This window comes from Eucalyptus grandis, chromosome 3 (genome assembly GCF_016545825.1).
Source record: "Eucalyptus grandis isolate ANBG69807.140 chromosome 3, ASM1654582v1, whole genome shotgun sequence".
In the NCBI taxonomy this organism is placed as follows: Eukaryota; Viridiplantae; Streptophyta; class Magnoliopsida; order Myrtales; family Myrtaceae; genus Eucalyptus; species Eucalyptus grandis.
In genome coordinates this window covers 2,000,797-2,142,838 of record NC_052614.1, presented here as the reverse complement: position 1 = coordinate 2,142,838, position 142,042 = coordinate 2,000,797, and the positions used below count along the sequence as shown (strand labels likewise).

At 37.3% G+C, this 142,042-nt stretch overlaps 12 protein-coding genes, 3 long non-coding RNA genes and 1 pseudogene across 42 annotated transcripts; 6 read left to right on the top strand and 10 right to left on the bottom strand.

Annotated features, from left to right (window-relative positions):
- Positions 1 to 807: 807 nt before the first annotated feature.
- LOC104445548 (putative F-box/LRR-repeat protein At5g54820) lies at positions 808 to 4,001 on the bottom strand. The gene is made up of 4 exons (XM_010059444.3): positions 3,916 to 4,001; positions 3,041 to 3,707; positions 1,975 to 2,148; positions 808 to 1,475 (listed from the first exon to the last, which is right to left on the bottom strand). The coding sequence occupies exons 1-4, from the start codon at positions 3,999 to 4,001 to the stop codon at positions 1,131 to 1,133; spliced, it is 1,272 nt and encodes a 423-aa protein (XP_010057746.3). The 3' UTR covers positions 808 to 1,130.
- A 5,400-nt stretch (positions 4,002 to 9,401) lies between these two features.
- Positions 9,402 to 10,887, bottom strand: LOC120291344 (F-box/LRR-repeat protein At3g59200-like). Its single transcript, XM_039308578.1, has 2 exons — positions 10,801 to 10,887; positions 9,402 to 10,076 (listed from the first exon to the last, which is right to left on the bottom strand). Exons 1-2 carry the CDS (start codon positions 10,885 to 10,887, stop codon positions 9,402 to 9,404), a joined length of 762 nt encoding a protein of 253 aa, XP_039164512.1.
- A 15,732-nt stretch (positions 10,888 to 26,619) lies between these two features.
- LOC120291175 lies at positions 26,620 to 30,428 on the bottom strand. Of its 2 annotated transcripts, XR_005549057.1 has the most exons (3): positions 27,445 to 30,428; positions 27,277 to 27,343; positions 26,620 to 27,170 (listed from the first exon to the last, which is right to left on the bottom strand). It is a non-coding gene; the product is annotated as an uncharacterized LOC120291175 (long non-coding RNA). The 2 variants fall into 2 exon arrangements; XR_005549056.1 differs by having other exon boundaries at positions 27,277 to 30,428.
- Positions 30,429 to 30,551: 123 nt separating this feature from the next.
- On the bottom strand, positions 30,552 to 31,062 carry LOC120291341 (F-box/LRR-repeat protein At5g02910-like). The gene has a single exon (XM_039308576.1). It carries the CDS (start codon positions 31,011 to 31,013, stop codon positions 30,552 to 30,554), a length of 462 nt encoding a protein of 153 aa, XP_039164510.1. The 5' UTR covers positions 31,014 to 31,062.
- A 1,751-nt stretch (positions 31,063 to 32,813) lies between these two features.
- On the bottom strand, positions 32,814 to 35,388 carry LOC104429521 (annotated as a pseudogene).
- A 10,868-nt stretch (positions 35,389 to 46,256) lies between these two features.
- On the bottom strand, positions 46,257 to 48,224 carry LOC120291338 (putative F-box/LRR-repeat protein At5g02930). Its single transcript, XM_039308573.1, has 2 exons — positions 48,138 to 48,224; positions 46,257 to 46,952 (listed from the first exon to the last, which is right to left on the bottom strand). Exons 1-2 carry the CDS (start codon positions 48,222 to 48,224, stop codon positions 46,257 to 46,259), a joined length of 783 nt encoding a protein of 260 aa, XP_039164507.1.
- An 18,162-nt stretch (positions 48,225 to 66,386) lies between these two features.
- On the top strand, positions 66,387 to 67,863 carry LOC104435051. The gene is made up of 2 exons (XR_005549802.1): positions 66,387 to 66,648; positions 67,412 to 67,863. It is a non-coding gene; the product is annotated as an uncharacterized LOC104435051 (long non-coding RNA).
- A 1,575-nt stretch (positions 67,864 to 69,438) lies between these two features.
- Positions 69,439 to 75,507, top strand: LOC104447360 (disease resistance protein RUN1). The gene is given in 5 exon segments (XM_039308572.1): positions 69,439 to 69,616; positions 69,618 to 69,997; positions 71,375 to 72,476; positions 74,643 to 74,942; positions 75,049 to 75,507. Coding segments are annotated over 5 exon segments (2,415 nt in total). The 5' UTR covers positions 69,439 to 69,442.
- On the top strand, positions 73,625 to 76,894 carry LOC104430622 (protein SUPPRESSOR OF npr1-1, CONSTITUTIVE 1-like). 3 transcript variants are annotated; one of them, XM_039310096.1, is made up of 3 exons: positions 73,625 to 74,942; positions 75,049 to 76,530; positions 76,686 to 76,894. In XM_039310096.1, the coding sequence occupies exon 2, from the start codon at positions 75,515 to 75,517 to the stop codon at positions 76,499 to 76,501; it is 987 nt and encodes a 328-aa protein (XP_039166030.1). In that variant the 5' UTR covers positions 73,625 to 74,942; positions 75,049 to 75,514; the 3' UTR covers positions 76,502 to 76,530; positions 76,686 to 76,894. The 3 variants fall into 3 exon arrangements, with proteins under 3 accessions (XP_039166030.1, XP_039166029.1, XP_039166028.1); XM_039310095.1 differs by having other exon boundaries at positions 75,049 to 76,543; positions 76,655 to 76,894; XM_039310094.1 differs by having other exon boundaries at positions 73,627 to 74,942; positions 75,049 to 76,543.
- A 10,230-nt stretch (positions 76,895 to 87,124) lies between these two features.
- Positions 87,125 to 98,118, top strand: LOC104438668 (anaphase-promoting complex subunit 4-like). The gene is made up of 7 exons (XM_039310097.1): positions 87,125 to 87,184; positions 88,263 to 88,347; positions 88,926 to 89,031; positions 90,078 to 90,271; positions 90,455 to 90,494; positions 96,740 to 96,821; positions 97,628 to 98,118. Exons 2-7 carry the CDS (start codon positions 88,298 to 88,300, stop codon positions 97,720 to 97,722), a joined length of 567 nt encoding a protein of 188 aa, XP_039166031.1. The 5' UTR covers positions 87,125 to 87,184; positions 88,263 to 88,297; the 3' UTR covers positions 97,723 to 98,118.
- A 3,791-nt stretch (positions 98,119 to 101,909) lies between these two features.
- LOC104444629 (calmodulin-binding protein 60 C) lies at positions 101,910 to 102,811 on the bottom strand. The gene is made up of 3 exons (XM_039308216.1): positions 102,497 to 102,811; positions 102,037 to 102,197; positions 101,910 to 101,956 (listed from the first exon to the last, which is right to left on the bottom strand). Exons 1-3 carry the CDS (start codon positions 102,645 to 102,647, stop codon positions 101,933 to 101,935), a joined length of 336 nt encoding a protein of 111 aa, XP_039164150.1. The 5' UTR covers positions 102,648 to 102,811; the 3' UTR covers positions 101,910 to 101,932.
- A 3,512-nt stretch (positions 102,812 to 106,323) lies between these two features.
- Positions 106,324 to 108,502, top strand: LOC104429389 (anaphase-promoting complex subunit 4-like). The gene is made up of 5 exons (XM_039308568.1): positions 106,324 to 106,502; positions 107,176 to 107,258; positions 107,386 to 107,429; positions 108,330 to 108,349; positions 108,461 to 108,502. Exons 1-5 carry the CDS (start codon positions 106,350 to 106,352, stop codon positions 108,500 to 108,502), a joined length of 342 nt encoding a protein of 113 aa, XP_039164502.1. The 5' UTR covers positions 106,324 to 106,349.
- A 676-nt stretch (positions 108,503 to 109,178) lies between these two features.
- Positions 109,179 to 113,230, bottom strand: LOC120291179. 5 transcript variants are annotated; one of them, XR_005549078.1, is made up of 6 exons: positions 112,657 to 113,226; positions 112,173 to 112,225; positions 111,644 to 111,713; positions 110,545 to 110,775; positions 109,662 to 109,725; positions 109,179 to 109,604 (listed from the first exon to the last, which is right to left on the bottom strand). XR_005549078.1 is itself a non-coding variant. In XM_039308215.1 (5 exons), the coding sequence occupies exons 1-5, from the start codon at positions 112,717 to 112,719 to the stop codon at positions 109,450 to 109,452; spliced, it is 405 nt and encodes a 134-aa protein (XP_039164149.1). In that variant the 5' UTR covers positions 112,720 to 113,230; the 3' UTR covers positions 109,179 to 109,449. The 5 variants fall into 5 exon arrangements, 3 of the variants coding, with proteins under 3 accessions (XP_039164149.1, XP_039164148.1, XP_039164147.1); XR_005549077.1 differs by having other exon boundaries at positions 109,179 to 109,725; positions 112,657 to 113,221; XM_039308215.1 differs by lacking the exon at positions 110,545 to 110,775 and having other exon boundaries at positions 112,657 to 113,230.
- Positions 113,231 to 122,832: 9,602 nt separating this feature from the next.
- Positions 122,833 to 128,185, top strand: LOC104435774 (anaphase-promoting complex subunit 4-like). 21 transcript variants are annotated; one of them, XR_005549241.1, is made up of 5 exons: positions 122,868 to 123,900; positions 125,406 to 125,485; positions 126,205 to 126,270; positions 127,296 to 127,400; positions 127,730 to 128,185. XR_005549241.1 is itself a non-coding variant. In XM_039308440.1 (4 exons), the coding sequence occupies exons 1-4, from the start codon at positions 123,754 to 123,756 to the stop codon at positions 127,913 to 127,915; spliced, it is 498 nt and encodes a 165-aa protein (XP_039164374.1). In that variant the 5' UTR covers positions 122,867 to 123,753; the 3' UTR covers positions 127,916 to 128,185. The 21 variants fall into 21 exon arrangements, 3 of the variants coding, with proteins under 3 accessions (XP_039164374.1, XP_039164373.1, XP_039164375.1); XR_005549237.1 differs by having other exon boundaries at positions 122,869 to 123,900; positions 125,393 to 125,465; XR_005549232.1 differs by having other exon boundaries at positions 122,870 to 123,900; positions 125,393 to 125,485.
- A 2,001-nt stretch (positions 128,186 to 130,186) lies between these two features.
- On the bottom strand, positions 130,187 to 133,313 carry LOC104435768 (splicing factor 3A subunit 2). Its single transcript, XM_039308443.1, has 4 exons — positions 133,190 to 133,313; positions 132,692 to 132,890; positions 132,425 to 132,573; positions 130,187 to 130,763 (listed from the first exon to the last, which is right to left on the bottom strand). The coding sequence occupies exons 2-4, from the start codon at positions 132,841 to 132,843 to the stop codon at positions 130,747 to 130,749; spliced, it is 318 nt and encodes a 105-aa protein (XP_039164377.1). The 5' UTR covers positions 132,844 to 132,890; positions 133,190 to 133,313; the 3' UTR covers positions 130,187 to 130,746.
- A 3,246-nt stretch (positions 133,314 to 136,559) lies between these two features.
- LOC120285964 lies at positions 136,560 to 138,001 on the bottom strand. The gene is made up of 4 exons (XR_005549252.1): positions 137,928 to 138,001; positions 137,515 to 137,600; positions 136,946 to 137,201; positions 136,560 to 136,674 (listed from the first exon to the last, which is right to left on the bottom strand). It is a non-coding gene; the product is annotated as an uncharacterized LOC120285964 (long non-coding RNA).
- Positions 138,002 to 142,042: the final 4,041 nt, after the last annotated feature.

Here is a 142,042-nt window from a genome sequence, read left to right as displayed (position 1 = left end):
GCACTTCCTTTAATATAAATCACATGTTTGTGAAGCACATTGCGATAAAATCTGAACTAAGAAATTGAAAAATATATGTTTCGATATTACATTATTTACATATTTTTATATCTTTCAAGTGTTTCATACTTAATAATAAACCAAATTATCTTGCCCTTTGTCGTCCTCTGTACACTTATTAGCTTATGCCCAAAGCTTGTTTCATTTGATGAAGACCTTTCCAATAAGAAACAACTCGACCAAAAAAAAAAAAGAAACAACAAAAGAATGTTCTATATCGTGTGCAAATGCATAATACCTTTAGGATCCTTCTGTTTGAGGCAGAGAGTAACCATAATCGAGGTTTAATTCGACTTTCATGGATGTCGAACTTGAACAGATCTTTATTACCCTAATTCGACCAAAATTGTAATCAGACTAAAGCAAATCATTTTTCGACTCCAACCGAAATAAATGACGGGATTTTTTTTTCTTTATATGTGCTATTTGTTACAGATTTCATGAACTTACGAGTTTCCACAAACATTACTTGATTTCGCGGTTTGTTTTGGTTGTTGAAGAGTTGAACCTAATTGGACCGTGAAATACAGTTTAGGTCCATTTGGAAATGCTTTTGTCGGGAAAGAAATGCCATTGAACCAAATTAAACCATAAAAAAAGTTGATGTTAAAATTCGAGTTCGTCTTCATTTAGACAGCAAAACAGTACTTCATGTTAGCTCCTCTGAAATCAAATGTAACCGTAGGAGTTCCTTGCTTAATCATGAATTTTCAGACAGTTTGCTTCCCTTGGAAACAGAGGGTTGTGCTGAAACTAAAATCAAATTGTAATGATGTCCATGCAGTTTCGCACAAATACATGAAGACTTCGCTTAGTCTTCCAAGAGTGCAGATAAAGAAAATTATCTTGACCAAACACCCTTCATGTGCTGATAATCAAAAACACTACCATTAACCTCATTCCTTAAGGAGGTTCATACTTACAACTACACTAAACTTGACAGAAGTGTAGATTAGGTACATGTTAAAACCTGACAATGTAGATAAGAATGAGTAGTGTAGTGCCCAAGGCAAAATACGCCTGCCATAAGATTAACAAGAAACCCAGATTTTCATATGCTTTAAGGACACCTATTTGAAAGAGTGGCTGAAGATAACTTCAGCATTTCTGGAAGCTCTTCGATAGCAGAGCATATTTTGGCTCACAACAAGTAGTTTTGAAAGAATAGTGGCTCGAACGTGTTCTTGTCCATGTCCCATGTTCAAATTAGCCTTGATAATCATCTTCTCCAGCGCAAGTGCATCACCAAGAAGAAACTTAATCAGGGCAAGCAGACGTTCCAACCCAAAATTATCAATGGTGATCTCAACTCTCTTGAGATGTTTCGCCAAGCATTGAAATTTCCCCTTTCGTGAACATAAAAAATCATCTTCATCATAGTTAAAACTTTCTTTCGATTCTTCGTCAAGACTATACTGCACATAGATTCCCCGTTTAAGAAACTTACTTCACATCACATGCAGATCCACAAAAAATAGAATTTGTTGCCTTACCAAAATTTCAAAAAACAAAAACATTTCATTTGTCCATGGTAGGTGCTAGTTAGTTTTACTTTATTTTAAGTACTACAGAATTTGAACTTTTAAACTCATCTACACAATAAAACTATCTTTCTTTGTAGGTGCTCATCGCTAATTTGTCAGTTCAAGATCCAAACCCTACATGGCAGCAAAAGAATCTCCAGTATAACACTGCAATTACTTTAGGACATGAACTAAAACGGTTGAAATTGGCCTCGAGAAAAAGTGGAGTAGAGTGACAGACTCATGACCAAATTTCAATTGCTGGAACAAATAAGAGTTGAGATTTATCATTTTTACACGCTTCTAAAGTTTTAACTCACTTTTAAACATTCATGCAAAGAGGAAGCCAGCACAAGAAGCGAACTAAAAATAATACAGCAAAGGAACAAACCATTGATAGGGGGAGGCCAGTCAAGCATATGACTAATTTTTCCAGGCACTGTGAAATTCGTAGCATGTATGCTATCCCAGAAAGGTCCCACTGAGTAATGTCTGCATGTAGCGTTAGACTCTGACATATTGACAATGGCGCTGGCACTCCTTCCATCTCCAAAAGGGAAAGTTTCTAAGCACATTGAGCAAGCAACATAGAAAATTTTGATTATAATTTTTCCTGTTCAACATGAATAAAGAATGACAAAAATTATAGTCCATCCAGATACGATATCTTTTGACCCTGTCTTGTGGCTAGGAAAAGACCAATAAGGACACTACAAGTAGAAATGAACCGGTGAATCTCTTTAAGAATCAAGAATATTAATGTATACTTCTCGTGTAAAATTTGTGATCTTTGAAGGATCTAAAAATTCTAATAGTTGGTCCCACGAGACACTGAACCTCGTTATTGACTAAAGTTTGCAAGTGAATCTGTCCATTGTCAATGTAAAATATTCTGAGAATACTCTGTAATATATTTATAATTGAACAAAAGCCATATGTGACGAGAGTGCGATCTTGTTCTGCCAACCTAAGATGAGTGGGTTCATTACTCTATCATATATTCAAATAAATGAATTTTCTCCATAAACTGAAAGAATGATATGAAAAGGTAACCATTTCAAATAATCTCTTTATGCATTTTTCTTGTGAAAATCAAGAGTTTGCAATGCTACATTGATTAGCATCCATAATAATTAGCAATATCTAGTGGTATTCATTATTCCTAATTGAGTGATCCCAAATATATTATTGGAAATCAAACAGAGGGAAGAAGCTCCAAGGTTCACTATGCGTTGTCATCTTTATAAGTTGAAACACGAAATTATTAATCATCCTATCTGCCAGCAATTAATTATGCATGTTTTCACAATAATTCCCCACCCATGATGAAAGACGAGAACCACAGAGAGCTGAGGTTACTCGACCAGCACAACAAAAACCACTAAATAAGTGCTAATCACATACACGATTCAACACGAGTACGTCTTATAAAATGGTAAAAAATATGGAGCTTGTACCTGAAAACACCAAGCCCCAATGGTGATTGTAGTAACTCCGCACAGCTTCTGAAAGGTTTCCTTCAACATGTGGCTGCACAGCATCTCGTCACTAGGCAAATCGGTAAGAACTCGAATCGAAAAATCTAACTTGGCTTCCACCAAAGAAGATACATCGCCAAGTCTTAGCATGGCATGAGGTTGCCAACCCCCTGATATTCGCAGCAACAGCAAATGCGGGGCCCAAATTTTCTGAATGTTAGAGTTGCTTAAGTTACGAAGTACCAACTCTTTCACACTTGTCGAATCTATCATAATGTTCTTCACGCCCCAACAACCCCACAATTCAAGGGACTCTAGAACAGGGCATCCCCTGAAAATTCCCTCGAGGATATCATCGCTCAACCTTGAAATTGCGATCACCAAGATCTTAAGACAAGGCCACCTAATAGTCCTACCCAACGAGAAACAGCACACCCAGACTTCAAGGCGCACCAACCAACTCCAGCAATACAAGAACCGCGGCAGTATATAAGGCGTCGGCGGGTCAGTAGTCGGCACTAGCAGCAGGCTGAGCTCCTCCACTCGGTGCCCCTCTGCGAAGCGGAGCCAGAGGTCGAACTTGGGGCGGTGGGCAAGGTACTGCGAAGCCGGGCTACAATCTCTCCATCGAAGACCAGGTCGGTGGCTATGTGGCGTTCAATTTAAAGGAGAAAAGACAGAAATATAGAGCGATTAACTCATTTGAAGCTTAATTGTTCCAACAAAATAAACATTATCAAAAGGAAAAAAATGGAAGCCCAGAAGCCACGCCCCTACTAAGAAAAAGGACAACCAAACACCCATCAAGGTAAAACAAAAGATTACGCACCATTTGATGCCTTTAAGAAAGTTGCTCGGCTTTGATCATTTCTGAACTGTCTGTGAAAATGATAGGCTCTTTAGGAGGGACATCGAGCTGAATCGCAGCAACGCGGGCCATGAATAACACAGAATCTCAGAAGAAATGCGGAAAAAAAAAATTAATTTGATAATAGGATAATCTAAGTATAACATCCAGAAGTTGAATTTTTCTGAATCAGTTTTAATTTTATGATGGTTAGTTCCTAATATCATATAATATCGCATCGATTTCAATTCATGTGGTGTTAAAATATCATAAATCATAGACAACTTGACGATTGTGGAGCATGAATTCTTAGTCACCGGTCACGGACTATTAACAGTTTTTGAAATGGATTATACTTATAAATTTCGATGAAATTTCTTTAATTAATTATCATAATTAATATCTTGATTATTTAGTTGGAGAATTGATTTATTTTATAATTTAAGTTTCATTTAATTCAATAATTTAATATTTGATAAATTAATTTTAGTATGGTTGATTAGATATGGAGCATCGCACTTCATTTAATTTAAATCACGTGTTTGTGAGGAACAAAAAAATCACTCAATGTTTCCGTTTATGATTTTGCTTAAAAATTTGAAGCTAAAAAGATGATAAAAAAAACATATGGTTCCACGTTACATTATTTAAAATCAAGCCGTTGGTTAAACTATTTCTTCATTTCTTTGGCTATGGTGCTTACTCAGGGTTTTAGGAATTATCCATTATGGCGTCACTCCGCTCTTTTTTTAGAATCGTAGTACTATTCAAATAGCCTAGAATTCTATATTTCACGAGGACACCAAACACATTGAGACTGTCTATCATTTTATTCGTCATCATATCCATAGTGGTGTTATCAATCTTCTTTGCACCTCCTTTGCAGATCAACTAGATGATATTTTCATTGAAACACATCCACCTGAGTGTTCTAGGGCACCTTTACTAATGCTTACATTCCTTTGTTTTATTGATCTCCAGAATAGAAATCTATATGTGTAGATTTTTGTTTTCAAGAATAGATTTGAAATAAAAATAAGCAATTAAAAAAAGAAAATTGCTTCTCTTATCTTAGAAAAGCTCAAGAAACAAACTTTTTTTCGCTTTTATTTCTTTCTTTTTCTCCTCCTCCTCTTCTTCCCCTAGTTGGTTGCTAGCCTTGGTGATGGCCTATTGATTGGCAATTGGCTAGAGAAGGCCCGACAACCTCCCGCCCAATGAGGTTGCTCGGAGCTCACCGGCACCGATGAGGCCCCCTGGAGCCTCACCTAACAACAATGAGGCTCGATCTCGCTCCACCACGGCGAGATTAGCGTTGCTTGGATGGGGGAGGCCAATCTTGTAGTGACCGAGCGAGATCGAGCCTCGCTGTTGCTAGGTGAGGCTCGGGGGCCTCATTGGTTGGCGTTACTTGGGTGGGTGAGGTCGACCTTGTGGTGGCCGAGTGAGGTCTAGCCTCGCCATGGCTCAGCGAGGTCACTTCATGGAGCCATGATGAGGCTCGAGGGGACCTCACCGATGGCTAGCTAGGCACCCCGAGGTCGCCGACCTCGCTAGCTCTTGTTTGGCCAATTGCCCGGCCCGGCTAGAGGGAAAGGAAGAAAAAGAAAAAGAAAGGAAAAAAATGAGAGAAATGTAATAAAATTATTGATAAATTAAAAGAAATTATAAATCACAAAAATATTTGAGATTGTATCAAACACATTTTTGTTCAAATGATAGAAATTATGTACAGTTACCAAACTCCTTCAATTACTCATAAATTCGTATAAGGAACATAAACAAAAAAAAAATTGTTTCTGAACAAAAATTATTTTCGAAAATAAAAACGTTACCATACACACTCCTTGCAACTTAGCTTCCAAACTCAAGTTGGTCTCAAAATTGCCATCTTAAATTTGAGGTGGGATGTGAATGTATATTGTATATATTGTTTGTTTATAGTAGTAATGTTTGTAGGAGTCCCACTGACTCTATGTCTTTGCCGTCCAGCTTCTCGTATACTTGAAATAGAGCGAATAACTCTCGTCTCATTTTTTCTATCAATGAAATCATAGATCATTCCATGATTTATCAAAAAGAATCCCTCTCTCTTAATGACTCTTCTTAGGGAATAGAATACTTAAGCACAAGATAGGAGATAATGGAGGAGCATACCAGAAGAAAAGAGGCGTTCTAAATACTTTTAAATGTTTCAAGTGTTTCACACTAAATAATAAAATCAAATCATAAGTGCTGCATAATTTACGAAACATCAAAAACTGAAAGTAAAAAAATGTATAAAAGTTGAAGCGGTTGAAATCTGCTTTTTCAACAAAGTGATAAGCTGCTCATGAACAAAATGGAAGGGCATATAATAACCGCTTTAACGTGGTTAATTTACATTAAATTTCATATTTATTTGTGTAACTTAAAATAGGACCTTAATGTATATTTCCTGCATAAAAATAATTAGTTTTACGTTAAAAAAATTATCCAAGCTTGAAATTTATATTACTAGACAAGTCCTAAAACTTGCAACAATAACGCGTTTGAGCCACAGCACTTGTGTTTCATGCATTTAAGTACTCAAACATGCAACTTTAATGCACTTGAATCTATTCGTTAACTCTATCAATTGTAGATTGAGAGAAAAGGTCACGCGACTTTCTTTTTTTCTTATAATAAATCTCATAACCATTAGTTAAAAAATATGCCACATAAATGACCAATAAAACCTAATGGATGGGAAGACTAATGATTTCATAGTTTGTTTCGGTTTTCCAAAAGTTGAATCAAATGCAGTATACTTCCGATTGCAAAAAATTTCCTCGAACCATAACACTAATATTAACCTCTTCACTTGAGAGATTCATATTTACAAGAATAAAACTTGTAACAAGGGCAAATTAGGTACATGTTACAAACTTAATTACCACCACACTTCATTTAACCTTACTGTCAAAAGAGAGTGAATCCTAATTAGCAGCGAAATGCACCAGGGCAACATACGCTTGCCATGAGATCAATGAGAAACCCGAACTTTCATATGCTTTTATTGGTGTCCTCATAAAAGCATATGAAAGTTTGGGTTTCTCATTGATCTCATGGCAAGCGTATGTTGCCCTGGTGCATTTCTGCTAATTAGGATTCACTCTCCAGCACAAGTGCAATCCCAAGAAGAAACTTAATCAGAGCGAGCAGAGCAGATGTTTTGACCCAAAACTATTAGCTTCCAAATTGGTGATGTCTTGCTAAACCTTGAAAGTTCTCCTTCCATGAACACAAAAGATCTTCATTGAAGTTAAAAAGTTCTTCAAACTCTTCATCAAGCTCAAACTGCACATAGATACTCAGATTGAGAAACTATGCAGATCCACAGCAAAAAAAAAATAAAAAATGGCTCACTAATAGTTCAAACAAACATCTTTCATTTGTCCACTAGTTAGTTTTACTTTACAACATGTCTAAATCAACTTAAGCTCTTAAACTCGTCTACACATAAAATATGTTCTCTTTCTAAGTGCTCATCGCTAAACTCTTAGTTCCAGATCCTAAGGCTACATTGCATCCAAAGAACCTCTAGGACAACACTGTTACTTTAAGACGATAACTAAAAGAGCTTAATATTGCCTAAACAAATGTTGAGTTGACCAACAGAGGCATGAGCAAATTTCAATTGCTGGAATAAATAAGAGATCAAGATTGATCACCCTTATGTGCCTCTAATTTTTATTTTTTTATTTTTTTTATTTTTCCTTTTTTATTTTATTTTTTTCTTTCCTTCTTCTGGTCTTCTTCTTCGTGCGTTCTCTGCACGCCCGAAGCCACCTTCTCTCCTACACTCTTTTCCACCGAAACTCATCGACCAAACCAACGCCATTTTAAACGAGCCTCACCACCCTTTGTCGCCGGCACCGACACCGCCCGCGCTTAGGCCATGGCCGAGCCGACACCCACTCTCTCACCTATATGAATAAGGAGGAAGACGGGACACAACTTGCGCAATAATAAGCCCAAATCACGACAATGTAAACTCGAAATGGACGAAACAAAAGCGTGTAAAACAGCGACAAAACACATCTAGCAACGGTGGCCGCCTATAATGGACGAAGGTTCAAGGATAGTCATGCGGGCTTCACTCAGGCATTTATACGAACAGTTCGCGAGCTTTTACGAAAATGTTAAGATTTCCAACTCAACCGGGTCTCGAAATGGGACTAGGATTCTCGAAAAACGACCAAAAACAACAGAGACTTGACTAAAGACCTACGGGGGCCGGAGGAACCGAAGCTCGTGCGAACGGGCCGGTCACGAGCTGCGGTCCGGCGCCCTACAAAAAAGAGCATGCATGACCCGAGAAAACCTACCTGGTTTAGCTCGGTGGGGGTGCCGCGGCGGACCGTGGCTAACGGAGGGGCCACCTACGATGGCGGCGCACTCTGTCTCTCTCTCGAGCTCTCTCGAGCTCCCTCTCGCTCACTCTCTCAATCGCTCGCTCCTCTCCTCCTCCCCCTCTCTATCGGGGTCACGCTCTCTTTTGAAGGCACCCGGCCAGTGTACATGGCTTCTGCCATCACCAGCTCGCTGTTCGGCCTGGCCCCGACACGCGAATCGCGCTGCCCTCTGCTGCTCTCTGCTGCTCGCCATCCTATCCTCTCTCTGACCTGTACTCTTCTTTTTCCAGAGGCGTGACCGGCGTGAGGATGAAGAAGAACAGCACGCGGGCTGGGCTTGGAGAAAGGGAAATGAAGCTAGGCTTGCCCCAGGCGAAAAGACCTACAAAGGAGAGGAGAAAAGAAAACAAAAGGATCGGGCCAAGCCCGGTGCCCGGTCCGCTTTTATATATATATAATTTTCGATTTTTTTGAAAATTTTAATAATTAGTGATAGTAATACTAATGCTTTAATGAAAATTATTTTTTGGCAAGAGTTTAAAAATTAATATCTAATTTTTTACGCGATTAAGTCCTAAATATCCTAAATAAAATGATAAAATTTAGGTGTTCTGCATCTCCATTAAATTATTTTGTTCATCAAATGAAACTATTTTCCCTATATGCCATGACTTATATTCTCCGACTATCCTACCTTGTCACTTGTCTATCGTCGCCCACATTACTAACCAAAAAAACTATCCTTCATATTAAAATCATACTTTTGCACACATTCAAATTTTCAATAGAAAGTTAAGGCATCTAAGAATGATGTGACGAGTAGCATTCACTATAATTAGTGATATCTACTGGCATTCATTGTCAGAAATTAAACAGAGTGAAGGGGCTCCAAAGTTCACAAAATTGTCTATGTTTTAACTTGGAAAACAAAGTTATGAATCATTTCATCTACCAATAACTAATTAGATATGCGTTCACAATGATTCCCCTTGATGAAAGACTAAAATGCCATGGAGAGCTAAGGTCAATCAAAGATGATATATTATCAAGTTTGAACTCGGCGTCAGTCCCAGCTGCAACCATCGAAAGCAAATGCAGGGCCAGAATCTTCTCCACGTTAGATAAACCGGTGAGCACCAACTGTTTCACACTCGGTGAATTTATTACAATGTTCTTCGCAGCCCAGCAGCTGCGCAACATAAGGGTCACTAAAACAGGACTTCCCTGATGATTCCAACTCCACATATGCCATCGACAAGAACTCGAGACAAGGCAACCTAGTGGTAGTACCCAATGAGAAACGGCACCAACTGACTTCCAGGCGCACCAACCAACTCGAGCAATGCAAGAACGGCCGCACTACATACACGAACCGCGACTTGGTGGTGATCAGCTCCAGGAAGAGATCTTCCACACGGCACCCCACCACAAAACGGAGCCAGAAGTCGAGCTTGGCGCGGTCGGCCTCGTACTTAAAGTTGGTGATGTGGAACCTCTTCGTTGCAGGCGAGGTGCACTGGATCAGGATGCTGTCGAGGATGGACCGGAAGTCCGAGGAGCAGGCTACGTGATTGCGAGGCCGGAATCCATAGAAGACTAGGTGGGTGGTGGTGGTCCACGTGGACCGCCACTGCCTGGAGAGGACACTGGTCTTGACGATGTCTTTGAGCGGCAGAAACGAGAAGATGTGGTGGATCACAGCGTCCGGCAAGGCGCTGATGAGATCCCCAGGCTCGAAGGAGAAGGAGGAGGTCGGTTCCCTTGGGTGCAATCCGGCCGGTCGTCGGAGGATCTACGGTGGATGGCGCCGTGGACGTTGGTATCCGCCATGGAATTGAACTTCTAGGGTTTCTACGGATTATACCGCGAGTTTTCTAAGGACTTTACTTTGAATTTTACCTTTTATACGGTGATTAAGATATCTTTTAAGGCAATTTTGTAGAGTAACATGATAAAAAGAGAGATAATAAATCATAGAGAGAGATGAGACTATTTTGGTAAATTAACTGGAAAAAAGGAGTGTATCAGCTAAAATAGGGATGAAAATAGTGAGAAAATTTTAAATAATGGCCTCAAGTGCTTTCATTTTTTCAAATAATGACTCAAAATTGATATTATTTCAAATAAAAATCTGAAGTGTCATTATTTTCTCAAATATTAACATGAAGTGGATATCGTTTCAAATAAGAATTATGGTCAATCTTAAATAAGGGCTTGAATTCACAGGTTGTAAATGGCAATATTATCTTTTTAAAATTTTCAATTTTTTCCATTTTCTTTTCATAAAAACAAACTAAATAAAACTAAAAATTGAAAAATAAAAGGAAAAAACACCGCTGCCTCATCGCCGGTGGGGTGGCGACAATAGCCGACGGGGTTGCCAATGCCTAGGTGAGGGCGGCAACCTCTGTCGACCAGGAGGACGAGCTAGTAGGCCCTTGTCCCCTTTAAGTGAGGGCTGTTAAGCCTATGTGAGGGTTAGTGACCCTCACCCAAATCTAGAAACAGGCCGCGACCCTCTCCCATGCTTTACCTCGGTCGGCGGTGGTCGTCGGCTCTTGCCTAATCATCGATGACCTCGCGGCCATCACCACCACCCCCATTGACAATGGGGCGGTGGCCACAAGCTAAATTTTCCTTTCCTTTTGTATTTTTATTTTTATTTTTTAAGTTTTAATATAATTTAAGTTAAAATTAAGTTGTCTTTGGACAAAAATACCCTTGATTAGCTAGAGTTTTTTGCCGACCAACAAGCTAGCAAGGCTAGGCCCTTATTTGAAACAACACCATAATCATTTCATGCCCTTCTTTGAAACTGATATAACTATTTTAGACATTTATTTAGAACAAAGTTCACTTTAGGTTCTTATTTGAGAAAATGAAAACACTTAAGGTCTTTACTTCGAATTTTCCTTGAAAACAATATCACTCGTAAGTTTTTATATGGTGATTGAGATTTTTTTAACTCTTTTCCTATTTATTTATTTTTGGTTGAAATTTCCTTCGTCGGAATTTTTGTCTTTGACCTCTTCGTGCAAGCTTGACTAACACTAAATGATCTGATTGGAAATACAAATTAGAATATTTCAACGTAAAAAAGAGTGGGAGGACCAAAATAGAATTTAAGCTCGAAGGAAAATGGTCATATACGCACAGGAAAAACAAATCGGCTTTTTGGTGATCGATCGGGTGAGATTTGGTCGATGAAAATAATCCAAATCATTAGACAATCAACAGCTATACGGCATACACATCCACATCTGTTACTCATTGATAGCAATGCAATACCGACATCGATGAGGTGTTAAGAGATGTCAGACGAAGACTTATCCATGGAATATGATAGGGTTAACCATCTTATAATTTGGCTAAGCATTGGAAATAAGCATAGAACATATAGAATTAGGGACATTGAATGAAGGCACTATATGTATCTAGTGAAGACGAGTCATAGCAAGAATTAAGTTGTGATTGTACCTTTTTTCGTACTTTCACTGTGTATCTTTGCAGAGTGTGGAAGTTGAAATTCACACTTGAAACTAAATCATTTTCACCCAAACTCTCTTAAAAATGTATGAATTCAAACCTCACTTCCCTTAAAATGTAGGAATTCAAACCTCACTTCCATGTGCGAAATGTGACAACTAGAGCAAACTACTTGTGAGTGATTGTGGCTTGTGGGCTACAAATAACCATGATTTTAACATAACTAGCACAATAACCACATTGACTTTCCAGTTTCCAATGTTTTTTTTTACTATATACATTAATTTTGGACTCGAACAAGTCCTTCAACTACTTTGTCTGAAATCTAGAACGTAAAATTTGAGGATATTCCTAGGTTAGAGGGGAAGAATAATATTCTTTTACCAACAAAGGGTGTAAGGTGTGCAGACATCGACACGTTAAAATAAGGAACGCAACTTAATTTTTGCACTTTCCATTCTCTTTATTTCTGGTTCATATTTTATAATCCGTGCATTTCATTTCCCTTCGCACATGCCAAATACATTCCTATCCAAAATCACCATAACCCATGTTCAAGAATCCATTTGTTGGTGAACGATATTTTTCCATTTGGGTGAACGTCATACTTAATGAAACATAGGTATGAAGTAATCAACCGAAGTTGAATATATATATTTGTTTATAAAATGCACGTCCATACTTTGAGTCGCGTCACCACCTGCCAAGGCCGACAATTTTGGATGTGATCTGTTTGCATGACTCAAAGGTAAGCGTGTTGATTGAAGCTTAATTAATTCTCGGTCATGAACAAATCAACCCGTCTAGACACAAATGATGAATATGTTCGTGGATCGAACCTCTTAATGCTTTTATGACTTTTAGACACTTTTAATTAAACAAGTTAAGATTTACCTAGGTCGACATCACATGTTTAGAAACAGACTACATTTAAATATGTTAATACAAGTTTAGGCACATTTATATGGGAATAGATATCTTTAACTGTTAAACATGACATGTCATATATGCTGTCCAATAAATTTGTCGTATTTCAATTTCAGAAATATGCCGTCAATGATAAATGCGTCGTATGCATGACGCGACTAAATTTGACACAACATAATTATATCAAGACACGGTGATGAATGACGTCATCCAACACTTACTTTTAAGCCCTCTGCTCCATCGCATCAGGCCCTTTCATCTGACCCCCTCTCTCTTCCATTTCTTGTTGGTGCGCATGAGAGAGAGAGAGAGAGAGAGAGAGAGAGAGGGAGAGAGAATGAATGAATGCGGATTGTTGTAAGAAAGAAGAAGTCAAAATGGGGAAAAGAGACGCAGGAAAGGGAAAATAACATACTTTTGGTTCTCCTAACTTGTGCACTAATCACCTCAACATAGCTCAACATGAACCTGGAACAAGCATGGCAGCTGACCGTCTGGGCAAAGATGTCGACCTAGAGGTTCAACATCAAAGTACATCCACTGGTTGGTATCTTCAGATGATCGGTACAACCTATATAAAGGATTAGAGGGACGAAAAAGTCACGTCAAGGATTAAAAAACGATCATGATAGCAAAAGTGATTACTTGAGAGCAAATACTGTACCTTACCAAAGCCATATTTAGTAGATAATATCCTACTTTCTCGTCTAATGACCCAACATTACAGTAAATATATGTTATTTAGTTGGATGGAAAGATGAGCTTTGCTGAGGATCATCACTCACTTGTAGACATCATCGACAGCCTTGCAAACATCCTGGAACATTGTAGTAAAATAATGCACGACTGATGTAGCCCCATGAGAACCTAGATTGTTTGATCACGGGATAAAGACAATTGATATGAAAAAAATTCGTGCATTCTATTTGGAGAGTGACTAGACTCAAAAATTATATATTTTCTCCAATCTTAGCTGGCTTCGCTAATTAACATACATCCCATAAATAAAAACCCAAAACTCAAAGGAGACAAGAACGTAGGATAAAAGCACAAATAAGTATCTTATATCCTTCCTTCGTCGCAGAAAAAAGAAAACATCACTAATTAGCAACAAGTGCCCCGCTACTTGTTAGATCATTGAGTGTCTAAAAGCCAAAGAACATTCAAACAAGTCTAAAGACATGAAGAAAAGGATATCTTTCAATGATGATCACTATTAGTAGCAGATGAAACAAATTTGCATAACTTAGAGGCAACAAACGAATTCAATCACTCGTCAGGACAAGGTAATTCTTCCAACTTTTATCTAATTAATCAATAACAAAAACTCTAGAAATTTCCAAATAAAATGTTCTCATCACAGGCCATTGCATGTATGTGAGAGAGAGAGAGAGAGAGAGAGAGAGAGAGAGAGAGTCTTCATCTGTGTATGTATGTATGTATGTATGTATGTATGTATGTATGTATTTCAAACGAAAAGAGAAGGTCTAGAGCAGTCTACCTTTCTTCCTATTAGTTTCCATCTTTTGAAAATAAACCTGGAATTGCAAGTTTATCACCTATAATATCTTGAGAAAAAAAACATCACATGAGGGGAATCCAATCATCTAGCACTTACATGGGGAACCCCACCTTGTTGATCATGTAAGACATATAAGAGTTCCATGCTATCTTCTCTTAGATTGCAGTGGTCTAGCTGTATGAACCAGTTGTCAGCATTCCGATACAAGCTAGAGAGAAAGCAATGGCAGATACAATACCTGCACAAAAGCAATAGAGTGTGAGATACTCAATTCTTTGCTTTTGTATCTGGTAATCTAAAAATTATATTGTATCATAATATAATAAAGAAGGAAATCCATAGCATTTATGAGATCTACTAGTTCCCTTTACATGCATAGTGTGTCGGCCCCAATGGAAAAATAAATAGAACCTTTGAAGTTGAAATACTCGATTCGTATCATTTGTAGTTTTTGAAATCTTCTTTCATTGAACTATTTAAACAAATCTATAGAAATAGCCAAATCTGGACAAGCACGACAACGCACCAGTTTCACGTTATTGGTTACCTTGAAGTGTTGAGCGCTTCTCAAAATATCTACCAGGGCAATGCACGTCAAACACACTTTTGGATTTATTATATCCAGCAAAGATCCTACGGATGAACAGAGGACGCAGGTTTAAACTTTAAGACTTAAAAGTGCTACAAAACCTATGAAAATTGAATGGTTGCAACAAAATAAATCATTCATGATAACTGCAATAACCACTAAGCAGGCAAACACCCAACGCTCCAAAATTCGGGTAGCAGAGTATAACCTACACCACCAAATACTAATTTCTTTCTACAATAGAAGGAAAAGTAATGAAACAATTTCAGAAGAAAATTTTAAGGTGAATTAGATTGGACTGTTGACATGAGGGTAATTTAATGTCTTTAACTTTGCTTGTTCCCCGCATGATAAATGCAATTGAAAATGCAGCTGTAATTTCATTCTCAGCATCATAAGGCCCTGTATGTGCAACGTAGCTGCAATGTTCAGTGTACAATAAAATTTCCTTTTTTTTTTTTTTTTTTTCAAGACAATTAAAAGAGAAGCTGTACGAAGAAGATTGTAGAGGAGAAGTTAAGGGGTATGCAGACAACAAAGTTGCTACAAAGCATGTCTAAGAAGTGTGATAAGCTCAGATTCTACTACATCAGTGTACCCCGAAACGATTATGTGGCTTCCATAAAGTCACCCTAGATTTCTCGAAAACTCTAAACTTAACAATTATGATCTTTCCAGTAGTAGCATCCCAGACATGAAATGGTTGATCACGAGAAGTCGACGTAGATGCACAGCTAACTGCGTCTGAAATATGAAAAATTTCCACACTCAATTCTAGCTGTGGCTATTTGCCAGGTGAAATAACAATAGCTAAAAATTTAACCATGATACGTAAAAGAAGAGTAAAATTTAACGAGACGACCTGTAGCAAACATGTATGGGTACCGGCAGAAATCATAAACCGATTCCCCTTCTGTCACAACAAGTTTCGATGCAAGGGAATCTACAACCAAAAAGAACCACAAGAGACATAGACCAACCATTATCTCAATTTGTGAATGTTTGGTCATAGATGTTACCCACAGAGAGTCTCAGTCGTCCTAAAGCTAACATCTTTCAAGCTATTTGAGTACCTAGAAACAAACAGGTATACTACATGACCATAAAACGCCTTGAGGACCTGCACCTTGATCAGCATCACAGAAACTTGCATTTGCGCTGCTGTAGTCTGGTCTGATCATGATAGAGCAATTATAGTACCACCGACATCGCCACATCTCCTGAAGGAATAAAACATAGAAGGAACAGAAAAATCAGCAAGCACCACCTTGTCCTAAAACAAACTTAAAATGCGAACACACGAAGGGTATTGTCCTCTGAAACACTGAGAAAGTAGGTCCCATCAGGCGACCTAACAGAAGCCCAAAAAGAATAAGCAATCATGGCTCCATAAGCCACGCCACTACTCAGATTACGAACAACCAAACACCCATCAAGGGAAGAGGAAATATGAGGCACCATTTTACGCCTTTAAGAAGGTCGTTCGGCTTCTGGTCAGCTTTTTGTGGAAATGATAGGCTCTTTGAGGAGGGACGTCGAACCCAATCGCGGGCCATGAGTAATGTGGTTGAGTGGCTTCCGTGGGTTCATTGGGCGGGCTCAGTTGATGCTGCTCTTTTTCTTCAGTTGTCCCCGGCGAGTTTTGGCCTAGTCGACCCTTCCCGCTTTCGAGTTCTGCAAAGGGGAGGAGGTTAGCCCCTCACCCTTTGTCTTGCGAAACCAAATAACACGGGAATAAGTAGTAATTTCGCGAATATAAACTAAACTCAGAATAAATACTCAAAAATATGTTTTATTAACGAGGATAATCTAAGAATTGCAAGATTGATTTATTATAATCTGCTTTAATTAGGAAAAACTATCAAAAATGTTCTTAACATTTTTCATTTGTACCAATTTAGTCCAATTAATCTTAAATTTTTTAACTTAGTGCCAATTTAACTCTAAATCTTTTGATTTATTGCCAATTCAATCATTCTAACTAAATTTGGTCAGATAATGCTAACGTGGATGTTGATTGGCTAACATGGCATGGCCAGAATTAACATGGATAATTTTTAATAATATTTTAATATTTTTTTGAATTTCTTTTTTAAATTTTGAATTTCTTTTTCTTTTTTTCCTTCTCCTCCTACCTCTAGCCAATCGCCGGACCTTGGCAATCAACCAAAGACGATCGGCGAGGTTGAGCCAGCCACTAGTGAGGCTTGCTCTCACTGAATCTAGCAAGGGTCAAGCCTCGCCGACCAAAAGCGAAGTTGCCCTCGCAATCTTCGGTGAGGGCTCAAGTCTCGTTGGTTGTCACCTCTAGTCAATCGCCACGATCCAATAAGTGATTGGAGGAAGGAGGAGAAGGAAACAATGAAAAGAAAAAGAAAAAGAAAATAAAAGAGAAAAAAATTAAAAAAATTAAAACATCATTAATAGTTATCTATGTCGGTGCTAGTTATGTCACATTAGCCGACTATTGTTCATGTCAACAATATCGAGCCAAAATTAGCTAAAATGACATCAAATCAAAATATTTATAATTAAATTTGTATCAATAAAAGGTTTATGATAAATTGGACAAATGCAAAATGTTTAAGACTTTTTTTTGACTCATTTCCTATTTTAATTATACAATAATTAAATCCAAATATCATATAATGTTGCATCGATTTTTTTAATGTTATGTTAAAATATTATAATCACAGATAACTTGACAATTGTTAAACAAAAATTCATAGTTACAAGTCATGGACTATTATTGAGTGTTTTGGAAATGAATTATCAATTATCAATTATCATAAAATTGCTTTAGTTTATAATGTTAATTAATATCCTGATTATTTAAGTTTGAAAATTGAGTTTCATAACTTAAATTTCATTTAATTCAATAGTTTATTATTTGAGTACTTATTTGAGTATGGTTAATTATATACTGAGCATTGCACCTCATTTAATATAAATCACACATTTGTGAGGCATGGGAAAAAAAAATTGACTAGAGAGTCAGCATAGAAAAATCACTCAATATCTTTGCTTATAATTTTGCTTTAAAATCTGAGACTATATATATATATATATAATGATGTATGATTGGACATTACATTATTCAAATATTTTTAAACATTTCAAGTGTTTCATACTAATAGCACAAAAGGTTTCGGAACTTTGATTTAATGTACAATTTCATCCCTAAACTTTTAATTTATTCAATGTAATAAAAATGTTTACTGTAGTCCCTGGTTTTGAATTAACAAAAGTGAACTATATTGAACAAATATTAAAAGTTCATGAACTACATTGTATATTAAGCTGAAGTTTAGGACCACATTAAATAAATTAAAAGTTTAGGACCATATTGTACATTGTATCATTTTCCCTACTAAACAATAATCAAATTATAAGTGTTACAAAAATTTTATAACATCAAAAATTGAAAGTTGAAAAACATATAAAAGTTGAAGCACTTGAATTTGCTTTTTTTGGCAAGTGATGAAATGGTCATGGGCCAAAAGGAAGGGCATACAATAAATTGCTTTAATGTTGTTCGTTTATATTAAATTTCCATATTCGTTTGTGTGTAACTTAAAATAGGTCTTAATTACATATTTCCTGCATAAGGATAATTAATTTCATCTTAAAAGATTAGCTAGACTAGGAATCTTACATACAATATCTTTTATCTGATAATTACAAGATAAGTCCTAAAACTTATTACGATAACTGCAAAACTTGCATTTTGTGCATTTTAGTCCTCAAGCACCCAACTTCAATGCATTCTGTGAAGTTTTCATTAGCCACGGCAATTAAATGGACAAAAAATGTCACGCGACTTTTTTTATTAATCAATATCCTGTGACTATTAATAAAAAATTGAAAGTCAACGACCAATAAAACCTAACAGAGCTAACGGGAAGACTTATGATTTCACGATTTATTTTGGTTTTCCAAAAGCTTAACCAAATCAAACCTTACTAGTTTAGTGACGATTGCAAACTTTTTTGTTCGGAAAAAAAATGCCCTTGAACCAAAACGCTAATAATATCATCCTTCCACGAGTGGTTCATACTTATAAATCGAATAAAACTTAAAAAAATAGCAAATTAGATAAATGTTAAATACCTTATATGTCACACCTTACATTCAAAAAAGCGTGAATAAAAAATAAGCAGTGTAGTGCCCAAGGCAATATATAAATGAGAAACCTTCTATGAGAACAGCCATTCGACCTCCGCATTCTTGGAAGCTCTTCAGCAGCTGGGCACAACTTTTGTCAACCCAAGTAGTTTCAACAAAACAGCGGCTTGAAGATGTTTATATCCATGTTCTGTGGGAAATTTAGCCTTGATAATCAACTTCTCCAACAAACTGAGAAGGTCAATAGGGCGCGCAGATGTCTCGACCCAAATCTATTAGCTCCACCGATGATCTTAACTCTCTTGAGATGTTTCACCAAACATTCAAAGTTCCCCTCCTGTGAACACAGAAAATCTTCTTCATTAAAGTTAAAACATTCTTCATATTCTTCATCAAGCTCAAACTACATGTAGATATCCCACGTAAGAAACTTATTTCACGTTATGTCGATCCACGGAAAAAGAAAAATTTGTTGGCTCAATAAAATTTCAAACAAACAACTTTTAATTGTCCACTGTAGATGCTAGTTAGTTTTACTTTATAACAAGTTTTAATCAATTTAAGCTTTTAAACTCGTCTACACATATAAAACCTGTTCTTTTTAAAGTGCTGATCACTAAACTCTTAGTTCAAGATCCTAACGCTAGATGGCAGCAACAGAACCTCCAATACAAAACTGCAGTTATTTTAAGACATGAACTAAAACAGCTTAATAATGCCCTGGACAAATGTTCAGTAGACTGACAGAGAATTTCAATTGCTGGAACAAATAAGAGTTGAAGATTGGTCATCTTTATGTGCTTCCAAAGTATTAACTCACTGTTTGAACATTCCTGGAAAGAGGAAGTCAGACCAAAGAAGTGAACAGAAAATATCATAGCAAGGAACAAACCTTCAATAGAGGGGGGAGGTCAGGTCTATGACTATTTTTTCCAGGCACTGTGTACTTCATAGAATGTATGCTATCCCAGGAAGGTCCCATTGACTAAGGCTGCGCATGATAAAATTTTTGTTTCTTGATTTCTCTGTTCCCCGGAACAGGTTTGGAACAGAAATCCGTTTGGTAACGCAAATTGATTTCTATATTTTTGAAACAGATTTCTGTTTCAGAAATTGTTTTGGGGGAGAAATCAGAAGCTAGAAATTGTAGCTTCTCTGTTTCTGAAATAGAAATAGAATTTGAGACTTTGTTTATTTATTTTTAAGTTGCAATTATGATGATATTATTGCTATAGGCATTCTTCTTTAAGGAATGTCATTGAAAGATCATTTGGGGCATTGAAGAATCGCTTTTTTTTTTTTTTTTTTTTTTTTTTTCATTTTGAGGCACATGCCCTCATTTGCACTTCGAAAGCAAGCACATATCGTAATTGCATGTTGTGCCATCCATAATTACATCCGCGATCAAGACAAGATGGATAAGAACTTTTCCCTATATGGAGATCCGATGTACGTGGCTGAACCTACGCAGGATGAGCTTGCAAACATTCAGTTGACTGAGGAGGGAAACCAAATAAATATGCTTGGGAAAACCATTGCCAATAAAATGGCAAGGGAATAATATGCCGGAAATTCCATGAAATTGTATTTTCAACTTTTGTAATGTATTAGTATTATTTCGACTATTATTTTGTATTTGAGGATTTCCTATGTTGTTATCTAATCAATTTCTATTTCTAGCACAACTTTCATTTTATTAATTTCGAATCGCTCGCAAATTGCGCCTCCCTCCATGTCAACTAGTACCTAACATAAAATCACTTTGTGGTCTCAAAAGAATGCAAAAAAGTGTAGTGACTTAAACCCGAATCTTGAATGAGGAGAATAAATACATTCATTATTTGCATATTAGCATTTGAAAATACCAAATCTTTTATAGTTTGCATATTAGCATTTTTATACTAATTACTAACTTTTATTTACATAAATTGCTAATGTTTTGAAGTTCCTAACTACTCTATCGAATTACCAATATAAATTAAAGTGATTTATCAACTTTTATCAAATTAAATTACCATCATAAGCACCAAGAAGAGTGAGGTAAAAGGATGGGGACAACATGATTCATAGAAATAGAAAATTTTTTTCTGTTATCAAACGGATTTCTGTTTTAGAAATAGAAATTTTGAGTCGTTATCAAACGGGTTTTTTTGCTCAGAAACTTGGCTGGGGAATAGAAATTGAGAAATTGATTTCTGGCCAGAAATCAATTTATGTTTCAGAAATTTTATCATGCGCAGCCTAACTGGTCCATTTAGTCTTAGATTTTGACATTTTAACCTTGCGAATGGCACCCCTTCCATCTCCAAATGCAACAGAATCTAAGCACATTAACGAAGAAAATTTAAGTAATATTTCTTTTCCTGTCTAACATGAGTTAAGAATAACAAATTTACATTCCATTTTGATACAATATCCTTTAACCCTGTCTCACAGCCGGGAAAAGACTGATAAGGATACTACAAATAGAAATGAACAAGTAAATCTCTTTATGAAAGGAGACTAATTCTCATATAAAACTTGTAATCTTCCAATGATGTAAAAATTCAAGTAGTTGGTTACATGAGACAGCGAACCTCAATATTGATTGAAGTTTCCAAGTCAATCTTTCCATTGCCATTGTAAAATATTCCGAGAGTACCCTATAAGATGCAATATGGAAGAGCAGCCTAATGTGATGAGAGAATATGACTTAGTTCTGTCAACCTAAAATGACAAGGTCCATTGCTCTTCATCATATTTCCATATAATTGTCTTTTCTCTATAAACAAAGAGAATGAACTGAAAAAACAACCTTTTTCATATAATCTCTCAATGCACATTTTTCTTGTGAAAATCAAGTGCCTCTAAGAATGTTGCATGGTCTTTACCAAAAAAAAAAAAAGAATGTTGCATGGATCCTAGATCTAGTGGGCATTCACTGTCCCAAAGATTGACTCATCCCAGATTCATATTGGAAATTATAGAGAGGGAAGGCGCGTTCACAGTTATATATCATCCTATCTGCCAAATTAATATATGCATGCATTCTCCAAGATTCCCCTTGATGAAAGACTAGAATGCCAGAAAAAGCTGAGGTCACTCAGCCGGGGCAACGAACGCCAGGAAACAGTGCTAATCACATACACCATTCAACACGAGCACGTCTTATAAGTGGGAAAATTATTGAGCATGTCTTGTACCTGCAAACACCACCCATGAATGCTGATTATCAGAACTCTGCGCAGCTTCTCGAGAAGTTCCTTCAACAAGTCACAGCACATCCTCTTATCAACGGTTAGAATGTCGAAATTTAACTCAGCTTCCACCAAAGAGGATGTATCATCAAGTCTGAGCACGCGATTGCCATCCCACCACCCTGATACACGCAAAGAAAGCAAATGCGGGGCCCAAATTTTCTCCACGTAGCTGGAAACATGATGGAGCACCAACTGTTTCACACTTGTTGAATCTATTATGATGTTCTTCACCCCCAGCAGATGAACAGCTCAAGGGACTCTAAAACAGGACTTCTCCTGAAGACACTCCCGAGGAAATCATCGCTCAACTCCGCGAATTCGATCGACAAGACCTTAAGCCAAGGCAACCTAATAGCCACATCCAATGAGAAATACCAGCAACTGACCTCCACGCGCACCAACCAGCTCGAGCAACACAAGAACCCCGTGCAGTGTGTAAAAGTGGCGCGTCTCGTCGGAGAAACGCAGGCAGTGATCCTCCACGTGGCGCCGCGCCGCGAAGCCTAGCCACAGGTCGACCTTGGGGCTGCCGGCATCGTCGTAGTCGAAGCCGGGTACGTGGAACCTCTTACCGCCGGGGAGGTGCACTGGGTCAGGACACTGTCGACCAGGGACGAGAAGTACAAGGTACGGCCAGGCTGGCCTTCAATCTCTCCATGGAAGATGAGGTCGGTGGTGGCGGTCCACTTGGAGCGCCACCGCTTGGAGAGGGCGCTAGCCTCCTCAAAGGAGGAGGAGGTGGTGGTGGGTGTCGCTCGGTGCGATTCGGAGGACGGTCGCCGGAGGAGGATTCGCGGTGGCCGGCGCCGTGGACGGAGGTCTCCGCCATGGAAGAGAAATTCTAGGGTTTACCTGCAGATTTCACCGCGGAGAATTTTCGACTGGTTTTACCTTCTCTGTGGTGTTTTACAAGGTGAAGAATCATGAAGTCATTTGGCCCTTTTAATTAATAGTTTAATTTTAATTCATTGCCTTTTTCTTTTTATTGCTTTCATAACGTCACACACACACACACACACACACACACACACACACACACACGTTTTTTGTCGTAATCATAACGTTATATTCAACATATTCGCTTCGTGCAATCAAGTTATTGATTATTATTTATAATTTAAAATACCCCATATAAAAAAGCAAAATTCTTTAATGACGCTAATGCGGTGCCCAATTAAAAAACATAAGAAGGAAGATCAGTGAAAATTTTCTTTGGCAGATTTTTTTTTTTTTTTTTTTTTTGGTCCTTTGAGTTCTTTAAGCCAGCATATAATCTGTCTACGTGAAGCATGGTGAAAACAATTTAGATGAATCCACTCTGAAAAAAGAATTGGGAGGACCTAAATTAAATCCAAGCTTAGAGGAAAAAGTATTAAGCATAGTTTACATGATGTAGTGACCCACTCGATGTTTCTTTTTGTTAGGGATATTATACTAGAGATTCTTAAGTCTTTTTTATAGAATATTATCCTATATTACATACGTTAATGTATTACTATTGATTATCTATATCTATTAACATTGCACAAATGTCTCATTTAATTGTGTATATTTCAATTGATATATGTTACTTTAGATAGCTGTCTCATAAAGTCTATATGTAGACTAATGTAATGTTCATTATGATGTATTGAATTATACTGAAAATTCTGCAATTCCTATCTTCTGCATTTTTTACATTTAATTCTATCAATACTAAAAAAATGTAGTTTCATCAAACTTTGTGATAATATAACCCTAATGTCCTATGTTCCTACCTCTCTTTCCTCCATCGACATCTCCCCAATCGCCACCACACTTGCCGCTCGGCCCACTCTACCTCCGACCATACTTTGGAGTTGTGTCACGTCCAACCAAGGCCAACAATTTTAAGGCATAATATGTTTACAAGGCACCAAGGTAAGTGTGTGCCCGATCAAAGCTTTAATCAATACCGTGTCATGAAGGGGAACATGTTTAAGCACATGAAATAAACATGTTATCAAGGATTGAATCTTTCAATGCTTTTGTCACATTTGTAGACATGTTTAATTAAACAAGTCAACATTTATCGTGCGCGGACACCACACCTTTGAATACATTTAGACAGGTTAATAATCATTTAATCATATCTTTGCGCATCTATGTGGAATTAGTATCTCGAACTTGTTAAGCATGCCATGGTGTGTAAGGCTTTTAATAAACTTTGTTATATTTTCAAACTTTAATGATATTGTGTTCGGAAAATATTGAATTGACACAAACAATTATATCAAGACGCGATATAGGTGTGCATTTATCATTTTATATCGGGACATTTTCTCTATGACAACTGAAAAGTCGTGATAAGATTCTCCTATTAGATGAACCAAATGACCGATCCTGCTGCTCAAATTCGGATATATACAGGCAAATCTTTCTTCCTGATTCTCGAATCCCATTTACTCTCCGACCCAAGGCTGTAAAAAAGGAACTGGTGTTGCAGTTCAGAGGTTTATACTCTAAAGAGAGCAAGACGAGAAATCCCTGAACAAAGACCATTTCCATTGGTTATCATCGTCTCACAATGAACATCTGCTAATGACTGTGACTCTGTATTTTACAAATACTAAACAAAAGATGTCGGGAGCACTCCCTGATAAAATCACAACATGATCCCTTTCCAAATGAAGTGCTTCTTGAGTTCGAACCAAACAAAGCTCAGGGAAAAGCATGATCTGTGCGCATCGAGATCCTAAGGTTTAGTGAGGGGAAGACCAGTGCGGTGCATCAACGACCGAATCACCCATAATCAAGAAATTTCTTAGGGCCGAGGTCTGCGAATCCCTTGAAAAAGAGCAGCCGGGGAAGAATAATCAAAGATAACTTGGGCAAGTTTAGAGGCACTTTGGTGGCCTTGCACACGTTGAATCCCATCGGGCAGCTTCCAAAGATCATCTAACCGGAAAGATTTTTCTCCATGAGGTGTGTGCATCCAAACTTTGATGATCATCTTCTCCAGCACAATGGCGCATGCTTCAATGCATGATAATGAGCAGCGCAATTAACGATTTCAACTCCGTCGAGATGATTTGCTACCCACATGATGCTCCACGTTGCAAACCCCATTATTCATCTTCATCAAAGTCATAATCTTGAGGGGATGAATGAGGCGATTGGCTTCCTGGTAGAGGATGTTGCTCATCCAAAACCTCTCCACCATGGCCAAAGTGCATGGGCGCGAACCCTGTCTACCAAGGAAGATAAGGCTCGGATGGATTTTCTTGCAAATGTAAGCATCTTGGTGCACGAAGTTACCGAAGAAAAATAGGTCGGTGGCAGTAGTCCAGGTGTATGGCCGCCGCTTGGAGAGGATGCAGGTCTTAACAATGTCTTCAATGCACAAGACGGATAGATGTGGATTTTGGCTTCGGGTGAGGCGTTGATGAACACGATGACCCATCCCCACTAAACGTTCTATCACATCTAACTCATCCTTGCTCTACAGCGGGTGGACCATGGAAATGACCTTGCTTATGAGTTCGTGATCCGTGCAAAATGGGAAAAGAAGGAAAGAAGATGTGAAAAGGAACAACAGGTCGTATAATGCGCCAGGCAAAAGAACAGATGCATTGACTTTTTTATTTATTTAATTTCATATTAGATCACTAGAGTTGCGAGTTCTTGATTTCGAGTTACCTGTTTTGGAATTTCTCCAATTCTCAACCTCGTATTCTTGAAACACTCTACAGAGCCTTCTTCCACTTGTTTATAGTCGCTGACTCCAACCCCTTGGCCGCATGAATGCAGAAGGACTGCTGATAACTCTCCTGCGGTTTGCTGATGACTGAAGGGCAGACATTGTAGAAAATGGCCATGATTGTCCTCTACTCCACCATTTTCTCCACCTCCTGCATACAACTCTTGCTGGAAGCAAAATTTTTGGAGAAGAGCTTGATAACCTCAAAAATCTTGGGCGTGATCTCTTCTCTGATCTCAATCCCATCATGACCACTAAATGCATGAATCCCTGAAGCAGTGAGGACTTCGAAGAGAAATTGAATGAAGTTCCTCCATGCATCTTCTCCTCTGAGAAAGACTTCGTAGCGGCTAACAATGGGCCATCCAGTGATGGAAGCGATGAGTAATTATTGCAGACATCCAGGAGTGATAAACTTAAGAAAAAGTGTAAAGACCATGTCTTTCTTCAGACGGGGGAAATCTATGAGTCCAACATTGCTAGATCAATTCAGATAATGGATTTGTCTTGTCGTCAATAATCTAATATTTCAGGCAGCGACAAACATTATATATATATAGACAAAAAGTCGGAAGAATTCTCAGGAATTCTGTGCCATTTTTCTTGGGACGCGCCATCAAGATTAGCATGACCATCTACGTCATCCACACTGCTAGTTGTGGAATCAACAGCGAAGCTTTAGACCGAGACACAGTTCTCATCAATTGCAAAAGTTAAGAAAATGCGATGTAAACCAATGGCAATGGTAACTTGTTGAGGTTATCAAAAGGGAGTACACATATATATAGTTAAAGCTACTAAAATATCTACTCTAATCGGTCTAATTAAACATGGAACCATTTGATCTAAGTACATCATAAAGGTAAAGCAGAAAAGAGTGTGGCTGCTGAAACTGGCAACAAAAACTTCAAGATAGCATAATCTTAGCTTGTCCAAGAAGTTGAAATAAAAAAGGACATTTTTACCCCACAAAAATTCTGAACATCGGGCCCTAGAGCCTCCAGTGAGACTTTGGGAAGAAAATGAAGAACAGGAACATGAAAAAACCCAATGGAGGATCTTCTAGAGCCCAATATTTTGATTGAATTAGCACAATCACAAAGTCATTCAATAATGAGAAGTAAATATGCTGTCAAGCTTTAGCCACAAAAGGTGGAGGCCTATGATATCCCTCAAATGAAATCCTGCATCATTATCCTCGGGACCCTCAAATCTTTGGGGCCCCGAAGAAGAAGCAGCCATTGGCAGAAACGGGTGTAAAGAGAAACCATTTCCTGCATCTGTATAATCACAGAAGATAAGGGAATGTTCATTATCAGACAAATCAGATATAACTAATAATATGAAGAAGTGGACAAGAAACCCTTGAATTACAAAGCAACAGACCCGATCAAGCCTGAAGGCCCGAAATCCACTAGCCATTTTGAAGATCATGTATAGGAACTAGACCACCCTGAAGGCAAAGACTGTTAAAGAGAGAAGATATTGGACAAAATAGTTCAATATAAATGTAAAACAAGCATGACATATGTCTGCCTGTGCCAAGATATGGACCTGGAGGTCCACATCAAACTATATCCGGTGATTGGTATCTTCAGATGATCAGTAGAACCTATATAAAGGATTGAGGCACAAGAAAAAAAATTACTTAGATGATTCGTGAAACAATAAAGATAGCAAAAGTGAAGAGACTCTAGAACAGGACTTCCCCTGAAAATCCCCATAAGGATATCATCACTCCAATCCGAATATGCAATCGACAACACCTTTAAGACGAGGCCACCTAATCCTCCTACCCAATGAGAAACTGCAGCAACTGAGATGTGGTGGACCATGGTGTTTGGCAGGGCACTAATGAGATCCTTGGAGTCCTGCTTCACTTCAGAGGAGGAGGAGGAGGAGGAGGAGGAGGAGGCCAGTGTCATCTAGTGCGATCTGGCCACTTGCCAGAGGATTCGCAGTGGATGGCACCGCATGTGGAGGTCTCCTATGTGCCATGGATTCAAAGTTTTTCTAAGGATTTATAGGCGACCGGGACTGAAGTCACGTTGCCCTTTTAACTGATATTGTTTTTTCTTTCTTCCTTTTTTCCTTTTTAATTTTTCACAGAATTGATCTCTTTTCTTTAATCGAAAGGAGGTCAAATTAAATTGATCGATCTCGATTTTACAGTCTACCTGCTTAGAAATTTGCTTTGATTTCCTATCCATTTTTGACTACTGGAGTTCGTCCTCCAAATTTCTTTTCAGCCTTTTTCCTATTTTTGTGGCTGAAAATTTTCTTGGTCAGAATTTTGTCTTTTGAGTTCTTTTGCACTGTCTGCTTCATACAAATTAAATGATCTTTATGTGAAAAAGAATTGAAATGACCAAAATAAAAACTTAAGCTCAGAGAAAAAAGGAACACAAAACTTACTTGATACAGTAATCCACTTAATATTTCTTTTCTCATCATCAAATTTCAGGACCTCTTCCTCGGTAAACTCCACCTTGGTTGATGCCACACCTTGCCCCTTTACCCCTGAACATACTTTGGAGCCGTATCACCTCCAACTAAGGTCCACAATTTTCAACATGATTTGTTTACACGGGTGGCAGAAAATTAGGTGGACATGTATGTTTAAACATATGTGATAAACATGCTGTCACAAAGGAAACCTTTCGACGCTTTCATCGCATATGTAGATACATTTAATTAAACACGTTAGTATTACGTGTGTGGACCCCACATGATTAGATAAGTTTGGACACGTTAATAAACGTTTAGACACATTTTTGCGTATGTATGTGGGAATTAATATCTTAAATGTGCTAACCACATCATGGCATGTAAGGCCTTTAATAAACTATTCGTATTTGGGCTTTAAAAATAGATCATTAATGACAATTACGTCCTGATGAGGTCACAACATAGTTATATTAAGACACGATGTAGGTGGCCTACCTCATATTGAAGGTGGCGGTCTTCAATTTGAGAGAATGAGTAATGCTGGCTAAAAAACAGTTAGTGCAGATTATTGTAACGAAGAAGTAGAAAAAAAGCAGGAAAAGAGAAAAGGGAAAAGGAAAAATAACAGACGGTGTAGATTATTGTAAGAAATAAGAAGTAGAAAAAAGACGGGAAAGGAAAAAAGGCAAAGAGAAAATAAGAAAGAAGTAGACTGACAAAGTTATGAGCAAATTTCAAATGCTGGAACAAATAAGAATTCAAGATAGATCATCTTTATGTCCTTCTAAAGTTTTAACTCACTGTTTAAATATTAGTCCAAAGAGGAAGTCATCAAACTGAAAGTATCATGGTAAAGGAACAAACCTTCAACATTGGACAGCCAGTTAGGTGTAGGACTAATTTTTCCAGGCACTGTGAACTTAGGAGATATTATGCTATCCCGGGAAGGTCCCAATGACTAACCAGTCCATGCAGAATCAGATTCTGACATGTTAAGGACAGAGGCGGCACTCCTTTCATCTCCAAAAGGGACAAAATCTAAGTACATTGAGCAAGCAACATAGAAAATCTGATTAAAACTAGTCTTCCTGTTTAACACGAATACATAATAACGAAACTACAGTCCATCCAAATACAATATCCTTTGACCCTATCTCCCAGCCATGAAAAGGCTGACCGATAAGGATACACTAAAATTATAAATTAACAAGAGAATCTCTGTAATAATCGAGACCATTTACATATGCTCCTCATGTCGAACTCAAGATATTTGAAGGATCCGAAAATTCCAATGGTTGGTCACATGAGACAGCGAACCTCAGTATTGACTGAACTTTCCAAGTTAATCTATCCACTGCCATCGTAAAATATCGTAAGAACACTATGTAAGATGATTATGGAACGACAGCCTGATGTGACAAGAGAGCATGATGCAGTTCTGTGGATCCAAGATGACTAGGTCAACTAAACTTTGTTATATTTGCAAATAATTGTACTTTCTCTATAAACTGAAAGGTTGAAAATTCAAGAAACCTTTCTGGAATAATCTCTTTCCCTTTGAAAATTGAGGCGTCTAAGAACGCTGCCCTGAGTAGCATCCACGATAAAAAGCAATATCTAGCGGCATTCATTGTCCCGAAAATTGGGCGATCCATTTATTGGAGATTAAACATAGGGAAGAAGCTCCAAGGCTTGTCTTGCGTCGTAATTCGGACCACAGAGTGACCAATCATCCTATCTGCCAATAACTAATTACACATGAGTCCACAATGATCACTCAAGTGGGGAAACATACAGCATTTACACGGAAACCATTCAACAGGAGCACGTCTAAATAATGGTAAAAATATTGAGCATGTACCTGCAAACACGGGTATCACAAGGGTGATTGTAGGAACTCCCTGCAGCTTCTCAAGAAATTCCTTCCTTCAACAGGTCGCAGGCCATCCTAATGTCACCAGGCACATGCACACGAGGTAGAATTTCAAAATTTAAGTCGGCTTCGACCAGAGACGAGATATTCTCAAGCGAGATATGCCCTGATGTCTCAGAACAAGAGCAAGTCCCTGCTACATGCATCCTCGTCTTAAAGTCTTGTTGCTGTCTAATGTGAACGACTTCCCTCAAAATACTCGCTCAAGTTTAAGACGCCAATTAATACTAGTCGCATACAACGAGAAGCAGCAGTATATACATGGCCTGCAAACTGGTATTCAGCTCCAGGCGGAGATCGCGTGGAGGCGCTGCTCTGCGAAGAGCCACTCCTCGAGCTTGGGGCTATCGGCCTCGCCATAACAAAAGCCATTGACGTGGAATTCCTTCAACGCCGAGGTCGAGGTGTGCTGGCTCAGGCTGTCGACGATGCACCGGAACGCCAAGGAGCGGGCTCTGTGATGGCGAGGCCGGACTCTATTGAATACGAGGCTGGTGGTGGTGGTCCAAGTGAACCTCCACCGCTTAGAGAGGACGCTGGTCCTCACGGCGTCTTCGACGGGCAGAAACGAGAGGATGCGGTGGATCGCCTCCTCTGGCAACGCGCTGATGAGATCGCCTCCTTTGGTGCGATCCGGCCGGTCGCCGGAGGATTTGCGGCGCTTGAAGGTCTCCGGAGGAAGAGGAGCAAGTCGGTCGCCGGAGGATCGCAAAATCCCCCAGCTATTGGAGGTCTCCGCCATGGGAATCGAAATTCTAGGGCTTCGTTCTCTCTCGGTGAGCGGGTCCAAGCCGAAGGATGACGAGTCGTGCGGCCCCTTCAGTTTCTATCGTTTTGTTTTAAAATATTTTCTTTTTTCTTTTCCTTAAAAAAAAAAATCATCGTAACTTCATTCTATCACCACCCCATGCGGTCAATACTCAACACAATTAGATCATCCCATTATGAAATTAAAATTGGAAGGACCAAAATTAAACTATAGATCATCCCATTGTGAAAATAAACTTGCGAGGACCAAAATTATACTAATGCGTAAAGGGCCGCAAAATCCTTCGGTGATTGGAGGTCTTCGCCATGAAATTGAAATTCTAGGATTCCTATAGACGACTTTGGGTTGAGCAACACGAAGGCAAATGATGCAAGTCATTTGGCCCTTTTTGTTAATATAGTTTTATTTTAACTTATTATCTTATCTTTTTCTTTTTCAAATTTTCATCATAACTTTGTTCCGTGGCCAACCCATGCGGTCTCCGGTCAATACTCAACAAAATTAGATGATCCCATTGTAAAAATAAAATTGGGAGGACCGAAATTAAACTAGACCGTAGAGAAAAATGTATCGCCTAATTGATAAACGGAAAATCCGGGTGGTGGCAGCGTGGAGGAAGAGAAGCCCGGGAATAGCTCTCCAGTGGGCATTGTCTCACACTGTTCAGACCCATGACATCATGATACCTTTGGACGTGACGAAACTGACTCAACAAGGTTTGAATTCTTCATGCGTAAGTTCTTTTGGGACTTGTCTCTGGCTGAGCATATGTCTCGATGGTGGTTTATGAAGCAAGCAGGTTGTTGTGTTGATTTGATTGATTGCAGGAACCTGTGAAGAGTGCAACGAAGAGACGGCTCCAAGGGCTTATCAGCTTGTTCGGTCTCTGAAGAATATGTGCCAGCGAGAGAGAACTGAGGCGGGTACATAATTGTAACTCACTAGAGATCAAGAACTCTGCTTAGAATCCATTAAACAAAGATTTGCTCTCTCCCATTCTGAATGATCTCGTGCATGCTGTGTCTTTTCTTCTAAGTGCTTTCTACTTCACTAATTTCCATGTTCTAGGTGGCGTCATGACCTCTTTTTCTCTCCAGTGGACCCTGCATTTTCAAATTCTTTTGTCATTTTTAGTTTCACAAGCTTTTGATTATTCCTTCAGGTGGATGATAAGGGGAAAAAAAGAAAGCAAAAGCCTAGATAAAGGGGCAAAATTCTCACCATTCATGGGTTTCAATTTCTTTTCTCTTAATGTTCTTCACGCCCTTGCAGAAATCCAACACAAGGGACTATAAAACACGGCTTCCCCTGACAATTCCACTTCGTTGATTCACGAGAACTCAAGACAAGGCCACCTAATAGTGTTACCTGACAAAGAACGGCACAATATGACTTCCATGCGTACCAACCAACTCAAGCGATACACGAACTGCGGCAGTGTATACAAGAACGGCGACTCGAGAGGCAGACACACGCGGAGATCCTCCACGCGGCGCGCCTGTGCCATCAGATTTGCTATCACAGTTACCCAAAAAGATTATCATTTGGTCATCCTTCATCATACATTAGTTACTGCTAATTAAACTGCCACCGAGACAAACTCAAACTCTACTTTGTGCAACTGCTCAAAGCTATGCGCAAGTCGGCATAGCTTGTTACAAAAAGCACGAGTTCAACATTACTAGATCACTGCAGCTAATGGATTTGCCCGGTCATCAATCATCGAACATTTTCGATCCATGAAAACTATAATATAGATGGACACAAAAGTTTTTAAGAATTCTCAAGAATACTGTTGCCATTTTTCGTGAGATGCGGCCTCAAGATCAGCACCACCATTTTCATCATCCATGCTGCTAGCTGCGGAATCAAAAGCCAAGCTCCAGATTCAGAGGCAGTTCTAATCACCTGCAAGAAGACAAGAATATAATGTAAACCAATGGCAATAGTAAATTGTTGAGGTGATCATCAAAGAAAAGCAGAACACACCATGGCTGCTGAAACTAGCAACAAAAAATTCAAGATGGCATAATCTTAGCTTGCCGAAGAACTTGGAAAACAAGGGATATCTTTTCGCCACAAAAATGGCAGCCCTAGAAGATCCTCCAGTGGGACTTCGAAAAAAAATTGACGAACGAGAACAAGAAAAAACCCGATGGAGGATTTTCTAGAACCCAATACTTTGATTGAAATAGCACAATCACCAAGTCAGTCAACAGGGCACAGTGAAATAGCTGTAAAGCTTTAACAGCAAAAGGTGGACGTCCATGATACCCCTCAAATGAAATGCTCCATCATTGCCCTCAGCAACTTCAAGTCTTCGGTGCCCCAAAGAAGAAGCAGCCAGTGGTAGAAACGGTGAAAAGAGAAACCATTTACTGTATCTGCATTATCACGGAAGACAAGGAAATATTCATCATCAGGCATATTAAATGCAACAAAACACAATGCCCATAAGGGGACCGGAAACCCTTGAATTACAAAGTATCAGACCTGATGCAGCCTGAAGCCTGAAATCCACTGGCCAGTTTGAAGATCATATATATGAACTAGACCATCCTGAGGGCAAAGACTGTTAGAAAGAGTAGACAATTGATGAAATAGTTCACTGTAAATATAAAACCAGCATGATACCTTACCGCCTGTACCAAGATGTCGACCTACAGGCTCAACATCAAAGTATATCTCCTGGTTGGTGTCTTCAGATGCTCGATACAACCTATACAAACGATTGAGGGACAAAAGAAATCACTTGAGAGAAAAAACTTCGGCTTAGGAAAGGCGTGTCAGCAAAAACATGTTTTGCAGTTGGATGGAAAGAGGTGCTTTGCTACCACTAGAAAACAATACTCACTTGTAGACAACGTCAACAGCATTGCGAACATCCCAGCACATAATAAAAGGGTCCTACAAGAAATTTAAGAGGAGACATTGTCAGAGACAGACATGCTTATCCATGATTCCCGAATGTTAGGTCCATCCCAAAACACTACAGTGGTTTTCGCACAAATTTAGAACTTAGACTGTTTGGGCACAGGATAAAGACAAAATTGATTTGAAAATATTTGTGCATTCTAATTGGAGAGTGACTAGATATAAGAATTAGATATGTTCTCCTATCTTATGGGGCTTCACCAATTAACCCACATCCCATATTAGCAAGTGCCTTGTTGCTTCTTAGGTCACTCTGCGTGGAAAGAACAGGGCAGGATCGTGCACTCTCTCTCACTCTCTCTCCCTGCACCCCCTCTCCCTCTCTGTCTCTCTCTTGTCCTTTGTTATTGTATTTTATATCTGGCTCTATACTATCCAATCTGATAGACTTTGCATATGCCAAAGAGGACAACTTAAATCCTATTACCCAGTATAAAAACCAAAGAACATTCAAGCAAGTCTAAGACATGAAAAAGGAATGTCTTTCCATGATATTCGCTAATAGTAGCAGATGGAACAAATTCGCACATCTAAGAAGCAACAAAGAATACAATCACTCAATGTCACAAGGTAATTGTTCCAGCTATTTTTCTGATCAATCAATCACAAAAACTCTGGAAATGTCCAAATAAAATGTTTACATCACATGCCATTGAGAGAGAGAGATTGGTAAAGAGTCATTAAACATATTGCCAAGAAAAGAAAAAGAGAAGGTTTAGAGCATTCTACCTTTTGTCCTCCAGTATAAGTAGTTTCCATCTTTCAGAAACAAAACACCTGGAATTGCAATATTATTACCTATAATTTCTTGACAAATAACCATCACATAAGGGAAATCCAATCATCTAGCACTTACATAGATGACCCCACCTTGCTGTCCACGTAAGATGTATAAGTGTTCCATGTTATCTTCTCAGTAGATTGCAATCCTCTGGCTGTACGAGCCTGTTGCCAGCAGCTGGAGAAAAAGCAATGGCAGACGTAATACCTGCACAAAAGCGAAGAGGGTGAGATACTCAATTCTTCCCTTTTATCTTCTGATCTCTCTATTATCTTGAATCATTACAAAATAAACATGGAAATCCAGGGCATTTAGGAGATCTGCTAGCTCCCTTTACAAGCATAGGACATAAGCCCCATGGCAAAATAAATAGAACAAATCAGCGTTATGATCAAATGCAATCCTTTCAAGATGCAACGCTCAGTTCTTCTCAGCTTTAGTTTTTGAGATCCTCTTCTATTTAACTTGTGAAACAAATCTCAAGTAATAGCTAAACTGGGACAAACTTAATAATGCACCTGTTTGACCTTCTTTGTTTCGTTGAAGTGCTGAGTGCATCTCAAAATCTCTACCAGGGCGATGTACATCAAACACACTTATGATTTTGTTATATCCAGCAAAGATCCTACACATGAACGCAGGATAACCACAAATTAAATCATCTAGGATAACCGCAACCACTAAGCAACCAAACACCAACATACCAAAATTTGGGTAGCAGTGCACAATCTACATCACCGAATACTGATTTCTTTCGACACTAGAAGGTAAAGTAATGTAAGGATTCTAAAAGAAAATTTCTAGGGGTATTAGAGTAGACTATTGACATGAGGGAATTTAAGAGTATTGAATGAATGTTGAATGTTAAGAGTATTGAATGAATGTTGAAAAATTACACACCATTTGACGCCTTTAAGAAAGTTGTTCGGCCTCTGTTCAGTTCTTAACGGTTTGTGGAAACGATAGGCTCTTTGAAAAGGAACATCGAACCGAATCGCAGACCATGAGTGGCCCCTGCGAATTCCCGTGAGAGATGAGAGTGTTTGGCGAGCTTCGAGCACGAGCTGTGAGACTTCTCTTGAGTTGTCACCCGGCGAGTTTCGGCTCCGTCGACCCTCTTTTGAGTTCTGCAAAGGGATGGAGGGAAGCCCCTCACCTTTGTCTTGCGAAATGAAATGACACGGGAATATATGGTAATTTCATGAATATAAACTAAACTCGGAATTAGTCCTGAAAAATGTCTTATTTGATAAGAGGATAATCTAAGAATTGCATGATTGAATTTCTTTTCATGTTATGTTAAAGTTTATAAATAATAGCCATCTCGATGATTGTGGAACAAAAATTCATAGCTACAGGCCACGGACTATTATTAACAGTTTTTGAAATGAATTATAATTATCAATTATGATAAAATTGCTTTAACTAATTATGATAGTTAATATCTTGATTATTTAAGTTTGAAAATTGAGTTATATTATGACTTGAATTTCATTTAATTCAATAGTTTAATATTTAAGAACTTAATTCTAGTATGGTTGACTATATACTGAGCATCGCACTTTATTTAAAATAAAACACATATTTGTGAAGCATGGACAAATTATTGACCAAAGGATCAGCACAGAAAAATGACTTACTAATTCTGCTTATGATTTTGCTTTATAATATGAAACTAAAAAAATGAAAAAAGAAGAAGATATGATTCGACGTTACTTTATTTAAATTTTCATATGTTTCTAGTATATCACACTAAATAATAATTCAAATCACGAGTGCTGCAAAATTTACAAAACATCAAAAATTGAAAGTAGAAAAATATATAAGATTTCTTTTGGTTAGAAAAAAAATGTATATATAAAAGTTGAAGCAGTTTAGCAGTTGAAATCTGCTTCTTCAACAAGTGATAAGCTAGTGATGGGCCATAAGGAAGGGGATATGATAAACTGCTTTAATGCCGATAGGTCATATTAAATTTCATATTCGTCTGTGTAAATTAAAATAGGTCTTAAAAACATATTTCCTGCATAAAGATAATTAGTTTACCTTAAAAGATTAGCCAAGCTCAAAATCTTATTACGATACCTTTTATCAGATAATTACAAGACAAGTCCTAAAACTTGTTACGATAATTTGCTTGGGTCTACAAAACTTACATTTCGTGCATGTAAGTCCTTAAACATGCAAGTTTGATGCACTTGAATTTTTTCATTAGCTCTATTAATTTAGTGGACAAAAAATGTCATGTGACTTTTTTCATTATGTTAGTATCTCGTGACTGTCAATAATAATAAAAAATGACATGTTAACGTCCAATAAAACATGATGGAGCTAACAAAAAGACTAACGATTTCACCATTTATTTTGGTTCTCCAAAAGATGAACCAAATCAAACCTTATAATACAGTTTACTTACGAATACAAACTTTTTTGTTGGGAAAAAATCCACTAGAACCAAAACATTAATACTAACATCTTTCCCCGAGTGGTTCATAGTTACAACTCGAATAAAAAAACTTGAAAAAAGAGCAAATTAGATAAATGTTTAAAACCTAATATGTCACACTTCATGTAACTTCACTGTCAAAAGTGCATGAATACAAAACGAGCAGTGCAGTGGCCAGGGCAGTGTACCCTTGCCATGAGACCAACGAGAAACCCAAACTTTCATATGCTTCTATGCGAACAGCAATTCAAAAGGATGATCGAACATAAGCTCCTCATTCTTGGAAGCTCTTCGACAGCTGAGCACCATTTTTCTCACACCAAGTAGTTTCAACAAATTAGCAGCTTCAAGGTGTTTTTGTCCACGTTACGTGGGAAATCTAGCCTTGGTAATGAACTTCTCCAACACAAGTGCATTCCCAAGAAGAAGCTCGATCAGGGCAAGCAAATTTTCGATTCAAATATATTAGCTCATAGCCAATGATCTCAACTCTCTTGAGATGTTTCACCAAACATTCATAGTTCCCCTTCCGTGAACATAGAAAATCTTCTTCATCACAGTTAAAAACGTTCTTCATATTCTTCATCAAGCTCAAACTGCATGTAGATATCCCATTTAAGAAGCTTATTTTCACATTAGATGTGGATCCACGGGAAAAAAATAAATTCATTGGCTCACTAAAATTTCAAACAAACAACTTTCATGTGTCCATTGTAGATGCTAGTTAGTTTTACATTATAATGAGTTTTAATCAGTTTAAGCTCTTAAACTCGTCTTCACATATAAAACCTGCTCTCTTTCTAAGTGCTCATCACTAAACTCTTATTTCAAGATTCTAACGCTACATGGCAGCAAAAGAACCTCCAATGCATCATTGCAGTTACTTTAAGACATAAAACAACTTAATAATGCCTTGCACAAATGTTCAATAGACTGACAGAGAATTTCAATTGCTGGAACAAATAAGAGTTCAAGATTGATCGCGTTTATGTGCTCCCAAAGTATTAACTCATTGTTTGGACATTCGTGCAAAGAAGAAGTCAAACCAAAGAAGCGAACTGAAAAAATCATAGCGAAGGAACAAACCTTCAATAGGGGGAGGGCAGGTCTATGAATTATCTTTTCAAGCACGGTGCACTTTGTAGCATGTATGCTATCCCAGGAAAGTCCCATTGACTAACTAGTCCATGTAGTCTCTGATTCTGCCATATTGACAATGGAAATCCCTTCCATCTCCAAATGGGACAGAATCTAAGCACATTGAACAAGTAACAAAGAAAATTAAAGTAATATTTCTTTTCTTGTCTAACATGAATTAAGAATAACAAAATTACATCCCATCCAGCTACAATATCCTTTAATGCTACCTTGCAGCTGGGAAAAGACTGATAAGGATACTACAAGTAGAAATGAACAAGTGAATCTCTTTATAAAAGGAGACTATTTACATATGCTTCTCATGGAAAACTTGTAATCTTTGAAAGATCTTAAAATTCTAGTAGTTACTTACATGAGACGGCGAACCTTGACATTGACCTAAGTTTCCAAGTGAATTTGTCCATTGTCATTGTAAAATATTTTGAGAATACTCTAAAAGATGTATCATGGAAGAGCAGCCCAAAGTGATAAGAGAGCATGACCGGTTCTGTCAACCTAAGATGACTAGGTCCATTGTTCTTCATCATATTTCCAGATAATTATATTTTCTCTAGAAACTGACATAATGAACCGAAAAATGAACCTTTTTCCATATAATCTCTCTATGCACATTTTCTTGTGAAAATCAAGCATCTAAGAATGTTGCATTGATCCTAGATCTAGTGGGCATTCATTCTCCCAAAAATTGACTCATCCGAGATCCATTTATTGAAAATTTAACAGAGGGAAGGAGCTCCAAGTTTCAAAGTTATATATCATCCTATCTGCCAAATTAATAAATACGTGCACTCTCCAAGATTCTCCTTCATGAAAGCCTAGAATGCCGCAAAAAGCGGAGGTCACTCAGCCGGGGCAACAAACGCCACGAAACAATGCTAATCACAGGCATGCACTAATGAGATCCCTAGGGCTCGAAGAAGAAGGAGGAGGAGGTGGATTTCTTTCGGTGCCGCTTGGATGGTCGCCTGAGGAGGATTTGCGGTGGACGACACCACGGATGGAGGTCTCCGCCATGAAATTGAAATTCTAGGGTTTACTTGCAGTTTTACACGCCGGGAGTTTTCGAATGGTTTTACCTTCTGTGGTTTTCTAGAAGGTGAAGAATAATGAAGTCATTTGGCCCTTCTACTTACATGATTCGTGAAACATAAAGATGCAAAAGTGAATATTTGGCCCTTCTAATTAATATAGGCACAAAAAAAGTTACTAACATGATTGGTCAAACAATAAAGATGCAAAAGTGAATATTTGAGAGAAAAGTTACGGAGTCATTTTTTTTTTACCAAAAAAAAAAAAAAAAAACTTAGCAAGAAAGGCATATTTTGCTGTAAATATTGTTCTTGAGAATTTAAACTGTCTTATTGCAGGAAAAAAAGACAGAATTGATACGAAACTATTTGTGCACTCTCTTTGGGCATATCCTATTACCCCGCATAAAAACCAAAGAACATTTAAGCAAGTCATGAGAAAAGGATATCTTTCAGTGACGATCATCATTTGCAGCAGATGTAATTATTGTTGATTATTCAAAAACAAAAACTCCACCAATGCCCAAATAAAATGTTTCCATCACAAGCCGTTGCATATGTGAGAGAGAGAGAGAGAGAGAATGGCAGTCATTCTATACATTTCCACGGAAAGGAAAAGAGAAGGTTTAGAGAATTCTACGTTTCGTCCTCCAGTATACAAGTAGTTTCATCTTTTGGAAATAATACTGGGAATTGGAAGCTTATCACCTATAATTCCTTGAGAAAAACCATCGCACGAGGGCAATCCAATCACCTAGCATTTACATGTAAAATATTGCGAGAATATTCTATAAGATGATTATGGAACAACAACCTAATACGACGAGAGGTCGCCGCACTTGCCACTCAGCCCTCCCTGCCTCCGACCATACTTTATAGTCACGTCACCTCCAACTAAGGCTGGCAATTTTTGACGTAATGCATTTACATGGCACCAAGGCAAGCGTGCGGTTGGCTTAATCAATACTATGTCATGAAAGCAATCATGTTTAAACACGTGAAGTAAACATGCGGTCACGAATCTTCAATTTGTTAATCATAGTAAGGCATTTAATAAGCTTGTCATATTTGGGCTTTTAATGATATGTCACTAAAGATAAACATGTCATGTTGAGGTCGGACAAATTTGATAAGACGTAGGAAGAAGAAGAAGAAGAAGAAGAAGAAGAAGAAGAAGATGAGGAGAAAAGGCAAGAAAAGAGAAAAAGCAAATGATAAATTTCATACTTTTTCATTCTCCTAGCTCGCACATTAATCACCTTTACATAGGGTACCTTCTCTCTCTATGACAATTAAAAAGTGGTGATAAAATTGTTCCATTAAAGGAACCAAATAACCAAATTAGCATTAATACAAGGGAAAATTCCAAATAAGGATCTGAAGTTAACCAATTTTCTCAAATAAGGACTCGAAATGAACTTTGTGTTAGATAAAGACCTAAAATGGATCCATTGTCTCAAATAAGAACATGAAGTGGTTGAATCAATTCCAAATAAGAACCTAAGCTTGCTAGTCAACCAAATATTCATGTGACATTTCCGATGATCGGAGTTTGGGCAATTTTGTCCAACAAAAATATAAGAAAAATTAACAAATCTTAAAATAGAAACAAAAAAATCATAGGTTTTCTATAGTCTCTCCATTCCTTGTACTCATCCTCTACAAAGTCAAAGATCAAAGTTCTCCCCATTCCTTGTACCCATCCCCCATAAAGTCGAAGACCCAAATTCTCCGCCAATTGAGGCACGTATTCAAAAACAAGAAGAAAACCACATGCTTCTTTCTTTGTTATGGAGACCCAAATTCTCCGCTAGTTGAGCAAGGTGACGAGTGATGAGAATCGAGTCACGATGATGACCGGGTAGTGATTTGGTTAAGGAGCAGCAGGGGAAGAAGAAAGAATAAAACGTAAATATCTAAATGAATCACCTAAACTTAATTAAATTATAATTTTCCATTTTTTCCAATCACAAATTTTTGACAAAATTGCCCCTATTTTAATCACCGGAAAATATCTGCCAGTGAACTAAGGTCCTCAATAGAGATTAATTTCGGGTCCTTATTTCATTTCGGGTCACAATGGGCCAACTTCGGTTCTTATATGACACGAAGTTCACTTTGGGTCCTTATTTGAGAAAATAGATTCACTTCGATTCCTTATTTGAAATTTTCCTTAATACAATATATGGTTAACGCTACTAATATATCTAGGCCAAGGCGAGGCTAGCCTTGCCGATGGCCAGGTAAGCTTACCCAACCATTGGCGAGGTTGAGCCTTGCCCAAATCTAGTGAGTTAAGCATCATCCTATATTTGCCGAATTAATTATGCATGCACCGTCAATGATCAGCCACATCCGAAGATCCTCCACACGGCGCCCCAGTGCGAAGTGGAGCCAAAGATCGAGCTTGGGGCAGTAGCGGTGGCGGTACTTGAAGTTGGTGACGTGCAACTTCTTCAGCGTGGGCAAGGTGCACTGGCTCAGGACGCTGCCGTCGAGGGAGCGAGCGTCGCGATTGCGAGGCCGGAATCCATCGAATACAAGGTGGTTGGTGGAGTTTTAGGTGGACCGCCAGCGCTTGGAGAGGACGCTGGTCCTAACGGCGTCTTCGATGGGCAAAAAGGAGAAGATGTTGTGGATCGTCTCATCGGCAACAAAGGAAGAGGAGGCCGGTTTCCCCGGCGCAATTCGGACGGTCACGGAGGAGGATTTGCGGTGGGCAGCGCCGTGGACGTAGGGCGCTGCCATGTATTGAAATTCTAGGGTTTCGCCGATGTTCCCCAGGTTTCCAAGGATTTTTCCAATTTCTTTTTCCTTTACTTTCTATTAGATCTGATTTCCTTTCTTTTTTTTTATCAAAAGAAATATTTTTATTCAAAACAAAACCAATCCTAAAAAGTCACAATTCTTTATCGAACTTTTTCTCTTCCGGGTTCTTTATCAAGCATTTTGATTTGCAAACAGAAATAACAGGGGATTAAATAATAATCTCATGAAAATAAACTACATTAGAATAAGCACGGAAAAGATTCTTTTTATTCAATTAATAGGATAATCTAAAAATAACATCCGCAAGCTTGAAACTCTTTTTAATCAGTTTTAATTACATAATAATTAAATCTTAATATCATATTATCATTTATTTCATTATAAATTTGATATGTAACTTACAGTTTACTCACACCTAATGATAATCATAAACAGTAATTAATAGAACTATATAATTATTTCGGGTGATTATAAGTTAGTCAAGCTATCAAAAAAAAAAAAAAAATGTGCAACCATACAAATCATGAATTGTTAATAGTCTGTGCAATAAATTTATTATTGATCAAGTATAATAAAATCACATTAATTAATTATGGTAATTAACATCTAGATTATTTAAGTTTAATAATTTATTTATCTTATAATATAACTTTCGTTTAATTGGGTAATTTAATATTTGATAACTTAATCCAAGTATGGTTGCTTATGTACCTAGCATGCACTTCATTAAATTATGGAAAAACTAAGCATAATATTGGCATGAAACTAAATTAAAGGCTTCAAGGGTTACATAAGGACTAGTAGGGGATGTTAGGTTCTTACCCTTGAATCTACCCATTGACATGCATGCTTGCTTTGACCCAAATTTTACTAAAGTGAAAGCAAGTTATGTTTCGAATTGAGCCGAAACTTATTGGTAAAATCTTCATTTCTTTTTATGCACTCTTCATTGCTGATCACGAACCTACAAGTTCACCAAAGATGGCATTGCTCGAACAAAAAGTCAGTATTCTCATTAAAAAAAAAAAAAAAAAAAAGAGATCCTCATAGACACATAATTATTGAAAATTAATAATTAAAATCCAGCTACTTTGGATTTAAAAATCTAAGCCATTTCAAATCTTAATGACATATAATAAAAACTGAAAAAAGTAGCATGTCCTGTCGTTGGATTTCCCAGTTTGTTTTGGTTTTCAAAAAATTAAACTAAATCGAATCGTGAAATGTGGTCTAGTTCTATCCGCAAACCTTTTTGTTGGGAAAAAAATCACCTCAAACCCAATTAGACCACAAAAAAAAAAAAAGGTTATGTTAAAATTTGAGTTTTAATTTAACTTAGACAGAAAAGTACTTGAAGTTTGTGTTATTTGAATCAAACACGAGTGAAGGAGCTCATAAGTTTTTGAATAGTGCAAGTAGTCGCTTCACTTGGAAACAAGGGGTCGTGCTGAAACTAAAATCAAACTCTAATGCTGTCTATGCAGTAACAAGTAGATACGCGAAGATTTCAAAATGCAGATCATTATAGTCAGGATTTGCTTAATCTTTCAAAGTTGCAGAAATATGATACCTCTAAGTTTTCTATTTTGCCTGTAGAAGAAGAGAAGGCTGAGGAATATCGTAACCAAAACAACCTTTCATATGTCGATAATTCAAGACACTACCATTAACCTCTTTCCTTAAGAGGTTCATATTTACAGCTAAACTAATATTGTCATAGCTCATGTAATTTTACTGTCAAAAGAGTGTGAACAAGAATGAGCAATGTAGTGCCTAGAGCAACGTAGCATTGACATGTGATTAACAAGAATCCACCAAGGACGCCAATTAGAAAGGATAATCGAAGATAACTTCAGCATTTTTGGAAGCTCTTTGATAGCTGAGCACATTTCGACTGACACCAAATAGTTTCGAAAGAACAGCGGCTTGATGATTTTTCTGTCCCTTTCGTGAGTGCAAATCAGCCTTGATAATCATCTTCTCCAGCACAAGTGTTTCCCCAAGAAGAAACTTAATAAGGGCGTGCAGATGTTTCAATCCAAAATTATTAGCTTTGAAACCGATGATCTCAATGCTCTTGAGATGTTTCTCCAAACATTGAAAATTCCCCTTCCGTGAACATAAAAAATCTTCTTCATCATAGTTAAAATGGTCTTTCCATTCTTTGTCAAGCATATACTGCACAATTATACCCCATTTAAGAAACTTACTGCCTCACTGAAGTTTCAAAAAAAAAAAAACTTTCGTTTGTCCACCACAGATGCTAGTTAGTTTTACTTTATTTTGAGTGTTAATGAATTTGAACTCTTAAACGCGCCCACACAATAAAATATCTCTCGTTCTAGATGCTCATCATTCAAGTATAAGTTCAAGATCCCAACGCTGCATGGCAGCAAAATAACCTCCAGTATAATGCTACAATTATTTTAGGACATGAACTAAAACATCTTTAAGTGGCCATGCACAGATGTTGAGTAGACTGACCAAGTTACAAGCAAATTTCAATTACGGTAACAAATAAGAGTTTGAGATTGATAATCTTTATGTAATTCTAAAATTTTTACTCACCATTCAAACATTCATTGAAAATGGAAGCCAACACAAGAAGCGAACTGAAGATAGTATAGCAAAGGAACAAACCTTGAATACGTGTAAGCCATTCAGGTGTATGGTTAATTTTTCCAGGAGCTCGAACTTCCCAGCATGTATGCTATCCAGGAAGGTCCCTTTGAGGGGGGGTGTGTGTAGTGTTAGATTCGACATTTTGACAATGGAGATGGCACTCCTTTCATCTCGAAAAGGACAAAACCTAAGCACATTGAGCAAGCAACAACGAAAATTTCATTAGTAGTTTTTCCTGTCTAAAATTAATAAAGAATAACAAAACTACATTCCATCCAAATATGTTATCCATTGACCTTGTCTCCCAATTAAGAAAAAACCAATAAGGATACTAGTTCTTTAGTGCAGAAATGAAAAAGATAACTTGTTTAAGACTATTTACATATGCTTCTTGTATAAGAAATTAATAAAGAATAACAAAACTACATTCCATCCAAATATGTATTCCATTGACCTTGTCTCCCAATTAAGAAAAAACCAATAAGGATACTACAAGCAGAAATGAAAAAGATAATTTGTTTAAGACTATTTACATATGCTTCTTGTATAAGAAATTAATAAAGAATAACAAAACTACATTCCATCCAAATATGTTATCCATTGACCTTGTCTCCCAATTAAGAAAAAACCAATAAGGATACTACAAGCAGAAATGAAAAAGATCATTTGTTTAAGACTATTTACATATGCTTCTTGTATAAACTTGTGATCTTTGAAGGATTTGAAAATTCTAGTAGTTGGTCACATGAGAAAACAACCTCAAGTGACTCTATCCATCAATCCATTGCCATTATATGAGATGATTATGGAACAACAGCCTATAGTGATGAGATAGTATGACCGGTCCTGTGAACCTATGGTGACTAGGTCCCTTATTCCTATAATCTCTTAATGTATTTTTCTTGTAAAAATCATGCGTCTAAGATCGTTGCATTGATATCCTATCTAGTGAACATTCATTGTCCCAAAATTTGAGTCATCCTAGATCCATTTATTGGAAATTAATAGGAGGGAACGAGCTCCCAGTCAACAATAGACATCATCCTATATTTGTCTATGATTCCGTGATGAAATACTAGAATGCCATAAAAAGCCGAGGTTACTTGGCCCGGGCAACAAACATTGCCAAACACTACAGACACCATTCAACCCAACCCGAGCATGTGGTAAAATCATTGAACTTGTACCTTCAAACACCAGCCACCAATGGTGATAATAGGAACTCGTGCACCTTCTCAAAAAGTTCTTTCATGACGTCATAACACATGCTCTTATCACTCGGCGAAAAAGTTCGAATGGAAAAAACTAAGTCAGCTTTAACCAAAGAAGATACATCATCAAGTGTGAATATACGGCGCTTCCACATCCCTATACACGCAATGACAGCAAATGCGGGGCCCAAATTTTCTCCAAGAGAAAGTTATCGGCGCCAATGAGTAGCAAGTCTTTCACACTTGTTGAATCTATTATAACGTTCTTTATGCGCCAACACTTTGCCGCAGCTCGAGGGACTCTAAAACAGGACTTCCCCTCAAGATTCGCCGGAGGAAATCATCACTCAACTCCGCATATTCCATAGACAAGACCTTAAGACAAGGCCAGCTGACAGTCAGGTCCCACGAGAAACGACACAAACTGACTTCGAGGCGCACCAACCAGCTCCAGCAATACAAGGACGGTGGCAGAATATACATAGACCGCATCTCGGTGATGAGAGACAGGCAGAGATCCTCCACCCGGCGCCCCGCCACAAAGTGGAGCCAGCGGTCAACCTTGGGGCGGTCGGCCTCATGGTACTGTAAGTCGGTGACGTGGAATTTCTTCACCGTGGGCGAGGTGCACGCCTCGGGGACGCTGTCGACGAGGGACGGGAAGTCGAAGGAGGAGGCGTCGTGATTGCGAGGCCGGACTCCATTGAATGCGAGGTGGGTGGTGGACGTCCAAGTGCAACGCCAGCGCTTGGAGAGGACGCTGGTCTTGATGACGTCTTTGAGGGGCAGAAACGAGAAGATGTGGTGGATCACGGCGTCCGGCAAGGCGCTGATGAGATCCCTGGGCTCAAAGGAGGAGAAGGTCGGTTTCCTTTGGCGCGATTTGGACGGTCGCCGGAGGATTCCCGGTGGACGGAGTGCGTCGCCATGGATTTGAAATTCTAGGGTTTCTGCCGATGTTCCCTTGAGGTTTCCAAGGATTTTTCATTTTCATTTTTTTCTAGACGAGCAATCAATTAGTTATGGATACAATTTGTAATCTATCTTGTTTTTTATTCGATCCGATTTCCTATCCTTTTTAAAACACACTGCCTTATCCTTCCATTTTTTTTTTTATATATTTTCCTATCTTGTTGCTGAATTTTTTTTTTTATCGAAACTTTTCTCTTTCCAGTTCTTTATCATGCATGACTAAATAAAAATTATTGCAAAAACAAATTAGAAGATTTCGATGTGAGAAAAGAGGTGGAGGACTACAATTAAAATTTATGCTTAGAGAAAAAAAGTAAATTAAGTAATTGACTTACGTGTTATGCTAATTTGGTCAGTATTTTCTTTTATTTTTTTCCTTAACAAATGCATGTTCATCAAACATTTAGGATAATAAAATTCTAATTTTGGTTGTGTCGGCTCTTCCCTATTTTTCAATTAGGGAGAGAGCGAACCCTGAGCCTTTGATTTGCAAAATGAAATAGCAGGAATAGACTAAAATAAACTAAAATAATAAATGCAAAATAAGATTCTTTATAATCGATTCACCGAACAATTTAAGAACAACCATCCGCAAGTTTGAAACTCTTTTTAATCAATTTTAATTTTATGATGATTAAATCCTAATATCATAATATCGATTCTTCATATTATAAAGATATGTCACTTATTATTTACTTGCAATCGTAAACAATATTTAGTAGAACCATATCATAACTCCTGGTGTTTATAAATTAGTCAAGAATTATTATGACATTTATTATAATATCTAGGGCAATTTTCAAATAAGGGTATGAAGTATTATCATTTTCTCAAATAAATGTCTGAAGTGAATTTTTTTTTTAGATAAGGACATGAACTACTCTCATTTTTTTCAAATAAGGATATGGAGTTGATTTTATTTCAAATAAAGGCTTGGAATGACCATGTTAGTCTAAAAAAATCGTTCGAACTCATCGGTTGATCAAGAGCACTTCCATCATTTAAATTCTTTTTATTTTCTTTCCCCTTTTCTTTCTTTTTTCCTTATTTAGTTTTTTCTATAAAAAAACACAAACTCAAAAAAGAAAAAAGGATAAAACTTTAAAAAAATAATAATAATAAACTGAGTACGAAGGCTAGGCTAGCTCTCCTGCCTTATGGACACTGCCCCATCACCAGTGAGCCATTGGCCATGGTTGGTGGGGTCTTCAACGAGTGACAACCCTCGCTAATCAGAGGCAAAGGCCAATAAGCTCTCACCATAATCCCGCATGATCATCTAATATATTAGGAAATAATAAAATATATGTAAGCTGCTTGCTATATATATAATGAATAGTATTGAAAGAGCATTAGAATAAACTAATGTAACCAAGTTTCCATACCCAAATTTTATTATTCGCAAGAGTAAAGTAAATCACTGATTATTTTATTTGATTTTCTAATCGACCCACCATAAACTAATTAGTGATGACTCTTATTATAAATCATTTACATGGTAAAAACTTGAACCTAAGTAGCAAATTGCCATGATTTTAGGAGAGCCCAAATTAAGTTTAGGCTTAAAAATCTATTAATCGAACCCTAAGTGATGCACCTCGAGGGAAGGTCGCGACAAAGGCAAACCAAAAACAAATGAATTTTACCAAGAAAGAGGAAAGCATGAGCTCAAGGCATCAGCCAGAGGTCGTTAGACATGGCTTAGGTGTAGTCAAGTCGCCGAAAGACTCTCTCGCCCTTTGCCCATTGCCGCTACCTTGCTGGCCTAGTCTAGTCCGACGACCAACTTCAATTGGGCTGCCCCATTTGCCTTGCTCGCCACCGACCTCCGTTCCGTGTTGTTGGAGCAAATGCCAAAGGACGGGGAGGAAAGGGAAGGAAAACAAGAGGGCTGGGCCGGGGAAGGGAAAAAGATAAAAAAGAAAGGGGCTGGCCCATGCGGGAAGAGGGAAAATGGATTGGCCTAGGCGGGGAAGGGGAAAAGGAAAAAGAGGCCGGGTTGACCTTGCGCGATCCGATTTCAGGTGTGCAAGGCGAGCGGACATAGCCCGATCTATTATGCTTGTCCGCCGTCCGCGCCACCGAGCTTGGTAGGGACCCCCACCAGCACTCCTTTTAGTACCCCATTGGTCCTTGTCTCGGCCAACCGAGGCCACGATTCATTGGTGCACGCCCGTGCTCGATTTCGAGCATCGGTGAGCCTCCCGGTCGCCATCACGTGTCCATTTACTGTCCGTGCCGAACGTCGTTGCAAACTTGGGCCATAATCGGCTCGGTTTTCCTTCCGGACGGTGCCTACCACATGTTACAACGAAATGCCTAAATGAACTTCGTGCGATTGCTTTTGGTTTTCAGTCCATCGTCGGTGACCGTCGCTCGTCAAATGCGTTTTGATGGATCCCTACAGCTATCTTCCACTTTGTGCGCCTTTATTTTATCGCTTTGTTTGCCGATATTCTGGTTTGGCGAGCTTCGGCCTTGCAAAGTCCATTTTCTGTTCTTCCTGGTGATGCAGACCGGGCGTAGGAAGAGAGAACAAAAACGGAGAATTAGGTTTTTTGGGCGGGCTTTGGTGCCTTTGGGCTTATTGTAACTGTGGTGGACTTGAGGCTATATTTAAATGGGCTTGAGCTTGATATGTGAAACTGGGCTAAAGTACTAGGAAGGGTAAACCATTAGAAAGAAAAAAGGTAACGATAGTATTCAGCCGTTGCCAAAGAGATTATAAAAAAAAAAAAAAATTAAAAAGGATAAACTAGCTCTAATAAATAAAAATAAATTGAAAACATTACAAAGAGAAATTAATCAAAATGAAAAGGGTAGAGATAGTTACCCTCTTTGCACAATGGTCATAAAATACAAAAATTCTTGACCAACTATGTCAGACGAATCACATTTTTTCATGATTTGTTAAAAATTACTCTTTCTTAGCATTTACACATATCTTAATAATCCTTCAAATTTTTATACTCTAATTATAATGATATTTATACTGTTAGGTTAAATCTATAGATAGAAGTTGCCATATAAAAATGCTTCCATAATTTGTAATTTCACAACTTATTTTTGAAAAAATAAATTCTTCAATATCCCTCTTATTCTGGAAGATAATATGTTTTAAATTTTTTTGATTTGGAAAATATTGATATGACAACAAAGTTAAGGGGACTAACATGTGGTATTCATGTCACAGCCACAATAGCTTGAAAAATAAAATAAATTTACGGAAAAGTACTAAAGAGGGAAAAGTAAAAGAAACAAAAGAGCGGAACAATTGCCTTCGATGGCTTGCAAAAGTTGAAGTCCGCTATGAAGAAGGTTGAGTGAATTCTTTTAGAACTTTTTGCCAAAAAAAAAAAAATTCAAGTGATTTGAATATATTTCAATTATTATATATATTTTTATAGCTTATTTTAGCTCTAAGTTTATGTTGATAGAATCCGCGGCATTAAAATACTTGAATAATTAATAAATATATGACTTATTTGTGAAAAGATTACTTCATTGACTCTTATTTTTGAAAAAGCATCATGATACTTTCTTTTGGAGTATTTTAAATTTTAAGAATAATAGGTGTGGCAGGTACATTAACATGGCCCTCGTGTGGGCTCATGCCACGGCCACAATAATCCAAAACAAGAAAAGGAATAAGTACAAATATTGTGAAAAAGGAAAATTACCAAAAAGAAAAGGATATGATAGTTGCTTAATAATTTTCATAGGCTCTTGAGAATTTTATCTGAAACTATCTAAATTTATTTCCATTTTTATCCAAAGGTTAGATATCTTTCTTTTTTGAATTTTGAAGATAAATAAGAAGAGTTTGTGGGTCTAGTCTCTGTTCGGATTAAAGCTTTGGGAAAAATGCGAATAAGGCCTAATTTTTGGCTCCATCGCCGTCGGGGGCCACAGGCAAAAAGCTCGAAGAATCCTCCATACAAGGCCCGGATCGAATTGTCTGCCAATTCAACTGGAAAACGTCCCCGTCCACGATCACCTCGTCCTTCCGGTCGGGATGAAACCCGAAGCTCAGTGGATTACATCAGTCAATTGCCCGATACCATCATCCTTCATATCTTCTCTTTCTTGGCCACAAAAGACGCGGTCAAAACCATTGTCTTGTCTAAATGATGGTGTTCCACTCGGAGCTCTAATCCACATATATAGTTCTCTCTACCCACCAACGGTATCTAAATGTTCAAGAGTTTCATTGCATTCATGGATGTGGTGCGATTCCTCTGCATTGCAATTAAGTTGAAAAGCTATTGTTCAAACTATTCTTATTCCCTAATCGTAATATGGATAATTAAATTTTCAGTGACTAAATATTATTTAAATATATGTCGATAGAGTTGGCAATATTTAAACCTTTGAATTTTTTGTAAGAACATTTTCCTTTCTGTATGAAATTATTTCAATATCCCTCCTATTTTCTAAAAGCCACTTTAATAGTTCATTTAGGTGTATTTTCATTTTAAGTACATTTATATGGAGAAAAAAAAGTTAAGAGCCACCCCCATGGTGCTTATGCCATGCGATATTAACTCGACATTCCAAAAGAAAAACAAATCAATAGGTAGTCCTAGAAAAGGGGAAACTAAATGGCATGGAATGTATTAGTTGGCAGCCAGGGCCAAGCGATCAGTCCTCTCCACGTAGCTCCCCCACGACGCTTGCTAACACGTCTCCTACTTATTTTGGCTTCCAACCTTCGATACAATTCCAATTTGGATAGAATTTGATGCACAAACTTGGCAACCTTTTTTTAGTAAAACAGTGGAGTCGGCATCAAAATAGAGACGTGCGACATACATCGCAGTCTATACTTGGCATGATTGGGAGGCGAGAACAATCTTCTCTGGTGCCACGTTTGTCAGCCAGTTTGAAAAAGAAAAGAAAAGGGAACATGTATGTAATTTAAGATGTGATTATGCTATTCCTAAGCTCATGAGATGCCAAACTTGATCACAAATATGGTTTTTGCTAAGGAATTATCTCTGAGAAGTCATTTATGCTTAACTTTTCAGGTAGAATTTTGCAAGTTTCACCACCTATTTATGTCTACTGCTTAATAAATAGAGCGTTTGGATGTTATCACATATTAGGCTGACTCGAGCAATTATTATTTTTTTTTTCTGGAGCTTAAGCTCATTTATATGTAAGCCCACCCCTCTTGAGCCTACCCAGACCCGATTATAATAGAGTTCATTTATTATGTGAGAAATAAGTAATTTAAAAAAAAAATCAAACTTAAAAAACTCAAAATGAAGCCATGTCAAAGCATTTGTTAGACCCGACTTATAGTGTCAACATACTTGGTTTTCACGCACCATCCAAAGTGGCACAGAAAGAGAAAACAAATTTTACTTCCATTTGGTGTAATTTACATTTTCTTATTTCATATATGCATACTTTTAGATGAGATTGTGCATTAAAGAATTCCTTCTATTTAGCTATTGTTACTAGCAAAAGTTGCACATATTTTGTGTATATTCAAAATATACACAAATGAACAAAGGACTAAGTACAACTGAAAAAGATTGACCAAGTCTCCTAGAGTTTCCAAAGACTTTTAGAATATTCCCAAGGACGAACAACACGACAAACGTAGCATGTTCTAGAAAATTCCTATCATAAATGTCAGTAGTTGATAGACGGGCAAATTACCAAAAAAGTCATAAATCTATTATAATTGTGCTATTTTTTTTTGCTAATTGAGTCAAAAATCTTTTGCAATCGTGCCAGCTCAGTTCTTTCGATCAAAATTGGCCAGCTGGTGCTGATGTGGCCTTCGGTTGGCGCCAACAACAATTTTTTTAATAATGTTTTTTTAATTTTTTTTTGGATTTTTTAAATCTTTTTTTGTCCCCTCCTCCATCCTTCTTCCTTTGTCTGCTGATCATCGGATTGAGTTGGCCATTGTTGGACGAGCCCCCGTTGGATCGAGCGAGGGCTCGCCTCGTTGTCGCTGGGAGAGGGTGAGCTCGCCCGGTCGCCACTAGCGAGGCAAGCCCCCACTAGATCTGGCAAGGGCTCACCTCACCAATGCCTAGGTGAATAGCTCGCCCAATGACGGCGAGACGAGCCCTCGCTGGATCTAGCAAGCGCTCGCCTCACTAGACCCAGTGACGATGAGGCCCCCCTCACCGAATTTGGCAAGGGCTCGCCTTGCTAGTGGCTGGGTGAGCAACTCACCTAGTGACAGCGGGGTGAGCCCTCACCAGATTCGACGGGGGCTCCACCCATTAGTGGCCGGGCCAACTCGCCTTCGCCCAGCGATGACGAGATAAGCTTGCTTGGTCGGCGGAGCCAAAGGAAGGAGGAGGGAGAAGGGAAGAGAGAGAGAGAGAGAGATAAAAGATAAAAAATTAATAAAAAATAAATTAAAAATATTATTAAAAAGATTATCGATGACGTTGATCGACAGTCACGTCGGTGCCCCGGTTCGTCAATTTCAGCCGAAAGGACTTAACTAGCATGATTATAAAAGGTTTAGGATTCAATTGGCCAAAAAAAATAAGTTTATAACTAAATTGGCATAATTGCAATAGGTTTAGAATTTTTTTGGTAATTTTCCTATTGCTAGACTCTTAAGGGCGCGTATGACAACCATTCTACATTAGGAAATAGTTTACGGGAATATAAATAGATTTTTCTATTTCTATTTCTAGAAGAGTTTCTAAGCAAAAATAACTAGTTTGATAACGACACAAAATTTCTACTCTAAAAATAGAAATTCGTTTGATAACGACACAAAATTTCTTCCTTTCAGACGGCGGCGGCTACGGCCGACGACCTTTAATATAAAAAAATAAGAATAAAAATGATTTAGTAACACAAAAATAAAGAACAAAATAAAAATAAATAAAATAAATCATAAAATGTAAAAATAAAATGATATTTTATTTTAAAATAAAGATATCCTTAAAAATAAATTTATTTTTATTTATTCTATTTTATTTTATTCTACGAATAATTTTATTTTAAATGAATAAAAATTAAAAATAAAAATAAATTTATTTGGCAAAACACTCAAGGCAAATAAAAATAAATTTATTAAAGTTATTTTAAATAAAAATAATTTATTTTTATTTATCATAAATAAATTATTTTTGATAAATTTAATAAATTTATTTTTAATAAACTAAATTAAAATGATAAATAAAAATAATTTATTTATTTTTAATAAAATTTTAATAAATGCATTTTTATTTTTAAATGAATAAAATGAATATATTTATTTTTATTTATTTTTATTTTTAAAAAATGAGGAGAGGAGGAGGAGGAGGAGGAAGAGAAGGCAGAGACGTAGAGGAGATGAGGGAGGACTCACCAAAATTTGGGTTTAGTGGGAGAAATTATTTATGATTTCTCTTTCAAAAATCGAAGTAAAAAATTTATACTTCGATTTCTCTTCCAAATCAATTTATGGAATAGAAATCTATTGCGAAATAAAAAAAAGCGAATAGGTTTATCAAACATGTTTCTATTCCAGAAACAGTGCGGAATAGAAAAATTATTTATGGAATAGAAATTTTGGTTATTATGTACCCCAAGTCACTAGAGTTTTCCTCTTTACTTTTGTGGGTTTATAATCATCCCAAGTCTTTGTATATTGTAGATGTAAGTGATGGTTGATAATGCAACATTTCAAATTCATCAGTTTGATTTGTTGATATTTAAAAGGTTCAAGGTAAATTTTTAACTGGCATGAAGAGTTTAAATATATTTGTAAATTTTTTGATGGAAAATAAATAATAAAAAAAATGAAATTTTTTTAACAAAAAACACCTTTTTGATGGAAAATAAATTAACAAAAGAAAGAGGAAAGTTCAGCGGTGCTGGCAATTGACTAAAAAGATTTTGTCTATTTTGAGCAGGAAAAAGTTCCACTTTTCAGCAAATCCACGTGCTGAGGTAAGCAGTGACAACAAGGGAAAGATCAAGGATTTGGAGCAAGGAAGAAAGAAATGTGCAAAGGAACTAGAAAGAGTTGTCGTGGAATTGAAAATCTACTTGGAAAAAGAGGTTAGACAAGAGGAAAGACAAAAAATACAAAGCAGTTGTGTTCAAAGTGGTCTCCACCTTAAAAGATGTGTAGCAAGGGCTATAGAAATATCTATCCTCGTATTGATTCTTATTCAACATTGGCTGCTCTTTAATTAGTCCAAGAAATAATAAAGTGTATCAATGATCCATGCATCTTCAAGTTTCTTGTCCAGATGGATTGCAAGTCGTTGTCCACGCCCTACTATATATTTAGAAAAATTTCCCATTATATCTACCATCATATTTAATTACTAGCAAAATTAAGGCAGACGTGTGTAAAGAATTATGTGTCATTGAAAGCCATTTTGGTCTATTCTTCATCATAGACTGCATTTATTTTGAGTCTAATTCAAAGCTAATGGCTGCCCTTTGGTTTGTCCACGAAACAATAAAGGTAGAAATGCAAGGAAAGTCCTAAAAAAAACCTTCGCCTACCTTCCCAAGGAGGAGTCTGGAAATCAAGTCACTAGAGTTTTCCTCTCTACTTTCTTTGGGTTTATATTGTAGATATAAGTGATGGTTGATAATGCAACATTTCAAATTCATCAGTTTGATTTGTTGATACTTAATAGCTTCAAGGTAAATTTTTAACTGGCATGAAGAGTTTAAATATATTTGTAAGTTTTCTGATGGAAAATAAATAATAATAAAAAAAGGAAAGTTCAATGGTGCAGTAATTATCCTGAATGTATTCATCAATCATGACCACCTTCCATGGATACCAATAAAGTAGTTGTCCTTTATTGTTGGTTTTACCTTTTTCATTGCTTTTGCATCAAAATTTGTTCACATGATATTCTCTTCTTGGGCAAGATCACCTTGGATTCTCCTATCCATTGAAACTTCTCACACATGAAGGCAATGGCTATAAATGCATGGTCGGTGGTCCTGGTCAATGAATTACTAATTTATATCTGGCTTGGCAAGTTTGAATTATGGTGCTTGCCAACTGATTGGATTGGATAAATCAAATAAATAAATAAATAATATATATATATATATATAAAATAGACACACATTTATGCATGTTGATAATTTTATAATCCTCGACAACAATGATAACATATTTTTTTAGAATAAGTTATCGCTAATAATATAACATTTTAGTACTAAAATGAAGTTTATCTGTTTGACTGTATAATATATATTAGGCTGGGTAAATTCCTAAGTGTGATTAAGAGCTTAAATGTATTTAACGAAAAACACCCTTTTTGATGGAAAATAAATTAACAAAAGAAAGAGGAAGGTCCAACGGTACCAGCGGTGGACTAAGTGTGCCCTCTTCATTGTCCCGATGCTTTGTATGATTTTGTCTATTGTGAGCACTTGTGTGGAAAATGTTGGACCAAACGAATCTCTCTTTCCAATTTTCATTTCTCTTTCAAATCCATGTCACAAGCACGTGAGGGAAGCAATGACAACAAGGGAAAGATCAAGGATTTGGAGCAAGGAAGCAAGAAATGTGCAAAGGAACTAGAAAGAGTTGTCATGGAATTGAAAAGTCTACTTGGAAAAAGAAGTTAGACGAGGAAAGACAAAAAATACACATCAGTTGTGTTCAAAGTGGTCTCCACCTTAAATGATGTGTAGCAAGGGCTATAGAAATATCTATCCTCATACCGATTCTTATTCAACATTGGCTGCTTTTTAGTTAATCCAAGAAATAATAAAGTGTATCAATGATCCATGCATCTTCAAGTTTCTTGTCCAGATGGATTGCAAGTCATTGTCCACCCCCTACTATATATTTAGAAAATATTCCCTCTATATCTACCATCATATTCAATTACTAGCAAAATTAAGGCAGATGTGTGTAAAGAATTATGTGTCATTGAAAGCCATTTGAGTATGTTCTTCGTCATAGACTATACTTATTTTGAGTCTAACTCAAAGCTATTGGCTGCCCTTTGGTTTGTCCACGAAACAATAAAGGGAGAAATGCAAGGAAAGTCCTCAAAACCTTTGCCTACTTCCCCTAAGGAGGAGTCTGGATATCAAGGCCACACATGACAACCAATCTGCTCTAAAAATAGTTTCTGGAACAGAAATAGATTTTTCTATTTCTATTTCTAGAAGGGTTTCTAAGAAAAAATAACCATTTGACAACGATACAAAATTTCTACTCTAAAAATAGAAATTCGTTTGATAACGACACAAAATTTCTTCCTTTCGGACGGCGGCGGCATGTAACCGACGACCTATAATATAAAAAATAAGAATAAAAATGATTTAGTAACACAAAAAATAAAGAAAAAAATAAAATAAAATAAAATAAATCATAATAAAATAAAATAAAATATCATTTTATTTAAAATAAAATACCCTTAAAAAATTTATTTTTATTAATTCTATTTTATTTTATTCTACAAATAATTTTATTGTAAATGAATAAAAATTAAAAATAAAAATAAATTTATTTGGCAAAACACAAGGCAAATAAAAATAAATTTATTAAAATTTTAAATAAAAATAATTTTTATTTATTTATCATAAATAAATTATTTTTGATAAATTTAATAAATTTATTTTTAATAAACTAAACATAAAATGATAAATAAAAACAATTTATTTATTTTTAATAAATGCATTTTTATTTTTAAATGAATAAAATTAATATTTTTATTTTTATTTTTAATAAAATGAGGAGAGGCGGCGGAGGAGGAGGAGGAGGAGGAGGAGGCAGAGACGTGTAGAGGAGATGAGGGAGGACTCACCGAAATTTGGGTTTAGTGGGAGAAATTATTTCTGATTTCTCTTTTAGAAATCAGAAGTAAAAAATTTATACTTCTGATTTCTCTTCCAAATCAATTTCTGGAATATAAATCTATTTCAGAAATTAAAAAAATGAATAGGTTTATCAAACGTGTTTCTATTCCAGAAAAAAGGTCTGGAACAGAAAAATTATTTCTGGAACAGAAATTTTGGTTATCATACACCCCCCAAGTCACTAGAGTTTTCCTCTTTACTTTCTGTTGGTTTATAATCATCCAAAGTCTCTATATATTGTAGATGTAAGTGATGGTTGATAATGCAACATTTCAAATTCATCAGTTTAATTTGTTGATATTTAACAGTTCAAGGTAAATTTTTAACTGTAATGAAGAGTTTAAATATATTTGTAAATTTTCTGATGGAAAATAAATAATAAAAAAAGGAAATTTTTTAACAAAAAACACCTTTTTTGATGGAAAATAAATTAACAAAAGAAAGAGGAAAGTTTAGCGGTGCTGGCAATTGACTAAGCGTGCCTCTTCATTGTTTGGACGCTTTGTATGATTTTGTCTATTTTGAGCACTTGTGTGGAAAATGTTGGACCAAACAAATCTCTCTCTTTCCACGTTTCATTTTCTCTCGCAAATCCACGTCACAAGCACGTGAGGTAAGCAGTGACAACAAGGGAAAGATCAAGGATTTGGAGCAAGGAAGAAAGAAATGTGCAAAGGAACTAGAAAGAGTTGTCGTGGAATTGAAAATCTTCTTGGAAAAAGAGGTTAGACAAGAGGAAAGACAAAAAATACAAAGCAGTTGTGTTCAAAGGGGTCTCCACCTTAAAAGATGTGTAGCAAGGGCTATAGAAATATCTATCCTCGTATCGATTCTTATTCAACATTGGCTGCTCTTTAATTAGTCCAAGAAATAATAAAGTGTATCAATGATCCATGCATCTTCAAGTTTCTTGTCCAGATGGATTGCAAGTCGTTGTCCATGCCCTACTATCTTTTTAGAAAAATTTCCCATTATATCTACCATCATATTTAATTACTAGCAAAATTAAGGCAGACGTGTGTAAAGAATTATGTGTCATTGAAAGCCATTTCGGTCTATTCTTCATCATAGACTACATTTATTTTGAGTCTAATTCAAAGCTATAGGCTGCCCTTTGGTTTGTCCACAAAACAATAAAGGTAGAAGTGCAAGGAAAGTCCTAAAAAAACCTTCACCTACTTCCCCCAAGGAGGAGTCTTGAAATCAAGTCACTAGAGTTTTCCTCTCTACTTTCTTTGGGATTATAATCATCCAGAGTCTCTATATATTGTAGATATAAGTGATGGTTGATAATGCAACATTTCAAATTCATCAGTTTGATTTGTTGATACTTAATAGCTTCGAGGAAAATTTTTAACTGGCATGAAGAGTTTAAATATATTTGTAAGTTTTCTGATGGAAAATAGATAATAATAAAAAAAGGAAAGTTCAATGGTGCAGTAATTATCCTGAATGTATTCATCAATCATGACCACCTTCCATGGATACCAATAAAGCAGCTGTCCTTTATTGTTGGTTTTACCTTTTTCATTGCTTTTGCATCAAAATTTGTTCACATGATATTCTCTTCTTGGGCAAGATCACCTTGGATTCTCCTATCCATTGAAACTTCTCACACATGAAGGCAATGGCTATAAATGCATGGTCGGTGGTCCCGGTCAATGAATTACTAATTTATATCTGGCTCGACAAGTTTGAATTATTGGTGCTTGCCAACTGATTGGATTGGATAAATCAAATCAATATATATTTAATAGCATAACAGCAAAAGCTAAAAGGCATTTTGATTAATTTATGAGATTTGATGGAGAAATTAAGGTAGAATCATAGCAAAAAATAAAGTCTTCTCATTGTGTTAGAATGAATATATATATATATATATAATAGACAGACATTTTTATGCATGTTGATAATTTTATAATCCTCGACAACAATGATAACATATTTTTTTAGAATAAGTTATCGTTAATAATATAACATTTTAGTACTAAAATGAAGTTTATCGGTTTCATTATATAATATATATTAGGCTAGGTAAATTCCTAAGTGTGATTAAGAGCTTAAATGTATTTAACGAAAAACACCTTTTTTGATGGAAAATAAATTAACAAATGAAAGATGAAGGTTCAACGGTACTAGCGGTGGACTAAGTGTGCCCTCTTCATTGCCCCTATGCTTTGTATGATTTTGTCTATTGTGAGCACTTGTGTGGAAAATGTTGGACCAAACGAATCTCTCTCTTTCCACTTTTCATTTCTCTTGCAAATCCATCACAAGCACGTGAGGGAAGCAATGACAACAAGGGAAAGATCAAGGATTTGGAGCAAGGAAGCAAGAAATGTGCAAAGGATTTAGAAAGAGTTGTCGTGGAATTGAAAAGTCTACTTGGAAAAAGAAGTTAGACAAGAGGAAAGACAAAAAAATACACATCAGTTGTGTTCAAAGTGGTCTCCACCTTAAATGATGTGTAGCAAGGGCTATAGAAATATCTATCCTCATACCGATTCTTATTCAACATTGGCTGCTTTTTAGTTAGTCCAAGAAATAATAAAGTGTATCAATGATCCATGCATCTTCAAGTTTCTTGTCCAAATGGATTGCAAGTCATTGTCCACCCCCTAATATATATTTAGAATATATTCCCTCTATATCTACCATCATATTCAATTACCAGCAAAATTAAGGCAGATGTGTGTAAAGAATTATGTGTCATTGAAAGCCATTTGAGTATGTTCTTCGTCATAGACTATACTTATTTTGAGTCTAATTCAAAGCTATTGGCTACCCTTTGGTTTGTCCACGAAACAATAAAGGCATAAATGCAAGGAAAGTCCTCAAAAACCTTTGCCTACTTCCCCCAAGGAGCAGTCTGGATATCAAGGGCGCGCATGACAACCATTCTGTTCCAGAAATAATTTATGGAATAGAAATAGATTTTTCTGTTTCTATTTCTATAAGAGTTTATAAGCAAAAATAACCGTTTGATAACGACACAAAATTTCTACTCTAAAAAAATAGAAATTCGTTTGATAACGACACAAAATTTCTTCCTTTCGGATTGCGGCGGCGGCGACCAACGACCTTAATATAAAAAAATAAGAATAAAAATGATTTAGTAACAAAAAAATTAAGAACAAAATAAAATAAAATAAAATAAATCATTAAAAAATAAAATAAAATATCATTTTATTTTAAAATAAAAATATCCTTAAAAATAAATTTATTTTTATTTATTCTATTTTATTTTATTCTACGAATAAATTTATTTTAAATGAATAAAAATAAATTTATTTGGCAAAACACTCAAGGCAAATAAAAATAAATTTATTAAAGTTATTTTAAATAAAAATAAATTATTTTTATTTATCATAAATAAATTATGTTTGATAAATTTAAATAAATTTTTAGAAAAATAAATTTATTTTTTATTTTAGTAATTTATTTTTATTTTTAGTAAATTTTTAATAAATTTATTTTTATTTTTAAATGAATAAAATTAATATATTTATTTTTATTTTTAATAAAATGAGGAGAGGCGGAGGAGGAGGAGGAGGAGGCAAAGACGTAGAGGAGATGAGGGAGGAGTCACCGAAATTTGGGTTTAGTGGGAGAAATTATTTCTGATTTCTCTTTCGGAAATCGAAATAAAAATTTATACTTCTGATTTTCTTCCAAATCAATTTATGGAATAGAAATTTATTCCAGAAATAAAAAAAACTGAATAGGGCTTATCAAACGTGTTTCATTCTAAAGCAGTGCTGAAATAGAAAAATTATTTTTGGAAATTTTGGTTATCATGCACCTCCCAAGTCACTAGAGTTTTCCTCTTTACTTTATGTGGGTTTATAATCATCCAAAGTCTCTATATATTGTAGATGTAAGTGATGGTTGATAATGCAACATTTCAAATTCATTAGTTTAATTTGTTGATATTTAACAGGTTCAAGGTAAATTTTTAACTGGCATGAAGAGTTTAAATATATTTGTAAATTTTCTGATGGAAAATAAATTATAAAAAAAAAGGAAAATTTTTAACAAAAAACACTGTTTTTGATGGAAAATAAATTAACAAAAGAAAGAGGAAAGTTCAGCGTGATGGCAATTGACTAAGTGTGCCCTCTTCATTGTCTGGACGCTTTGTATGATTTTGTCTATTTTGAGCACTTGTGTGGAAAATGTTGGACCAAACAAATCTCTCTCTTTCCACTTTTCATTTTCTCTCGCAAATCCACGTCACAAGCACGTGAGGTAAGTAGTGACAACAAGGGAAAGATCGAGGACTTGGAGCAAGGAAGAAAGAAATGTGCAAAGGAACTAGAATGAGTTGCTGTGGAGTTGAAAATTTGAATTGAAAATGAAGTTACACAAGAGGAAAGACAAAAAATACGGAGCAGTCAGTGTTCAAAGTTGTCTCTACCTTAAAAGACATGCAGTAAGGCTATAGAAATATCGACGTACTGATTCTTATTCAACATCGGCTGCTCTTTGGTTAGTCCAAGAAATAATAAAATTTATCAATGGTCCATGCATCTACAGGTTTCTTGTCTAGATGGATTGCAAGTCGTTGTCCATGCCCTACTATATATTTAGAAAAATTTCCCATTATATCTACCATCATATTTAATTACTAGAAAAATTAAGGCAGACGTGTGTAAAGAATTATGTGTCATTGAAAGCCATTTCGGTCTATTCTTCATCATAGACTACATTTATTTTGAGTCTAATTCAAAGCTAATGGCTGCCCTTTGGTTTGTCCACGAAACAATAAAGGTAGAAATGCAAGGAAAGTCCTAAAAAAAACCTTCACCTACTTCCCCCAAGGAGGAGTCTGGAAATCAAGTCACTAGAGTTTTCCTCTCTACTTTCTTTGGGTTTATAATCATCCAAAGTCTCTATATATTGTAGATATAAGTGATGGTTGATAATGCAACATTTCAAATTCATCAGTTTGATTTGTTGATACTTAATAGCTTCAAGGAAAATTTTTAACTGGCATGAAGAGTTTAAATATATTTGTAAGTTTTCTGATGGAAAATAGATAATAATAAAAAAAGGAAAGTTCAATGGTGCAGTAATTATCCTGAATGTATTCATCAATCATGACCACCTTCCATGCATACCAATAAAGCAGCTGTCCTTTATTGTTGGTTTTACCTTTTTCATTGCTTTTGCATCAAAATTTGCTCACATGATATTCTCTTCTTGGGCAAGATCACCTTGGATTCTCCTATCCATTGAAACTTCTCACACATGAAGGCAATGGCTATAAATGCATGGTCGGTGGTCCCGGTCAATGAATTACTAATTTATATCTGGCTCGGCAAGTTTGAATTATTGGTGCTTGCCAACTGATTGGATTGGATAAATCAAATCAATATATATATATATATATATATATATATATATATATAATAATAGAATAAGAGCAAAAGCTAAAAGGCAATTTGATTAATTTATGAGATTTAATGGAGAAATTAAGGTAGAATCATAGCAAAAAATAAAGTCTTCTCATTGTGTTAGAATGAATATATATATAATAGACAGACATTTTATGCATGCATGTTGATAATTTTATAATCCTCGACAACAATGATAACATATTTTTTAAGAATAAGTTATCGTTAATAATATAACATTTTAGTACTAAAATGAAGTTTATCGGTTTGATTGTATAATATATATTAGGCTGGGTAAATTCCTAAGTGTGAGTAAGAGCTTAAATGTATTTAATGAAAAACACCTTTTTTGATGGAAAATAAATTAACAAAAGAAAGAGGAAGGTCCAACGGTACCAGCGGTGGACTAAGTGTGCCCTCTTCATTGTCCCGATGCTTTGTATGATTTTGTCTATTGTGAGCACTTGTGTGGAAAATGTTGGACCAAACGAATCTCTCTCTTTCCACTTTTCATTTCTCTTGCAAATCCATGTCACAAGCACGTGAGGGAAGCAATGACAACAAGGGAAAGATCAAGGATTTGGAGCAAGGAAGCAAGAAATGTGCAAAGGATTTAGAAAGAGTTGTCGTGGAATTGAAAAGTCTACTTGGAAAAAGAAGTTAGACAAGAGGAAAGACAAAAAAATACACATCAGTTGTGTTCAAAGTGGTCTCCACCTTAAATGATGTGTAGCAAGGGCTATAGAAATATCTATCCTCATACCGATTCTTATTCAACATTGGCTGCTTTTTAGTTAGTCCAAGAAATAATAAAGTGTATCAATGATCCATGCATCTTCAAGTTTCTTGTCCAGATGGATTGCAAGTCATTGTCCACCCCCTACTATATATTTAGAATATTTTCCCTCTATATCTACCATCATATTCAATTACCAGCAAAATTAAGGCAGATGTGTGTAAAGAATTATGTGTCATTGAAAGCCATTTGAGTATGTTCTTCGTCATAGACTATACTTATTTTGAGTCTAATTCAAAGCTATTGGCTACCCTTTGGTTTGTCCACGAAACAATAAAGGCAGAAATGCAAGGAAAGTCCTCAAAAACCTTTGCCTACTTCCCCAAGGAGAGTCTGGATATCAAGGCGCATGACAACCATTTTGTTAAATAGTTTATGGAATGAAATAGATTTTATGTTTCCATTTCTAGTAGAGTTTATAAGCAAAATAACCGTTTGATAACGACACAAAATTTCTACTCTAAAAATAGAAATTTGTTTGATAACGACAAAAAATTTCTTTCTTTCGGACGGTGGCGGCAACGACCGATGACCTTTAATATAAAAAAATAAGAATAAAAATGATTTAGTAACAATAAAAATAAAGAAAAAAATAAAATAAAATAAAATAAATCATAATAAAATAAAATAAAATATCATTTTATTTTAAAATAAAAATATCCTTAAAAATAATTTTATTTTTATTTATTCTATTTTATTTTATTCTACGAATAATTTTATTTTAAATGAATAAAAATTAAATATAAAAATAAATTTATTTGGCAAAACACTCAAGGCAAATAAAAATAAATTTATTAAAGTTATTTTAAATAAAAATAAATTATTTTTATTTATCATAAATAAATTATTTTTGATAAATTTAATAAATTTATTTTTAATAAACTAAAAATAAAATGATAAATAAAAATAATTTATCTATTTTTAATAAATTTTTAATAAATTTTATTTTTATTTTTAAATGAATAAAATGAATATATTTATTTTCATTTATTTTTATTTTTAATAAAATGAGGAGAGGCGGAGGAGGAGGAGGAGGAGGAGGTAGAGATGTAGAGGAGATGAGGGAGGACTCACCGAAATTTGGGTTTGTGGGAGAAATTATTTCTGATTTCTCTTTCGAAATCGAAGTAAAAAATTTATACTTCGATTTCTCTTCCAAATCAATTTGGAATATAAATTTATTCCAGTAAATAAATAAAAACTGAATAGTTTATCAAACGTGTTTCTAGGAACAGGGTTTAGAAAAATTGTTTCGGAACAAAAATTTTGGTTATCATGCATCTCCCAAGTCACTAGAGTTTTCCTCTTTACTTTATGTGGATTTATAATCATCCAAAGTCTCTATATATTGTAGATGTAAGTGATGGTTGATAATGCAACATTTCAAATTCATCAGTTTAATTTGTTGATAGTTAATAGGTTCAAGGTAAATTTTTTACCGGCATGAAGAGTTTAAATATATTTGTAAATTTTCGATGGAAAATAAATAATAAAAAAAAAGGAAAGTTTTTTTGTCGATCCTACTCTATTCCTACTCTACAATTACTTTCAGACTTTTGCCCTGCCTCTTGCAGGGCGTGGGAGTCGAAACCCACTCCTGAAAATTACGCGTCTTCACCCCATCCCCCCCGAGAAGGAGGAGATTGAACCCCTCACCTCCCATTTCCATGTTGGAAGAGTGGCCATTGGGGCGAATTCCAGTGGTTAAAAAAAAGAAAAAGGAAAGTTCAATGGTGCAGTATTCATCAATTCCTGACCACTTTGTATGTATTCATACAAATAAAGCAATTGTCCTTTATTTTGATTTTATTTTTTTCATTGCTTTTGCATCAAAATTTGATCACATGATATTTTTCTTCTTGGGCAAGATCACCTTGGATTCTCCTGTCCATTGAAACTTCTCAACATTAAGGCAATGGCTATAAATGAATGGTTGGGGTCCCGGTCAACAAATTACTAATTTATATATGGCTCGGCAAGTTTGAATTATTGGTGCTTGCCAACTGATTGGATTGGATAAATCAAAAATATAATATATATAAAATATATATATATATAAATAAAGTGAGAGCAAAAGCAAAAAGGCATTTTGATTAATTTATGATTTGAAGGAGAAATTAAGGCACAAACAAAGCAAAAAGAAATTCTTCTCATTGTGATGGGTACAAAATAAATATATATAGCATGTTGATAATTTTTTGTGATCCTCAACACGTGTTATCTCATTAAACTTATAAATATTGAAATGAAGTTTATCAGTTTAACAGTATAATATTTAACAGGCTTAAAGTGAGAGGGATTAAATTTATAAGTGGGATCAAGAGCTTAAATATATTCAATAAAAATACATTTCCAGTGGAAAATAACTTAACAAAAGGAAAGGAAAAGGAAAGTTCAACGGTGCATGCAATGGAGTAAGTTCAACGAAGACTCGTCCAAAGTCTCTTTCCACTCATCTTCCCAACAAATCCACCGTTATATATGGGTATCGAAATTCTATCGGAGCTTGGTTATTAATTCTCATCCTTTTTAGAACTTCTTGGCAGACATCTTTTCGTCTCACTCTCCTCTCTCGTGAAGTTTGTTTCTCCTCCTCCTCCTCTTCGCATCGTTCGCCGGAGAAGACAGAGTCGCGACACCTTTCCTCCTCCTTTGTTGCCGCAACTAGTCTTGAGAAACGGTAGGCGTCTCTCTCCTTGGCAATTCTTGCTCTCTCTCTCTTTGGCGATTCTCGCTTTGTTTTTCATTGCTCCCCTTTGCCTTATTTGATCAGGGTTTGATTTGTCGCTCGATTGAGCGAGAGGGTTAGTCGTAGATCGTTTGCGTTTTGCTGTTCGTTCGATTTCTTCCTGTTGTAGCTCGTCTCGCGTCGTTTTTGGAGGTGCTCTCACTTTCGCCATCGACGTACGGACCGCTCGTGCTCTCGCTTCCCGTTCTTCTTAACAACAAATCTGCAATTTGGGGTTCCCTGCAATTCTTCTTTCCTCGTGGGTTTCTCCCCCTTTGCGGAATCGAAGTAGTGGGTAGAAGCGGTTGCTTGAGAAAGATTACCAGTGTCACAAAGCGGTGGGTTCTCAAATAGTGCCGTCAAATCCTCGAACATTCTCGAACTCGCTCGAAATGCTCCCCTTACCTTATCTATGCATTTATACCTGTCTGTCCCCAGCAGAGTTTTGGCTGGGCTTTTTCTCGATTACACGTTTTCCAGAATCCATTCTTGAATTTTCATGCCTTTCTATTCTCTTGTACGAGGTTCTTTGAATTGAAAGATTTAGAAGCAACGTATTTTTGTTCACAGTTCTCTGGGTTCTAGCAATTTCATGATAAGCTCTTCATGTTTTGATTGTTTTAAATTTGCTTTGAGATTTATTATGTGATGAATAAAAGTTGGGTTTTTTTTTTTTTTTTTTTTTTTTTTTTTGGTGTTTTGCTTCTTTTTGTAGGGTGGTTGTGTTTCAGAAGCGCGCCTGAAGCTCGGATTTTGGAGTCGAAAAACCAGGAGATAAAGTAGCATTTTTCGACTCAAAGCAGGTATGATCATGAAAACTTTCACCCGCAATCAGACATGCAAAGTTTTAATTTTTGGAACTGTGTTGGTGGCTTATGTGGAAATGAGCATGTATATGCGTGGAGTGGCCTCTTTTTACAGCCTTTTTTAAATTTCTGTCTGTTTCGCTCGCTCGAGGAGTCGGCGATTTCGAAATGATGGATTCGCTGAAAATGCATGACGAATGTGGGAGGGGAGAAGCAGATGGTAATGAGAGGGGTAGAGCTTGCGGGGTGTTGTGGTTCATCCGAGTTATAGATTACTCTGTTACTGCATTGAGTGAGGTTTTACTATCGTGTTATTGTCCGTAAGTCGGATACAATGTCATTTCTTTTGATTGAATAATGACAATGAGGACTTACTTGAAGTATAGAAAAGAAAATAATGAGAATATTTCTATACAGTTTTTCCTTGTTAAGGCTCCATGTGCATTTAGCCTAATCTCTGCCGATTGGCTTTAGTTCGAAACGCTGCAGGAATGATCAATGGCGATAGTTATCTAGCATATTAGGCCTCATTCGAGTTTATGATTCCAATTAGCCAATGACGGCATTTTTTTTTAAAATTTAAAAAACACGAATTTATGATTCCAATTCCACCTTACTCTTTCAAGAACTTTATATAATCAACTATAATTGGCATTTTATAAATTAAATGAAAAAATTGGGAATAAATTTTTTTGGGAATGGAGATTTTTATTCTTGTACCAAACGGGTGTGTTTTTTTTTTTTTGTTCCAGGAATAGAAATTATGTGCAGTTACCAAACGCGTTTTTTTGCCCATAAATTGTTCCCGCGAACATAAATAGAAAAAAAATTGTTTTTAAATAGAAATTGTTCTCGGGAATAAACGTTACCAAACGCATCCTAAGTAGACAGAAGAGCAACTCATTTGGAATAAGAAACTGATAAAAATTTGGTAGAGAAGACTGGTACCCTCAAGTTAAGCAAGGACTGGTAGGACCTAGCCATCGGGCAAAGGGATAGATAGAAAAATAGATGCTATCTAATTTCATTTTTCCCCTGGATGATTAAAACAAGTGAAAACTCCTCGATTTTCTCTTCCTTAAAGCAAAAGCAAGAAGGCATTTGGATTTATTTATGAGATTTGAAGGAAAAATTAAGGTTTGACAGAAAAAGAAAAAAGAAGGGAAAATTAAGGTAGAACGAGAACCAAAAAGACATTATTCTCATTGTGCTCGGGTACAAAATAAATAAATATATAGCAATTTGATAATATTTATGATCATCGACACACATAAATAACATAATTTTTTTAGAATAAGTGATTGTTGTAATACGACATTTCAGTATTAAAATGAAGTTTATCGGTTTGATGGTATAATATTTAAAAGGCTTAAAGTAAGAAGGGTAAATTCCATATGGGATTACGACCAAAAAAATTCCTAAGTGGAATCAAGAGCTGAAATGTAATTAACAAAAATACCTTCTCTTATGGAAAATAAATGAACAAAAGAAAAGGACGGTTCGACGGTGCAAGCAATGGACTAGGCAGGGGACTCTTCACTGTCCCGACGCTTTGATGTTTTTATATATTCCGAGCACTCGTTTGGAAAATATCGGACAGGACGAATCTCTCTCTCTCTCTCTCCCCATCTTTCATCTTCTCCTCCAAATCCCTGTCACAGCCTCGTCATAAGTCTCTCTACGCTTTTCATCTTCCCAACAAATCCACCGCTTCATGTGTATTGAAATTTTAACAGACCACAATAGAAGAGGCAAGAAGGCATTTCCTGTTTTCTGAGGGGCATTCTGGTTTTTTTCTCCGTTAGGGCTTGAAAGCTGAACTCAATGGGATCAGAGGTCGAAATGAGGCCGAAATGCATCGTCTCATTAAGAAGAGGAAAACTAATGCGTTAGTGGAAATGAAGAAAGGATGTTGATGCAGATGATGTGCATCTGGTTCGATGACTGTGCTAACAGAAACTAATTCCGTTGGATCTAGTTCGTCTCCAACAGAAACTAACAATAGCGCATCTAGTTCGTTGACTGTGTCGACTGGAAACTGCTACGAGGTGTTCTTGAGTTTCAGAGGCCCAGATACTCGACATGGCTTCACCGATCACCTCTACCATGGGCTCCTCAGATGCTGGAATTCACACTTTCAGAGATGATGACGAGCTTTGCCAAGGCAAGGACATCAGACCAGAGCTCATGGCAGCCATCACGAATAGTAAGGTCCTGATCCCTATTTTCTCTGTGAATTATGGTACAAGCAGTTGGTGCCTGAATGAACTGGTTCAAATAATGGAGCGCAAGAATAGTAATGGGCAGATAGTGCTGCCTATATTCTACAAAGTGAAACCAGCTGACGTGGGACATCAAATCGGGAGTTTTGGAAAGGAATTTCATAAGCGTGAGAAGCGTTTGCTTAAGAGGTCTTCTTTCGACCCAGCGATTTTGGAGAAATGGAAGCAAGCACTCCTTGAAGTCAGCAACTTGAAAGGATACGAAGCCGATGGGTAAAATTTCTCACCAAGGCATTCTCTACTTTCTTTTAATATGTGCGGGTGTTAACTGGTTGTTCTGATTCTCACCCGCTTCATTTACGTTCTATATATATAAACGGAAAGATCATGTTGGCAGTAAGATCCTGCGATGCATTAGTTCTATAAATTATTCTTTGTTTTTTCTTTTAAGTAATTTGCTTTAATGATATTGACAGATCTACTTATAGATTTTATTGGTATGATCCCATTCACTCGAATGATAAGATTTTTTGATTGAGTTTTTATTCTTATATCCAAAGATTTTGTAACATTGTGCCATTTTTTTTCATGTTTATAGTGTACGTCACATTGGTCATGGTCACAAACTTTTCTGATTAGATATTTATTTGCGATTATACAACTTATTGGTGATTTTTATTTAGAGCTCGTAACATCATATACCGTGTATAGTGATTGTCAAAGCCATAATTCTTTATCTTCCCAAGTTACATTTATTAAATCATTAATATCGTTGACTAGTTGCTATTAAAATTATTTTACGAAGAAATGTTTCATTAGTTATATATGATGATGGAAAATAAAAAAAAAGGAAAAAGGGATTATTTTTATTATATATTTGTTTGAATAATTTTCAATGTATTTCCTATCTTCAGCAAGTAAATTCTATCTCATACACCTAAATATATTGAATCAATATTCTTATTTTGGGAAAAAAACTATTCTTCTACTTAGATCAATTAAAATCAAAGAACATAGTTACGCAAAAGGAAAATAAATCATCCCTAGAGGCAATGAAAACTGATAAGGACACCAATCTATAATAATAACACAAGTAGAAACTTGCAATCATGTAGAATTGTGCAAAAAAGGAGAAATCCCCTTGATTGCATTCAAGTTGTTCACAATAACACAATCTGAACGACTTTTTGGATTGTTATTACAGGAGTTGAAGTCATCTCACACCAAAAGTTAGGACTTGCTTATTGATTGATTGTTGACTCTCATACTGGGTTGGCTTATTGGGTTTTTGATTATTCAAAGGCTCTAGAAAGTTTTCAAGTTACGTCCACGTCATCCCTAAGATCTTTAACAAACAACAAGTCTAAAATTTGGTTCAAGTCCATAACGTATACAATATTCAAGGTTCATAAGTGATGCCCTCAAGTTTCTTCTATAATAAATTATGTCGGAGTAAAAGTGGAAGGGGGCACGCCATGTGAAACAAACACAAGCATTTCTCAAACTTTTATTCTCAGCGTACATGGAGGTGTGACAAAAATGATTAGATTTTTTCAATTTGTCCTAGATTTGTTCATTAGTACGTTCTCAATAGATAATCAATATAAAATTATTGTTGCCACATATTTGAACTCTTGTCACATTTGACAGGTCTGAAGTAGAGTTGGTGAAATCGGTTGTCCGAAAAGTGTTGAATGAACTGAAGAAAAAGTTTGAGTTGATTATTTCTAAGAATTTGGTTGGAATCGATAGTCATGTGAAGAGCGTCATGGAATTTCTGGATGATAAATCTCATGCCCTCCTATTTGTTGGCATCCATGGAATGGGAGGCATTGGTAAAACTACTCTTGCTAAAACCATTTACAACAAGCTATCCAATCAATTTGAGCATCGTAGCTTCATTGCCGATATAAGGGAATCATGGAAGCGTGGTGCTCATGACTTACAGAATCAATTAATCTATGATATATCGAATCAAAAAAATGAAGTTCGTAATAAGGATGAAGGGATTAATTTCATCTCCTCTAGGTTTAAAGATAAAAAGGTCCTTCTTCTTCTTGATGATGTGGATGAGGTCGATCAAGTGAAGTGTTTGGCTGGTAATCATGATTGGTTTTCTTTGGGAAGTAGGATCATTATTACTACCAGAAACAAGAGGATTCTTGAAGAAGTTGGGGTGGACTATCCTTATGACCATAAGGAAATGGATAAGGATCAATCTTTGATTCTATTTAGCAAACATGCGTTTCGAAAGGACTCTCCTCCGAGGGAATTTAAGGACCTCACTCATGAAGTTGTATCGATCGCAGCAGGACTTCCTTTATCCCTTGAGATTTTTGGTTCATTATTGTGTGGAAAAGAGTCAAAACAGTGGAGAGAAACGATAAAGAAGTTAAAAAAAGTCCCAAATAGACAAGTGCAGGAAAAGTTAAGAATAAGTTATGAAACATTAGAGTATGGACAAAAACAAATTTTTTTGGATATCGCCTGCTTTTTCATTGGCAAAGAAAAGACAATCCCATTCTACATGTGGGACGCTTGTGATTTTTTCCCGGGAGAGGGAATTGAAGTATTGATATTCATGTCATTAATAAAAGTTGAAATTAAAGTGATGCATGACCAATTTAGAATGCATGACCAATTGAGAGATCTTGGGAGGGAAATAGTTCGTGAGGAAAACCAACTAAAGCCTTGGTGCCGTAGTAGGTTATGGGACTATGAGGAAGTTGAAAAAGTGCTACAGGGAAGTAAGGTAACCATTTCCTTTCTTTTTCTCATTTAGTTAATGTTCTACTATTAATAGTAATATTGGTCCACTACTTAGTGCTTGCTCTAGTGGACTATGAACCTTCACTATTATTGCCCTCGAATATGTTTTATTGACATGATTAGAAAGTAGGGAGCTTGCTCCCTTTTAGAAAGTATTTCCTTTTATGGTTTTTCTCTCATATATTAATATTCCCTATCATATGAAAGTAAGTGTACGTTGCAAATGTATTTTATATATATATACATATTAAATCTTTTGTTTGATTTATTAGTTAGTAAAATCTCATATTTCATGTATCACTTTTCAGTTGATAAATGGCCCTTCGCCGAGAATCTTTGTTTTTCTTTTAAGATGACTATCATGATTTTCACATTCTCATATTATGTTAAATCAATATTTTTAATAAAAATCAGTTCATATAGAGTTTTTTTTTTTTTTTTTTTTCAGCCAGGTTATTTAACACGAGTTTTTAATGTTGTCATATTATGTTAAATCAATACTTTAATAAAAACCACATCTTATAATTTATTTTTTCAGCCAGGTTACTTAACAAGTACTCCCAAGATACCTTTAGACAAAATCCAATTGTCCTTCTTTGTCATTGGCAAGAAATAGACAGGCTGAAGCAGAGGGCGAGATAGATTGCTCGCCGCAACTAACTAAAAAAACCAAAAGTAAATATCTTGCTCTTCCGTCAAAAGAGAGAACATCGCTCAAATTCCAGAAAACTATGAAAAAACTCATGTACGATTGGGCGTGTCAACAAGTTTCAGGGATATACCACTAAAAAAATAGCCAAAGTGCATGCTCTTGAAAAAAAAACAAAAGATGAAGAATAAAAGTTACTCCAAACAAGTCTTTTTATGGTTATTTCAATTATTTGAGTCGATGGCGAGAAATTAATTTTTTTCATCAAAAAGAGTTCGGCCGGGATCTCATGGCCTCTTCATTTTCCCCCTTCCGTTCTGACTTTTGGAGTAGTCGGAACGGTTATTTCCATTTTGAAGCGTCCTGAATGCGTCGAAATAAAAAGGAGTTTTATTTCTAACTTTTTAACTTTTTTTTTTCTTTTTTCCTAGAAGTCTTCGTAATAACACCTAATCTGTGGTGGGGTAAGTTTTGCTCGCCGACTCGCTGCTTCCGAGGTTTTTCTCGCTTTTATTTATCCTTTCATCCATGCCAATTTCGCTTGTTCTCCAACGAAGATACCTTTTTCCAGGTGTGTAAAATGCATTTTGGGCTGTGGCGACGGTGAATTTGTCGTCGGAACATCTGTTTTTTTTGCCCCCTTTTATCCGGTGGTGCATTGTGCAATTCTGATGTTATGATATATAAATCATAACTACTTAGGATATACTAATCATAGAATTATATTCTCTAGATGTTAAAATTAAGATAATAGGACTAACGATACCTGCATTTCTCATGAAATTTTAGTCATTATTCCATAGTGGAGAATGAAAGGGACACTAATTTTATGTAATATTACGTTAGGAATTCCATTTACCAATATTCATAGGACAAGGACTGATTTAAAACTTACCAAATAAGATAGGAACAGAAATTCCTTAAATACAATATATATGCATGTGTATACATGTATATGTATATCATCAAGCGTACTTCACGCAATGACTATTAAAAAGAGAAATGTTTTACTTTTTCTTCATAAAAAGTCCGGGAGATAATTACTTAAATTCTATTTTGTATAATTTAGTATGTGATTGTAATTGCATTTGTGAAAGTTCAAGAGAAAAAGTATAAATCTATTAAAATTGACAAGCCAAATTTTGATTTTGCACTTTGCAATTTGATTAAATGCACGCATGTCTTAACTATTATGATAATGAAGCTACAGTACCGGAAAGAAGAAGATTACAAGTTGTAAAGTTTTTACTCTATACAAGCCATTACATCATAATTCCTTTTAAGATCTGATTACGTATGGCCAAATTTCGAAATGGAAGTTGACATCCTTCACTTTGTTAGCCTTTATAAATACTGTTTATTGGGCATAAAAAGAAAAATCATATCTACATATTGCTAGTCTCTTGAATGCATTAATGCACATCAATCACAAAATGAACAAATGATATTTGATTACTTTAGTTGGATATAGTACTAATGACTCTTGATTCTTGCTTATAGGGAACGGGCAAGATTGAGGGGATTAATCTTAGTGAATGCAACTCAGAAATAGCTACGCGAGATATCAGAATTTACACAGAAAAACAATTCAAGAATTTGACGAGTCTAAGATTCCTTCACCTAGATGGGGCACATTTAAGTGGAGATTTTAAGGACTTAATGGAGGAGTTAAAATGGCTTCAATGGCGACAGTGTCCAGCGAATTTCGAAGTAAACAATTTTTGCGTAAAGGAATTAGCTGTACTCGAATTGCAAGGAAGCGATATAAATGAGAAATGGGGAGGATGGAGTTTTTTCAAGGTAAGAATTAAAGTCTTTTTTTTCCTCTCCTTTTATGCTTTCTTTTGAATCATAATGACTCTACACTCACCCATCGACATTCATTGTTGTTTTCTTTTTTCCGTAGATGGCAAAGAAGCTTAAATATCTAGACCTTTCGTATTGTGGATCCTTGGAAAATACTGACTTCCTCTCAGCTTTTGAGAAGTTAGAGGTTCTCATCCTCAGTCATTGCTGGAGACTGAAGCGAATCGACGCTTCCATCGAAGACATGGAGGGCCTCCTTCGCTTGGAGCTGTGCTCGTCCTACGCGCTTCATCTCGCGGTAGGCGCCGACGCAGGCGCCGAACGCCCCGTTCCTCGTTTCTGCCTTGGGGAGCTTCCAGCAGAAATAGGTAAATTAAAATCACTGCGACAACTCGATCTATCCAATACTCCATCCCTTTCTGCATTACCAAATAGCATAGGGTCTTTGGAGAATCTAGAGATTCTAGATATTTCTAGGAGTGGTATAGAAGAATTACCCAATGGTATTGGGAGTCTGAGAAAGCTCCGAGAGTTACGTGCTTCCAGTTGCAAAATCTGAAAGGATAATGGTAGAAAGCATGGCTAATCTTTCTTCCCTACGACGCCTTGATTTTAGATACTGCGACAAGCTCCAATCGCTGCCGGAGCTTCCTTCCGGCTTAACATATTTGGGTGTCACTTGTCAAAGTCGCAAATTGCCTTCGCTTTCCCACCTAGCCCATCTCAAGGAACTAGTAGTTCACGGTTGCGATAATCTCCAGTGCATCCAGGAGCTTCCATCAACGCAATTAAAGAGTTCAAAATGCTCCCAACCGACGGACATTGAAGAATCGGAATCACCACAATCCCTAAACACGCCCTTCAAGTTGGAAGTCTTGAATGTCTCTTTCTGTGAATCTATCAAAATGCTGGACGTTTCACAGTTTGTCCATCTAAGGAAATTAAATGTCTGCAATATTCCGAAGCTACTTGAAGTTCGAGGTCTTGACAAATTGATGTATTTGGAAAGCTTGACTATCGAATCCCGGAATTCAATCAAACGGTTGGACCTTCCAAAATTCGAGATGCTGAAGAAATTAGTGGCTCGGGATTGCAAAAACTTAGCCGAAATTCAAGGGCTCGATAGTTTGGAGTATTTGGAAAGTCTAGAAATCTCTAGGTGCACTTCGATTGGAAGGCTAGACCTTCCAAAATCCGGAAGTATGAAGACAGTAAATGTTGGTTGGTGCAAGAAATTAGCTGAAATTCATGGCCTCGATAGGTTGGAGTCCTTGGAAATACTAGAAATCTCTTGGTGCACTTCAATTGAAAGGCTACTCCTTCCAAAGTCCGGGAGTCTGAAGAGATTAGAAGCTAGAGACTGCAAAAACTTGGTTGAAATTCAGGGCCTCGATAGGTTGGAGTTTTTGGAAAAACTGAATATCATTGGATGCAAGTCGCTCAAAACGATTCCGGAATTATCTGGAACGCAGATTTATCGATATTATCAGATTACAAATGGCACATATTACGTAGAATGTCCATACCGTATGGATGACTCGGATGAGGAATAGACCGGAAGGATCCACATTTTCTATTGAAGGTATATAAAGCAGGTAATCAACCTATGCTCTTTTGAAATCTACTGCCCAATTTTCATTTGTATTTCCTGCTTGCAATATCTTTCAAGATTTATGATCTTGTCATTATTATTTCCTGGTTGATAGTGTCGCCATTGTTTTCTTACTTGAACTCAAGGAATCCAAGGGAGATGTTCATGGAAGTTAATATGTGCTTTGACAAAATGGTTCTGCTTGTTATGCCAGTAGCGGAAATAGATGAAAAGGCTTTCAAAGCGCATCATTTGACATTAGTTTTCAAGTAAGATCCTTCATCCTATGCAGAAAAATAGAGATTCTTGACATTTGATTGATTTTGGAATGCTGGAAGTACTGAAAAACTGACGTGTACAGGTTTTTGATAGCATGCCAAAGGTCATTGTATAGGTTGAAGAAAATGCTCGATGAAGGACCCTATATGGTGATCCTTCTAATGTGAGGTTTTAGTTTGCTCTACGCTCATCATGCATTTCATGACTGCATATTTCTAAGGTACACTTAAGAGTGAATTTCCATGCAAAAGGAATATGTTGATAGGGCATCCCTTACTCTGCATATGCTACTGACTTGTGATAAAATTTGTCCAATCATTGAGTTTCATGCATTTTGTCTCACAGAACTGTCTACATTTGTAGATTTAGATAATCGTCTCAATCTAGAAATGCCAAATGCAAGCACAAGCTCTTCTCCTAGTGGTGTGGCTGTGATGAACTAGCAAACAGGGCAGAAGCAAAAGCATCATGAATTATTTGGATCGATTGAGAAAATTGCAATTCGAATTTTTCTGACTATGGATCCATGTTCATTTGGTTTGAGTCCAGGGTATACCTACTCCAAGGCTTCCAAAGAATGCATCTTGATGTTTGTAGAGTTGGTAAAGCCATCTGTCGTATACCTAAACTATTGAGCCAGGCAAGACATTAACTAGAATGTCTTTTGACATAATCAGGTGTACTGTGAAATAATTACTTATATTGTGCATAAGCTTTTGTTAGTTCATTTACTTGCTGAAAAGAAAAACACAGGAATCATTTCCATAAGTTTCTTGAGGAAAATTTTCAGTATCCTATATTCCATTTGAAAACTGTCTTGCATTAATTCTAATGCATGAATAGCACATAATGATAAGGAAAAAGAATCATACTATGTCCCACAAAGCAACCATCTTGAGTTAAATACACTATACTAATTTGATCAAAGCTTCTATGGTTGATGATGTTAGAAGCCCCATTAGTTGGTACCAAAGAGTTCAAAAAGAATATCGAGTTTGACTAAGTGGGTTCCCATAAACTTTGGAGCATTATTAGTAGTTTGTTGATGTTAGTTGCTGGATTGATTTCATCTTACTCACTGGTAGGATTCAGTTATTATTCCATTGCTTGATGTAAATGCTGAAATATCCAAGAGAGCTTTCACAAGGCACTTCTAAAACGAATGAAATCATAGAAGGATCAGGAACTCAATGTTTCTTGAGCTTCTCCAAACACTGACAATGCATCCTTGGAATGGTAAAAGGTTGTTTGCATGTGGTCATCCCATGATTCTTCTGGTTTTTATAAGCTCTATCCTTCACAGGCCCTCTTTCAGCTGGCATCCTTGCGATTTGTTCTAGCACTGGTGCTGCGTTTTCGGCTACTCATGGAGCTTTAGCTATGGAGACCAGCAAAGGACCACTGTGGGTCATGCGTCCATTTCAGCTCTAGTTTGAAAAACCTCCAGCTTCTTAGGTTCAGCTCCTAGCATTCTTTTGCGACCTAATGGCTGGTTGACTCAATTGTTCCGACTTGGTTTTGTGAAGTTTGCTCGATTTCTGACTGGCAAGTGAAGATGACGGAGGGAAATCCGGAGAAGTGTTGGCTGGTGATGGTCACAGAGGACTCAAAGTTGGTGCTTCATCGCTTCAATTGGCAGAGGCTGTGGAGAATCTCTTCTTGTAATTGCTTTGAAGTGAGAAAGTTGGTTAGCTTAATATTCCTTGGATACTGCGGAGTATGGTCAGCTTAGTTTTGCCTTCATGTACTCCAGCTGCTATTTTGGTAGGCCTTCACTGGGTTGTGCTATCCATTTGTGTGCTAGAGAATTCTAATACCATGGTGTAATGGAAGGTCATGCGTTAAAGGTCGGAATAATATGCTGTCAAGCCTAGTATTGTTTTCATGTGCTCTAGCAGTTGAATCATTCTTTAATCCAACATGACCAAATTACTTGCTAAACTGATGATATGCAACTGTAAATGACTCCTGGTTTTTGGGTTAGTTCTTCATTTCATGTCATCTTGCTACAGTCTCCATAAATACTTAGAGCACTTCAACTGGATAAGGTTGAATCAAGTTTGGGTGATTTGCTGGTCGTCAACTGTGGCTTTTGTTGGTCCAGCGCTATTTTAATTATCCACATGGTAACGAGTGTTAAATTGACGGGTTGATTGTTGTTTCTCATTGGATTGGAAGGTTCTCACTTTTTGAAAGATCAATTGTAATTTCTTGCTCTTTTTTGCCTTTGATGTATTCTGCCAGGTCAGGTCAGCAAGATGTCTTACATGCATTATTATGCCAGAGAATTACTGCAACTTGGAGGATTTAGGGACAGTGAATATCTGCAAAGGACACTTTTGAGGAATTTCAATAGATGGAACATAGGTATTGGCAAAAGAATTAGAAATGCCAAATGCAATATAATCTTGTTGGTGCATAGAAGTTGTTACCTGAATGTGTCGTTAATTGTTCTTTCATTGTAGATTCTTCTTATTAATGCTATATCTAGTTTTCAATGCATAGGTGTTCTTACAGATGCCACCTCTATGGGAGAAATATGAATTATGGGACAAAACATCGTTGTTATCTGTTGTTTGAAATAATTGCTTTTTTCCCCCTTTCAAGTCTGGTCCTCATGCTGATATGTGTACCAAATGTGAAATTCTTGATCTCTTTGTATGCATAACAGGAGATTGAATATGATTACCTGGGTTCAAAATTGGTTTATGTGAACATCGCAATCTTTCACTTAAGAGCTTGTGCTTTTGTGTTACCCAACTCATCGTTATTTGAGTTTGTTCGAAGATCTTTCTATCCATTTTCCTATTACCATGAAATTGTACAAATAATTTTCATTTCCTTGGCTGAGTAGCTTGAACTTTGAGACTGTCGAGAAGGAGAAAAAGAAAAGGAATTCTTTGGGGGTGGGGTGTTGTCTTTTGGATTTTGTAGTCAACAATGGTTTTTCACTTACCCTCTTCCTAATATTCTATGTTTCGTATTTGATCCCAAGTTGATTACTTGACCGTGTAATTGGAACTTAGGTGATTTTGTCGGGTTGGGCTTTCTGTCTAGCTTATGATAATTGTGTTTGGAAAAACAGTATCTCATTTTTCCAGATTAGTAGGAAATAATATTGCCACAGTTCCCTCCTACATCTGTTTTAGCATCCACCAGATACATTCCCATATGAGGTATATACCTTTAGTCTGAAACTACGATTTTCTCCGGAGATCTACATGTGCAGAGTACAACTGCTTTTTCTTGCTAATCATTTCTCTATATGACTCTGCAGGATGCCTGTTACTTTGCTTCATCTAATCGAACTTGTGAAATTGGTTTTACAGATTATATCTCCTTCCAAATAGTCTTTTTTAGATGTTACAAACGGTATAGTAGTGGTGAGGTGATTTATAAATGATTCAAGCAATGTGAAGTAGGGAAGGCCTTTGGAATCGATCTTGTTGTACATCCCTTCTGGTTACTATTGTGTGGATTTGGCTCTATAAAAGGTGAAAGCTAGGTATTTCATACGTTAAATCCCTTATTTGCAGATGTGGCTAATAAATTATGTTGGAAACATCAACTTCAAATTGTTGTGTTGCTAAATAAGATGGATGACGCTTGTGAAAACTTGGGAGATGCCTAGATGATGATCTTGCAGACCAGTGACCTTCCATTTATGCATATTTCAGGAACCTCTTGTGCAATTAACTGAGAGTTGGACCAATTGAAGGTAACTTGTGGATCCAGAGCTTGCATAATGATTCCTTACTTGTGAGAAGTATAGGATGCTCTTGAGTTCTATTTGTTCCTATACTTGTCAATTCCCTATTTAAGACATTGATGGAAAAAAAGAAAAAAACTTGGGCATTGTGCTTTTCTTTCGAGTCTGGTTTCATAGTAGAAACAGTAGTGGTCAACAACTGGTGGTATTGACCCTGTTGAACCAGTAACCATGTGTACCTATCAATTGGTAACCCAGCAAGCCTGTCAACTAGTCTAGACCAGTTCTAGGTCTTTCAAAAACTTTAAGGAAGAGTATTGAAGTTGGGTTGGGGTTTGGAACTCTAACCTCTTGTAACTAAAAGGCATGCCAACCATCTACTCCGGTGTCTTCTTGCTTCATTTTGTGGTGGATTGCTTATTTATTGACCGTATTGGCTTAGTCTATTAAAAATTTGAACAATTCTATTGAGAACGGGAATCCTGTCTTTTGTGCTCAAGCAACTTTGCCGAGTGACCGGGGCTTCTTTTGTTCTGGACAGGTGTATTCTACTTGACAACTTTACATGCAATTGGCTCAACTGGTCGAACTGTTAGAACATGGTTCTACCAGTTTGACTGGTTGAACCACTAGTCCGGTTTTAAAAACGTTTATTCTTTTGTTCTTCCTATTATGTATCTGCTCTCCTCATCAACACGAGGAGTGGCAGCTTAGTTTCTCCACATAAATGCATATACATCCTATTTCATGCCTGCAATTTTAAAGGATGTTATACTTTCTGCCTTAACATAACTGCAAAAGTTTTGTTGACAGTTGGAGCCTTGTACTTGAATGTATGTCAAGGAATGTGCATTTTATGACCCTAATGGGCTAATAGTGCCACTTTTGCTTCTATTTTGTGAGAACACTTTTGCTTGGTTGTCTCATTCTCACTTCCAGAACACTAACCCAGTGAAATTACACATCTTGGACTCTTACACCTAGAGATGGAGAATGAGAAGATTTGCTGCATTCCCCATACTGTAGTTCCTCGTTGTTTGTGGTAAAAAAATTTTACACCGCCGTACAATTGAGCTGAGGATCAAATTATTGCGATGCCATCAATTGTATACTCTGAAAACCATTTTCCTTGAGCTTCTTACCATGTCCATTTGCAGTTTGGATTTTTGGAAACTTATTGTTGCTCATAGTCTTTCCTTTCTGTATCATTGTTTGAAACTTGCTAGTATCAATAACAAATTTATTTCATTGACTAGGTGGTGGAGCTGAATTATCCTGTCCATGCTCCTTACTAAATTCCCACTTTTACAACCTACTCTTAAGTTTAAATATGACTGGCGTAGGTACATTGTGCCTCTCTAATGGATAATTTCGTGTTTGTTCTGACGGTTGAAAACCTGCAAATTTATGCTCCAAATAATGTTTTTTTCCTTTGAAGAAGTAAAATACTAAAGTATTAGGTCTTCCTGTAAATTTTAGATCAATTGGGAGGTCAAAGTGCGAAAAAGATGAATCTTTAGTGGCCAGACAAATAAAGAAAGAATAATTATCTTCTTATGGTAGGTTCATTGCAGTCTGAGTTACTGACTAGGAACTAGTAGGTACATGTTCATGATGATAGATACTATTAGGGTCTTTAGTATAGAAAGATACTGTAGAGCATTCATGGTTCACATGCATACGATAGCCTCTTCAGGTACATAAGTTTTGCTCCTGCCTATGTTTTAGTGCGATGCAAGTATTGTACTTATTAATTTTACCCAGCAAAGGTATCAAAACATCGCATTAGTTATGGCCATATTATAGGACCATCGGAGTGAAATCAAGTTGAATTATTTATTCTTGGCTACAGCTAGTAGAGGTGTGGCTTGTGTTTTGGCTGCAAGAAAGCTGGCCCTGGTCTACATACTTGGACGAGATGAAGATGAAATCTCAGATTCAGAACAAACATCTATTGTGGGTGGACCTCTAATGCTGGGGACGGTCTCTCCTGGCAATTGCTTCAAATTGAGAAAGCTCTCTCTTTTTTCTATTCAGTGTGTGAAGCGCTTGAATGTCTTCATTGAGAACATGATGTTGAACTGAGGAGTTGGCATTTTACAAAAAAAAACCTACTGTGAATGAAGGTGATCCGAGTGCAAATCTAGATTCTGTTCTAGTTTATGTGGTAGTGATTGTACTTGATGTTACGATTATATTATGGTTGTTTATGTGCACTAATATTTTTTTCATTGGTATCTAACTTAGTTTGGTCATAAGGGATATTACCATCATCCTTAAAAAGAAATGGATGGTTAAGTTGGAGCAATTTTGAGGCAGTTTTCTTAGAAATGACTTTAAACTTTACATTGTGAAAGAACTTTCCTGCCGATAATTTTTAATGCTTGAGTTGACTTTCGAGAGTCGCCATTAGCTGAACAACATGATGCCTCATACTTGGAAGTCTGAATTATCTTGTTTATGCTTCAGATTTCTACTCAACCTGTAAGTATCATCCTATCTTTCAGTAAAAAGTCTCCAAAAATCTGTGTAGTTCAGATGTTGAATGTTGTGAGGCAAATTCGTTGCAAAATTGTAAACACTGTCGCATGATTCACACGTCATTTTTGTTCTCGACTGCTTAAGGCCTGCTTAATTTTAGAAAATGCCTTTAGTTTCCATTTTCATAGAAACTTTTTTCAATGTTTTGCTAACAAAATATTTGTTCAGTGAAAATAATATCATTAGGGATAAAAATTGTTAGAATATGCTTGGGTTACATCACTTTCAAAAAATATGCTTATTATTTTTTTCCAAATCTCCATGTTTGCTTTTGGAATGAGAATACTAAAAAGTCATCTTCAGTTTGTAATTTTGATTCTGAGAATAGTTTTCCTTTTATTCGTCGACTGCTTTCGGAGTGTTACCAAACTCATTTTCTGGTCTGTTTTAATTCTCAAATTGAAATCAGAACGGTCTTTTGAGAATCTTTATCAGCCGAATGCCTCCTTAGATTATCAATCTCTTTCCGTCTGCAGAAAAAATGGACTTCAAGTTGCTCAACAGGCTTTGAACATTGAAGATTTACTTCATTCATCCAGCCATCATTATCACTAATGCATAAGCAGTGGGCTGACGCCATAAACATATTTCATGAGGAAGTTTGATTTGCTGCAAAGCTTGTTAGTGACCATGGCAAGTAGTACTATTAATACAGAGCGGTAGATGGCGTTTCATTTTTCTTCATTGAACTGTTTTCGTTTGCTTATCTAGGTCTTGACTCTTTCCCTCAGGAGGAATTTTTCAGTCTATCTGTTTCGTGTTAATTCTCTGGGTGAAGTGGTATGGCTAATTTTTTAAGCTTTGGTACTGCTATAGGACTTTGGCTTTTTTGGTTGGTTTTTATAATCATAGTTTGCTAGTTGGTTCAGTGATAGGGTATGAAGCGTGTATCAAAAGTTGTTTGTGATGCTGGAAAAGAACTTCTGCTGGTTGTCCTCAATCATCTACAGGTGCGCATTATTGTCTTTGCATTTGGCCTTTTTCCCAAATAATTAAATTTCACGCATCTCAATGAACAGTCTTGGAGGTGATCAGATAGAGATAGGAATTTGTTACAGGAAGTTATGCTATGCACATATTGAGACACGCCATAATTTTCAGAACATCCTGATGTTGATTCTTCATACGAACATATCATATGCAATGATCTGAATTAAAATCTGATTTGAGTCTGATTCAACAAGTTGGCAATATCTCCTATAAGCGTATAATGGAAATTTTAGGTCATTAATCATTGCTTTGAACTTGAACTTGATCTAAGTTTGAGCTTTGAGTGTACTGTACATGGAGATATGGATATATAATGTTTATACGTTCACATTATAATTAGCAGGTGTAGAGATATGTTCTCAATTTAAAAGGAAAGAGTTTATTGCCTTAGATCTTAGCATATATCTCCTCACAATTGCAAGTCAATTTTTGTATTGAAAGAAACAGGGGAATTGAGTTAATCCCACTTGTTGTGCTGTAAAGGAATGCCCTGCCATGCCCAAAGTTCTTGCCCAATAAAACTCTGATAACCCAAGATAACATAGCGCAAGCATAGGAAACTGTCCAAATTCTTGTCGAAGAACAATGAAGGAGGAGATGCTGTGCAGACTCTGCCTCTTTTTGCTGAGGAAACACCTGTTAACCAGTATTTTGCCTCATTTCTAAAGTAAGGATTTGTTCTCAGGTTGCTTCCCAAGCAAAAAGAGAAACTCTAATTGGAATTCTCACTTTCCAAATCGATTTCTGAGGAAAATCTGTTTTGCCACGAATCTCCCTATCGAGCAGCTTGTAGTAACTTTACGTAAAAGATTCCATCTCTTCCGTTAAGCAACAGAAATCTTTGAATTATGCAACACATAAAAGAAGGCAGGCAAAAGCTTCAAAGTCCTAATCTTGGGCTTGGCTCACGAACTCAATGTCCCAAATGATCATTTCGTTGTTTAAATGATAACAATCTGCTACCAAAGCTTCCTTGTTCCTTGACATTTCACCCAAATGCTTACACATACGACTCTAATATGTGAGAATCAAACTCCATTACTTGGGAGTGTATGTTTTGTAGTAAATGCACACCAAATTGGAATAAGGTTCTTATGATTGAGAATCTCAGTAAACAGAATTTGATTTTTCAGAGAATGGTGTTGTGTGTGAAAGCATTTGTGGGAAAATGTCGATCATCTCTTTCTTCTTTCTGACTTCGCTTGCAAGCTTTTACATCAAATCTTCAGCTTGTCTAAGGTGGTTTGGTTCTTGCAAAACATGCCATCCACTTTTTTGATTGTTGGAATACCTAATTAGGAGGATCAATTTCTAAGAAGTTCTGAAGCACTGCACCTTTGTCTCATGGGGTGCCTTAGGAAAGAAAGCAACAAAATGTAGGGTCTGGAATCTTCGGTTGCTTCTGCGTTGTACCTTTTGACCAGCTTTGAGCATCATGTGCTGTTTCTGTATACTCTTCTAATGCTTCACTTTTGTTTGTTTTTCTTTTGTTTTGTTCTCATATATACTGATGTACTGGAACTTTTTCTTTCAACAAAATCCTTTATTATCTATAGAAAATATATTGCCAGTTTATTCCCTTGCCAGATCTCTCTCCATTTATGTGGGCATTTTTGTGTGTTGTGAACATGTGCTTGGGTGTGCACATGCATGCGATCATGTGCTTGCACAGGTGTGCACACATGTACACGCACGTTATAGGGCTGTTGTTAATTAGATCAGATTCTGTGCTTCTCGTGGGTACAGTGACTCTCATGTACATGCTACATATTCTTCGTGATTACTAGTATAGTGAGAAATGACGTTTCCAGTTACATTCTTTAAGGTTATAGACTCCTGTTTCCTTTTTTTGGATAAGTCTATTAAAGAGCACCAAGAGCACCAAGGGGATGCCTCCTATTTACAAATTTCCACCTAAAAGCTCATATTTACCTTAAAAAAAAAAAAAAAAAAAAAGACTTGGTGTCCAAAGCACTGCCACCACAATGTGAAAAAAATAAGGTAGAAAGCCAAATATCTTTTACAGCACCTACAGAACTTTCCTCATTTTTAAAAGCCTGCCTATTTCTTTCTTACCAAGGCTTATGAACTCTCTTTAACTCCATAGTACTGCCGATCAATGCTTTTGGGCTCCTTTCTCCTTTTGTCTAATCAAAATGTGCATTCACGATGGTGTAGAATTTTGTGGAAAAATTGCCAAGCGATAAAAAGGTTAAGCTAAGAAATAAAGATGTGGTTTACTATTTAAATGTTATAGAACTCCGCCCCTCTTGTAAGCCGGGACTTCACCTTACATTGAAGTGTAAACATTTGATAGTTGGGGAGTTAAATAGGTAATAGGACTCTAGAGATGTGGTTTGATATTTAAATGTTGTAAAGAAGTTATCCTTCCCCAAGGTGTTGAATAGAAATGCGGTTTGATATTTGATTGTTGTAAAGAAGTTACCCTTCCCCAAGCTAACATCAAAAGGGCTAGGGCTTTTGTCTCCTTGAAAACAGTAGCATTTCCTGTCAATATTGTGCTTATAGCCCACAACCATCACATAAATGGCCTCTCTCTCTCTCTCTCTCTCTCTCTCTCTCTTAAAGCAACTTTGGGGCAGGACTTGATAATTTCACATGAACATTCCAAACTTCTAATCTGCTTGCATGAATTGGATAGCAGACTAGGCTCCATTTCTTTATTGAATTTTCCAGTATATCTTTTATTTGGTGGAGACTCTAGAGTATGTTGTTTAGTTCAAACATAGTTTGCAGAAGATGAACATGGCTCGTAATGACCATTTACTGTGTAAAACATTTTCTTTTGTGAACTTTTAACTTCAATGGTTCCAGCAAGTAATGTATGTGGTCAATGCTATTTTTATCCCTCATCAGTGTGTCAGTTTTCTTAAGAGATGATATTTGACGTACAGGGTTAATTAATTGAAGTATTGTTATTTACTTAGCAGCCTGCTGTAGAAATCATTGGCTTTAGAATGGGTGAGCTCAGGGGTCTTTCAAGATGGCGTTCTTGTTATCTAGGTATTGGTTCGGATGAGACACTCGGCGGATAATGCAAGTGGAAAAGGCTGGAATGTTGCTTGTACAGGTTGAGTGAGGGTGCTCTCATCTGTTGTGAAGCCGGTACGCGCCTGTTACAATCTTTCTTGTGATTTCTCTACCTTTCTTGATATCTTCTATTTGCAACTATTGTAATATCTTACCCATCCACGCATGGCTGAGATGGTTGAGGGCTTGCCTTTCCTCTTTGGAGGTTCTGAGTTCGAACTCCCTGATCGGCTCCGTGATTGGAGTGGGGGTTCATAGCAGTGGGTTGCTGTGCTAGTCTCCCCGGAGGTATAGTCGCAAATACCGAATCGGCGTAAGCTGACAAGGGAAAGTGGATCCACAGTCACAAAAAAAAAAACTATTGTAATATCTTGCCTGTCTCTCATCATGTATGGTATCATGTCTTTAGTGACACTAAATTACTAAATTTTAAACATGAAGTTGAACTATTTGTGGATAAGATATGATATGGGTTGCTTAGAATGACATATTGATGTAAGTTAAATAGCCTTTAATTATTTGAAAAATGAGCTTGTTATCAATATTGTAAAGGAGTCATCGTTAGACGATGGGCTTTACACGTGACTTGAACCTGTTCAACAAAGGTCCATTTAGTAACTGTTAAGGTTGTTACGGAATACTGACAATAGCACATTGTTGTTTTGTTGATATCGTCATGTTTTTGAAGCAGCAAAAAAAGAGAAATTGACAACTTTTCTGTATCTTTGCTTCCCATGCCTCACACAACTTGGGGTTTGTACCTTCTCAATTCTCGCATGCTACCCTGAAGAAATGCAATTTTACTTGTTTCAAAATGAAAAAATCATAGTGTGACCACTAGAGCAAGGTCAAAATATTGGTAGGATCCTATGGAGTTCTTGAGCCTGTGGCATGCTTGTAGTATTTGCCTTAGGGATCGAAAGCATATTGCATTGGTTAATAATGTGCATGTTGCTGAAGCTTTTGCTTTCGTCTCTCTTTCAGTTTGCAAATTTCTTCAGCTGGCTTTTGAAATGTATAAAACAATCGATGTCAAGAGCCAAGTGATCAACTTTTAACATACAATAGGTTTGTCTAACTTTTGTCAAGCAGGGTCCTTCCTCATGGTGAATTCCTATATACTCTTTTGAGTTTGATGGTGAACTTTTTGTAGTGTTCTTGAAGTTTCTATATGATCAAGATGCCGCTATGCATCTCCTGGATCTTTCTGAGGCTGATGAAGAAACTACCATTGATCCGTGAGTGATTTTCTCTACTTTTGGTCATGCTTTAAATATCAGAATGATATGCTGTCAGGCCTAGTATTATTTTCATGTGCTTTAGCGGCTGACTCATGCTTTGAGGCAATGTGACCAAATTAGTTGGCAAAGTTGTGAATATGAAATTGTAAATGACTCCTGGTTTGGGGGCTAGTTCTTCATTTCAGGTCATCTTGCTATCATCTTCACCTATATTCATTTTTTAATTAACGGGCACCCACCAAAGCATGAAAGCTAGGATCATTCCCGCAATAATACCTACAGGTTCTCCCAATTCTGTTCCATAACTGGAACAGGAAATACTTGAGTGCACTTCCACTAGATGAGGTTGACTTAAGCTAGGGTGGTTTGCTGGGCTGCAACTGTGGTTATTGTTGGTCCACCACTACTTTAAGTAACCACATGGTAACAAGGGTCGAAATTGACCGGTTGATCATCGTTTCTCATTGGATTGGAAGGTCTCATATTCCGAAATATCAAATGCATTTCCTTGCGCTTTTCTGCCTTGATATATCTTGTCAGATCAGTGAGATGTCTTGCCCTCATTTTTATCTCAGACAAACAATGCAGGGAGTCGGAGAATTACTGCAGTTTGGAGGATTTGGGGGACACAGAATATTTGCGAAGGACACTTGTGAAAGAATTTCAATAGATGGAACGCAGGTATTTGCAAAAGAATTAAAAAGCTAAAATGTAATGGAATCTTGTTCGTGAATAGGAGTTCTTGCTTGAATGTATTGTTTATTGCTCTTTCATTGTAAATTCTTCACATTAATCCTATATCTACTTTTTCCATTTATTATTGTTCTCACACATGCTACCTCAGTGGGAAAAATATGAACTACGGGATAAATCATTGCCGTTATTTGTTGTTTGAAGTGATTGCTTTTCTCCCTTTTGAGTCTGGTCCTCGTTGCTGATATATGCACCAAATGTGAAATTGTGGATCAACAAGAGTTTGAGTATATTACCTGGGCTCGAAATTTGTTTATGTAAACATTGCAATCCTTTAATTAAAAGTTTGTGCTTTTGGTTTTACTTGACTCATCAATTATTTGAGCTCAAATATTCATTTTTCGTTTGGCTAATTCAGGACTTCTGTTAATGGGTTTGTCTGTGGATATTTCTATCCAAATGCTTATTAGCATAAAGTTGTCCTATATTTTTCATTTCCTTGTCTGAGTGGCCGGAACCTTTAGACTATAATGAGAGAAGGAGAGAAAGAAAAGGAAACCTTTGGGGGTTAGGGGTTGTCTTCTGGAGGTTGTCCTCAACAATGGCTTTTCACTTACCCTCTATCTAATAATCTAGTTTTTCATATTTGATCTCAGGTTTGATTACTTGACAGTGTATATGGAAGCTTTAGTTGGGTGATCTTATGGGATTGGGCTCTGTGTTTAGGTTATGATCCTTGTGTGTGGAAATACTGTATTCCATGTTTCCTGATTAGAAACTAATTTGATAATCACATTTTCAAGGAAGCTGCCCAGATGCCTTTCTCTTCTATTTTGAAATAGATACTTTGTGAGAATTTATTGCTACAATTCCCTCTTACGTCAGTTTCAGCATCCACCAGATATGTTCGCAATTCATGGTCCTTGTATAGGGTATATACCTTTAATTTGAAACTACAAAAATTATCCAGAGATCCACATGTGCAGAGTCCAACTGCTTTTTCATGCTAATCATTACTCTGTATGTTATTGCAGGATGATTTTGAATTTGCTTCAGATTATATTTCCTTCCAAATACCTGAGGAGTCTTTTTTAGATGTAACAAATCATATAGCGGTAGTGAGTGGACTTAAGAATGTTTCAAGCAATGTGAAGAAGGGAAGATCTTTGGAAGGATCTTGTTGTGCATCTCTCTTGGTCACTGTTGTGTGGATTAGGCTCTATTTGAGGTAAAAGCTTTGTATATCATATTTTGTAGCCAAAATTTGCAAATGTGGCTAATATATTCTGTTGGAAGCAGGAACATCAAATTATCATGTTGCTAAATAAGATGAATGATACTCATGAAAACTTGGTAGATGCCGGGATGATGATCCTGCAGGCTAGTGACCTTCCATTTGTGCATATTGCAGAACCACATATGCAAATAACCGGGATTTGTACCAATTGAAGGTAACTCTTGGATCCGGAGCTTGGATCCGGAGCTTGCATATTGTTTTCTTACTTGTGATATCTAGAGTTCTATTCTGATCATGACAATTCACTATTTAAGACATTGATGGCAAAAGGAAAAAAGTAGCATATTGTGCTTTTCTGTTGACTCCTGTTCATGTCGGAGTTTTAAGAAGTGGCTCTGGTTGGACGGGGAACTAGACCTGTCCGGTCTGGTTTCCCAACAGAAATAGTATTGATCAAGAACCGGTGGTATTGATCCTCTTCAACCGATAACCAGGTGTACCTATCAACTGATACCCAGCAAACCTGTCAACTAGTCTGGACCAGATCTGGGCCGTAAAAAAACTAAAAGGAGTAGTGCTGGAATTGGGTTGGGGTTTGGCACTCCAACCTCTTGTAACTAACAAGCATGCCAATCATTTGCTCCGGTGTTTTCTTGCTACAATTCGTGGTGGATAATTTATTTATTGACCATATTGGCCTAATCTAAAATTGAACAGGATGCTATAAGATGACATCAAGCGTGTGTAATCTATTAAGATGCTATGGTGTGTGCCGACTCACTGGGCTTCTTTTGTTCTGAAAGTGTGTAATCTAATATACGCAGAGCATTCTATCAGATGACATCACATGCAATCGGTTCAGTCGGTCGAACTGGAAGAGCACGGTTCTACCAGTTTGACTGATTGAACCACTTGTCTGGTTTTAAAATGTTTGTTTTTTTATCGTTCCTATTTATTATTTATCTGCTCTTCTCATCAGCACGATTAGCAGCAGCTTAGTTTTTCCTCCTATGTGCATAATGCATACAAATGTCATTACGTCCTTGCAATTTCAAAGGGTGTTTTATTTTCTGCCTTGCCATAACTGCAAAAAGTTCCAACATACCTTGACAGCTGGAGCCTTGTATGTAGGTTAAGAAATGTGCCTTTGATGGCCCTAATGGGTTAGCAGTGCCCTTTTTACTTCTATTTTGTTAGGATATTTTTGCTTGGTTGTATTGTTCTCACTTTTGAAACACTAATCCAGTGAAACTGCACATCTAGGACCATATCTTACGCCTGGAGATGGAGAATGAGAAGCTTCGCAGCATTCCCCATACTGTAGTTCCTCTCTTGTCAGTTGGTGGTAAGAACATTTTTACACTGTCATGCCATCGAGCTAAGGATCAATTCATTGCTATGCCAATTGTATAGTTCTGAAGGTTTTTTCTTTGAGCTTCTTGCCTTGTCCATTTGCAGTTTTGGATGTCTGGAAACTTATTGTTGCCCATGCTCTTTCCTTAGGGATCAGTGTTTGATAAACTTGCCAGTGTCAGTAACAAATTTATCTCGTTGGCTGGGTGATGGAATTGAATTAATCCTGTTCATGCTCCTTGCTACATTTTCACTTAGAACCTTCTATTAAGTTCAAATGTGACTGGCATAGGGACATTGTGCCTCTTTAATGGACCACTTCATGTTTGTTCCTATAGATTGAAGAAGTGCGAAAGTATGCTCCAAAGAAGAATATTTTTTAGTCAAAAGAAGTAAAAAAAAAAAAAAAAATTGTGGTATCGGGTTTTCCCCTAAATTTTAAATCAATTGAGAGGACAAAGCGCAAAATGATTTTATAGTCGCTAAACAAATACCAAAAGAATTATCATTCTCTTATGGTAGCTGCATAGCGGTCTGAGTTGCTGACTGAGAAGCACTATTTACAAGTTCATGACCATAGATGCTACCGTGGTATCTAGTGTAGCAAGATACTGTAGAGCATTCGTAGTTACATGCATGTTGTAGTCTCTTTAGGCACACAAGGTTTGCTTCCTGCCTGTGTCTTATCATAATGCATGTGTTGTACTTATACTTTTACCCAACAAAGGTATCTAAACATCATGTTGGTTATGGCCATACATTCAAGGAACACCGGACTGAAATCAAGTTGATTTTTTTTTTTTTTTGGGCAATGGCAAGTAGAGAAGTGGCTTGTGTTTTAGCTGCAAGAAAGTGGGCCCTGATCTACATACTGGACGAGTATGAAGAAGAAATCTCTGATTCAGAATGACTATCTGTTCAAGAGTTTGTGGTGGTTATGCTCATGTCGCTGCTGTGGGTGGACCTCTAATACTTGAAGCTGCAGACATCAGTGTAAGAAGCAATGCATGTGGGCTTTCTGACTGAAGCTCTTCGACTTCACCCTTTCTGGAGAAGTCTTAATCTATACCTGCCATGTGCCTTTTCTGCTAGGCGGTATTTGTCGATAGAAAAAGTGGAGTGAAAGGTAGCGATTATCTATTGAGTTGGATAGAATTGACCGAAAGATGCTGAATCATGGCTTCTATCTAGTGGTAACTGTCGTCATGGTATTGTTGTAAGCTCGAGACGCTTCGATAGTGCCAAGCTTTTGCTTCATCTGTATATGCTTACTATTTGCATGTGTATGAGAACCAAATGTTTGGTTTGGATTATCTACGCTTTAGGTTGAATGGTTCAGGTAGTGTACTTGACTAACGAGCTCTGCTTTTGTATGTTGAAATCTCTCACCCGAAAATGACTCGCTTCTCCACGTGTCATTGTCATTGACTCACTTTGGATTGAATGGTTCAGGCAGTGTACTCAACTAAAGAACATACGCTATATTCCGATCTCAGATATTTGGAGCCCTCAAGTAGATGGCAGGTTTAAGATCATGAGATTCTGTCTACAATATCGTGAATGGACTTTGTATCCTCAATAAAGAGCATCATGGAGTCTTTTAATTCAATGATGTACATTCAGGAATCAATAATTCTTTAATTGTAGTATTCTTTCTCTGGGAATTATTGCCAGTCTCCAGGAGAAAGTATGCATGAATGTAACATGTGCATTTGTGATACTTCTTTTCTTATGTTTATTATTTGCCGTGATGATAGCTCTTTTGGAACTTAAGCTGAATTTACTCTGAAATTAAATCCTCCTTTATTTATAGCCCTTCCAAATCTTTTACGTCTTCAATGTATTCTTCCGAATGCAAGTGCAGAAATAGTGACATTTAACATTAATTATTAGATGGGACAATAACATTATCAACAAAATAAATGATTGTTAACAGGTTCGCTGCCAGTGCAAATCGCATGTAAACTTTAAATTCCATGACCCGTTAAACACAAGCTCGTTTTGGAGAAATTGGCGTTAAAATTTTCGAGGACCAAGAATAGAAGGCTAGGAAAAGAAGTACGGCTAAGGAAGAAGCTTTGCTATTAATAGGAAATGTCTAAGAAGACGACTTGTGTCTATTGCACCAGATACCATTGGCTAAACCTTCTATTAATAGCCATTGTAGAGCCTCATAAAATCTACTTCTGCCACTATTCTCAGTAATAATAGAACAAATGATTATTTGTAACTCAACATCATTATCAAACTAACTGCCCAAATGATTGGAGAATATCAAGGTAACTTAGCATCATGTCTTAACAACTAAGCATCATGTCTTAACAGTGAGTGTTCCGAAAAATAGCTTTATTGCCTGTGGATGGCAGCAAACTGGCAAGACTTAATACATGAGACTGATAAGAAAATTAGTCACTTAAGAAGGCAACAAAGCTGATCTATACACAAGCGAATAACCTTATTAATGATGACGGGTCAAATACAGATAAGTACCTAATATGCCCTCATATTAGTTTAACCAAACCAATCTTCTTTTCTAATGTGATCTTCCAGTCACCTATTGATAAAAATGCATACAGAAACATGTTGCCGCCTGCTTATTACGTCTTTTCATATCTACTTAGTGGTAAAATTATCTTGTCAATATCCACTTGGCATCACCTAAGTGAAAGTGAGTTTTAGCTATTCAAAATGAGGAAACACTTGACATCCTTTCAAGCCAAATGAGTATTGGATGCTCGGCACACAATGTTAGGGGAAATTACCAAGAAAGTCTTAAGCCTATTGCGGTTGCATCAATTCAGTCATAAACTTTTAAATTTGGCTAATTGAGTTCTAGACCTTTTGAGGATATGCCAATGTAATCCATTTAGTCAAATTTTGAGCAAAAATTGCCAATGTGGATAATGTTTACAATTTTTTATTAATTTTCCTGACTTTTTTCTTTTCTTTCTATTTTTTTCCTTCTTCTTTTTGCCAATGGATGGTTGCTAGCCACCTAGCCATAGGCCATGGCTGGCGAGGGTGAGTCACTATGGCAAATTCCGTGGTCTATGCCCATTGTAATACCCCATGGTATTGACAGCCGTATATACTCTAATCTTATAATGTGTTTCATCTCAAACTTAGAATAGTTCCACAAGCATAGTGTGCCTATGAGAGAGGGGAGGGGAAAATTGTTTAAAAAGTCATAAACCTATTACATTTTGTCAATTGAGTCATAAATATTTTCACATTTTGCCAATTGAGTCTATCCGGAAAATTTTGACTAAAATTTGCTGATGTGGACGGTTGGCACTAACGTCACTTTTTAAATAATATTTTAATAATATTGAATTTGTTATGATTTTTCTTTTTTTTTCTTTTCTTTTTTACTTTTTTTTTTTTTTGGGGGGTTTGGAGTTAGGCCGGCGAGGACCACGATGCCCTCGCCGGCCAAAGCGAGGGCGCGTGTGCCCTCAACCTAGGTCAGCTGGCCACCCTTGCCAAACTAACTCCAAAACCCAAAAATAAAAGCAAAAAAAGTAAAAAATGAAAAGAAAAGAAAAAAATCATAAAAAATTCAAAATATTATTTAAAAAGTGCCATGTCAGTGCCAACCGTGCACATTAGCAAATTCCTGTCAAAATTGATTGGATGAACTCAATTGGTAAAAAAATGAAAATGATTAAAATTCAATTGGTAAAATTGAAAAGTTTTTCATTAAATTGACAAAATTGCAATAAGTTTAGGGCTTTTTGGACAATTTTCTTGAGAGGGAGTAGCAATGGAAGTCTTGATTTTAATTTGGTTAAACACATATATGCAACTCTCGTATGTTGAACTCCCTCGGTTTGGGTTATCGTGCTTGTAAGTTTGACAATCTCGACCAATATCTCCGATTTGTTCGATATCTTCCTATCCATCACCTTGGCGTGCTTTGTAGAATATGAAGTACATTTGGCGACTGCTATTCGATATACTACCGTGGCACACCACACGGGGAATCAACTCTAAAAGCGTCTTCAACTCTTCAACTCTTCATCTTGTGTCACAGTGGCTACTATTTTCACAATTTGTCCTTCGAAATCAATTCTTTAAAATCATTATAAGAGATCTAGCAATTTCCTTTAAGTACAAAATGAACCATGACACGTATATATTGTATTCTCCATATCATTAGAAAGAACATGGATATCTTTCTTGAAAGTAATTCCTTTAGATGAGTTGTAGATATCTCTCTGGAGAAAATGGGTTGGGGTTTGGAACTTCGACCTCTCGTAACTAACATGCATGCCAACCATTTGCTCCGCGTGTCTTCTTGCTCCTTTTTGTGGCGGATATTTTATTTATTGACTATATTGGCTTATTAGTCTATAAGAAATTAAAACAATGCTTTTGAGAACCGGAATCCAGTCTTTTGTGGGCAAGCGGCTCTACCGAGTGACTTGGGGCTCCTTTTGTTTTGAACATGCCTATTCTATCAAATAACGCCACATGCAATCGGTTCAACTGGTTGAATTGGCAAAGTACGGTTCTCAAGTTTGACTGGTTGAACCACTAGTCTGGTTTTATAGACTTTTGTTCTTTTGTTCTTCCTATTTACTATGTATTTGCTCTCCTCATCAGCACAAGCGGCAGCAGCTTAGTTTTTCCTCCTATGTGCATATGCATGCCATTATATGCGTCCAATTTTAAACGATGTTTCACTTTCTCACTTACCATAACTTCAAAAGCTCCAGCATATCTCGACAGTTGGAGCCTTGTATGTATGTCAAGAAATGTGCATTTGATGACCCTAATGCATTAGTAGTGCCACTTTTGCTTCTATTTTATGAGAACACTATTGCTGACATGCTATTTCACACTTGGGAATTCTGAAGGATGTTTTACTTTCTGCCTTACCATAACTGCAAAAGTTCCAACTTATCTTGGTAGTTAAAGTCTTCAACTTGTATGTATGTTAAGAAATAGGCATGTGGTGTTCCTAATTGATTTTCTATTTTTTTGGTCAGAATGTCCCTAATAGATAAGAAGTGCCATTTTTGCTTCTATTTTGTGAGAACATTTTTTGCTTGGTTATCTTATTCTCACTCCTGAAGCACTAACCTAGTGAAACTATGCATGTAGGACTCTATATTACACCTAGATATGGAGAATGAGAAGATTCGCAGCATTCCCCATAATGTTGTTCCTCCCTTGTCAGTTAGTGGTAAGAATTTTTGACACCATCATACAACTGAGCTAAGGATTAAATCATTGTCATGCCATCAATTTTATAGTCCTGATTTTTTTTTTTTCCTTGAGCTTCTTACCATGTCCATCTGCATTTTTGGATGTTTGGAAACTTATTGTTGCCCATACTATTTCCTTTGTGTATCAATGCTTGATAAACTTGCAAGTGTTAGCAACAATTCCATCTCGTTGACTAGGTAGTGGACTGAATAAATCCTGTCCATGCTCCTTACTACATTTCACTTAACAGCCTACTCTTAAGTTTGAAATATGACTGGCATAAGTTCATCATGTCTCTTTAATGGACCGCTTCATGTTTGTTCCCACAGTTTGAAGAAGTGCAAACTTATGCTCGAAAGAAGAACATCATTTTTTCCAGTTGAAGAAGTATTATACTAAAGTATCAGGTTTTCCCCTAAATTTAAATCAATTGAGAGGTCAAAGTGCAGAAAAGGTGAATCTTTTGAGGCCACACAAGTACAGAGAATAATCTTCTTATGGTAGGTTCACCGCAGTCTAGTTACTGACTGAGAACCTGTACATGTTCATGATCATAGATACTATCCTGGTATCTAGTATAGCAAGATACTGTAGAGCATTCGTAGTTTACATGCATACCATAGCCTCCTTAGGCACCAAGGTTTGCTTACCGCCTGTGTTTTAGCATAATGCGTGTTGTACTTTTGCTTTTACCCGACAAAGGTATCTAAACATCACGTTAGTTATGGCCATATATTCAAGGAAAGTTGGACTGAAATCAAGTTCATGTTTTTATGGCGACAGCAAGTAGAGGTGTGGCTTGTGTTTTAGCTGCAAGAAAGCGGGCCCTGGTCTACATACTGGACGAGGATGAAGACGAAATCTCTGATTCGGAATGACTGCCTGTTCAAGATTTTGTGGTGGTTATGCTTGTGTTGCTCCTGTGGGTGGACCTCTACTCTCCGAAGCTGCAGACATCGGTGTGAGAAGCAATGCTTTTGTGACTGAAGTTTTTCGGTCCGCCCTTCTTGGAAAGTGTTAATTTATACTTGCCACGTGCCTTTCCTGCTTGGTGGGCATTTGTTGAAGAGAAAATTGGAGCAAAAGGTAACTATTTATCTATTTAGAGCCATGGCTTCTATCTGGTGGCAATTGCCTTCATAGTATTGCTGCAAGCTTTGAGACCCATTCGATTGTGCCAAGCTTGTGCTTCATCTGTATATGTTTATAACCCTCATATATAAGAGAAACAAATGCTTGGTTTAGATTATTTATACTTTGGGTTGAATGGTTCACTTGGTGTAATTGACCAACGAACTTTGCTTTTGAATGTTAAAGTCTCTCACCTAAATTTGACTTGCTTCTCTATGTCAACGTTAAGTGATGCATCCAATTCAAAGCACAAAATACGTTTGTGTGGAAGGGCTACCCTCCGGGATCAATATAATCAACATGACCAGCCACTAAATATACAGTTGCAAGGTGGCTTTAAAGAGCATTCGACTATATAGCTGTATCGGAGATTCGGAATCCGCAAATGAACGGTAGGTTTAGGATGGTGAGATTATGTCTACAATATCTTCAATGGACTTATGTTTTCTTAACCAAGAGTATCACGTAGCCATTGAATTTAATGATGTATAAACTTATAGGAATGTTAAATTTTCTAAGTAGTTCATGACGTAAAGGAACTGTGGAATGACCCAGTAAATATGAAAGATCTAAATACTCGATCCTCTATCATAAGGACAAAATTCTAGTGCACACTTGATATTAAATCAAACAGACCCCGAGCTGCTTTGCATCAAAGCTCGTTATAGAGAAATTCAAGTAAACCATTTCAAAGATTGAGAAAACAAGAAGAGAAGGCCAGGAAAATGGGTACGAGAGAACTTAGGGTGCGTTTGGTTTAGTGGTTTAAGCTTATTAGAAAAATGTAAAGTAATTTAGCCTAAAGGACTTTGGATAAATGTAAATGCCTTTTGATAAATTATGCTTTGAGAAGTAATTTTGAGATAAATGTTGTTTGGTAAAAAACATATTTAAAAAATCGGAAATTTGAAGAATGAGTAAGAGTTGTTTTGGAGGAAAAAAATGAGTTCCAACATTTGACCAAATGCTAAAAGTTTAATGTAAGTCCCTACTAATATTGGGCTTTCAACCTTCCTGACGTTGTCTTTTACTTGAAAGTTACTTTAAAATAAATGTTAAACGATTGAGCATTTTTCCAAGGGCTTTAGAGACTAAAAGCCCTTTGAAAATGTTAAACCAAACACACCATGAGGGTTGACAATGCATGCATTCTGGGAAAAGGCTGCGTTACCACTGGATGGCAGCAGTAGGCAAGACTTGTCACATGGGTCTCCATGGATTTGGTCGCAATTCCAATGCATAATAAGCGTAGAATTCAAGTACACTCTTTGAATGGTATGACGTTGCATTCCTTACATGTGATACATCAGAGAACTTTCCTGAAGAAAGATGTCGAAAGAACTAAGGTAGAGAGACACTTTTCAATGAAAAAAAGCAGTCGCTTAAGAAGGCTTTCGACAAAGCTGTTCTATATACAGATGAAGAATATCACCAATGAAATAATACCACCATTTAAGAAAGAATTACCATCATTTCTATCAGGAATAGAATCATCTTCCCTAAAGCGAAGAAAGAACTATGAACAAGCCCGGACTTCGATAGTTGGTTGGTCTAACTCCACGAGTCTGACACCTGTCTTCCTGATGAAGTACCCCCACTGCAGCACCGCCTTTATCTTGAGCCAGCCAATAACACCTCTGCCGGTTCCCCTAACAAAACCATTATCGGATAACGGGGTCTCAGAGAACGGGTCCTTACATGGTGTGTTTTCAGCAAACCATGATTGGATCTCTTCCATCACATGATCGCCTTCAAGAAGAACATTATCATATCCTGCATTGTCCATTTGGCTCGAAGAACTGATCATTTGGCGACGTATAGCATTCTGTAAGTTGATACCAAGGGGCTGTGTTGACAATCCGGCAGTAGTACTATCATGATATCCTGGAGGAATCTGAACATTCGAGCGGTCTGCAGACATGGGCTGATGTGCAGCAGGACGAAAATTTGGTAATTGAACCCGCAATGCCAAAGCCGTTGCACCATTGAGTCCTGAAGAAAGAACTAAACGTTAACGCGGTTCATAAACATAGGCCGACGTAAGCAAAGGTCTACGAGCTTAAAAAAATTCTTTCAATGATTCATCATGAGCCTTTACTATTCTGGTATCACAGAAAGTGCTACTAGTTTTACTTTATTTTTTTCCCTTACCCTGCACATCTTTCTAATTTTTCTTGCCCCTGATCTTTGTAATCTTAACGCGCTTCAATTGACAAGGTCCTTTCTAAAATGACAAAAATGCAAATATAAACATGTTGCCTGTGTGCTCATTACATCTAGTCATATCTACCTAGTGGTAGCATTATCTTGTCAACATTCACTAAGCATCATCTAAGTGAAGGGTTCATGAGTATCCGCCCTCCCCGTCCCCAATCCCCCACTCAAAAAAGGCACATGTTACCACCTAATTTTTTAGTTGCTTTTCAATTGCTTGGACGGAACACATACATGCATACATACGTTATATGTATTGAATGAGGCTCATTTTGCAACAATCACAGCTGGACAAACGAAAGTCTTTATATTAAGTGGAACCCAAAAGGATCAGTTACACAATGCTTTTATATATAAAAGCTCAACAATCAAGTGGAAATTCCAATTTTCATTGTAATTTCACAGGCCACGTCTTTGTATGTGCTTAAAGGAGAGACAGTATTGTGTTCTAGAGAACGTACCTTCAGCAGTGGAGCTCACATTTGCCGGAGGAGCTTCCAGACCAAACGGGGCAGGAAAGATTGGTGGAGCCAAATAACGTTGAACAGGGTTGCGCCTCATTGAATCAGAGAACGTCTCACCATTGAACTCTCTCACATCATTCCAGTTAGTCAAGGCCTTTTTCACAATTGCATCTCCATGTTCCTGGAAAAACACACCTGGTATATTGCTTAAGCTGTACTAATGGAAGTATTTATCTCCATTATTGACAGATTAACATTCTGGCTTCAAGCAACTACTTTTTTGACAAGTAAAGTTGCATTCCAATGGATGAACTTGTATTCAGATTAAGTACGTGAGTGCAGCACAGAGAAAGAAGAACAATATTGAAAGAACCGCAATTTGCTTTATGCCTATATCTGCCACATTTCTCTACCACGTAAAGGTCAGGAGCTCAAAAGATGTAATTTAGAGTACATTCAAGGCGAGGCCCTCATTGTAAAGATACAAAGTTGATCGAGAAAGGACCAGAGAAGAAATAAAGCAGTCATCGATATGTATTGTGCAAGTAATTAAGATCTTGATGGTTATAAACTTGGAAAGTAATGGTCGCAACGGGAATGTGTTAATCGTTTAAACTATAATTTGTTGATGAGTGCCTCAGATTCTCATGGATGAAACCGAATAAAGTGCTGAAAGTGGTCTTTAACTTACTCAATATAGAAGAACACTTAGATTTACAAGGTCACTAACCTTAACTTTGCTTCACAAAGAGCGCAAGCTCAAAATCACTCCATTAGTAGAAAGTCTCTATTATGGATCTAAACATAGCATCTATATTTTTTTTTTATTCTCTCCACGGGAACTTCATTATACTTTTGTGATCGGAAAGAAAAAACAAAACAAAAGAAAAGCAAAGCCTCTAGATGTTCAATTAACTCCTTGTTTCAGGTTTCCAAATCTCTAATCAATTCTAACACCTACTAAGCCACACAGCTACAAGTGAACATCAAAATACTGATTACATAGAAAATATGGGACAACTAATTCGAATTCCCCAAGATGGGGTGTGGCGAGTGAACTGGCTTGACAAAATTGAGTAGGAACTCCTCGGTTACTTACCTTCTCTTGAGCAGAAAGTCGATGAGTAGCAAAATATTCCGTGTCTTTGACTAGGCCGATTGGTTGACCATCAGTGTTGAATACAGCACCATGCTTCGTCACGCCATCGGGATAGTCCAAGTAAAGTTTCCACTTTGTTTCGCAAGTCTTTGCATGGCGTATCAGGCTATCCCACTTCTTCTACGGTATGCTCTTTCCGAGAATCTATGATGAGTGAACACACAGGACTTACATTCTTGGCAGTCAATCAAACCCTAATTGGGAATCATTAACTGAGTGCTTACCTCTCTCAATTTCTCGGGGTCCGTGAACAGTTGCAGTAGAAAGTCTTCCACTTTATATATTCCAGCATCACTCAGTTTTTGGTGAGATTTCCCACCTTTGGCAATGTTCTCCAACCTCCAAACCTCATCGTCAGATGCAGGTGGATGATGTTTCATGTATGCTGTAAAATGAAGAGCACATATACAATAAGGTCCCGGCACTATTAGATTAATTTGTAGAAGCAAACCTCTAGGAGGCTTGCAATCTCTCCCCTGAAACTGATCCAGAGTGTGGACATTTACCAATAACAAACAAACCGATTGCTTCTTATTTATCAGAATTTTTGTTCGAGTTGTAAAGGTCCACACGAAATGAAGCTCTAAATTAAAAAATTGAAGACTGTGGACGTCCAAAATCATGTTTATGTTCAGTCAAATAGGATAAGGTTTATATACTGTAGAAAGACTATGAAGGACCTACCTTCCCCTCTATGTTCCTTGACTTGGAAGGCGTCTGTTTTTGCTTCTCGGATTCGTGTGTTCCCACAACTACCCGTTGCCACCTTAAGCCCTATCCTGAATCTTTTACTCCTATTCCAACTGGAATTGTCAGTAAATATCAGTTCTCCCATCTCCCCAACACCTTCCTTGAGCTTCACTACGAGATCTCCAGCCAAAAGCGGCCTCTTTCCTTCACGTTGTTTAACCACGTGGCTCTCAAACGCTTCTTGGGTCAGTTATCCTCATCGTCTTTGTTGAAGTCACCTTCGAGCACGACGATGTCCAACTTAATGGAGGATTCCAGGCCGATCTAACAACATCCCCTGTATTTGCATTGATCAAGGCAACGGAAATGTGTGCACCCCCCACTCCTTTCTAGTTTCTGTCCATTAAATAGAGAATCGACAGTTTGGTTTGAATTTGAAGCCGTAAGTCTCTCACATCATTCTCTCCCGTAGAATTAGCATTAGCCCTGCATTCTCTCCAGAAACCAACCATCAGAAATAGGAATGTATATAAAAACGGAAAATTGGAAAAGTAACGACAGAGAGACAAAATACCCAACATCTCACTTGGACAGGTCTTACTGCCGAGGAAACTACAAGGATAAATAGACCCGTCGTTTTATTTGTTTAATAATTCTCATTTTAAAAAAAATGAAGTAAAATAAAATAAAATGTTCCACTGGCAAGCTACAAGGATTATGTTCTAAATTGAGCATTGACACTTTGGTGCATGACCGAGTCATTGTGGCATGACACTCATGAGAGCTCGGACCGTTTTGCTTGGGGTGGTAGTGGTAGGTCGGACCATTATTCCCCAAAACATCAACAATGCATAACCTGTCAACACTACACAGAAAGCCTTTCTCAACAGCATCACGAGGGAAGTGCATCCATACCTTGCACGCTGGGGAGAATGAATGTTTCCAAAATCCACTGCTTCCATCTGTTCAAAACCACCAACAGCAGAATTGCCAAAGTTGGAGACATCCAAAAAATGAAGCAGGAGGGATACAAAACCAATCCATTCCATCAAAAGGAGTTGGAAAACCTATGCTGTGGCTCTTTCCTAAAAACAACTTATCAAACACCTTATTGAACTAAGTTCTTCATGCATATTTGAATTCACTATCTTTTACCTAACAGCAGTTGTCTATAAAACTCATATGATCAATCCTAAGCATTTTCATTTTCCCCTTCCATTCCATGTCCATGAAATTTTTTTCATGTGCTTTAGAATGGTTCTGATTTAGCTTTAGGTGATAAAGCCACAGTTGAAACTGTTATTGAGGAGAATGAATGGAGATGGCCTCCAGCAAGGTCTGATGATCTGCTTGAAACTCAGATGGCTTTGTGTGGGTTGATTGCTCCAAACTCTGGCTCTATAGACAATGTGGTATTTACTGGATCATCTAGGGGCTCTTTCTCTATAAAGGAGAGTTCGAAGCTAGTGAGGACATGGGTGAACAAAGTGACTTGGCTTAGGCTTGTATGGTTTATGCCTAATATGACAAAACATGGGTTTAGAACCTGGCTAGTGAGTCGTAATAGGTTGCATAGAAGGATCTCCTGTGTCAAGATATAAGGCTTTCCTATTATAACAAGTTGTTCAAAAGGATCTCCTGTTCTTCCTGTCGAGCAGGGATGCAAGTTGGCCCTAGTAAGCTGACAGTACTGAGTGGAAGGTCCTCACTCAATGGATATAAGTTACTCTATGGATAACAGGTTGATCTTCCCCAAGTGTTCACATTGAGAAGAAGGTTTGGCACCTCAATTTTGTCTGCCCATGTGGGACATTATGCTGTAACAGACTTGTATGGAAATTAGGCCTTCCCATGTTTTTCTTTCCACAGGTTGCACAACAAAATGAATATTTACTTATAGACAAAGGAGATCGTGTGAAGTTTGTGCTCGATGAATGCTGTTAAAACTGTCGGAATGAAGCGATTAGTAAGTTCATTCTATCACTTCATGACATGCAGAGAAACAACTCATATCTTAAGTGTTGATGAAGATATGTCTGTGAAAAAGTAGAAATCTTATAAACTTGTTTATCTTACCAATCTCTGAAAATCATTCTCTGAGCGCATCTGTGGCACTATATCTTTGAGAGCATTCCAGATGCAACTACACCATAAAAATTGATACCATGAACAACTGCTGTCTTGTGGACTTATTCGTAACAAAAAGACAGATAACCCTTGACATTTAAGTTACTTGTACAAATGAATGTCAGATCTAATTACTGTATAAACCATAAATGCCAGACTCATCAAATGCATTCCTTAATCTAACTCGACATAAAAAGTCAACATAAAACTGGAATACAAATTTATCCAGTACTTTGATAACAGAAGCAAATAATGTTGATTAGCTGCTATCTCCAAATGCACCGTCCTGTCAGTGATTTACAGAAAAAGGTATGCACAGGTATTACACTTTGCCGAACAGAAATTTGGATTTATGGCATTAATACTTTGATGAGACAATAGACATGGAAATTCTCCTGCAGAAATCAGTTCATGCAGATATGATACTGCCAACAAACCAAATGAAATATAATCACCTTCGAAAATATTCGGCCCAGTCAGATTTAGCACTCTCCAGCTCTTCTCTGAACTGTCCAGCAAAGAAAGCAAAAGCAAATAATTACATAAGCAAGAGCATCTGTCACGTAATCATCACATTCAAGTTTCACATCACAGGTATCTTCATTTTCCTCCTCCTACGTTCAAAGGGTCATTGACCACATTTTCCAGGATTCAAGGCGACAGTTATGTCCAGGGCACTTCATCGAAAATTTGTATCTTTTTGTGAACCATACTGCCCAATACAACATGAAAAGCCTAGAGCATGTGTTTAGTGCAATTGCTTCCCAGGAAAATCCTAGAACATTCAGCAGGTCATTTTTACCACTCAAGCAATAATTCTCTATACATCTCTTGGCAATTTCTCACGCGGATTACTGTCCAGAAACTGGCCGGAATGTCAGAAATGCATCTAACCACTTCTAATCGAAGAAACAGGAATTGAAATATAATAAGGGCTGTACTTTGCATGTCCAACTTGGCTACTTCACTCATCTTACCATACTCCGCAGATCCTCCTTTGTCAAACAGCAAGTCAAACAGCAACACGGCACAGGATTCATTTCAGCCCCGTTCCATGCTTGACTGCATGAACATCAGCACAAAAGTACAAACGAGATAGGATATTTAGCGACAGGATAGCAAATTAACCTGGTAACGATAACAGCTCACTTGCTAGATAAATGATTTTAACAGAATTCAGCTCAAATAAGGAGGAAGTACTGCAATTGGCCAACATAAATTCACAAAACAGATTTGAGACGATGACATCCGAGGTCATTAGTACTTCGCATTAAAACAACAGCACAAACCCATAAATAAAGAACTGAACGAAAGTGATTTTGAACGGTCATGAGGCAAAAGCTTATCGATGGCGGGCTTTCACCATGTCTCTCATGTCAAGAATCTTCAACTCAAGACCCCTTCATTGAATCTCCCTCAAGTACAGCTAAAACTAACGCAAGATCATCAAACAACGAATCAAGCATTGAAACGTTAAGAGGGAAGAGCGAGCTTACTCGATTGGAGGCAAGCATGGCCTCTTGGGTTGACTTGGTTGACCTGAAGAAGAAGAGGGAGGCAAAGCTCTCTTTGGCTTCCACATGGCTTTTCCCTTCTCCTTTCTGGTGCTCAACGAGAAGCAAGAGAATGTCGGGTTACTGAAAAAGCGCAGCAGAGAGCAGAGAGAGAGAGAGAGAGAGAGAGAGAGAATCAGCCTGCTGTAGAAATTATTGGCATTAGAATGGGTGAGCTCAGGGGTCTTTCAAGATGGCGCTCTTGTTACCTGGGTATTGGTTTGGATGAGACACTGGTGGACAATGCAGTAGAAAAGGCTGGAATGCTGCTTGTACAGGTTGAGCGATTCATAAGGGTGCTCTCATCTGTTGTGCAGCAGGTAGCCTGTTACAATCTTGGTTATGATTTCTCTACGTTTCTTGATACCTTCTGTTTGCTACTCTTTTCCAAAATCTTGCCCGTCTCTCATCGTGCATATCTTTAGTCATGCTAAATTCCTAAATTTTAAACATGGAGTTGAACTACTTGTGGATATAAGACACAAGATCTTGTGTGCTCAGAATGACATATTATTCTAAGCCGAATAACATTTAATATTTGAAATACAAGCGTTTTCGTTGAGATTTTGAAGAAGATATTGTTAGCTGGGCATTTGCACATGACTTGAACCTGTTTAACAAAGTTTCATCTCGCACCTTTTAAGATCATGATGAAATACTGACAATATCACATTGTTATTTGTTGATATATATCATCGTGTATTTGAAGGACCAAAGAGAAATTGCATGACTTTTTTATCTTTGCTTACGGCACCTTGACAACTTAGGGTTTGTTGATACCTTTTCAATTTCGCACATGCTATGCTGGAGACATCAATTCTTTCTTGTTTTAAAATGAAAATATTGCCAGTGTGACCACTGAAATCTAGACAAGCTCAGAATATTGGTAGGATCCTAAATTCTTGAGCCAGCGGTGTAAGCATTTTTTATTGGTTGATAATGTGCATGTTGCTGAAGCTTTTGGTTTTGGTTTTGGTTTTGTGTCTCTTTCAGTTTGCAAATTTCTTCAGCTGGCTTCTGAAATGTATAAAGCAACTTATGTCAGAGCCAAGTGATCAACTTTTAACATACAATAGGTTTGTCTAACTTTTGTCCATCAGATTCAGTCCTTATGGTGAATCCCTATTTACTCTTATGAATTTCGACAGTGAGCTTGTTGTCGTGTTCTTGAAGTTTCTGTATGATCAAGATCCTGTTATGCAGCTTCTGGATCTATCCGAGGCTGATGAAGAAATGGACATTGATTTGTAAGTGATTTCCTCCATCTTGTCCAGTTCCTAATTCTAAGTCATTTACAATATGGCACACAGAACCCCTGAATCTTTAGTTAATATGTGTTCATACCTGATGGAGTCACCAAGTGGACTGTTTGGCATTGCCATATACAGAGCTTCCAGTAGAAATGGCTTGTATACTCCCTGAAAGTTAATTATTTTTCCTCATTTCAGTCGACATTAACTTTACTTGGGCTGAGATGTGACATGTCATTATTTTTGATAGAATGGCTACCCATTGAATTAATAAATTTCTTCTCTTGTGCATCATCTGAAGTTCGGCTCCTACTTGGTGTTCTTAATGAATTTCATTCATCTAATAAGAAAATGTTATTGCCTGGCCCTAGTTATGGAATCATATGTATCATTTAGACATGATGACTGGATTCATAATTTGACATAACCTTCTAATTCCAAGTGTGGGCCATCTCTTCATTCGTTGTATCTGAAATTTGGTGAGGCGATGGCTTGGATACTGTGAAGTGTCGACAGCTTAGTATTGCCTTCATGTACTCTAGCAGCAAATTTTGGTGGCCCTTCACTAGGTGGTGCTATCCATTTGTGTGCCAGAGGATTAAAATATCATGGCGTAATGGACCTTGATCACGCTTTAAATGTCAGAGCGGTATCCTGTCAAGCCTAGTATTCTTTTCATGCACTCTAGTGGCTCACTCATGCCTTTTTGCAATGCGACCAAATTAGTTGCTAAATTCAGAATATCGAAATTGTGAATGACTCCTGGTTTGAGGGTTAGTTCTTCATTTTAAGTCAACTTGCTACTGTCCTCCTAAATACTTCTAAGAGCACAAGAGATGAGGTTGACTCAAGTTAGGGTGCTTTGCTGGGCTTTGACTGTGGTCATTCTTGGTCCAGCATATGTTGCTAATGACAGGGTAACGAGGATTGAAATTGACGGGTTGATTGTCGTTTCTCATTGGACTGGAAAGTCTTTTGAAAATCAAATGTAGTTTCATGCCCTTGTCTGCCTTGATGTTTGATGTCAGGTCAATAAGATGTTTTACATTATTGTTTCAGAGAAACTATGAAGAGAGTCAAAGAATTAGTGCAATTTGGAGGATTTGGGGACAGCAAATATTTGCGAAGGACACTTGAAAAGGAGTTTCAACAGATGGAACACAGGTATCAGCAAAAGAATTGAATGAAATTTAATAGAATCTTGTTCATGCATGGAAGTTCTTACTTGAATGTGTCTTGTTGCTCTTTCATTGTCGATTCTTTGTATTTATGCTATATCTAGATTTTCCGTTCACTAGTGTTTTTCCGCATGCTACCTCAGTGGGGAATATATGAACGCTGGGATAAATCGTTGTTGTCATCTGTCATTTGAAGTGATTGATTTTTTCCCTCCTCCAAGTCTGGTCCTCATTGCTGACGAGTGTACCGAATATGAAATTCTCGATCTCTTTGTATGCATAACAGAGGTTTGAGTATGATGGTCTGGCTCCAAAATGGTTTACGTAAACATTGCAATCCTTCACTTAAAACCTTGTGCTTTGGTTTCACCCAACTCATCGTTTAATTGAGCTGAAAATATTCATTTCTCATTTGGCTAATTTAGGTATCTTGATAATGTCATTTGTCAGTAGATCTTTCTATCCAAATTCCTGTTACAATAAAATTGTAGCTATATTTTATAATTCCTTGTCTGAGTGGCTAGAACCTTGAGACTTTTTTTTCCCCCACTCAAAAAAGGCACCCGTTACCAACTAATTTTTTAGTTGCTTTTGAATAGCTTGGACAGAACACATACATGCATACATACATATGTACATATATTGGCCAAAATGGATAGATTGCATTTAATGAGGCTCATGTCACAATAATCACAGCTGGACAAACAAACGTCTTTATATGATTTGGAGCCCAGAATCATAAGGATCAGGTACACAATGCTTTTATATATTCAAGCTTAAAAATCAAGTGGAAAGTCCCATTTTCATCGTAATTTCACAGGCCACATCTTTGTATATGCTTAAAGGGAGAGACAGTTTTGTGTTCTCTGGCACGTACCTTCAGCAGCGGAGCCCGCATTTGCCAGAGGAGCTTCCGGACCAACTGGAGCAGCAACAATTGGTGGAGCCAAATAACGTTGAACATGGTTGCGATTTTCAGTTTGTCCACCTAAGACTGAAGATGAATATGAGCTTGAGCTATTCTTCTGCATTGAATCAGAAAATGTCTCACCATTGAACTCTCTCACATCATTCCAGTTAGCCAAGGCCTTCATCACGATTGCATCTCCATGTTCCTGGAACAAAAACAATTTGTATATTGCTCAAGCTGGACTAATGGAAGTATTTATTTCCACTATTGACAGGTAAATATTCTGGCTTCAAGCAACTTCTTTTTTCACGAGTAATGTTGCATTCCAATGGATGAACTTGTATTCAGATAAACCACGTAAGAGCAGCACAGGGAAAGAAGAATAAAAATAATATTGAAAGAACCTCAATTCACTTCACGCCCATATCCGCCCATTTCTCCACCAAACGTCAGGTGCTCGGAAGATGTAATAAGAGTACAATCAAGGCAAGGGTCCTCAGGGTAAAGATGCAAAGTTGATTGAGAAAGGGCTAGTGAAGAAATAAAACAAGCATCAACTCGTTCGACTGCTGAAGTGTAAATCGTTCAAACTATAAGATCTTCATATTTAAACTTGGAAGTAACATGTGCAACATGAATGAGTTAATTGTTCAAACTACATTATGATGATTGGTGCCTCAGATTCTAATGGATGAAACCAAATCAACTGCTGAAAGTGGTCTCCAACTTACTCCTGTTTTTGTTATAATTTTAAGCACGGAGTACAGAAGGCCACTTAGATTTAGAAGGTCACTATCCTCAATTTTGCATAGCAAAGAGCGAAAGCTCAAAATCACTCCATTAATAAAAAGTCTCCATTATGGATCTAAACAAAGCATCTAGATTTTCTTTCTATTCTCTCCACAGGCACTACCTATTACTTTTTCTGATAAAAAAAAAAAATGCATCTAGATGTCGAACGCACTCCTCTTTTCAAGTGTCCATATCAGGCTTGACAAAACTCAGTTGGAACTCAGTTACTTACCTTCTCTTGGGCAGAAAGTCGATGAGTAGCAAAAGATACTCTGTCTTTGATTAGGCCGACCAGTTGACCATTGGTGTTGAATACAGCACCATGAAAACTTGGTGTGATATCAATAGCACCTCTGTGCTATGCAGACAATATGAAGAATCTAAAATTGCACTTTTTCTTTTAGTGTGCTTTCTCAAAGCAGATTATCAGAACAAGTTTTACAGCTCCTCTCATGTCCTAGATCTGCAAGTGACGGGAAGGATGGATGTACTTGAGCCTTGAAGAACATGAAGGGGAAAGTTTGAAGGCATTAGTGAGGAAATTAGCCTAGACTGCAACAATTTATCATCTTCTGCAGAGGGCGAAACTTAGCAAAGCATGAAAAATGTATACGTCAAGCTTGCTGTGTCCTTGATGCAGTTGTGTTTTTGTCTTTGTAAATGTCTCTTTAGAAACTATAATTCATCAAGGAATTAAGACAGTTACTGCTGATGTTAAGTGTTTTGAGTAGAAATGGGCAAGTTCATGTTGACTAACTTGACTGTAATCTGGTGGCATGGTTTTGAGTTCTTTTTTTTTTTTTCTTTTTTTTTTTTTTTTTTTTTTTTTCTGGGTAGTATTTTTGTGTTGTCACCGGTAGTGTAGATGCGAAAGATTATGATGTCATGTTGTGATCTGGCACGTGGTGTCATTAGGTTGAAAGTCAACTGATGAATTCATTTCAAGTTATAAGGCTTCCCTACTATAATAGGTTGTGCAAAAGGATCTACCATTCTTCCAGTCGAGCAGGGAAAAAAGTTGGCCCTAGGGCCCTCACTCAAATAATAAAAGTTACTCTAGGAATAAAAGGCTAATGTTCTCCAAGAGTTCGCATTAACAAGAAGGTTTGGCACCTTGATGTCGGCTGTATATGGTGGAAAACGTGCAAAATTTGGGCAAAGTTTGTGCAAGTTCAAGCTCAATGAATGTTCCTCTAAATGAATTAGCTAGCAATGGACTTGTTGGTCAATAAGTTCATTTGGTCACTTCATGACATGCAGATAAACAACTCGTATCCGATGTGTTGACAAAGATATGTCTGAGCCAAACTGGAAAACTCTGTTTATCTTACCAGTTTCTTAGAAGCATTCTCCATTGATTGCATCTCTTGCACTATTTCTTTAACAGCATTCCTGAAGAAACTACACCATAAGAATTGACAACGTGAACAAACTACTGTCTCGTGGACTTAATCGTAGTAAATAGACAAAGATCCATATGTAACATTTTAGTTAAGAGTACACATGAATGTTGCACCTAATAACAGTATAAAAAGATAGATTCCAGACTCAAATGCATTCTTTTAATCTAAGGGAATATATAAAGTCAATGTAGAGATGGAATACATATTTATATGCAGTACATTGATAGCAGAAGCAACTACAGTGAGTTAGCAGCTATCTCCGAATGCACTGTCCTTTCAGTGATCAACAAATGAAATGTTTGTGTAGGTATTACGCTTTTTCAAAAAGAGTCTTGGATTGATGGCATATGATGTCAATGATATCTTTAGCTGACAAGACAATGCACATGGAAATTCACTAGAGGAATCAGTTCATGCAGATAAGATATTGCCAACAAACCAAATGAAATATATTCACCTTTGAAAATATTTGGCCCAGTCAGACTTAGCACGCTCCAGCTCTTCTCTAAACTGTCCAGCAAAGAAGCAAAAGTGAAGAATTACATAAGCAAGAGCCATCTGTCACGTAGTCATCACATTCAAGGTTCACATCACAGGTATCTTCACTTTCCTCCTCCTCCATACAAACGGTCATTGACCACATTTTCCAGGTTTCAAAGCGACAGTTATGTCCAGGGCACTTCATTGAAAATTTGTATCTTTTTGTGATCCATACTGCCCAATGCAACATGAAAAGCCTAAAGCATGTTCTTAGTGCAATTGCTTCACAGGAAAATCCTAGAACTTTCAGCGGGTCATATTTACCACTCAAGAAAAAATTCTCTATACATCTCATGGCAATTTCTCATGCGTCTAACCACTTCTAATTGAAGAGATCAGGAATTGAAATATAATAAGGACTGTATTTTGCATGTCCAAGTTAGCTAGTTTACTCATCTTACCATATTCCGCAGATCCTCCTTTGTCAAACAGCAAGTCAAACAGCAACTCGGCACAGGATTCATTTCAGACCCATTCCATGCTCAACTGCATGAACATCAGCACAAAATTACAAGCGAGATAGGATATTCTAGACAACAGGATGGCAAAGTAACCTGGTAACGATAACAGCTCACTTGCTAGATAAATGATTCTAGCAGAATTCAGCTCGAATAAGGAGGAAGTACAGCGAGTGGCCAATGCGAAATCACCAAACAGATTCGAGACGACGACATTCGAGGTCTTTAGTACTTCGCATCTGAGCAACAGCACAAACCCACCAACAAAGAACTGAACGAAAGCGATTTAGAACGGTCATGAGGCAAAAGCTTATCGATGTATGGCGGGCTTTCACCATATCTCTCATTTCAAGAATCGTCAACTCAAGAACCCTTCATTGAATCTCCCTCAAGTAAAGCTAAAACTAACGCAAGATCATCAAACAGTGAACCAAGCATCGAAACGTTAGGAGGGTAGGGCGAGCTTACTCGATCGGAGGGAAGCATGGCCTCTTGGGTTGACTTGGTTGACCTGAAGAAGAAGAAGAGGGAGGCAAAGCTCTCTTTGGCTTCCACATGGTTTTCCTTCTCTTTTCTGGAGCTCAACAAGAAGCAAGAGAATGTTTGGTTACTGAAAAAGCGCAGCAGAGAGCAGAGAGAGAGAGAGAGAAGAGCAGTTCATCAACGAACTCAAGCTCCTGTAACGAGTGCGTCTCTTTTTTTTTTTTTTTTTATATGTCTGCAGCACATCATTTTCCGCGAAATGTGACTCCATCATGCATTTCCCCGAAACGTTGCCGATTTAGATTTTATTTATTTATTTAAATTTTCTCCGATTTTAGCAATTTGTTCCCGTATCCATATGAAATTGCGTCGACTTTTTTTTTTTTTTTTTATCATCTTCTTTTTCCGGCTTTAGCCAATTAAATAATTAAGCTATTTTTGCCTTCAGCGTGAGTTTGAGGTAAATCTATTCTACCCAATCTTTTATCAATGAGGGACATGCTTGAAATTATGTTAAAGATAAGTGTAATAGAAATTTTAAAACTTATTACGAATGTATAATTGAGTCTTAAAATTTTCAAAAAACGTAATCAAGTCTTAAAATTTGTCAAATTGATGCAATCAAGTCATTCAGTTAACTATGAAAATTAAAAATGCCGACATGTCATTTTTTTTTATTTTCTTTCTCCTACATGACATTTTTTTAAAAATTATTTTTTAAACATATCTTACTTAAATTAGATTAAAAAATAAATAAATGCTAAGGTTTTATTTTAAAAAAGAAGCCGGAGCTCAAAAAAAAAAAAAAAAAAAAAAAGGGCCTTAGATGGGTTGTGGTCGCCGCGATCGTTGTGAAAAATCTGCACAGGAGTGATCATGCATAACCTCCAAAAGCTCCTCATCATCTTGCAGCAATGCCTTCTTCCTCAACATAAATGAAGGAGGACATCTGCACTCTAATGGAGAAATGAACATTGCTGATGATTCTGTCAAGTGAAGATGTTCCTCCTCCATGAAGTGCCCCATTTCTTTCCTTCTGGATGAAATAAATTGCTGCACCAGCCTATAAAACAAACTCAGCCAGCCTCGACAGCCAGAACTCCATTGGTGATCCACCGAGGGAAGGTGCAAATATATATATATTTCTTTTACCCCTTTTAATTTAAAATCTAATGTAAGTAAGATTTGAGGAAGAAAATAATAAAGAATTTCATGTCGGCATTTTTAGTGACGGAGTTAATAGCACTTGATTGCATTAATTTAACAGGTTTTAAGATTTAATTGTATTTTTGAAAGTCTTAGGATTTAATTGCATTTTATAATAAGTTTTAGAATTTTTTTGTAAAGGAAGTTTTAGAAGTTTTATCATCTTAATCTAATCACATCGATTAAAAAAATTCCAATCATTTCCAATCACGTGCTTTCTCTTGTATGTGGCTAATTTTATTATAATAATGAAAAAAAATGAAAATAATAATAATAAGAGTTAATATCATAAAAAATTTCAAAATAATACATACATAATATTTATAATACTTTCCGCTAAATTTTACTATCAAATTAGGTGGATAATACATGACAATTATTGTACCAATTTAAGGTTTTACTATCTATTTGTCACATATATAAGTTTGAGTTTTTTTTTGTATTAATCAAATTTAATAGAAATTAATATATGGTAAATTTATTATAAATGTACTAATTTTGGATTAAATACATATTTGACATAAGTAAAAGCAAGTTCTTATTGTATGCCCAAAACCTCACTAATTGATCTTTACGGTGCTTTCTCTATCAATTAGATCCTTTATCCATATAATAAAGTATCTAGGCATATCTATTTCTTCATATTTTGACTTCTATGAAGTTCCTTTCTTTTCTTTGCTACACTGATAAAAATCGTTTTTGACGATGCATATGTAGAAAGCCTATTTTTCATTCTTCCTCTATGTTGTTTAGAAATCTGGTTCTTTTAGGGTTATAAATGGTTCTTTCTATATCGGTTTTGAGTTTTTTAATCAAAAATTTAATTTTTGGTAAATTTATTGTAGATATATCAGTTTTTAAAATTTTTAATAATCAAAAAATTAATTTAAAATAAATTTATCATATCTATTAGTTTGGGTTTTTCCTTACACTAACCCAAATTATAATAAGACAAAGAATGAGTGTGAATTAGTATAAGGAGGTGGAGTGATAAATTAAAGATTTGCAAACCTAACCGAGTGAAGTGGCGATTTTGTCGACGCCAAAGGCTGCTTGGCTTTATGGTGTACGTGGCCAATCTTGCAGTTCAAGCTTCATCCTCCGACGCGTTTCGTAACACGGTGACGTCAGCAGGTGATGTGAAATATTTCAACAAAGTCCCAAAATTTATTCAAAATTGAAATTGTGCCCATCATCAAATAGAAGATGTGCTTACGAGGACTATTACTAGCAATTTTGCCCGGAGGAATTCCTTCTATAATGGTACTCTAATATGTTATTCATTTTGTCTCTTTTTCAAAAAGAGAAAATTATAAAATTTTCTTTTTCGATAATATAAATTTATTAATGCACTATCGACCCACGTAAACAAACAAACAAGGGCAAGGAGGCCATTCATTTTTTTTTTTTTAAAGTCAAGGGGTTCTAACTTTAATTATACTTTAACACTTACTCTATTTTAACATGCCTCACTTGTAAGGCATGGGAGTTGAAATCAATACCTTCTAAAATGAAATCGTCAAACAATGACCATTTCAAGCGGCTATACATGGGAGGCCATTCGACTTTTTTTATTTTTATTCTTTAAAAAAAAGTCAAGGGAGGTTAAAGTTAAAACTGGACAAAATCTAGAGTTTAGGCTGCTATGGATGCTATTTCTTTAATATTTTATAAGTAATCTTTTCTCTTTGGTCGGCTTTTCAAGGTTGACTATTCTTCCATCTCGTAAAAAATGTGCGCGCGCGAATGACGCCTACTGCTGCAGTCCGAATCCAACCTTAAAGTCTAGGGAATGACCGAATATTCCCTATAAAATAAAGGACAAAACCTCCAACCGATAATAGCTATCATACAAAAATGATAAACCTTTCACCGAATAAATATGATAACAAAGTTCGGAGTGTCGTGAATTAATGAAAATGAGAGTTTATGACCCATATAATAGCCCTTACTCAAGTAATCTAAATTATTTCTACCCAAAAAAAAAAAGTAATCTAAATTAGGGTCCCACGCTATTCTAGATTGCTCTTTATGTGGTTCAGTTAAGTTTCCTTATTCATGACTTGAAACAATATTGAAAGGGGCGAGTAAAGCCTTGATCGGGGAAGTGACAATCACCACTTCTATGGAATTGAGTAGTGAATGAAGCAAATTTTGTATCAAATATGTGGCACACCAAGTTAGCAAAAGTATCACATTTAAATTGCATGGAACACTGCGGCCACACTTCAGTAGGTGATGTTGTCTAGAGAACTACATCCATTCTAGTTAAACCCTAGAAATCACATATGTCATAGTTAAGCCCCAAAGTAGAGCTGATCAGCAAATGTATATCATCTTTCAATAAATAAGTCGATCATGTGCATCAATTAAATATTAATACAAAGTATCCAAGATGATTTGAAATGATTCACTTATATGATTATTTTCAATGTATATCCAAAATAACACCACCTTGAAATGTCTGGCCAATACCGGATCCAATATTATAAATATAACATGCCTCAAAATAATTTTACCTTTCAGTAACAATGCGATGCAAGTTTCATCCCCTTTTCAGAAATTTGCACCCTCACAAATAGCGGCTAAACTCACTTGGGCCAAGAAGCCCGTTTAGTATTGAATTTACGAAATTGCCCTTCGATACTCGATTTTGGGTCCATGGGCCCAAAAGTACCCCCAATGGTCCAACAATTACATAAAGCCTTGAAACATCCACAAAAAAAAAAATGCTCAATTTTTGCAGAAAATACATCCATTTTCCATAAAACAGATAGAAATTAGATTCTTTTTTCCAAACTTCGATCATACTAGTGTATTTTCTTCAATAATCTCACTATCCTTTAAAAGGCCGCTGCTTATAATTTCATACGACCAATATTATCGGATCAACTAGATAAATTTTGGATGTCTATATATTCATTGTTTAGTAACATTCACAATCCTAATAATTTCAAAAAGTAACAGAAATATTCAATATTTCCGAAAATCATGAAGAATATATATATTTCATGAGCTTGATAAAAGAAGATAAAGTCACGGAGGGATCTAGAGCAATAAACCTACATACCTAGAATTTTCAATATTATTTGGAAGTGCGATAATCCAGCCGTTGAGCACTTATTTGAGTCGTCCCATGCCTAATCCTGAAGTCATTCTTCTACATTTATTTTAGCAATCGATGCTTCCTTTTATTAAATTCTAAGTTAATACTTTTTCATTTTCATATATACACGGTCTTTCTTTTTATTGAATTTTTTATGAATATCATGATTTTCTTTTTATTTATTGATTAATCAATTAAGTTGTTATTACTAAATACATCGTTACCAAAACTTGGAATTAAATGTGAAAGTCAAATGTACTCGAAATCTCGCTCCCCATAAGCCAAATTTATGGCACCTTCACTCACCGTACTGTTAGATAATATAATATAATTTGATTACAACTGAAGCATCACGACATTGTAAATTTATGTGTAGTAATCCTGAATTGTCATGATAGTATTCTGAATGCCTAGCTTGCAAAATTTTCTGGAGGCAACTCTATGGGATTTTATGACCATATATTATACGCTATAACCGTCGTTGAATTTTTGTTTTTTTTAAGCAATAGTAAGATCTGAGTAAGGAGGGAAAAAAGAGTTGAATTAGTGTGATATTATTGATCTTTAAGTCAAATTTCATCATTTGATTGACCTGTTTTACATTTAGTGGTCAGAATGTCAAATTGTATGAACCACGGCATTGACAGGAAATTTATCAAATAATAATAATAATAATAATTCTAGACCTATTGCATTTATGCTAATTTAATCCCGAATATTTCAATTGTGTAAATTAAGTCCTAAATCTTTTCACATTTCTTTTCACATTTTGTCCAAACGATAGCCCTACCCAATATTTTCTCATATTTTCTCTGTCTACTTGGACATCCTATTGGCTAGATGCAATTTTGAGTCCCAAAGCAGATCAACGCAGCACTTGTTGCCTCACCTCTTTCCCCCACCCCCTCTTGTCACCCTGGCTTTTTGCCAGGATTAGTCGCGATTCAGCCCTCAGTCAAGACACTATAATGTTTCATCCGACGATAGAAGGACGCCGACTCAAAACCTCATCAATATTATTACATAGTTCGAGCATCTTTTTGCTCATCCTGTTAGTACCAGGTGTGTTTCCTTAGAGACGCACGGAATGTTCATCCTCGTGCTGATCACGCATGTTCCTGGTCCAATTCTAGTTTTATACTGAATATCTGTTCATCGTTAGGAGTCTTGGATGAAGGGTTTATGTCTCCCACAGTCTCTACACTCGACTTGATTGGGGTTGTCGGGTTGGTTTTCGAGGAGCGCACGTGATCACAGGGGGATAGAATACGAAAGAAAAGGAAATACTTCCACCACTAATCATTGAACAGTAACAACAGCAATAATAATGATAAATGGGATCAATAAATCTATAAATCAAGAGGGGTTCCGTCATGACCACCATCACCATCTATCGTCATAGTTGTCTCTCGTTCACAAAAAAAAAAAAAAATGGGCATAAAAATGCAAAAAAGAAAACGGGAAAGATTTTAGTTGGCAGGGTTGCCGCTGAGGGCCTTGATGGCAGTTGCTTTGAGGGCCTCGATGGAAGTTACTCTCACGATGTGCTGATGGTAGCTGCTAGTGCCCCACAAATGGTCCAAACTAGAAGATCCACTGCCCATGAGCATCCACATCCACAGACATCAATCAATACTAGCCTAAAATCATTATCTCTTGGCAATAATATCAAATTCCAAATGCGTACATAACATCTTTGATCAAAGAGGGTCATCAAATCAAAGGAACCAAAGTTCTCACTACCATAAATGCAAACGATTCGCATGTTTTTATTTAGCTCCTAATGTGTTATTCATGTAGTAAAGCTTGATTTAAGAAAGTAGGGAGAGTAACTAAATTTTAAAAAGATGATGAAAATGTTTATTCGTTTAAGAAGGCCTTTAAACAAATATTTTCTATACACGAATGAATAAGTGAACACAGATGAGTAACTCATATGCCCTCATCTAAGAAAAGAATACCAAGAATTCTATCAGTAAACGGATAATCATCTTACCTAGTACAACATTAAGGACGAATCAAATCAAGCCTAGAGAATTGATTGGAAATCTTCATAGAACAGAGCAAAAACCTAATAGCCTAGAGTAGAGCAAGTAGGTAAGGCAGGCTAACCTCAGGCCAAACAAAAATAAGATAATTGTTCTATATCCAAGTTGGAAGGGTGTCATCTCTGAAGTGACCAACGAATGTGAAATCTAGCCTGGGAAATGGCATAAACATCTGAAACTTTCACAAGCATTCCTGGTATAATTATTTACTTAATCAGCCCATTACTTTCCAAGCAATACTGATTTATTAAGAAAAAGTGCTGAATGAGAAGCCAGAACAAGGAAAGAATGAATCGTCGGCTGTATCCAATATACCATACTGCTAAATATTTGATTTCAACACACGGGACGCTTATGATATGTCCGATTGGAAAGACACCAAATATACTAAAGCACAAATGCCCATCGTTGAAGAAACCAACACATTGAATGAATGAATGAATGAATAGATAAATAAATAAATAAATAAAAGAAGTTCTCTAGTCTTAGCTATACTCAGGAGAGATTGTTTACAGCCTCCGCCAAATGAAGCGAAGAAGCGACCACATTCGAGTCCTCCGTGACTATCGCTAGCAAATCCTTCTCTGGATTCCACTCCATCTTCTTCACCTGCCAATTGGAAGAAATCGAGCCAAAACCTCACAAAACCAAGTCGGAACAATCAAGTTGACCCACCCATTAGATCACGAAAGAACGCCGAACGGAAGCAGAACCTGAGAAGCCAAAGCAGTTTGTCGGCGAAGCTGAAACAGAAGCACACGCCACTAGCAGCCGAAAATGCAGCCACCAGCTCTGCTGTGACAAAACGCGTGGAGGGTACAGAAGCATCAATGGGAAATGCAAACCCATGGTGAGCTTGTGAAGGATGGAGCTTCAATGGAGGGAGGCTTGTGAGGTCCAGCAGAGTCTGAGAATTTGCTGAGAAAAGTTGCAGATATGAGGAAGAAAGAGAATTGGGCTAAATTTCGGACTTAACACCACCGTTCCTGGTACCTCTAACATAACCATCATCATCGTATCGTGGGATCTGACAAGTCATCACATTCCAAAATGTCATCTAAATAAATTGCTGGGGAATCTCCCATCATGGGATTGCCTTCAGGATGAGGAAGTGGACTCCAAGACTTGAAGCTTGATGTCGAGGCATAGGGAGGTTCAGAGTCGAGGACACTCCCGCCCCCCGTATAGTCCGTTTGGCTCGAAGAATGGATCGTATCGCTCCACATGGCATTCTGGAAATCGTTACCATGAAACAGCATTGGCAATCCGGCAGTAGGGATACCATCGTCTCCTCGAGAATTTAGAACATTCCAGGGAACTAATTTTTAAATCCCCATTGCAATTAGCAATTACTAATTTAGCAAAAGAGAGGGTTGGATGACGGGAACGGAGGAAAAGACCGGCCCTCCGCAACGCCACCTCGTCCCCGTGTGGGGCCTCACCCCACCGGACACGTCATCATCATTTTAGCCTTTTCTCGCCTTTTCACCCCTCATCTCATCTTCGAGGCTTGGCTCCCTATTCCCAGAACTCCCACCTTCAATGACTTTTCACGGTGCATCTTCATGCTATCTAAAGCTTCACCGAACCAGGAGGAAACATTCAAAATCTCACGCTCAAAAGTACTCCTATACCACTGTTACTTATTCCCGCTCTTCGCCGAACCACCGTCTCCTACCATCGGCTAACCATTGCGCTAGCCATTGCATCCACAAAAAGTAAGGAACAAAAGTGGAGATAGAATCGGATAAACCAATCAGAATATTCAAGCTCAAAAATTAACCCCGGACCATCAGGTTTTGAGTGGCTCCTCATCGATGACCATCGTTGAAGGCAGCAGGAAAGCCTAGTTTATCAGTGGTGTAAGTAGGCTACGATGGGCACTCGCAACTGGCGATTGGAACCTTTACAACTATCTACGAACAGAACAACGACCAACGAGGGAGTCTTCGGACGAGATCTAGGCTCTTCAGTTTTCATGATGGGAAGGCAGGGAGCAATAGTGGAGCAGGAAAGGGTGGCTCGGGAATAGCGAGGGCAATTGGCTTGGCAACTAATGGAGTCGAGAGGAGTGATGGAGAGGCTCATCGAAGTGATGGCGTGGGTTTCAATCGTCGGAATGGGCAACGGCGACTATTGCTCCAACTCCTCAAGAGAATGAAGTCCAAGAACAATGGATGCAACTTGCGGTGACGAGGATGAGGTCGGATGTGATGGGGCAACGGTGAAGGTGTATACACAGCGGTCATGGAGAGTCAATCCTCCTTATTTTTCTCTCTTTTCTCTCTTTTTTTTTTTAACTTGTGGCGCCTCCCTCTTGAACATAAAAAGAAGCCAAAAGAAGAAGAAAAAAAAGGACCCCTTCCAAGATAAGAAAAGAACAGATTTTATTCTCCAAGAGTTGTGTAATTGCGCCATGTGACGCGATCTTGAAAGGTGTGAGCTCAAATTCCATAATAACAAATATGGTGTTCTAACCGGTTAATCGATTCTTGAAATTGATATTTCTTTGATTTGATTGTAGGTACTTAAATTTCACTATATTCTAAATCAAATGTCTAAAAAGAATTAAAGACTATTGAAATAATATTTTTTTTTTCAGTCAAAGGTAGATTCTTTGATTTGACCAAAAAAAAAAAGGATTTTAAGCCATTTCTATGAAAACTTAGAAATCTAAACGCCTATTCCTACACGCTTATGTTGAATTAACACCTATATGCAATTAAAATACTACTGATACAAATCTAATTTTTTTCAAGTTAAGAAATGAGTGTCGCCATGATCGGGATCTTGAATCTTGAATTTTTCTAACTTTAACCATTAGGATTATTTGGATGTCAATAGTAATATATATAATAAAATTATAATAACTGTTGGTATTTTTTAAAAAATTTGGTAACTTACCAAAATGCTACTGACCGAATAAGTTATCGATCAAAATTTTGTTGTCAACTAATTTTGATATTTACCAATGCTATTTATGTTTATCACTATGTAAATTGAGCCCTCGAGCGTGATATCACAAATCAAGCGGAATCAAGCAAACATATTCTTTCACGGGCTCAAGCTCGCTTATGTACGCAGTACGCCTACTAAATTTTGTTCATACTCGATTATTATATGAATGATGATTTTTGCAGATGTCGGACAAGCTTGGATTTAAAAAATCAAGGTTCGGTACTCGGCAATTCAAGACGTGCGAGGCCCATCATCATGGGCTCGTAGATGTATTAAAAGGCGCGGGAAAGTGGTTGCCTCTCCATCGAGCGACACGTGTCTCTATACGGGAAGCCAGAAACTTTAAAGTCCGAGTGAAATGAACCCTCAAATCGGAGGAGGCTCTCCTTCCGGTTCCTCCGTTCGATCGTCGATCCCCACATGGCGAAGAAGAAGCGATCGCCGACCTCTCCTCCTCCTCCTCCTCTCGTCGATGCGAAACCCTAGGCGACGATGCCGATCGCACCAGCCACCTTGCCCCCGACTCGGTGATCCACCACATCTTCTCGTCTCTCGACCTCGCACGCATTGTCCGCACGTGCGTTTTTGTCGAAGCGGTGGCGATCCGTCTGGACCGCCGCCCCGGACCTCGTCTTCTCCTTCCCCTGGCGGAACGCCTCCCCGTCCGTGGACGGCGTCTTGATCCTCTAGGCGTCGCCCAAGGTGAGGAAGTTCTACATCGACGCCGATTTTTTCGACCGTTGCGCGCTTGAGCTCAGTCCGTGGCTTCGCTTTGCTGTCGACCGCCGTGTCGAGGACCTCTCAGTCGATGCGACTAAGAGGTTGTGCGAGATGGCCGGCCATTTCGCAGTACCGGGGCTCCTTTTATGGATGCTCTTCGTTTGGTGAACCTGCACTCAGGGCTCTGTTGCTTCTCGTTGAGTAGAAGTATCGCTTGGATTAATCTTAGGTCCCTGTCCGTCTGTGACTCGGAGGTGATGCATGAGATGTCGAATGGCAGCCCTGTTCTCGAGGACCTTAGTTTGGAAGGATGCTACGGTTTAAAGCGAACCATCAAGCTTTGTTCGAGAACTTTGAGGGAAATTGCGGGTCAATGGCTGCTTTCGGGTATGCACTTGATGAGGGTTTCCCCTTGGAGATTTCAAGTCCTCTGTTGCTGTTTGAGAGGATTTTCTGGTATGATGAGGCAGCTGGTAACGGAAGTCTCAATCCTTGATTGAAGCAGAGTCGAACTTTTTTATGAGAGGCGAGGATTTTGGAAGGCCAACTGATTGTTTTGTTCAAAATCGGTTCGAGTCTTACAGAGGGTATTGCAACCTGGTTGAGGGACTGCTTCAGAAGCTGCAGAACGCGACTAAGCTTTTGATTGGTAGTTGGTGCCTTCAGGTGAGCAGATTGTTTTTGATTTCAAATTTAACTCGTTTGGTTCATACCTATGGATAATTCATTGTTCCCTCTTCCTCGAGTTAAGGAAATTCATTCCAAACTTCAGCACAAGGAATCTGGTTTACATCGTTTCACAACTCTACCTAATCACAACTGGTGCAAATACACATCGTGCCTTCAGAATAACTACTGAAAAACCAAAGAAAAGGCAGCTGGTTTAGGGTCATTCTTTTTCCTGCTCAGTAGTGCATAACCATCATTCCAAAGATCATAGTAAATTATTAATGAAAAGTTGTTGTGTCCTGTTTTTTAAAGACTGAAAAAGCAGCTGTTGACTAGAATTAGTATATAAGTTCTACTATTTCAAACTCAAAAGCTTTAGCAACACTCAATTTGTCATATAGGTGGGAACCAAAAGTGTTCTCAAAGCATACACTTGCTGGGTTTTTTAAACTGTATTTGGAAGGAAGAGTAAATTATCTTATTCTTTTGCCTTTCAGTTTTTGAATGTGCTTAGGTTTTATCACTTGCGGTAGAGGTACAAGGTGTGCCATTTTCTTTGCCCAATTGCAAGTTCTGACTCTGCATGCATGATGGCCTTATTCCTCATTTGCTTTTCGTTAAATGCACTACGGTCCTTTTCCCCAAATAAATCACTTCAATTGCCAATCCAGTTCAAATTGCATTTGATGGAGAGTTGGTGAATATAGAGGTTAACTGCTTGGAATTCTAAATGAGAACATGACATCAAACTAAGGAGTTGGTGTTTTACACAAAAATGAATGGCGAATGATGGTAATGGGAGGGAAAATTTGGAGATGACATAGTTGGAAATAAAGAATCCCAAGCTGATACTAGTTGAATGAAGGGATTTTAATTTACAGGTGCGATAGATTTCTATCAACTTCTAGACAAGATTGGTGCCTTTGGAGATTTCCATAACATAACTGACAATCATCTAGACCAACTGGAAGTGTACCCTACTCCCGTATTGCCATCTTTTTGCCCTTTCCAGTACACCAGTCAAAGTGTTCATGAAGATAAAGAACTTGAATTGGAGGGAATGTCGTTTATGCTAGATAGACTAGTTATGTCCAATGTAGAAATGCTTGATGCCCACTTGGAGTTGGCAGGTTTAACCCCTGCAAAATACGATCTCAATGCCATCGGGCCTCTATATATTTTCCTTCAATTTCTGTTAGTGACTTTCATGATGTAATATTACTTTTGGCTCCGCTCTTCCTCTTCTTGTACTGATTGAGCGTAATATTACTTCTGGCTCCTCTTCTTCCTCTTCTCATACAGATTGAGCATTCCCTACAAGGATTTCTCACATTCTGTATTGTTAAATTGTAGAGTTTAGTCTGGAAAGTTTCACACAATTTGTATTACTTGAAGTTAATTTATCTTCTTCTGATTACAAAGGGGCATTTCGTCACATCTTTTTGATTAATCAAGTTTGTTGTTGGGAATTTAACTTACTTGTGAATAGGATATATGTCAAGCTATGCTGCATACATGTATACATGGAGGGAGGAGTTGGAGAAAGCAAAAAGACTAGGAGGGTAGGCAGAGCTGCATCCAAGTATGTTAAGTTCTTGTACGACTTTATCTTTTGGTAATTCAAATTCGTAAGAGCTTGGGATCAGATGCCTAGCCTTGGTAGTTTTTGTATTCTATTCTCACTGGAAAAATTTAGAGAGGAGGTATATTTTCTCCAGAAACATCTGAATGTCGCATGCATCATGTTGCCTTCTTGATATGAAAAACATGTTGTTGAGTGCTTCTTGAACCAATCCTTGAGTGGTTTCTGTTGAGATAAGTTGTAGATACTTGTACACTTGTGATCCTTGCTTGACGTATGCTTTCATGGTTACCCTCCACCTCGAGGTTCCAAAGCTGAACAATAAGATTCGTTCCTGGATTGAGATAATGGATTGAAGGCTGCCAAAAAGATATAGATTCCCTAGCTTTAGATGATCTACTAGCCCAAAGAAATCCCATGTCAAGCTACCAGTATCCCTGTCAGATATAATGTGTACTGTTATGATGTTTGCCTTACTTCCCAAATTTTGATTATCATTTTCTCGGTTTATGTGTGTTCTCTGTCTTTCCTCTTAGTCTATTAATTTAATGGTGAACAAATTATTCATCCTCCTCTCTCTCTCTCTCTCTCTCTCTCTCTCTCTCTCTCTCTCTCTCTCTGTGTTTTTGTTGTTGTTGTTGTTTATGAAATCACTTTTCTTTGCACATTCCATTGTATGTCATTATACTGGATTATCTAACTATTCTAATGTACTCTAGGTAAATGTATAACATCATTATTCTGGCATCCTGATGGCAAAGTAGTTGTCTTGGGACTAGAAGATGGTACAGTTTCACTGCAAGAATCCCTTATCTTCAGAATGTGTTCTTCTCTAATCTCTCTTGGGAAAGATTCTGAATTGCTCAAAAAGCCGCATGATGCATTGCAAACAGCAGGCTTGCTCAACAAAGATTTAGCTGCTAATAGAAATGGCAATCCATGTTTATGGGTCCTGTCTGCCAATGTCAAATGAACAGTGGACTGCTAGTTAGGTCAATCTGAGCACGAAAGCCTTAACAGATCTTATTAGAACACTCTTTTCGAACATGCCCCCTTTGTTAAATAGGTCTACAAATGACAAGAGATGACTAGCCCATTTAACTAATTAAAGTGAATGGTTCATTCCAATCCAAACACGACCAGCGCAGCATTTATAACTTGTACAATACATGCAATATGCATATCTTTGTCAATGTCATATAATTTTTAAGAAGAATAGCCATAAACTTACAAAGTCCTTGGTTTAGATGATATCATGATATCTTGTATCTTATATATACCCATTTAACTAATTAGATTGAATCGTTCATTCCTATCCAAAGATGACTGAGACAGCATATAGAAGCAGTCATCCATGGCACGCTCATTTTCATCAAATTATTAGTTTTTTTCTATTATTTAAAGTGACTCATGTCCAGTTCGGTCATATTAGGAAGGTAATAGTCCGGGTGACTCCTAAATGATAGAATTTGTATGTGCCTTAATTATGCTTGTGGGTGGAAAAGTTTGTAGATTACCAGTTGTTCATTAAGCTAGCTGTTTGGTCATGGGTACAATTGCTCAGAACTTGGCTGATGCTGCTGCCATAAAGTTTCTTTGCGATGTCTACCAATTTACAGATCATTATCCACTTCATGGATTATGTTTTGCTTTGAAGATCTTATTTTTACATATGAATGTTATCTTACCAATCTAGCCGTCTTTATGGAACCGTGGATATGCATCGTGCTGCTTGTTATATGCTAGTGCTTGCAGCAGTTATACGTACTGTGGTATATTTTTTTTCTAACTCGGTATAAATAGTAAGCAGAATGGAAAACTGTTAAGAAGCTTAAGTCCCATGCGGCAGCTGGGGTGTCTCAATTGGGAGGAGGATGCCCGAGTGAATAGAGTATGCATCTTTCAACTGAAAAAGGTTCATCTAACTTCTCGATCTTGATTCTTAACAGACAATATTTTATTGTTCATACCTTTCATGTTCTATCTAATGCTTCGTTTGCAGTTAAGTAGTTATTTTAGTCTGGTCTACTAAAATATTTCTTTTCTCAAACTTAGGATTTTATTCAACAGCTTCAATATGGGTTTGTGGAAGGTTTTTGGAAAATTTATGTTTGGTGTCAACTGTGAGTTGTTGATTTGTTGATTGTTGACTCCTTAACCTTAATCTCTTGTTATATTTACCTTCTTCTTCTTCTATTTTTTTTTTTTTGCCAATTGGAAAGATAATTATCCATTTTTTAATAGGACACTTCTGGCAACGCTTTGGCATTTGAAGATTGCACTACTCTTTTCTTCCCTCCAGCTCCAGGAGCTCCTTGCATGCCTGGACTAGTACCTGGAGAAACTGGTTTAACTGACAACGGTCAAGATTCATTCGTTGTGCTCTCAAATTCTTCAAAGCAATGTTTCAATATCCTGCAGTGGAGATGAAGATGGGGTTTTGTGCTTTAGTATATTTGGTGTCTTTCCAATTGGAAATGTTGTAAGCCTCCTGTCTGTTCAAATCATATATTTAGCAGTATAGTCTATCAGATTCAGTCAATGACTACTTCTTTCCTTTCTCGCTTCCGTAGAGCAGTCTTTCCTAATGAATGGATCTGATGGCAGAAATCAGTATTGCCTGAAAGTAATGGACCGGTCAATTAAACAACTATACTAGGTGAAGTTATTCTTGTAAAAGTTATAGATTTTACTTCTACTGGTCACTTCAGAGATGACACCTCCAACTTCAATACAACACACTTATCTGAAGCTTTTGTTGTTTGCTCCGAGTGCTCCTACCTATACTGCAGTTGAAGCACCTAAAGGAGAATTTGGTGTCTGTCTGGGTTAGCCTGCTGTACAGACTTTCTGCTTTTGTTTTAGACTTTTGAGTTTCTGCTCTTTTTTAGGGAGATTGAGAGAGCGTATATGACCGTCGGTTGGGGAAAGTGTTCTGTGAGTGTGTATGTTTGTGTGTAGATAGTTTTCTCTGTGGGTGTGTAGCTATTAGAATTAGAAGATTTAGAATTTTAGGTACTCTGAACCTTCCTGCATGTTTGGGTTTAGTACTGTTTCAACGTGAAAACATGATGAACTTCTAAACAGACATTTGATTAGTCTAGAAACGCGTGCTGGAAAATTGTTCTAATCAGTATCATTAAGGTTCCTATCAGTTGTCTCTTTAGTTTCATGGAGCAAGTCCTTATTAGTTATAATTCCTCGTTGGGATTCTCCCAAATGGACTCCCTTGGGCCCACTGCCTGTCATTAGATCTATTAGTGTGGAATATGGTTTCCTATTTGGGAGGTTTTTCAGATCTTTGTACGAGTTTTGAATTGTCAATGATGATTCGATCACAATGTCTTGACTCGGTTGACTACTTAAAGTCGATTTCAAAATCCTATATCCTTTACCTAGAACAGGTAATTTTCACTTTAAAATGAGATATTTTAGATGGAAAATTGAACATGATTGATAGGAAATAATTTGTTATGAAAATTGATGTAGCTCATTTAGTTCAATGTTGAGCTTCTGAGTTGTCTTTTTTCTTTTTTTCTTTTTTTGAAAGGATGCCAGTGGCAAGAATACTAAGTTTCTTGCGTTCATTCATTTTTGTAACTGTATAGGTGATTATTTTTTGAAAAAATTTATTTCAAATCATTTGCTTTTTCCGTGAATGATTTTAGTTGGCAATTCAATATAGATCACTATTATGGAATCAATCTAGGCTTTATTTGTTTGATCGAAAATCTAGAGCTATAGACATGTATAACACTTACCGGTAGATAAAGAATGCAGCGATTTTATCCGTCGGGAACCTCATATGATCTCAACGCAAAAGCGTACATGCGGGGATACATGTAGTCCGAAGACCAAAACACGAATTGGCAGACCACTTGATTGGTGCTTAACTTATAGATTTTCCTCTCTTTTTTCTTAATTAGCGACGATGCACGTTAGCGTGCTGGAGCACATCGTTTTTGTCCACAACAGCAGAACCCACTTGATCAAAATTCTTGTTCGCAACAAAAAGAGAAAAGTTTGTAAAAAGCAATAACATTTCGTAAAAGAAATTCCTAAAATTGACGATTTTTAGCTGATTTTCTCCTTCATTTTTTCATCTTCTTTTTCTTTTCTTTTTTTGCGTTGCTGTGCTGTTCTGCTTGGAACTTTTTGGTAAGGAAAAATATTTTTTGGTAAGGTTCTGCCTGGAACTTTTTTTGCCCTTTTGTTTGTTTTGAGAATTTTTGCGATTTTATTTCTTGATAATTTGTAGAACAATTATCAAAAGTTCATACCAGGTATAAGCAATGCAAAAAATGAATGAACATGAGGTATACGGTGACGTATTCGTAGCATATGCTTCAGTCTCATCAATATTCATTTGCTTAGCAAAAATGGAGACAAACGTGAAAGGAAACTCCTTGATTCCCACTGTTCTTGTAAGGAATTTCAAAGAACAAACTATTGGGTACTCTCCAAAGATTACTGACTATTGATTCGACTACGGGTGAGCGGTTCCCGGTTCCTTACAGCTTCCGCTTGGAACCTGGAACCTACCCGTGAGCACAGGTTCCTAATTTTTTGGAACCTGAAATCTACCCATCAAAATCAAGAATCTGGAACTTATCCGAGGTCGGTTCCAGGTTCCAATAGGTTCCAACGGGTTCTTTTTTCTTTTTTTTTTTGTTTCATTTTTAGTTTTAAAAAACGATAATGAACATGGTACACATTTACATAAATGATTAGCAAAATTAGGATCCCTTGGTTAGGAAAATTGTCTAAATAATATACAAAATTGACTAGGTGAAACATACCATGCAGCAACAAAGAGAAGTTGCCTCCTGTTATATAGTCACATATAAGGAGCTTTCTCATCTTTTGAGTAGTAATATGCATGAAGTGGAATGACATTCAGATGCTGTCCTACCCTCTGCACGTTCTCCATCTGCTGCTCAAACTCTCGTTTCTCCGCCACTACTTCCTTCAGCCTTTTCACCACTGACAGTTGATAGTGAGGGCTGCACTTGAAAAGCTCCCAACATACTTGCGTATTCGGCAGGGAATTCTTGCCGAAGAAGATGGCAAGATAACAGAGGTTAATATCGGGAATCTCGGGTTGGCAGAGAAGAGCAACTTGTTGGAGAGGTTGCTGAAGACAGCTGAGGAAGACAATGATAACTTCTTGTTGAAGCTTAAGCAAAGGATTGAGATGGTTAGGCATTTGAATACCCCAATCAAGCGATGCGCGAGAAATGGAAAAATATTTTAACCCACTTCTAATCCAACTTTGCACCTACAGAGAAGTTCAAATAAATGAGGTTAAGTGGATTAACATTAAAGGAAAAAGTAGTAGCTAATTGTAAAACTATCAAAAAACAATTGCTGTTTTTGTTGGCACTCAAAAGGAGATACTTTTGAGTTCCTAGAATGGTTATAGTTGATGTTGATGGACTCTTGGCCCTGAAAAAAACGCTCAATTATGTTTTCACCTTTATTAGTAGAAAAAGAAGGCTCTACAAATAATATGAACTGAACCACCTTATTCATGTCGATTGAACAAGCAAGCTGCTCAGCTTCATTCTATCCTAAGTGAGGTGGCATGATAACATGCCTTTACAAACCTCTTCCACTGATTGTGATACATATGAAAGCCAACAACATCACCAAATAATAGATACTGCAACTCATCACCGAACGGCCACTTCAATTGATTTGAGTTATGCTGTAGCAAAACCTTCAGCTTTTATGACTGATTTCATTGTAAGACCCCAAGTTTGCTCATTATCTCCTATCATAAATAGTAACTTGAGAATTCTAAAAGCAGTAGCAGTAACCCCTTGTGTTTGAAAAGTTTCAAAACATGGTCCAATACAGATTATGGCACTGTCTAGTAAGATGATCTTTGTTTTAAAGCCTTTTCATGTCAATGAAAATATTCTCCTAATTATCCAACACACTCCTCAAATAGCAATCATCTATTATGGAAGAAACAAAATAGCAATCACCCACGGTTAAGGAGGAGGCCAGATGTGCTTCATTTCCTTTCTTTTCCACAAAACTTTACTCTTTCCGTTCAACTGAAAAACTCAACATATCAAGCTTGCCTACAAATTTGTATAAACAGAAATCGCAGAAGGAAGACATTTGTCTGAAGATGCTACCATAGTTATCCAACTTTTATTAAAGCGTTGCTCACTATTCTAAAAGTGATGCCTAACTCACATCAAGTGCATATAAAAAGATTAATTCAGCTGAAAGAAGACAACAATGGAACATTGCCTTTCTTAAATAGAGAGGTTAGACATTGTCTCACCTCATTTAAATGAAATGGTGGCTTTATGAATTCTAGTAAAGGGAGGATGATGTCGGTGCATGTTTCAGAGAAAAGAAGAGAGATGATGAACTTGTCTATGATGGTGAAAGTGAAAAACAATTTCCAGGATTTTAAAATCTTAAGTCATTTTCCTCATTTTTGGGTGCGGCTTTTCCTCTTGTTGAAAAGTTTTTCACTTAGACCAACTAACTTTCCAGTATCAAACACCATAATAAGATGAACGCGCTTTTTTAACAATCATTTTCAAAGAAACAAGCAGAGCCAACAAAAAAACAAGCAAAATTTTCATGTTGTGCTGATAGATAGCCGCCAATGTGATCAATATCAAACAGCATGAAGAAACTACACTATCCCACGCAGTACAGTCGAATCCTCATTCAAAAGTCCCCCCGAATATCAGCACAAAAGATTCTCTCCACAGCCCAACATCAGCCACAATAGAGAGAAGGTGCCCAACAATTCGTCAACAGTTGCGCAACACTTCCCATAATTCAACCACAGCTCTCACTAAGCAGCACGAACAATATCAATCTCCACGCAACATAACCAATCTAGACCCTAAAGCGGATTCCACATAAATCCCAATTCCCAAGGAGAAGCCGGAAGAACATAAAACTCACCCGTCTTGCGAACATTAACCTTCCGCTTATTGGGCTGAGGCTGAGCAGGCGCATCCTTCGCCAAGTTGGTCTGATGCCTCTTCTCCTGCGTGTGCGCCAAGTAGTTCCCCTCGTTGTTGTGCAGCGTCAAGCAAAGCTTACACTCGTAACTGCAACCACCGAAACAAGCCAGTGCCGCCGTCAGCCCCGTAAAAACATCAAATTGACGCGAAAGCCCAGTTCTGGGGGATCGATTACTGAGGGGGGAAAGGAAGGGGGAGTCTGAACCTGCCGAGGTGGTTGTGCATGAAGTAGGGGTCCTTGGCGAGATCGATGGTCTCGAGGGCGAGGCGGCGGAGGCGCTCGCGGCGGTCGATGGCTTCGTTCTGGGCGGAGGCAGCGCCCCCGCTCCCGGGCTTCGAACCCCACTCCCGATCCATTCTCTCGCCATCGTCGAGCCTGAGTCGGGGTCGAGGGAGTCGAGACGCTGGAGTGGACAGGGAGAAGACAGTGAACAAACTCTGAAACTGAAACTGAGGGAAGTCGCGAGAAGAGAGGGGGCAGAACAGAAGTGAAAACCAATTAGGGTTTTTCAGTTCCGGTTCCGGTTCCTGTCCAGGAACCGGCAGAACCGGAACTGGAACCGGAACCCCCTCCTTGGAACGTGGAACCGAACAGGACCCTGCGGTGTGGTTCTCCGGTTCCGGTTCTATTCGGAACCATGCTCACCCCTAGACCCTTGATGAATTCTTTAATGGACAGAAGTGAGATAAGCGCCATGATTACGTGATCTGGCAAGTTGCTCGGAGGCGGAGGAGGAGGAGGAAGTTGATGGCCGGAGGGTGGTCAGTCGATCCTCCGAACCCTCCGGCGCTTGGAGGGTTTCGCCATGGGAATTGAAATTCTAGGGCTTCTTCTCTCGGTGAGTGGTGCGGCCCCTTTACTTTATATCGTTTTATTTAAAAATATCCTATATGGTCAATACTCAACAAAACTATGTAGTTTTATTTTAAATTATTATCAGCCGAGGACTTGTGAGCTGAGCAAGACAAAGGCAAAGAACAATGAACGTCACTTGGCCCTTTTTATTTATATAGTTTTATTTTAAATTATTATTTTTTTCTTTTTTTTTCTTTTTTTAAATTCATCATAACAGCGTTCTATGACCCATCTAAGTGTAGATGATCCCAATTGTTAAAATAAATTGGGAGGATCAAAATTAAACTTAAGTAATTGACAAAGTTTATGCTATACAATAAGTAACCCACTCAACATTTCTTTCTCTCAGAGTAAAATATAGATGCAAGTTCAACAACATGGTAAGATAAAAATATCCCTAATTTCATATGTTCCCAATTCTCTTTCCACCATTGACTCTATCACGCATATCTCCGCACTTGCCACGGAGCCCTCTCAACCTCCGACCATACTTTTTGCAGTCGCATCACTCCAACTGAGGCCGGCAGTTTTTGACATGATGATGCATTTACATGGCATCAAAGTAAGCGTGCTTGGTTGAAACTTAATCAATATTGTGTCATGAAGGGGAAGGGGAACATGTTTGAAGGGGAAGGGAGAACGTAAAATGTTTAAACCTCCGAGAGAACCTAATGGTTTAAAAAAAAAAGTACAGCCCCCATCGTCCGGGGGTGGGCGCGCATCTTGGGATGACAAAGTAGCTGGTTTGGACTGACAGTCCTTAAATTATCCCGTTTATTGAAGTCAACCCCAAATATAAAATGGGGTAATGATAAACCTCCGGAGAATCTAACGGTTTAATCAATATTGTGTCATGAAGGGGAAGGGGAACGTGTTTAAACACACAAAGTACACAGGTGGTCACTGATTGAGCCTTTCAATGCTTTATCACAATCGTAGACTGGTTTATTTAAACAACTTAATATTTATGCGGGTGGATATCACATGCTTAGATACATTTTAGACATGTAAATAAAATGTTTAGTCATATTTTTGTGCATGTAAAAGAAATTAATATCTTAAACTTGTTAAGCATGCCGTCATGTATGTAAGACGTCTAATAAACTCATCGCATTTGGACTTCGATGATATGTCACTAAAGATAAACATCTCATATTGAGGTCAAACTAAATTCAATATGACAAGGAAGAACAGAAAAGACAGGAAAGGAGAAAAAGCAAATGATAAATTTCATACTTCTCCACTCTCCTAGCTCGCGCATTAAACACCTTCATAGAGTACCTTTTCTCTACGACAACTGAAAAGTGGCAAAAAATTGCTCCATTAAAGGAACCAAATGACCAATTCGGCTATGCAAATTCTGTGTTACGGAGACGAAACTTTCTTCCTGATTCTCGAATCCCATTTACTCTCCACTAAAGGCTCTGAGAAAGAAACCAGTGTTGCAGTTCAGAGGCTATCTGCCAAAGAGAGCAAGTTGACAATTCCTTAACAAAGACCATTTCTATTGGTCATGTTGTCACAAGGAAACATCTGTTAAGCCAGAAAGCGTATTACTTGCTGCGATTATGTCTTTGTGCAATTACATAACGAAAGCTTTCACACTGTTGGCTGCGGAATCAAAAGCGAAGCTCCAGATTGAGAGATAGTTCTCATCACCTGCAAAAGACGATAATACAACGTAAACCAATGGCATGCATAGATGGCTCACGAGAGATATCTACTCTAATCTGTGTAACCGAACATGCAACAATTTGATCCAAGTGCATCATCAAAGGAACGCAGAATAGACTCTGGCTGTTGAAACTCGCATCAAAAACTTCAAGATGGCCTAATCTTAGCTTGCCGAAGAACTTGGGGAAAAAAAGGATATCCTTTTGCCATGAAAGTTGCAAAGATTGGTCCCCAGAAGACCCTCCAGTAGCACTTTGGAAAAAAACCGAACAAGAAAAAAACCCTATGCAGGATCTCCTAGGGCCCAATATTTCGATTGAATTAGCACAAGCACCAGCTCATTCAACGAGGCGAAGTGAAATATGCTGTAAAGCTTTAACAGCAAAAGAGGAACGTCTATGACACCCCGTAAGTGACAAACTGCATCATCGTCCTCAGGAACTTCAAATCTTTGGTGCCACGGAGAAGCAGCCACTGGCAAAATCGGATGAAGAGAGAAACCATGTACTGTATCGGCATCATCATGGAACACAAGGAAATGTTCATTATCAGGCAAATCTAATACGACTAAACACAAAACGCGTAAGTGAACACGAAACCCTTGAATTACAGTATCAGACCTGATGCAGCCTGAAAGCCTGAAAACCAGTGGGCAGTTTGAAGATCATATATATGAACTAGACCATCCCGAAGGCAAAGACTGTTAGAGTGGACAATTGACAAAATAGATCACCATAAATGTAAAATCCCGCTTTATACCTGACCGCCTGGACCAAGATGTCAACCTAGAGGTTCAACATCAAAGTATATCCGCTGGTTGGTATCTTCAGATGATCAGTACAACCTATACAAACAATGGAGGAACAAAAAAAGTCACTTCAATGGTTTGAAAAACAAAAAATGATAGCAAAAGCGACTACTCGAGAGAAACAAACTACGCCTTAGGAAAGGCATATTCGCAGTAGGAAGTATTCTACTTTCTCATCTAATGACCCATCAATTCAGGAAAATATGTTTTTAAGTTGGATTGGAAAGAGGAGCTTGGCTATCACTAGAAAACATTACTCACTTGTAGACAACATCAACAGTGTTGCAAACATCCCAGCACATAATAAAAGTGTCCTACATAGAAATTTAAGAAGACACATTGTCAGAGACATGCCTAAAATAATGCATGTTCACCATGATTCCTGATTGCTAAGTCCATCCCAAAACACAGTGGTTTACGCAGAAATTGAGAACATAGACTGTGTTTGATCATAGAATAAAGACAGAATTGATATGAAAATATTCGAGCATTCTATTTGGAAAGAAACTGGATATAACAATTAGATATGTTCTCCTATCTTATCCGGCTTCACCAATTAACACACATCCCATGTTAGCGAGTGCCTTGTTACTTGTTAGGTCACAGTGTCTGCATTGAAGAGGGCTGGATCATGCTCTCTCTCCCTCTCTCCCCCTCTCTCTCTCTCCCTCTCTCCTCTTCTTTCTCTCTCATCCTTTTCTGCCACAATCGCCGCCCGCAATTTAAACCCAAAGCTTTCCCCGTGTATCTCGTCTTTTCCTGTTGTATTTTATATCTGGCTCTATATTCGGGTGTATCCAATCTCGTAGACTTTGCATATGCCAAAGAGGACGCCTGAACTCCTACTACCCTGTATAAAAACCGAACAACATTCAAAAGTAAGTCTAAGATATGAAAAAAGCATATCTTCCCATAATAATCACTATCAGTAGCAGATGGAACAATTTTGCATATTTTAGAGGCTTCAATAAATTCAATCACTCATAATCACAAGGTAATTGTTCCAACTTTTATCTGATTAATTAATAACAAAAACCTTGGAAATGTCCAGAAAAAACGTTTACATCGCATGGCATTGCATGTGAGAGAGAGAGAGAGAGAGAATGGTAGAGAGTAATTACACATATTGCCGAGAAAAGGAAAAGAGAAGATTTAGAGCATTCTTCCTTTCCTCCTCCAGTATACAAGTAGTTTCCAATCTTTCAAAAATAACACCCGGAATTGCATTTTTATTATGGGTAACCCCATCATGCTGACTACGTAAGATGTGTAAGAGTTCCAAGTTATCATCTTTGTAAATTGCAATAGTCTGGCTGTAGGAACCAGTCGCCAGCATTCTGGTATGAGCTCGAGAGAAAGCGAGGGCAGATATGATACCTGCACAAAAGCAATAGAGAGTGGGATACTCAATTCTCCCCGCTTATCTTGTGATCTAAATATTATCTAGAATCATTATGCAATAAACAAGGAAATCCAGGGCATTTTGGAGATCTGCTATTTCCCTTTACATGCATGGTACATCAGCCCCGTGGCAAAAATAAATAGAACAAGACAGCCTTTCAATCCAAAGTAATCCTTTGAAGTTGAAATACTCAATTCTTCTCCATTCTAGTTTTTGAAATCCTCTTTTATTTAAGTTGATAGACAAATATCCAGAAATAGCTAAAACAGGACAAGCACAACAACGCACCTATTTGACCTTCTTTGTTTCCTTCAAGGGTTGAGTGCTTCTCAAAATCCCTACCAGGGCGATGTACGTGAAACGCTCTTATGGATCTGTTATATCAAGCAAAAATCCTAAACATAAGCGGAGGATGTAGGTTGAAACTTTAATAGACTTAAAATGCTATAAACCCTATGTAAAGAGAATAGCTCCAACAAACTAAATCATTCATGATAACTGCAAAAACCACTAAGCAACCAAACACTGACGTTCTGAAATTCAGGTAGCAGAGCATAAGCGACATCACCAAATGCTGACTTCTTTTAAAAATAGAAGGTAAAATAATGTAAGGATTCTAGCAGAAAAGTTTGAGGGGAATCAGAGTGGACCATTGACATGAGGGAATTTAAGAGTCTTCAAAATTGAATGTTAACATTTACTTGTTCCCCGCAGGATTAAATGCAATTGAAAATGCAGTTCTAATTTCATCCACAGCATCATAAGCCCTGTATGTGCAACGATGTTATGTCAACTGGACGAGTCAATAAAATTTCCTATTTTTTTCAACACAATTCAAAATGGGTTTGCATGAAGAAGATTTTGAAAGAGAAGCTAAGAGGTTTGCAGATAACAGAGTTGCTACAAAGCATGTCTAAGATGTGTGATAAGTTCGGGGTCCACAACTTCAATGTACCCCTAAACGATTATATGGCTTCCGTAGAGTCTCCCTAGAGTACATGAAACCTCTAAGCTCAACTTCACAATCCTATCCAGTAGTAGCATCCCAGACATGAATTGGATGATCACAAGTAGTTGATGCAAATACACAGCTAACCGGGTCTGAAATTTGAAAAGCTCCCATTTTCAATTTTAACTGTGGCTAGTAACCTTAAGAGAAATAACTACAGCTCAAAATATAACCATGATAAAGTGGAAAAAGAGAAAATTTAACGAGACAACCTGTAGCAGACATGTATGGCTAACAACAGAATTCATAAACCGATTCCTCTTCCATCACAACAAGATTTTCTGTAAAGGAATCTGCAACCAAAGAGAACTACATGAGACATAAACACCCCATTATCTCAATTTGCAAATGTTTGGTTATAGATATTTCTAAGCAAATAGTCTCAGCAGTCCTAAGACTAACATCTTTTCAAGCTACTGTAATACATTGAAATGAATACACATTCTACATGACCACAAAATGCCATGAGGACCTGTACCTTGATCAACATCAAACAAACATGCATTTGCACCGTCGTCGCCCTCGTACTCTAGTCTGACCATGAGACAAAGCAATTAAAGTACCACCAACAGCACAACATCTCGCTAATGAATAAACATAAGGAACAGAAAAATCAGCAAGCACTGCCATTGTCCCAAAAAAAACTTACAATGCAAACGCAAGAAGGGTATTGTCCTCTGAACAGAGTAATGGAAAGACCGAAGAGAAAATCAAGTATATACTTGACCACCCAAGATTATAATAAGCTTCCAAAAGAAAAGCCATTTTTTGCTGGGATTGCTGATCTAAGAGGGCCTGGCCCTACAGAAGATAAATTTTAAAGCAACCAACATGACTAGATTGCCCAAGAGTTCAGAGAAGAAAAGGGGGAGGAGAAGAAAATAAAAGCAGAGCAAGATTGTGAAAGTTGACCGTGACCAACCTCTAGAAATCAGCACAGCATTTGTACAGATTTAGCTTCAGCATCTTCCTGTTATATGTGTCTCACCTGAACATTTGCACTTGAGGAAAAATGGGGAGGAGAGGCAAAAGATTGCCAGGATCAACAGCATCAAGCCTAATGTAAGAGTCCGGTTGTCTCCCATACAATCAAAGCTGGAACCGAATGCCGTCAAACCTGATCCACAAACGGAAATTCTGGGTGGTGGCAGTGTGGAGGAAGAGAAGCCCGGGAATGGGGAGAAACCTGGGCACCAGATTACGATCGTGGAGGATTCGATCATCGAAGCTAAGGGAGCTTTCCAGTGGGCATTGTCTCACACAGTTCAGACCCAGGACATCATGATACCTTTACACGTGACGAAACTGACTCAACAAGGTTTGAATTCTTCATGCATAAGTTCTTTTGGGATTTGTCTCTGGCTGAGCATATGTCTTGATGGTGGTTTATGAAGCAAACGAGTGATTGTGTTGATTTGATTGATTGCAGGAACCTGTGAAGAGTGTAACGAAGAGACGGCTCCAGGGGCTTATCAGCTTGTTCAGTCTCTGAAGAATATGTGCCATTTAAAGAGAACAGAGGCGGGTATATTATTGTAACTCACTAGAGATCAAGAACTCTGGTTAGAATTCATTAAACCAAGATTTGCTCTCTCCCATTCTAAATGATCTCGTGCATGCTGTGTCTTTCTTTTAAGTGCTTTCTACTTTACTAATTTCCATGTTCCAGACGGCGTCATGAGTTCTTTTTCTCTCCAATGGACCTGCATTTTCAAATTCATTTTTCATTTTTAGTTTCACAAGCTTTCCATTCTTCCTTCGGATGGATGATTAGAGGAAAAAAGGAAAGCAAAGACCTAGACAAAGGGGCAAAATTCTCACTGTTCATGGGTTTCAATTTCTTTTCTCTTTAAGTGAATTGAAAGTAGTAGTCTTTCTCATTTTTGTGCATTCCTTGTTTAGTTGTTGGCAGCATCTGTTGGACACTGAATTCCAATTTGTAGTTATATTTAATTAAGATTAACATCCTTCCTTGAGAGGTTCATATTTACAGCTAAAGGGAAAACTTGAAACAAGTGCAGAATAGATTCACGTTAAAAATCTTATATTGTCATACTTCCTATAATTTTGCCGTTAAAAGAGCGTGAACAAGAATGAGCAGCGTAGTGCCCCGGACAACATACCCTCGCCATGAGATCAACGAGAAACCCGGATTTTCTTATGCTTTTATGACGACAGCTATTCGAAAAAAATAATCGAAGATAACCTCAGCATTTATGGAAGCTCTTCGACAGCTGAGCACATTTCGGCTCATAGCATGTAGTTTTGACAGACCGGCGGGTTGAAGACATTTTTGTCCATATCGTAGGAACAAATCGACCTTGTTAATCAACTTCTTCGGCACAAGTGCATCCCAAGAAGAAACTTAATCAGGGCGAGCAGATGTTTTGACTCCAAATCATCTTCAAAGCTGGTGATCTCAACTCTCTTGAGATGTTTCTCCAAACATTCAAAGTTCCCTTCTGTGAGCACAAAAAGTTTTCTTCATCGAAATTAAAACGTTATTCTGATTCTTCATCAAACTCAAACTGCATGTGGATACCCCATTTAAGAAACTAATTTCACATTAGATGTGGATCGTGGGAAATAAAAAAATCATTGGCTCACTAAAATTTCAAACAAACAACTTCCATTTGTCCATTACGAATGCTAGTTAGTTTTAACGAGTCTCCATCAATTTAAGCTCTTAAACTCGTCTACACATCTTCTCTAAACATGTTCTCTTTCTAAGTGCTCATCGCTAAACTCTTAGCTCAACATCTTAACTCTACATGGCAGCAAAAGAACCTCCAGTACAACACTGCACTTACTTTAAGACAGGAACTCAAACAGCTTAATCTTGTCCTGCACGAATGTTGAGTAGACTGACAGCCATGAGCAAATTTCGATTGCTGGACCAAATAAGAGTTCGGGAATGATCATCTTTATGAGCTTCCAAAGTTTTAACAAACTGTTTAACATTCATGCATAGAATAAGTCAGCAAAAGAAGCGAACTGAAAATATCATAGCAGAGGAACAAACCTTCAATGGGGGGAGGGAGGTGAGGTATATGACTAATCTTTCCAGGCATTGTGAACTTCATAGCATGTATGTGATCCCAGGAAGGTCCCATTGACTAACAGGTGCATGTATTATCAGATTCCGACATTTTTACAATGGGGATGGCAATTCTTCCATCTCCAAAAGGGGCAGAATCTAAGCACATTGAACAAGCAACATAGAAAATCTGATTAATACTAGTTTTCATGTTTAACATGAATATATAATAACAAAACTACAGTCCATCCAAATACAATATCCTTTGACCTTATATCCCACCATGAGAAGACGATAAGGATACTACAAGTAAAAATTAAAAAGTAAATCTCTTTAATAATTGAGACTATTTACATATGCTTCTCATGTAGAACTTGTGATGTTTGAAGGCTCCGAAAATTCCAATAGTTGATCACATGAGATAGAGAACCTCATTGTTGACTGGAGCTTTCAAGTTAATCCATCCTTTGCCATCGTAAAATATTGTGAGAATACTTTGTAAGATGATAATTGAAAACAACCTAATGTGATGAGAAAGCATGAACCAGTTCTGTCAACCTACGATGACTAGTTCCATTACTCATTTTTATATTTGCAGATAATTACATTTTCTCTATAAATTGAAAGAATGAAATTTCAAGAAACCTTTCCGATAATCTCTTCATGCATTTTTCTTATGAAAACCGAGGCATCTAAGAATGTTGCGGTGAGTAGCATCCACAATGATTAGCAATACCTAGTGGCATTCATTGGCAGAAATTGAGCAATCC

Excerpts from the sequence above, each read along its gene's own strand:
- LOC104435768 (XM_039308443.1), bottom strand. The coding sequence starts at position 132,843 with ATGGATCGGGAGTGGGGTTCGAAGCCCGGGAGCGGGGGCGCTGCCTCC. Across the intron at positions 132,574-132,691 it reads ATGCACAACCACCTCGGCAG|TTACGAGTGTAAGCTTTGCT; the intron begins GTTCAGACTCCC and ends CGGTGGTTGCAG.
- LOC120291179 (XM_039308213.1), bottom strand. The coding sequence starts at position 112,719 with ATGAATCCTGTGCCGAGTTGCTGTTTGACTTGCTGTTTGACAAAGGAG. Across the intron at positions 112,226-112,656 it reads AGGAGGATCTGCGGAATATG|TTTAGAGAAGAGCTGGAGCG; the intron begins GTAAGATGAGTA and ends TTTGCTGGACAG. Across the intron at positions 111,714-112,172 it reads TGGGCCAAATATTTTCAAAG|TTTCTTCAGGAATGCTGTTA; the intron begins GTGAATATATTT and ends CTTATGGTGTAG.
- LOC104435774 (XM_039308439.1), top strand. The coding sequence starts at position 123,754 with ATGAGAGGCGAGGATTTTGGAAGGCCAACTGATTGTTTTGTTCAAAAT. Across the intron at positions 123,901-125,405 it reads TTGGTAGTTGGTGCCTTCAG|CTATGCTGCATACATGTATA; the intron begins GTGAGCAGATTG and ends ATATATGTCAAG. Across the intron at positions 127,401-127,729 it reads GCATCTTTCAACTGAAAAAG|GACACTTCTGGCAACGCTTT; the intron begins GTTCATCTAACT and ends ATTTTTTAATAG.
- LOC120291341 (XM_039308576.1), bottom strand. The coding sequence starts at position 31,013 with ATGGCGGAGACCTCCAATAGCTGGGGGATTTTGCGATCCTCCGGCGAC.
- LOC104444629 (XM_039308216.1), bottom strand. The coding sequence starts at position 102,647 with ATGGGAGAACTGATATTTACTGACAATTCCAGTTGGAATAGGAGTAAA. Across the intron at positions 102,198-102,496 it reads CAAGGAACATAGAGGGGAAG|CATACATGAAACATCATCCA; the intron begins GTAGGTCCTTCA and ends TTCATTTTACAG. Across the intron at positions 101,957-102,036 it reads ACCCCGAGAAATTGAGAGAG|ATTCTCGGAAAGAGCATACC; the intron begins GTAAGCACTCAG and ends CACTCATCATAG.
- LOC104445548 (XM_010059444.3), bottom strand. The coding sequence starts at position 4,001 with ATGGCCCGCGTTGCTGCGATTCAGCTCGATGTCCCTCCTAAAGAGCCT. Across the intron at positions 2,149-3,040 it reads TTGGGGCTTGGTGTTTTCAG|AAACTTTCCCTTTTGGAGAT; the intron begins GTACAAGCTCCA and ends CAATGTGCTTAG. Across the intron at positions 1,476-1,974 it reads CTGGCCTCCCCCTATCAATG|TATAGTCTTGACGAAGAATC; the intron begins GTTTGTTCCTTT and ends ATCTATGTGCAG.
- LOC120291344 (XM_039308578.1), bottom strand. The coding sequence starts at position 10,887 with ATGGGGGTGGTGGTGATGGCCGCGAGGTCATCGATGATTAGGCAAGAG. Across the intron at positions 10,077-10,800 it reads GAGGTAAAGCATGGGAGAGG|ATCCTCCGACGACCGGCCGG; the intron begins GTCGCGGCCTGT and ends CATCCACCGTAG.
- LOC104429389 (XM_039308568.1), top strand. The coding sequence starts at position 106,350 with ATGGGTGAGCTCAGGGGTCTTTCAAGATGGCGCTCTTGTTACCTGGGT. Across the intron at positions 106,503-107,175 it reads TCTCATCTGTTGTGCAGCAG|TTTGCAAATTTCTTCAGCTG; the intron begins GTAGCCTGTTAC and ends TGTCTCTTTCAG. Across the intron at positions 107,430-108,329 it reads GAAGAAATGGACATTGATTT|CATATGTTGCTAATGACAGG; the intron begins GTAAGTGATTTC and ends TTCTTGGTCCAG.
- LOC104438668 (XM_039310097.1), top strand. The coding sequence starts at position 88,298 with ATGCATCTCCTGGATCTTTCTGAGGCTGATGAAGAAACTACCATTGAT. Across the intron at positions 90,495-96,739 it reads GGGATTTGTACCAATTGAAG|GACTCTATATTACACCTAGA; the intron begins GTAACTCTTGGA and ends CTATGCATGTAG. Across the intron at positions 96,822-97,627 it reads TCCTCCCTTGTCAGTTAGTG|CAAGTAGAGGTGTGGCTTGT; the intron begins GTAAGAATTTTT and ends TTATGGCGACAG.
- LOC104430622 (XM_039310096.1), top strand. The coding sequence starts at position 75,515 with ATGGTAGAAAGCATGGCTAATCTTTCTTCCCTACGACGCCTTGATTTT.
- LOC120291338 (XM_039308573.1), bottom strand. The coding sequence starts at position 48,224 with ATGGTGAGAGCTTATTGGCCTTTGCCTCTGATTAGCGAGGGTTGTCAC. Across the intron at positions 46,953-48,137 it reads CCATGGCCAATGGCTCACTG|GGAACATCGGCAGAAACCCT; the intron begins GTGATGGGGCAG and ends GGAAACCTCAAG.